Genomic DNA, 137,068 nt, shown 5'->3' on the forward strand with positions numbered 1-137,068 from the left:
GCAAATGTTTCCCGAACCACAGGGTTCCCGTCCTACAGCTGATGAAGACTATGGATTTTGTAAGGAAAATAGCGTAGGATTCGACGCATCACACGCCAGACGGTCGTATAGGGCATATCCACAGCACGAGAAACACGTGGCACACTGACAACACCATGTGGCGATTGTCTAGTGCTATCCACGACCGCCAAAGCAACGTCTTCTACGCGTGCAGAATTCACAGCATGGCGTCCTCTACCTGGCAAAATTTACATTTGTCCAGATCTTTCGAACTTCCTCATCATCTCTCTTAAAGCACGTGGTGACATCGGTCCTCGGCGCGTGTTCTTCAGCCGACGGAATGCTCGTAAACCAGCACATGAGTTCTCGTCATTCTGGCAATAAAGGTTGACCAATACAGCTTTGTCTTTCAAAGTCACCATTGTGTACCAGCGAGGTTGAAAATAACCGCCTGTCTTCCACCTTCCACTTATGTAGGGCTCATCTTTTGCATACGTTGCGAAGAAGCTTTATTTCTACAAATCACGTTGTTGAAATATGCAAATTTCACAATTACTTGTGTTACAGCGCCATCTATCGGCAACTTTTAGTACTATTTTTTTTAAATAAATCACGAGCGCATGATCTGAAGTGTCTGTTGCCAAAATTTCATCACATTATGACCCATAGAACATCCTGCACAGGCCTCTGAATTGGGGATCTTTAATTTGGACACCCCTGTGTATTAACAATAAATTAGATAACCAAACACAGCAGATCATAATTAACTGCAGCAACGTATTTTGTATAAACAATCCAACTTATTTGCTCCCGTTCGGGAACATTGGAATAACCCGCTTCCCGAGGTCGGGCAAATTGTGCCGCAACGATATTCCCGATTATGTTTCTTTGACCCCTTCAAACACACAGCGAAGGAGGCCTTTTTTAAATTCAAAATGCAGTAAACCAATTCTTTAAGTACGATGCGCATATTTTTATTATATTCACAGAACGCCATAAATTAAACTGGGAATCAAAACGAAAATAATAATGAAATAGATTAATAAAAAAATTAAAACATTTTTTCGTTGGAAATCTATTATTTCACAGTTAACCTTTATTAATTGAGTAGAATCAATTATTTCTAATGCTACCAATAATTAAAAATAAAAAATATCATGATAAAGTAATCAATACAGGTCACGATAAAGTATTTAGTTAGTTAATAGGTTCATAGATGGCGCATACAACTCCCAATCCGACAAAAGGCTCCCGTTTTTAAGTCATTATTTTAAAAGCTGGAGACTTTAACTGTTCATGTCTTCAATTTTCGTAAAAATTTCAGGATGTGTTAAAGCAGCGGTTTTGAACCTTTTCCCCTTGCGAACCCCTTCCAAACTCCGAAAACAGTTGGCGAGCCCCTTGGGTACTAGGTAATAAGTAACAAGCAAAAAAAAAAAAAAAATAATAATAATAATTTGAATTTTGACCTCTTGAATTCAAATTATGTTTTTTGCAATCACGAGTGTGTGTGTATGTAGGCATGTGTGTTTATGTGTGTGTGGGGTGTGTGTGTTTGTGTGTAGGGGGTATATGTATGTGTGTGTAGTCATGTGTGTTAATGTCTGTGTGCATGTATGAGTGTGTGGGTAGTTGTGTGTATGAGTATTTGTGTGTGGGGGGTGGAGAATGTGTATGTGTGTGTAGACATGTGTTTGCGTCTGTGTGCAGGCACGAGTGGGATGAGTGTGTGGGTAGTTGTGTGTAGGTATGAGTGTGATGAGAGTGTGGGTATTTGTGTGTAGGTGTCTGTATGTATGTGTAGGTGTCTGTATATATGTGTAGAAGTTTGTATGTATGCGTGTGTGTGTGTATGTATGTGTTTGAGTGTGTTTATGTGTGTAGGTGTATGTATTTGTGTGTGCGCGCGCGTGTGTGTGTGTAGTTGTGTATGTATGCGTGTGTGTGTAGCATATAGATGCAACCTGGAGACGGCTTTCGCTATAGGAGCAGCATCGTGAGGAGCCGGTCGATGGTGATGGTGCAGAGGGTGCTGGCGGGAAAATAAAATGATAGCACACCAAAACAGTCAAGTGAGAACAATAAGCAATCGTGATTGCTCAAACAAAGCGTGTGCGCGCGCATACACACACACACACACATAGACAATAAAATTTGGGAGATTTTTTTTTTAGTTTGATGCTGCTCCATACTACACTACAATAACAAAAAATAATTGCAAAATATGGAATTACAAATATTGCTACGAACTAAAATGATCGCTATAAAAAGAATGCAAAACAAGTTTACCAAAAAATAAACACAGTGATTATTCTGCGTTAAGCTTCAATTAACTTTACAAAATTTTTAAAATGTAATTTTTTGTGGAACAAAGAGGCTCTAAGTTTGGTTGAAATTTTTCTGACAAAGTTACATCTATCTCTATCATTAAATCAGAACTCAATTAAGGAACTATCTTTAAAATACCTTTCAGGGAGCTGACTCAGATCAACACAATAATTTTTTTATTTCCAGTAAAATGAGAAAGATCTCTAAGTTTAAGTCTTCTTGAAAAGAACTGCGAGTCCAGCTGTTTGATAAGGATATACAGTTGAGTCCCGACTTACGCGAGGGATGCGTTCCAATACACCTCGCGTAAGTCGGAATTTCGCGTTGTGGAACAAGGTATGTTTAGTAATTTTTTATGAGCATACCCAATTGTTTCAGACGTTTGTAATAACCCCTCATATTGTTTCACACCATTTATTAACTATACATTGCAGTATCTTTTACAAAGAACCGACTTTTTCTGTATTTTAGAAAAAGAATTATTTGGCATAAAATTCTGCAATTTAGCACAAAATCAATGAATAATGGGGGAGAGAAACTTAAAATAAGGCAGTATGGTACTTATAGTATATACACTACAGTATTATTATAGTACTTAACAATATCGATATAGTAAATATATTTGTAATTTAAAAAATGAAGAAGATTTATGCAGCGCGATCAGACTGTTATCAACGTTCATATTTAAAATGAAAAAAAAAAGTTAAGAATCGGAGCGGTTATTTGTATTAACTAAAGCAAAGCGTTGTTTAAACTAATACAGTGGTTGAACTTCCGCTTTCAGTGATGCTAAAGGGATGAAAGTCCATTCACAAAACCAATATTTAGAGTCAACGAAGTCCATTCTAACTCTCCGCCGCTCTTTTCCGACAAATTTTATGTTGCAGGTGAGAAATTTGTGTCCGCATTAAAAAATTCATCACTCATGAAAAACTCGCGTTATAGCCATTTCGCGTAAGTCGGATCGCGTTGTAGCGGGATCCGACTGTACTGCTTTGATTAATTGTTTGATTGCTGAAGATTTTTCTTCAGCAATTATTCAGGGGGGGGGGGCAGACAGGCCGACAGACATTTTTTCCCATTTCAATACCCTACTTTCCAATTTTTAATTTTTCGATATTTATTTAATTATTTTATTTATTTTTGACTTTTTTTTTTGTTTTTCGCGATATTTTTACGATGCATTAAGCTTTCTTTCATGCATTTTTCTTCCTTTTCTGGCTTTTACTGGGAAAGTAGGCTAAAAAGCGTGGGGTGCTGTCTATTTACATTTTTGCCTGGACAACAAATGGAAGAAATTCAAGACAACCGATAAGAAGCCCCCACGCTTTTTTGTATCACATTAAAATTAAGTGATTGGTCAACTACTATCAACCAAATATTATTTTTCACTTTTTAGTTCATTTCGCTACGAAAGCGTGTTTTTTTAGTTTTTAAAACTATTATTTTATTTTTCTGTTTTTTAGTCTTATTTTGGAGAATTATCAGGCGACGAAATTATTTATAAAACGAGTGTGAGGAAATATCTTAAAGTTAAGACAAGGGCACCCCGATGGGAAGCTACTGTGAGTCATCGTTGTATGTTTGCGGAAATCGTATTGATATTACTTTGAAAATTTGAGATGCATTTGAATAAATGTTTTGTTCAACCGCTGTCCGCTGGTCTGATCAGCAATGAATTTCCAATTGAAGGCTCACCTAAATTTTGGCTTGAAATTAGTAAAAAACAGTAATATTTCATGTTCTAATTACCTTGGAACATTGGAACAAATTTTGTCTGATGCAGAAAAATTAAAGGTTTTTGTAGATATTTTTAAATAACTTTTGCGAGCATTTTTTAATGTATTTTTAAAAAAATTTCCTTTTTCACGTTGTTGGATTTATGCCAAAATATGGATTAAAATTTGAGGAAACTAACAATGTAAAGAGTTAATTAAATAATTTGATTATAGAATATTGTTTTCTCATCGGGTCTGAGTTCGCGTGCCAAATTTCAAAAGAATCCGATCGCAGGAAGTGGGTGAAATTTGAGCTGTAAGATTCCGTTACAAGATACATACATACACACATACATACAGATGAAGCTAATAAAAGCATCTTAATAATATAAAGTTTTATCGCTGTCTGTTGGGGTCGACAACAGAACTATGTTCGTTTCGTTGTCACACAAAACCAGGATTCTTTTTTATTTATTCAGTGCAAACTGCATCTTTTTATCGCTTTTTGTTTTCGAATTACTCATTTTTAAATCTAGTCCTGACTTTTGGATCACCCTGTATTTCATTTTTATCCATTGGTTGCATCAGAAGTATTTCACACATGGCACAAATATACTCAGCAATAGCTCTGACTGTTTCAAAATTGCATGCAATATTCCGACAGCCCGGTTATCATATGCAGAAACTGCAGCTTCGTAATTGTTATGGACTCATCACTCGGGAATAGTGAATAACCGAGCAGGAGGCAGATGTCATCTCATTGAAGTTGAGAATTGCAAGTAGTTCTGTTTTAGCTCTGTTTTAAGGGCGGTAATTTACTGATTAATATACAAGCTTTGCCTTGAACTGCACCAATGCTGCAGACTCTCGCTGATCTACTTTATCCAGCAGTTTGTTGACACTCTCAGCTTCATGGAGATGACATTTGCCGCCAGCGCATTAGGTTGTAATAAGGACGAAACGAAATTCTTGGCATGCGATAATCGAGCTTTCGGGTTATTTTTTTGTAGTTCTGCCATAGGAAAAGGGGTCTTACTTGCAGGTTATTTCAAAATTATAATGAAATAATAAGCTCTAAGTGTTTCGATTTTTTGTGCGTGTCAGTTAAATACTCGTATTTTCTGAATATTAGTGTGTTTTAGCCACACCAGTGATTGCAATGGTGTATTTAGATGACGTTCCGCTGCATAAGTTCCTCTGTATACGTAGGTCTTTTTTCATGAAAAAACATAATTTTACACACACAAAAAAAAAAATAAATAAATAAATAAAATAATTTAAATTTTGTCATCTCTTGAATTCAAATGTTTTTCGCAATCACGAGTGTCTGTGTGTATGTAGGCGTGTGTGTTTGTGTGTTTGGGGGGTATGTGTGTTTTTGTGTAGGGGATGTGTATGTATGTGTGGGGGGTATGTGTGTTTGTGTGTAGGGGATGTGTATGCGTGTGTGTAGGCATGTGCGTTTGTGTCTATGTGCAGGCATGAATGTGTGGGTAGTTGTGCGTATGTGTGTGTTTAGGTGTCTGTATTTATGCGTGTGTGTATGTGTTTGTGTGTATATGTGTGTGTGCGTTTGTGTGTGTGTGTTGTTGTGTATGTATGCGTGTGTATGTAGGATATGGACACAACCTGGAGACGGTTTTCGCTGGAGGAGCAGCATTGTGAGCATCCGGTCAACGGTGATGCTGCAGAGGGTGCTGGCGGGAAAATAAAATGATAGCATCTCAAAACAGTCAAATGAAAGCAATAAGCAATCGTGATTGCTCAGAAAAAAAAAACTTTTTCTGAATACAATGTTTGGTTGAGCAAAACCCGATAAAAAATATGAATACAAGAAAACCGTAACTTAGTTTTCTTAGTTTTATATGTTTCCAGTGTTTTTATTTATTTTTCAATATAAGTACACAGCTCCAAATAATAAGCCCACAATATATCTTTAAACATTTGAGTCTTGATAAAAAGTGCTTTAGAAATGTAACCCTTATTTTCCAGCGCGTGATTTCAGTATACATGTTGAACTCAAAATATTTATTTAATGCTGATCCAATGTAGTTTATTAGCTGGAAAATAGAGGTTGAGTACAAAAAGTACTGAGCGCATCAATTGTAAGACAAGGTATGGGATGAAGATGAGCTATGGGCAGAGGTATCATTTTCCGCATCATTTCTCTAATGCTGCTGGAAAATATTTCCATTAAAATCTTATTAGCGCCAGTGTTCCCAAATCGGAACATCAACTTTAAAAAATCATATAAAATGAAATTTCGCTCGTGGATAATTTCTTTTTTTTTTTTCTTTAATTCATTTACAAAAGCAGACTTGATTTTTTGAAAACAAAAAAAGTTTTCCTTTACAATTACCGCTTTGTAAGAAAGTTTTAAAAAATTGCTTCTTTTCACCAAAACTGATTTTAAAAAAAATTATAAAACATTTTTAAAAAGCAAAACATTTTTTTACAGTTTAGAGTTACAATAAATATATTAACAATAAATTTGATAACCAAACACGACAGATCATAATTAACTGCAGAAATGTATGTTTTATAAACAATCCAACTTCTTTGCTCCCGTTCGGGAACATTGGCAAAACCCGCTTTCCAAGGTCAGGCAATTTGCACCGTAGCGATACTCCAAGTTTTGTTTCTTTGACCCCTTCAAACGCATAGTCAAGGAGTCGTTTATAACAACAACCAACATAAGAGAAATTAGGTAGAAGTTAAGACGCATATATTTACTATATTTCCAATACGTCATAAATTGAACTGGTAGTCAAAACGAAAATAATAATGAAATAGATTAATAATAAAATTTAAAGAGATTTTATCTTTGGAAATCCATTATGTCGTAGTTAACATTTATTATTTGACCAGAATCAATTATTTCAATGCTACCAGTAATTTAAAATAAAAAATATCATCATAAAGTAATCAATACAGGCCACGATAAAGTATTTAGTTCGTTAATAGGTTCATAGATGACGCATACAACTCCCAATCCAACAAAGGGTTCCCGTTTTTAAGAGTCGTTATTTTAAATGCTGGACATTTTTAACCGTTGATGTCTTCAATTTTCGTAAAAATTTCAGGATGTGTTAAGGCAGCGGTTTCTAACCTTTCCCCCCTTGCGAACCCCTTTCAAACTCCGAAAGAAGTTGGCAAACCCCTTGGGTACTAAGTAATAAGTAACAAGCAAAAAAAAAAAAAAAAAAAAAAAAACAAATTTTTTTTTTTGAATTTTGAACCTCTTGATTTCAAATTATGTTTTTCGCAATCACGAGTGTGTGTGTATGTAGGCATGTGTGTTTATGTGTGTGTGGGGTGTGTGTGTTTGTGTGTAGGGGGTATATGTATGTGTGTGTAGGCATGTGTGTTAATGTCTCTGTGCATGTATGAGTGTGTGGGTAGTTGTGTGTATGAATATTTGTGTGTGGGTGGAGGTGTGTGTAGGCATGTGTTTGCGTCTGTGTGCAGGCACGAGTGGGATAAGTATGTGGGTATTGTGTGTAGGCATGAGTGTGATGAGAGTGTGGGTATTTGTGTGTAGGTGTGTGTGTATGTGTAGGTGTCTGTATGTATGCGTGTGTGTGTGTATGTGTAGGTGTCTGTATGTATGCGTGTGTGTGTATGTATGTGTTTGAGTGTGTTTATATGTGTAGGTGTATGTATTTGTGTGTGCGCGCGTGTGTGTGTGTGTAGTTGTGTATGTACGTCCGTATGTGTAGGACATGGATGCAACCTGGAGACGGCTTTCGCTATAAGAGCAGCATCGTGAGGAGCCGGTCGACGGTGATGGTGCAGAGGGTGCTGGCGGGAAAATAAAATGATAGCACATCAAAACAGTCAAGTGAGAACAATAAGCAATCGTGATTGCTCAAAAAAAGCGTGTGCGCGCGCATACACACACACACACACACATAGAGAATAAAATTTGGAAGATTTTTCTTTTTTTTTTAGTTTCATGCTGCTCCATAGTGAACTACAATAACGAAAACATAATTACAAAATATGGGATTACAAATATTGCTACAAACTAAAATGATCGCTATAAAAAGAATGCAAAACAAGTTCACCGAAAAATAAACACAGTGATTATTCTGCGTTAAGCTTCAATTAACTTTACAAAATTTTTAAAATGTAATTTTTGTGGAACAAAGAGGCTCTAAGTTTGGTTGAAATTTTTCTGACGAAGTCACATTTATCTCTATCATTAAATCAGAACTCAATTAAGGAACTATCTTTAAAATACCTTTCAGGGAGCTGACTCAGATCAACACAATAATATTTTTATTTCCAGTAAAATGAGAAAGACCTCTAAGTTTAAGTCTTCTTGAAAAGAACTGCGAGCCTAGCTGTTTGGTAAGGATATACAGTCGAGTCCCGACTTACGCGAGGGATGCGTTCCAATACACCTCGCGTAAGTCGGAATTTCGCGTTGTGGAACAAGGTATGTTTAGTAATTTTTTATGAGCATACCCAATTGTTTCAGACGTTTGTAATAACCCCTCATATTGTTTCACACCATTTATTAACTATATGTTGCAGTATCTTTTACAAAGAACCGACTTTTTCTGTATTTTAGAAAAAGCATTATTTGACATAAAATTCTGTAATTTAGCACAAAATCAATGAATAATGGGGGAGAGAAACTTAAAATAAAGCAGTATGGTACTTACAATATATACACTACAGTATTATTATAGTACTTAACAATATCGATATAGTAAATATATTTGTAATTTAAAAAATGAAGAAGATTTATGCAGCGCGATCAGACTGTTATCAACGTTCATATGTAAAATGAAAAAAATAAAAAAGTTAAGAATCGGAGCGATTATTTGTATTAACTAAAGCAAAGCGTTGTTTAGACTAATACAGTGGATGAACTTCCGCTTTCAGTGATGCTAAAGAGATGAAAGTCCATTCACAAAACCAATATTTAGAGTCAACGAAGCCCATTCTAACTCTCCGCCGCTCTTTTCCGACAAATTTCATGTTGCAGGCGAGTAATTTGTGTCCGCATTAAAAAATTCATTACACATGAAAAACTCGCGTTATAGCCATTTCGCGTAAGTCGGATCGCGTTGTAGCGGGATCCGACTGTACTGCTTTGATTAATTGTTTGATTGCTGAAGATTTTTCTTGTAATTATGCTATAAGTGCGGAGTAAAATGCGTATATTGAAAAATAATAGAAGCATCTATTTTTCAATGCACGCATTTAATCTGATTTTTGCACAAAAGGTGATTTTTTACCAAAATAAATATCTTTAAGTTCCTTACTACAAAAGAATTTTTTACACAAATTTCATGAATTCCTTATGTTGCGCAAATTAAGTTCATGGTTAAATTCCGCTGATTTTTTTTTTTTTTTTTTTTTTTTTTTTTTTTTTTTACTGCGTAAACCTCACACTGCCAAACTTTCGCCCACACAAATTTTCTAAAGTTACTAATTTTCCACATTTCCTCTGGTATTTTTGGGTTGCTAGCCATTTTTTCTCTTTTTCGACAATAAAGCTCGATGTAAATTGAAATCTATGTAGTGTGAAAATTAAAGCAGCGAACAACAGCGCGCTCTCACTTCTATTCATTTTTGACTGAACACACGGGAAGAGCATTTTCTAAAGTAACTAATTTTCCACATTTCCTGTGGTATTTTTGGGTTGCTAGCCATTTTTTCTCTTTTTCGACAATAAAGCTCGAAGTAAATTGAAATCTATGTAGTGTGAAAATTAAAGCAGCGAACAACAGCGCGCTCTCACTTCTATTCATTTTTGAATGAACACACGGGAAGAGCATTTTCTAAAGTAACTAATTTTCCACATTTCCTGTGGTATTTTTGGGTTGCTAGCCATTTTTTCTCTTTTTCGACAATAAAGCTCGAAGTAAATTGAAATCTATGTAGTGTGAAAATTAAAGCAGCGAACAACAGCGCGCTCTCACTTCTATTCATTTTTGACTGAACACACGGGAAGAGCATTTTGTAAAGTTACTAATTTTCCACATTTCCTGTGGTATTTTTGGGTTGCTAGCCATTTTTTCTCTTTTTTGACAATAAAGCTCGAAGTAAATTGAAATCTATGTAGTGTGAAAATTAAAGCAGCGAACAACAGCGCGCTCTCACTTCTATTCATTTTTGACTGAACACACGGGAAGAGCTTTTTCTAAAGTTACTAATTTTCCACATTTCCTGTGGTATTTTGGGGTTGCTAGCCATTTTTTCTCTTTTTCGACAATAAAGCTCGAAGTAAATTGAAATCTATGTAGTGTTAAAATTAAAGCAGCGAACAACAGCGCGCTCTCACTTCTATTCATTTTTGACTGAACACACGGGAAGAGCATTTTCTAAAGTTACTAATTTTCCGCATTTCCTGTGGTATTTTTGGGTTGCTAGCCTTTTTTCTCTTTTTCGACAATAAAGCTCGAAGTAAATTGAAATCTATGTAGTGTGAAAATTAAAGCAGCGAACAACAGCGCGCTCTCACTTCTATTCATTTTTGACTGAACACACGGGAAGAGCATTTTCTAAAGTTACTAATTTTCCACATTTCCTGTGGTATTTTTGGGTTGCTAGCCATTTTTTCTCTTTTTCGACAATAAAGCTCGAAGTAAATTGAAATCTATGTAGTGTGAAAACCATAGACTAATAATAGGAATAGACCGAGCTATGGCAACCCTTTAGCTGCTCATAAACCAAACCATGTGACTGGTGGATATCCTAGCAACAGCGGGAGTGGATCGTAGCAGACGATCCACGCCAGCGAGAAATAAAATAAATAGAATTGATGGAACACGGAAAAATGATCTTTTATGGAGTCGAATTAGTATATTTGTTATTCTAAGTTGTAAATATTTTGTTAATACAGTGAGTTTTTCGTTTAGATAGTATTGTGCATTTTCTTTAGTCAATTTCAATAACTCTCTAAGCAATGAAAGATGCAAGCGCCCAAAAAGAATCGGCGGACGGTAAGATTTTTACCTACAATTTCAATTTAAGATACCGATTAGTACATTCTTGCGTTAAAGCAAAACGTTTACGCCATTAAGTACGTCTTAAAATGCATGTCGAGTGCCAAACTATAGATAATGTTGTCATCTCGCAACCATGCTGCCAAAGTTTTCGCCAAGCCTTCCACCAGTCACATGATTTATCCATAAACCAATTTTTTCATCAAGTTAGGGAAAGCTCGGTCTACTCTTATTATTAGTCTATGAGTTTGTAATAAGGACGAAACCAAATTCTTGGCATGAGAAAAATGTGCTTTCGGATAATTGTTTGTAGTTCTGCCTTAGGAAAAGGGCTCTTACTTGCTGGTTATTTCAAAATTTTATTGAAATAACTGGCTGTACCCGACGCGCGTTGCTACGCCAACAAAAAAATACATCATTATACTAATTTTTATGACAATCGGTTGAACGGGGCAGAAGTTGCTACTCTGCAGTGCCACCTGGTGGCGAGTGGCTTCAATGAGCATATTATGCAACTTATCCGTGGAAAACTACATATATATAGCAATTTTCATAATAATCGGTCCATGTATCAAGTGAAGCCGTGACTACACTCGAGTTTTGTACTCACGCAGTTTGCAAGATCAATCAATCGCTAAAAATATCAAATAGAAAAAGTTTTAAATCCCCCCGTTGCATGAAAAGCCATAAAACAATAAAGAAAGAATTTATTTGTTCAAACTCAAGAAAAATGGCAACGGCTAACTTCTTATCAATGAGATCTTTCACGCGAATTAATTTCTGCAGCCGATAATTTTATTCGTATTTATCCAATGGATTGTGACTTAAATTGGAATAAAAACGGAACTATCGATGGGATTTTTTTCGAACTGGTCTATAAACATTCCCAGTATCAAAAATAACAAACGGTGAAAGTTTGAGCAAAATCTGCCGGGTAGTTTTTGAGTTCATGGATGACATACAGACAAACATTCATTTTTATACATATAGATAAGCAGTAAGTGTTTCAGTTTTTTGCGCTTGTCAGTTAAATACTCGTATTTTCTAAATAACTGTTTGACCATCGATTACATGGGAAGGCTAATATCCGGTTTAAAGGCGGAAATGGACGTATCTATTACTTTATGCGGATGTTAGTTGGTTTGTTTTAGATGCGCACTATTACCTCTCTATTGTTTCGCCTTTGTTTTGTAAAAATGAAAATTTGCTCTCAGCAACATTTTTTAAATCTCAAATATATTCGATCTATATCATCGCGGCCAAAATTTATTGATTTATTTATTCACAACAAAGTTTTGAGCTTACCATTTTGCTTTTATGTTCCTAGAGGAAATGGAAATATTTTCTTTTCTTTTTGCTGTTTCCATGGTAACTGTTTTTGTTTCCCCTTATTTTATTTTTGAGAATGCAATAAATGAATAAGGTACTAGTGACATTATAAAACGTGTGCAACAAAATCCCATCGTTATTTTCCCCTCTCCCCTGCTGGATTCATTCAGATGGAATCGTCTTTACTTGGCACATTGTCAAATTACATACAATCCGTGGTCAAACTGTATAACTGTCATTTAGCCACACCAGTGATTGCAATGGTGTATTTAGATGAAGTTCCACTGCATAAGTTCATCTGTATACTTAGGTGTTTTTTCATGAAAAAGCATAATTTTACACACACACACACACACACACACACACAAAAAAAATTTTTTTGAATACAAAGTTTGGTTGAGCAAAGCCCGGTAAAAAATATGAATACAAGGAAACCGTAACTTAGTTTCTTTATTTTTGTATGTTTCCAGTGTTTTTATTTATGTTTCAATATGAATACACAGCTCCAAATAAAAAGTCCACAATATATCTTTAAACATTTGAATTTTTATAAAAAGTGCTTTAGAAATGTGGCCCCTTATTGCCCAGCGCGTGATTTCAGTGTACATTTTGAACTCAAAATATTTATTTAATGCTGATCAAATGTAGATTATTAACTGGAAAATAGAGGTTGAGTACGAAAAGTACTGAACACATGAATGGGGTTGTTTCCTTCAATCAAAAGTAGTACTTTTTGTCAGTGAAATCGATAGAATAAGCAAAAAATAAATAAATAAATACATTAATAACATGGACCCAGAAAATACTTTCCTTTTCCCAGCAGTTATTTTTTAATTAGTTTTTTTAAATGTCCGATTCTCCAAACAAGGCGTGGTCCTGATGACGTCACAAATGATGCTCTTGGCGCATCTTTCTATCGCGTTTTCACGTTATAATAATCAAGAAGCGAATAACAATTGCGCTCTACGCTTGCTATCAACCATATCGTTGCCAATACACGTGAGTAAAGATGCAAATTCAATATCACATGCCAATTCACATTGGCATAACCCGCTTTCCAAGGTCGGGCAATTTCTGCCGCAATAGTGCAGTAAAATTAGGCCAAAAAATGGTCAAACCCAAACATCCAAAAAAAAAAAAAAGGTGAAACCTATTGCAAATTACTTCTGACCCTTCCAGCAAGAAGGGGTAAAAAGTCCCAGCACTTTGCGCGTCGGGTTTTGGGGGGAAAGGGGGGGACGAAATAATCCTCTATTTAAATAAAAATAATTTCTATTACTTAAAAAAAATTCTCAAACCTCGCAGAAACCACTCTATAATAGTAAAATAATAAACTCTCACAGAAAAAAATTCTTATTAACAGGGGTGCACAGGCGGGGGGGGGGGGTGAATGGGGGGGGGGGGGCTCATGGAGAAGCTTAGCGTCATTGAAATTTTTAAGGCAGTTTTTTCAAGGGGTATTTCTTTCTTTTTTGAGGGCTTTTATTCTGGATGGATACTCCGTCACACTTAAGGGGTGCGTCATCGCTTTTTTTTTTGGGGGGGGGACCCTGAATTTACATTCTAAAATGAACTGTTGCAGTGAAGTTCACGAAAAAATTTCCCTGAGTCAAACTTTTCCGAAGCATAAAATGCCACACAATGATATGGTAATGTCAGAATGATAATTCTAAAAGATCTAAGCGAGCTCAGTAACCAAATTATTTGTGATTGGAGTTATTAAACTGTTTAGAGCGCTGGAAAACAAAATTCCTGTGCAGCTTAAAAAAAGTCCAAATTGACCAAAGTTTCCCTTTTTCTTGATTAACTTACTTCAACTTTTCTACAATCTTTTGCCATCACCGTAAGGCGGGACAAACCAATATAGCCAATAGTGAGACGGGCAATGTTGCAATTCTGCACCCTCTAAGTCGGTGGGGTTCTCATTGGCAAACACCGAGCTACCTCTCTTTTACGCAGCTGGTTATGTGAATTATGCTAAATATGCAGACATATACTTGCAACACTATCTCAAACTTTTGAGTACATTATGCGATAAAAAAAAAATTGATCACATCAAACATCAGCTAAAACATCAACTATCCAACGATCTAACGCAGTGACAAATAAAGGTGGTCTAGAACCTATAGTGATTCAACGATAGAACAAGTCTTGATGAGAGCAATGAGCAATACAACAATAGAATGCTAAATATTTACATATTTTTGTCTCTCATTTTGGAAATCACAATCCGTCTCTAAAGCTCCCAGAAGTTTCTTCCCTCTCAAGTTGGTAGTCGTATTGCTCGTTGATGATAAGATGAGTTACAATGAGACCTTTAACGTTCGGGTAGTAACATCAAAGGATATTGAAGGCAAACAATTTTGTGGCATTTCTTTGCAAAGGAGGTAAACAGTTATGTATTTAGCTTCTGTTGCGAGAGTAGTTACTATCTGTAAAGATATGTAAGCCCAAACCATCTTTTACACCGAATGGTATGAACAGTAAAGATAGAATAACATATTGTTAAAAACTTCTGATACGAGTTATGCGCTGATCCTCCATCAGTATTCGATGAATCTGGTTTCAGAAGGAAAGAAATCTTGTATCGTTAAAGTGCCATTATCTGAAGCAAAAGGTTCATCCACCATCACAGAACGAACAACTGGTGTCATGTATGAGGCAGTGAGAAGTAAAGGGATGTAAGTGGACATTTTCAAGTTTTGAATAAAATGCGTTTAAAGATAAGATCCTAGGAAGGCTTTCACTGATTTTCTTTTCTAAATCATGCTGTATAGAAGCAACTACCAGGTCTACTAGTACCATCTCTTGCCTCAAGATAGAGGAGAGGTTCACCAACCATTTGTACTGGTTATCTCCAAATTTTTAATTTTGCCACTTACATCCCTTTGCTTCTCACTGCCTTATATGTAATAAATGGAAGATACCTCATTGGTCATATTTTTGGTAATGATCTGTAAGCTTCAAGGAAATATTCCAGCAATGCAGTGTATAGGTAACTTGTAAGTATGGGAAAGCTAGTGTCATTTTTGATGGGTGCAAAGAAAGCACCACAGAAATATAATCTGCGTCCTGTTACAACAGCCAAGCCTTCTGCTCTAGAAGACTTTCTGCGTCTCAAATCTTGTGCTTGCTCTGAGGGGTTCATTGGATATAGTGAATGTTTGAAAAGTCTGAAAGTGGACTGAAGTGCTCAATTATATGCTCAAACTGTGTTAGACATAGCTTCAACAATAACGATTTTGCTGAGGATCTAGATTCCAAAAAACATCTTGATAACGAAGACGTTTTGTTACAAGATTAAGAGAAATCATTTGAAAGCAAAAAACAGGTCAGCGTAATTTTTCTGGTCATTTAATCAAATGTGCAACATCAGAGAGGGTGGGGGGGGGGAGGATAATATTTTAGTATATAATTTTGTTTTGGGAGATGAGCTATGTTCTTATGGGGTGGACAGTCCTGATTTAATGCATTTTAGATTTGCATAGAATAATACTTCTACTTGAAATAAAGGGGGGGGGATTTATTTTATTTGTCGGAGGGGGGATGCTGTAGCTTTGAGAGGAGGTGCACCATCGATCTTGGAGGATGGACACACTCGATTTCTAACTTTAACTTAGCATAACATAATGTTTCCATATGAAATGTATGGGGGGTGGGGGTTCGGGGGTGCTGCTTCGTTTTGCGGGGATAGGGGGGCTCTGTGGCATTGGTGGGTTATGTCATCCCTCTTGGGGGTCAAACACCTTTAATTTCATGCTTTTAAATTTAGTATAACACAATATTCTCACTTTAAATTTACTCTAAAAGTTCTGGAAAAATACCCAAAACAGCAATTTTTAGATGCCCCCCATTCAAAAACCCGACTCACAATGGGGTGGGATTTTTTACTTGTTCTTATTGGGAGGGTAATAAAGAATTTGCACCAGGTTTAGCTTTTTTTTTTTTGGATGTTTGGGTCCTACCCCTATTTTTTACTGTACTACAACAATATTCCCAATTTTGTTTCTTTGACCCCTTCAAACACACAGCGAAGTAGGACTATTATAAGTGCAAGCAACTGCAGACCCGTCTCTAAAGGGTTATATGCATATTTTTTATTATATTCAGAGTACACCATAAATTAAACTGGGAGTCTAAACGAAAATAATAATGAAATTGATTAATAACAAAATTAAAACAGATTTTTTCGTTGAAAATCTATTATTTCGTAGTTAGCATTTATTAATTGACTAGAATGAATTATTTCTAATGCTACCAATAATTAAAAATAAAAAATATCATGATAAAGTAATCCATACAGGCCACGATAAAGTATTTAGTTAGTTAAGAGGTTCATAGATGGCGCATACAACTCCCAATCCGACAAAAGGCTCCAGTTTTTAAGTCATTATTTTAAAAGCTGGAGATTTTAACTGTTCATGTCTTCAATTTTCGTAAAAATTTCAGGATGTGTTAAAGCAGCGGTTCCTAACCTTTTCCCCCTTGCAAACCACTTCCAAACTCCGAAAAAAGTTGGCGAAAAAAAATAAAATAAAATAATTGGAATTTTGACCTCTTGAATTCAAATTATGTTTTTTGCAATCACGAGTGTGTGTGTATGTAGGCATGTGTGTTTATGTGTATGTGGGGTGTATGTGTTTGTGTGTAGGGGGTATATGTATGTGTGTGTAGGCATGTGTGCTAATGTCTGTGTGCATGTATGAGTGTGTGGGTAGTTGTGTGTATGAGTATTTGTGTGTGGGTGGAGAATGTGTATGTGTGTGTAGACATGTGTTTGCGTCTGTGTGCAGGCACGAGTGGGATGAGTGTGTGGGTAGTTGTGTGTAGGTATGAGTGTGATGAGAGTGTGGGTATTTGTGTGTAGGTGTGTGTGTGTATGTATAGGTGTCTGTATGTATGTGTAGGTGTCTGGTTGTATGTGTAGGTGTTTTTATGTATGCGTGTATGTGTGTGTATGTATGTGTGTGAGTGTGTTTATGTGTGTAGGTGTATGTACTTGTGTGTGCGCGCGTCTGTGTGTGTGTAGTTGTGTATGTATGCGTGTATGTGTAAAGCATATGGATGCAACCTGGAGACAGTTTTCGCTATAGGAGCAGCATCGTGAGGAGCCGGTCGACGGTGATGGTGCAGAGGGTGCTGGCGGGAAAATAAAATGATAGCACATCAAAACAGTCAAGTGAGAACAATAAGCAATCGTGATTGCTCAAAAAAAGCGTGTGCGCGCATACACACACACACACACATAGAGAATAAAATTGGAAGATTTTTCTTTTTTTTTTTAGTTTGATGCTGCTCCATAGTGAACTACAATAACGAAAACATAATTGCAAAATATGGAATTACAAATATTGCTACGAACTAAAATGATCGCTATAAAAAGAATGCAAAACAAGTTCACCAAAAAATAAACACAGTGATTATTCTGCGTTAAGTTTCAATTAACTTTACAAAATTTTTAAAATGTAATTTTTTGTGGAACAAAGAGGCTCTAAGTTTGGTTGAAATTTTTCTGACAAAGTTACATTTATCTCTATCATTAAATCAGAACTCAATTAAGGAACTATCTTTAAAATACCTTTCAGGGAACTGTCTCAGATCAACACAATAATTTTTTTATTTCCAGTAAAATGAGAAAGATCTCTAAGTTTAAGTCTTCTTGAAAAGAACTGCGAGCCTAGCTGTTTGATAAGGATATACAGTCGAGTCCCGACTTACGCGAGGGATGCGTTCCAATGCACCTCGCGTAAGTCGGAATTTCGCGTTGTGGAACAAGGTATGTTTAGTAATTTTTTATGAGCATACCCAATTGTTTCAGACGTTTGTAATAACCCCTCATATTGTTTCACACCATTTATTAACTATATATTGCAGTATCTTTTACAAAGAACCGACTTTTTCTGTATTTTAGAAAAAGAATTATTTGGCATAAAATTCTGTAATTTAGCACAAAATCAATGAATAATGGGGGAGAGAAACTTAAAATAAGGCAGTATGGTACTTATAGTATATACACTACAGTATTATTATAGTACTTAACAATATCGATATAGTAAATATATTTGTAATTTAAAAAATGAAGAAGATTTATGCAGCGCGACCAGACTGTTATCAACGTTCATATTTAAAATGAAAAAAAAAAAAAAAAAGTTAAGAATCGGAGCGGTTATTTGTATTAACTAAAGCAAAGCGTTGTTTAGACTAATACAGTGGGTGAACTTCCGCTTTCAGTGATGCTAAAGGGATGAAAGTCCATTCACAAAACCAATATTTAGAGTCAACGAAGTCCATTCTAACTCTCCGCCGCTCTTTTCCGACAAATTTCATGTTGCAGGTGAGAAATTTGTGTTCGCATTAGAAAATTCATTACTCATGAAAAACTCGCGTTATAGCCATTTCGCGTAAGTCGGATCGCGTTGTAGCGGGATCCGACTGTACTGCTTTGATTAATTGTTTGATTGCTGAAGATTTTTCTTGTAATTATGCTATAAGTGCGGAGTAAAATGCGTATATTGAAAAATAATAGAAGCATCTATTTTTCAATGCACGCATTTAATCTGATTTTTGCACGAAAGGTGATTTTTTACGAAAATAAATATCTTTAAGTTCCTTACTACAAAAGAATTTTTTACACAAATTTCATGAATTCCTTATGTTGCGCAAATTAAGTTGCATGGTTAAATTCCGCTGATTTTTTTTTTTTTTTTTTTTTTTTTACTGCGTAAACCTCACACTGCCAAACTTTCGGCCACACAAATTTTCTAAAGTTACTAATTTTCAACATTTCCTGTGGTATTTTTGGATTGCTAGCCATTTTTTCTCTTTTTCGACAATAAAGCTCGAAGTAAATTGAAATCTATGTAGTGTGAAAACCATAGACTAATAATAAGAATAGACTGAGCTATGGCAACCGTTTTGCTGCTCATAAACCAAACCATGTGACTGGTGAATATCCTAGCAACAGCGGACGTTGATCGTAGCAGACGATCCACGCCAGCGAGAAATAAAATAAATAGAATTGATGGAACACGGAAAAATGATCTTTTATGGAGTCGAATTTGTAAATTTGTTACTCTAAGTTGTAAATATTTTGTTAATATAGTGAGTTTTTCGTTTAGATAGTATTGTGCATTTTCTTTTGTCAATTTCAATAACTCTCTAAGCAATTAAAGATGCAAGCGCACAAAAAGAATCGGCAAACGGTAAGATTTTTACCTACAATTTCAATTTAAGATACCGATTAGTACATTCTTGCGTTAAAGCAAAACGTTTACGCCCATTACGTTCACGCCAACGCTGACGTAGGAGTTCCCAATGAAATAAAGTTACTGAAAACTGTGATCAAAAGCTAATTACTAATGTCAAAATAATGCATAACTAAAAGAAAAACAGTTCAATGTCTGCACCTGGAAAAAATTATAATGAAAACACGACGTCTTAAAATACATATCGAGTGCCAAACTATAGATAATGCTGCCATCTAGCAACCATGCTGCCAAAGTTTTCGCCAAGCCTTCCACCAGCCACATGATGTATCCATGAACCAAATTTTTCATCAAGTTTGGGAAAGTTCGGTCTACTCTTATTATTAGTCTATGAGTTTGTAATAAGGACGAAACCAAATTCTTGGCATGAGAAAAATGTGCTTTCGGATAATTGTTTGTAGTTCTGCCTGAGGAAAAGGGCTCTTACTTGCAGGTTATTTCAAAATTTTATTCAAATAACTAGCTGTACCCGACGCGCGTTGCTACGCCAACAAAAAAATACATCATTATACTGATTTTCATGACAATCGGTTGAACGGGGCAGAAGTTGCTACTCTGCAGTGCCACCTGGTGGCGAGTGGTTTCAATGAGCATATTATGCACCTTCTCCGTGGAAAAATACATATATATAGCAATTTTCATAATAATCGGTCCAGGTATCAAGGGAAGCCGTGACTATACTCGAATTTTGTTCTCACGCAGTTTGCAAGATCAATCAATCGCTAAAAATATTAAATAGAAAAAGTTTTAAACCCCCCGTTGCGTGAAAAGCCATAAAACAATAAAGAAAGAATTTATTTGTTCAAACTCAAGAAAAATGGCAACAGCTAACTTCTTATCAATGAGATCTTTCACGCGAATTAATTTCTGCAGCCGATAGTTTTATTCCATAGACTAATAATAAGAGTAGACCGAGCTATGGCAACCCTTTTGCTGCTCATAAACCAAACCATGTGACTGGTGGATATCCTAGCAACAGCGTGCGTTAATCGTAGCAGACGATCAACGCCAGCAAGAAATAAAATAAATAGAATTGATGAAATACGGAAGAATGATCTTTTATGGAGTCCGATTTGTAAATTTGTTATTCTAAATTGTAAATATTTTGTTAATATAGTGAGTTTTTCGTTTAGATAGTATTGTGCATTTTCTTTAGTCAATTTCAATAACTCTCTAAGCAATAAAAGATGCAAGCGACCAAGAAGAATCAGCAAACGGTAAGATTTTTACCTACAGTTTCAATACCGTTTACCCGCCAATGTTCCAAAAATGGAACATCATATTTAAGTGAAAATTTTCCCAAGAAATAACGTTAAAATAAACAAGTTTTTTTTAACACAGTTTAGTCTTATTTCAAAGTATTTTTTGATTTCCTGCTTGATTGTTTATATGTTTTCAATTATTTATTGCGATTTTTCAAAGATGAGTGTTTTTTTAGCTTTTTGCAACTTTTTCTTATAAAATTTACCAAAAATTGGTTTTTTCAGAAAATGTGATGATATTTATTATAGTTGTGAAAAATACTTCAATGTATGATTTTAAAATGCTTGTAGAAATGTACAATGATATTTCCGAAAGGTGTACCCCTTCAAAATAGCATGTTCCAATTTTGGAACATTGGCGCTTTTAGGGAGTCAAATTTCCAAGAAGTAAATCGTTCGACTTCCAAGGGGAAATTTCATTTTTCGTAATATATGTTTCTTTTTTTTTCTCATTTTGAATGTACTCTGATGTAGATGTTGGCAAAACCAAGTAAGTTTATATTTTGAAAGGATATGACGTTTCATTAGCAAAGAAAATAATAACAGTCTTCTGTTTGACGGAATATATGGCTCCGAATCCACACCTGCTCGGACAGCTGCATTGTCACGTAATAATAAAAAATAATATTAGTGAGAGTTTTATTCTTCATATTTTAAATGCAGTTCAATAATTCGCTAGCTTTGTTTTCGGGCGAAACGAAATTCTTTTTGACGTATACCAACTGTTCATAAATGTTAAAAAATGTCTACAAGATTTCTTACTGTAGAACAAGCTGTGGCTTATTTAGAGACATTGTCAGATTCGGATTTGTCAGATGTAGATATATGCCAATTACCCCCTGATGAACCAGGCAATATCACTGAGGAAGAAGACATTCTAGAAGACGAGTTACAACCTATTACACCAATTGATGTATGTGGACAGGTGGACATTTTTTCCGCCAACTCTCGTGAAAATTTAACAAAAAAATCGGAAGAAGAATCTATTATCAGTTTTGACTGACACGTCTAAGCATGAAGTATACTTTGATATCTTTTTTACATCATATGACTTAATTTCTCAGCTATCAAAAAAAAAAAAAGTGTACGAGCAACAGGAACAATTCGTGAAAACCGAACTGGCCATTGTCCACGTCAATCCAAAAAAGCCCTTTCTAAAGAAGATCGCGGAAATTTTGACTATCGATCTGATGGATCAGTGTACATGTGCAGCTGGAAAGATAATGCAGTGGTTACAGTAGCATCTAATTGTTATACACATGAGACACTTACATCTGTAAAATGTTACTCAAATGCGCAGAAATGCAAGATAGATGTGCCACAACCTCATCTTATCAAGAGATACAATGAAGGAATGGGGGGTGTGGACGTCTTGGATAAACTTTTAGGGAGCTACAGACCTCATTTGAGGAGTAAAAAATGGTGGTGGAATCTTTTTAGTAATGCGCTGAATATTTCAGTTGTAGCTAGTTGGTTACTTCATTGTGATTTACACGAAGTCAAGATGAAGCATTTAGAGTTCCGAAGAGAAATAACAACTCACCTCCTAAGAAGAAAAGTACGAGTGGAATGTCCTCCAGGGCCTCGTTGTCATTTACATAAACGGTCAAGAATGTCTGACGGACATTATATTGTATCTGCATCCCAAGGACGTTGCGCGGTGTGCAAAAAAAATACGACTAAGAAATGTTTCCATTGCGACAAACGACTTCACCAGCAACGCTTCCTTTCATATGATGGGCATTAGATATTTCAGTATTGGATTTTCTGAATTCTGATATGTACACAAATGCAATTTAAAATATTATTTTTTTCCGCAATAAAGTATGCTAAGATAAAAACCGCATTCAAAACCTCTTAGTTTAAAAAAATTCTCTGAAAAAAAAAAAAACTTCATGCAAAACGCCAATGTTCCAAAAATGGAACACACTGAAAATCATAGTAAAAAATTTTTTTCTGGAAATTTTATTTTATTTCTGTATTTACTAGACATAAATAGACATAATTTCAAAAAATTACTCAAATTTGATCATCCGTCAATAGTTCGGCGGTTAAACGGTTAAGATACCGATTAGTACATTTCTACGTTAACGCAAACGTTTACGCCATTTCGTTCACGCCAACGCTGACAGCTCCAAATGAAATAAAAGTTACCGAAAACTGATCAAAAACTATTACTAATGTCAAAATAATGCATAACTAGAAGAAAAACAGTTCAATCTCTGCACCTGGAAGTTTTTTTAATGAAAACACATTGTCGTAAAATACATGTCGAGTGCCAAACTGTAGATAATGCTGCCATCTAGCAACCATGCTGCCAAAGTCTTCGCCAAGCCCTTCCACTAGTCACATGATACATCTATGAACCAATTTTCTTCATCAGCAAGAATGAGAAAGCTCGGTCTACTCTTATTATTAGTCTATGTTTTATTCGTATTTATCCAATGGATTGTGACTTAAATTGGAATAAAAAAGGAACTATCGATCGGATTTTTTTCGAACTGGTCTATAAACATTCCCAGTACCAAAAATAACAAACGGTGAAAGTTTCAGCCAAATCTGCCGGGTAGTTTTTGAGTTCATGGATGACATACAGAAAAACATTCATTTTTATGTATATAGATAAGCAGTAAGTGTTTCAGTTTTTTGCGCTTGTCAGTTAAATACTCGTATTTTCTAAATAACTGTTTGACCATCGATTACATGGAAAGGTTAATATCCGGGTTATAGGCGGAAGCGGACGTATCTGTTACTTTATAGGGATGTTAGTTGGTTTGTTTTAGATGCGCACTATTACCTCTCTATTGTTTCGCCTTTGTTTTGTAAAAATGAAAATTTGCTCTCAGCAACATTTTTAGCCTACTTTCCCAGTAAAAATCAGAGAAAGAAGAAAAAAGCATGAAAGAAGGCTTAATACATCTTAAAAATATCCCGAAAAACAAAAAAAAAGTCAAAAATAAATAAAATAGTTAGATAAATATTGAAAAATTAAAAATTGGAAAGTAGGGTATTGAGATGGGGAAAAATGTCTGTCGGTCTGTCTGTCTGTCGGTCTGTCTGTCTGTCGGTCTGTCTGTCTGTCCCCCCCCCCCTAATAACTTTTGAATGAATAGTCCGATTCGAACAAATTTTTTTTTGTTAGAAAGATCTCGGCGAGGACATCTCATACCCATAATTCATTTTCTGATTTGAACAATTTTTCGTTCAATTTTGAACAGTTCAAAAAAACTTAACATTAGCGCCTACGGGGAAATTCAAATCAAAAATAAATCTTGAACTTAGAAGCGAAGTGGCTTCAAACAAACTTTGTAGGGAAAAACTTTTGATAAAAAACATGTATCGAAAATATCTTTTTGATTTGAACAAGTTTTCGTTCCATTTTGAACAGTTCAAATCTCTTAACATTAGCGCCTAAGGGGAAACTGAAAGTCAATATAGATTCCGAACTTAATGGCGGATTTACTTCAAACAAACTTTGTTGGAAATAGCTCTTGACGACCTACTCCCGACTCCGACTCCGAGAATTTAGGGGCACCTGACACCGACTCTGACTCCTGTTCCCGACAATTAATCGGACTCCGACTCCCCGACTTCGACTCTGACTTCGTAGCTTTGGCAAACATTTATACACGGAGGACAAATGACTGACTCCGATTCTTGGATATTCGACTCCGACTCTTTTATCCCAAAATGAGATTGACTCCGACTCCGACTCCGCTGCTGTGGTTTTAACTGTGAAATAATTATTGTTGATATGATTTGTTTTTATTTTCACGCTAAAGTTTTAATTTAGGTATTTAGTTTTCGGTGAATAAACTCGAAAAATATGCGCAGACGATTTTTTTTTTTTTTTTTTGACAATGAAAATTATTTCTTTAAGTTGACATTTTATTTATTTATTTTTTTTTTTTGGTAAGTGCATTAATTCGTTTAAAAAATTATTTTTGGCAACAGGGGAAAAAGAAACGATTTTTTTTTATGATGTATTTATTTTAATGAACTTATTATTATTATTTTTTCGTTTTGAAAGCTGTAAAAAAAATTTTTTAATGGAAAGAAGTGTATTAGCTGCTTTGTTTAAAAGGTGCTGCTATTTTATTTGTTCGTTTTTTTGAAGAAAAGTAAGGAACATTTTATTCCTAGAAATCAGCTTGAAATATTAAAAAAAATATGTTTGAAAAAAAATTTGCGATTTTAGCTATTTTTGAGAATATTGATCAGGTACTAGAAAGTAGTATGGGTATACGGGAAAGTAGGCTCGTCTAGTTCTAGACGGAACTTCTTGTTTAAATCTCAAATATGTTCGATCTATATCATCGCGGCCAAAATTCATTGATTTACTTATTCACAACTAAGTTTTGAGCTTACCATTTTGCTTTTATGTTCCTAGAGGAAATGAAAATATTTTCTTTTCTTTTTGCTGTTTCCACGGTAACTGTTTTTGTTTCCCCTTATTTTATTTTTGAGAATGCAATAAATGAATAAGGTACTAGTGACATTATAAAACGTGTGCAACAAAATCCCATCGTTATTTTCCCCTCTCCCCTGCTGGATTCATTCAGATGGAATCGTCTTTACTTGGCACATTGTCAAATTACATACAATCCGTGGTCAAACTGTATAACTGTCATTTAGCCACACCAGTGATTGCAATGGTGTATTTAGATGAAGTTCCGCTGCATAAGTTCATCTGTATACTTAGAAGTTTTTTCATGAAAAAACATAATTTTACACACACACACGCACACACACACACACACACACAAAAAAAAAAAAATTTTTGAATACAAAGTTTGGTTGAGCAAAGCCCGGTAAAAAATATGAATACAAGGAAACCGTAACTTAGTTTCTTTATTTTTATATGTTTCCAGTGTTTTTATTTATGTTTCAATATGAATACACAGCTCCAAATAAAAAGTCCACAATATATCTTTAAACATTTGAATTTTTATAAAAAGTGCTTTAGAAATGTGGCCCCTTATTAGCCCAGCGCGTGATTTCAGTGTACATTTTGAACTCAAAATATTTATTTAATGATGATCCAATGTAGTTTATTAACTGGAAAATAGAGGTTGAGTACAAAAAGTACTGAACACATCAATGGGGTTGTTTCCTTCATTTAAAAGTAGTACTTTTGTCAGTGAAATCGATAGAATAAGCAAAAAATAAATAAATAAGTACATAAATAACATGGATCCAGAAAATACTTTCCTTTTCCCAGCAGTTATTTTTTAATTAATTTTTTTAAATGTCCGATTCTCCAAACAAGGCGTGGTCCTGATGACGTCACAAATGATGCTCTTGGCGCATCTTTCTATCGCGTTTTCACGTTATATGATAATCAAGAAGCGAATAACAATTGCGCTCTACGCTTGCTATCAACCATATCGTTGCCAATACACGTGAGTAAAGATGCAAATTCAAAATTTTGGACCATGAATGGCAACACTGAATGGCATTTCATTATTTGTGATGTCATCGGCAGAAGCGTTAAACGATGAAAGATCACCGAGTTAAGTAACTTTTTAAAAATATTAAACTGAAACAAATTATTTAAAAAATGGGCAGATCCTATGTTTTTAAGCAGAAAAAAAATACTTTTAAATTTATGGAAACGACTCCATTGTAAAGCAAGTTATGGGATGAAAATGAGCATAGGCAGACGTTTCATTTTCCGCATTATTTCTCTAATGTTGCTGAAAAATATTTCCATTAAAATCTTTTAAGTGCCAATGTTCCCAAATCGGAACATTAACTTTAAAAAATCGTATAAAATGAAGTTTCGCTTGTGGAGAATTACATTTTTTTTCTTCAATTTATTAACAAAAGCAAGACTTGATTTTTTGAGAGCAAAACTAGTTTTCCTTTACAATCACTGCTTTCTAAGAACGTTCTCAAAAATTGCTTTTTTTTTTTTTTTTTGTTGATTTTCATCAAAACTGATTTTAAAAAAATATATATAACACATTTTTAGAAAGCAAAACTTTTTTGACAGTTTAGAGTGACAATAAATACAGGGTTGTCCAAATTAAAGTTCCCCAACTCAGAGGCCTATGCAGGATGTTCTATGGGACATAATGTGATGAAATTTTGGAAACAGACAATTCAGATCATGCGCTCGTGATTTATTAAAAAAAAATAGTACCTGAAGTTACCGATAGGTGGCTTTGCAGATCAACAAGACATTCTATAGATGTTCTATATGTCTGCCATGGTTCTCCACAACTTTTCCATCCGTAAAGTAGTGTGTTTCACAGAGGAACGCAATAAGTGCACATTAATACCACGCACATTCTGAATAATTGAGTCTTTCAGATCTGTCAAGGTTGCTATATTTTCTCGGTAGACTTGATATTTTAAAAATCCCCATAACCAAAAGTCGTATGGGGTGAGATCAGGCGAGCGAGGCGTCCAAGCTGTTGGGAAACAGCGGCTGATCACACGTGCGTCAGTGAAAGTTGCCCGTAACACCTGTTGAACGCCCAGAAGAATATGGGGAGGTGCACCATCCTGCATAAATATCGTGTCCTGGAGGTGGCCACGTTGTTGCAGTTCGGGAATCACAAACGTTGTCAACATGTCCTGAAATCGTCTTCCTGTGACAGAGCAGGTTTCGAATCCTCTTGGAGTCACCTCTTCAAAAAAACATAAGGCCCAATGATGAATGTTGCAGTGAAACCGCACCATACCGTAACCTTTGCAGGATGCAAGGGCACTTGATGAATTGCTCGCGGGTTTTCACTTGCCCAAATGCGGCAGTTGTGCGCATTCACTTGACCATTCAGGTGAAAATGGGCCTCATCCGTCCAAAGGATATTCCACGGCCAAGCAGCATCGACTTCCATTCTGGCAAGGAACTGCAGCGCAAATGTTTCCCGAACCACAGGGTTCCCGTCCTACAGCTGATGAAGACTATGGATTTTGTAAGGAAAATAGCGTAGGATTCGACGCATCACACGCCAGACGGTCGTATAGGGCATATCCACAGCACGAGAAACACGTGGCACACTGACAACACCATGTGGCGATTGTCTAGTGCTATCCACGACCGCCAAAGCAACGTCTTCTACGCGTGCAGAATTCACAGCATGGCGTCCTCTACCTGGCAAAATTTACATTTGTCCAGATCTTTCGAACTTCCTCATCATCTCTCTTAAAGCACGTGGTGACATCGGTCCTCGGCGCGTGTTCTTCAGCCGACGGAATGCTCGTAAACCAGCACATGAGTTCTCGTCATTCTGGCAATAAAGGTTGACCAATACAGCTTTGTCTTTCAAAGTCACCATTGTGTACCAGCGAGGTTGAAAATAACCGCCTGTCTTCCACCTTCCACTTATGTAGGGCTCATCTTTTGCATACGTTGCGAAGAAGCTTTATTTCTACAAATCACGTTGTTGAAATATGCAAATTTCACAATTACTTGTGTTACAGCGCCATCTATCGGCAACTTTTAGTACTATTTTTTTTTAAATAAATCACGAGCGCATGATCTGAAGTGTCTGTTGCCAAAATTTCATCACATTATGACCCATAGAACATCCTGCACAGGCCTCTGAATTGGGGATCTTTAATTTGGACACCCCTGTGTATTAACAATAAATTAGATAACCAAACACAGCAGATCATAATTAACTGCAGCAACGTATTTTGTATAAACAATCCAACTTATTTGCTCCCGTTCGGGAACATTGGAATAACCCGCTTCCCAAGGTCGGGCAAATTGTGCCGCAACGATATTCCCGATTATGTTTCTTTGACCCCTTCAAACACACAGCGAAGGAGGCCTTTTTTAAATTCAAAATGCAGTAAACCAATTCTTTAAGTACGATGCGCATATTTTTATTATATTCACAGAACGCCATAAATTAAACTGGGAATCAAAACGAAAATAATAATGAAATAGATTAATAAAAAAATTAAAACATTTTTTCGTTGGAAATCTATTATTTCACAGTTAACCTTTATTAATTGAGTAGAGTCAATTATTTCTAATGCTACCAATAATTAAAAATAAAAAATATCATGATAAAGTAATCAATACAGGTCACGATAAAGTATTTAGTTAGTTAATAGGTTCATAGATGGCGCATACAACTCCCAATCCGACAAAAGGCTCCCGTTTTTAAGTCATTATTTTAAAAGCTGGAGACTTTAACTGTTCATGTCTTCAATTTTCGTAAAAATTTCAGGATGTGTTAAAGCAGCGGTTTCGAACCTTTTCCCCTTGCGAACCCCTTCCAAACTCCGAAAACAGTTGGCGAGCCCCTTGGGTACTAGGTAATAAGTAACAAGCAAAAAAAAAAAAAAAAAAAAAAATTAAATAATAATAATTTGAATTTTGACCTCTTGAATTCAAATTATGTTTTTTGCAATCACGAGTGTGTGTGTATGTAGGCATGTGTGTTTATGTGTGTGTGGGGTGTGTGTGTTTGTGTGTAGGGGGTATATGTATGTGTGTGTAGTCATGTGTGTTAATGTCTGTGTGCATGTATGAGTGTGTGGGTAGTTGTGTGTATGAGTATTTGTGTGTGGGGGGTGGAGAATGTGTATGTGTGTGTAGACATGTGTTTGCGTCTGTGTGCAGGCACGAGTGGGATGAGTGTGTGGGTAGTTGTGTGTAGGTATGAGTGTGATGAGAGTGTGGGTATTTGTGTGTAGGTGTCTGTATGTATGTGTAGGTGTCTGTATATATGTGTAGGTGTTTGTATGTATGCGTGTGTGTGTGTATGTATGTGTTTGAGTGTGTTTATGTGTGTAGGTGTATGTATTTGTGTGTGCGCGCGTGTGTGTGTGTGTAGTTGTGTATGTATGCGTGTGTGTGTAGCATATAGATGCAACCTGGAGACGGCTTTCGCTATAGGAGCAGCATCGTGAGGAGCCGGTCGATGGTGATGGTGCAGAGGGTGCTGGCGGGAAAATAAAATGATAGCACACCAAAACAGTCAAGTGAGAACAATAAGCAATCGTGATTGCTCAAACAAAGCGTGTGCGCGCGCATACACACACACACACACACACATAGACAATAAAATTTGGGAGATTTTTTTTTAGTTTGATGCTGCTCCATACTACACTACAATAACAAAAAATAATTGCAAAATATGGAATTACAAATATTGCTACGAACTAAAATGATCGCTATAAAAAGAATGCAAAACAAGTTCACCAAAAAATAAACACAGTGATTATTCTGCGTTAAGCTTCAATTAACTTTACAAAATTTTTAAAATGTAATTTTTTGTGGAACAAAGAGGCTCTAAGTTTGGTTGAAATTTTTCTGACAAAGTTACATCTATCTCTATCATTAAATCAGAACTCAATTAAGGAACTATCTTTAAAATACCTTTCAGGGAGCTGACTCAGATCAACACAATAATTTTTTTACTTCCAGTAAAATGAGAAAGATCTCTAAGTTTAAGTCTTCTTGAAAAGAACTGCGAGCCTAGCTGTTTGATGAAGATATACAGTCGAGTCCCGACTTACGCGAGGGATGCGTTCCAATACACCTCGCGTAAGTCGGGATTTCGCGTTGTGGAACAAGGTATGTTTAGTAATTTTTTATAAGCACACCCAACTGTTTCAGACGTTTGTAATAACCCTTCATATTGTTTCACACCATTTATTAACTATATATTGCAGTATCTTTTACAAAGAACCGACTTTTCTGTACTTTAGAAAAAGCATTATTTGACATAAAATTCTGTAATTTAGCACAAAATCAATGAATAATGGGGGAGAGAAACTTAAAATAAAGCAGTATGGTACTTACAGTATATACACTACAGTATTATTATAGTACTTAACAATATCGATATAGTAAATATATTTGTAATTTAAAAAATGATGCAGCGCGATCAGACTGTTATCAACGTTCATATTTAAAATGAAAAAAAAAAAGTTAAGAATCGGAGCGGTTATTTGTATTAACTAAAGCAAAGCGTTGTTTAGACTAATACAGTGGGTGAACTTCCGCTTTCAGTGATGCTAAAGGGATGAAAGTCCATTCACAAAACCAATATTTAGAGTCAACGAAGTCCATTCTAACTCTCCGCCGCTCTTTTCCGACAAATTTCATGTTGCAGGTGAGAAATTTGTGTCCGCATTAAAAAATTCATTACTCATGAAAAACTCGCGCTATAGCCATTTCGCGCAAGTCGGATCGCGTTGTAGCGGGATCCGACTGTACTGCTTTGATTAATTGCTTGATTGCTGAAGATTTTTCTTCAGCAATTATTCAGGGGGGGGAGGGGGCAGACAGGCCGACAGACATTTTTTCCCATCTCAATACCCTACTTTCCAATTTTTAATTTTTCGATATTTATTTAATTATTTTATTTATTTTTGACTTTTTTTTTTGTTTTTCGCGATATTTTTCAGATGCATTAAGCCTTCTTTCATGCATTTTTCTTCCTTTTCTGGCTTTTACTGGGAAAGTAGGCTAAAAAGCGTGGGGTGCTGTCTATTTACATTTTTGCCTGGACAACAAATGGAAGAAATTCAAGACAACCGATAAGAAGCCCCCACGCTTTTTTGTATCACATTAAAATTAAGTGATTGGTCAACTACTATCAACCAAATATTATTTTTCACTTTTTAGTTCATTTCGCTACGAAAGCGTGTTTTTTTAGTTTTTTAAACTATTATTTTATTTTTCTGTTTTTTAGTCTTATTTTGGAGAATTATCAGGCGACGAAATTATTTATAAAACGAGTGTGAGGAAATATCTTAAAGTTAAGACAAGGGCACCCCGATGGGAAGCTACTGTGAGTCATCGTTGTATGTTTGCGGAAATCGTATTGATATTACTTTGAAAATTTGAGATGCATTTGAATAAATGTTTTGTTCAACCGCTGTCCGCTGGTCTGATCAGCAATGAATTTCCAATTGAAGGCTCACCTAAATTTTGGCTTGAAATTAGTAAAAAACAGTAATATTTCATGTTATAATTACCTTGGAACATTGGAACAAATTTTGTCTGATGCAGAAAAATTAAAGGTTTTTGTAGATATTTTTAAATAACTTTTGCGAGCATTTTTTAATGTATTTTTAAAAAAATTTCCTTTTTCACGTTGTTGGATTTATGCCAAAATATTGATTAAAATTTGAGGAAACTAACAATGTAAAGAGTTAATTAAATAATTTGATTATAGAATATTGTTTTCTCATCGGGTCTGAGTTCGCGTGCCAAATTTCAAAAGAATCCGATCGCAGGAAGTGGGCGAAAGTTGAGCTGTAAGATTCCGTTACAAGATACATACATACACACATACATACAGATGAAGCTAATAAAAGCATCTTAATAATAAAAAGTTTTATCGCTGTCTGTTGGGGTCGACAACAGAACTATGTTCGTTTCGTTGTCACACAAAACCAGGATTCTTTTTTATTTATTCAGTGCAAACTGCATCTTTTTATCGCTTTTTGTTTTCGAATTACTCATTTTTAAATCTAGTCCTGACTTTTGGATCACCCTGTATTTCATTTTTATCTATTGGTTGCATCAGAAGTATTTCACACATAGCACAAATATACTCAGCAATAGCTCTGACTGTTTCAAAATTGCATGCAATATTCCTACAGCCCGGTTATCATATGCAGAAACTGCAGCTTCGTGATTGTTATGGACTCATCACTCGGGAATAGTGAATAACCAGGCAGATGTCATCTCATTGAAGTTGAGAATTGCAAGTAGTTCTGTTTTAGCTCTGTTTTAAGGGCGGTAACTTACTGATTAATATACAAGCTTTGCCTTGAACTGCACCAATGCTGCAGACTCTCGCTGATCTACTTTATCTAGCAGTTTGTTGACACTCTCAGCTTCATGGAGGTGACATTTGCCGCCAGCGCATTAGGTTGTAATAAGGACGAAACGAAATTCTTGGCATGCGATAAACGAGCTTTCGGGTTAATTGTTTGTAGTTCTGCCATAGGAAAAGGGCTCTTACTTGCAGGTCATTTCAAAATTATAATGAAATAATAAGCACTAAGTGTTTCGATTTTTTGTGCGTGTCAGTTAAATACTCGTATTTTCTGAATATTAGTGTGTTTTAGTCACACCAGTGATTGCAATGGTGTATTTAGATGAAGTTCTGCTGCATAAGTTCATCTGTATACGTAGGTCTTTTTTCATGAAAAAAACATAATTTTACACACACACACACACACACAAAAAAAAAAAAAAATAAATAAAATAAAATAATTTGAATTTTGTCATCTCTTGAATTCAAATTATGTTTTTCGCAATCACGAGTGTGTGTGTGTATGTAGGCGTGTGTGTTTGTGTGTTTGGGGGGTATGTGTGTTTTTGTGTAGGGGATGTGTATGTATGTGTGGGGGGTATGTGTGTTTGTGTGTAGGGGATGTGTATGCGTGTGTGTAGGCATGTGCGTTTGTGTCTATGTGCAGGCATGAATGTGTCTGTAGTTGTGCGTATGTGTGTGTTTAGGTGTCTGTATTTATGCGTGTGTGTATGTGTTTGTGTGTATATGTGTGTGTGCGTTTGTGTGTGTGTGTTGTTGTGTATGTATGCGTGTGTATGTAGGATATGGACACAACCTGGAGACGGTTTTCGCTGGAGGAGCAGCATTGTCAGCATCCGGTCAACGGTGATGCTGCAGAGGGTGCTGGCGGGAAAATAAAATGATAGCACCTCAAAACAGTCAAATGAAAGCAATAAGCAATCGTGATTGCTCAGGAAAAAAAACTTTTTCTGAATACAATGTTTGGTTGAGCAAAGCCCGATAAAAAATATGAATACAAGAAAACCGTAACTTAGTTTTCTTAGTTTTATATGTTTCCAGTGTTTTTATTTATTTTTCGATATAAGTACACAGCTCCAAATAATAAGCCCACAATATATCTTTAAACATTTGAGTCTTGATAAAAAGTGCTTTAGAAATGTAACCCTTATTTTCCAGCGCGTGATTTCAGTATACATGTTGAACTCAAAATATTTATTTAATGCTGATCCAATGTAGTTTATTAGCTGGAAAATAGAGGTTGAGTACAAAAAGTACTGAGCGCATCAATTGTAAGACAAGGTATGGGATGAAGATGAGCTATGGGCAGAGGTATCATTTTCCGCATCATTTCTCTAATGCTGCTGGAAAATATTTCCATTAAAATCTTATTAGCGCCAGTGTTCCCAAATCGGAACATCAACTTTAAAAAATCATATAAAAAGAAATTTCGCTCGTGGATAATTTCTTTTTTTTTTTCTTTAATTCATTTACAAAAGCAGACTTGATTTTTTGAAAACAAAAAAAGTTTTCCTTTACAATTACTGCTTTCTGAGAAAGTTTTAAAAAATTGCTTCTTTTCACCAAAACTGATAAAAAAAAAATATATATATATAAAACATTTTTAAAAAGCAAAACATTTTTTTACAGTTTAGAGTTACAATAAATATATTAACAATAAATTTGATAACCAAACACGACAGATCATAATTAACTGCAGAAATGTATGTTTTATAAACAATCCAACTTCTTTGCTCCCGTTCCGGAACATTGGTAAAACCCGCTTTCCAAGGTCGGGCAATTTGCACCGTAGCGATACTCCAAGTTTTGTTTCTTTGACCCCTTCAAACGCATATAGTCGGTGGAGTTTGTGCAAAAACATTTCACTTCCGGATACCAGTATGAAATTTTGTACAGCACTTATGTTCATATAAGAGAGCAAAAAAACGCCGGGAGGCAATTGATTGGAGGTCAAGACCCCCCTGTGGTGACGTCATCAAAATGGCCGCCATGTATTGGTTAGCACGTTGGTTTAACTGCTTAAAACTACATAATTGGTCATAATTTTGTAAAATTCAAATACATTATCTGAAAGCAGTTTAAAAAAGCTCTTCAACAGTGCTTAGTTATATTTTCTACTAACGGTACCCGCACGGCTTTGCTCGTAGTAGAAAAATTAAAAGTTCATTTGATTTGCCTGTATATTTACAAACAATGGATGATGAATTTTCCCTCAATTTGCTATGTTAATTTGCTTGGCCATTTTACTATTCCTCCCTTCCTTCCTCAGGTGCACGACAGCCCTGGGTGGGCCTTGGCCTTTTCAACAATTGTTTCATGTTACGGTTCCACGTTACGATAATTTTGTAATTTACTCGTCCATGTTATGATAATTTGCTCGGTAAAATATTCTTAAAATTGAAATAGAAAAAGAACAAAATCGAATTTTCGAAAAATCGCTTCGAGGTGCACACCCCATGTTACAATTTAATTCTGTGCCAAGTTTTGGGAAAATAGGCAGAACGGTTTACGTGCTATGCTCGTCACAGAGAGACATCTGGACAGATATCCCGACAAACTTTGAGCTTTATTATTAGTAAAGAAGACAAATAGTTTAATTGTTATTACAATATCAACGTGAAAATTGGTAGGAAAACAATGACTTCCCTGTATTCTGCGATATTGGAGTAAAATTTTTACTGTCATACCTGCATTATAAAAGAACCTTTCCAATTTCATTAAATTTAAATTTGTACTTCATGTTTTAACATTTTTTGTCAGTATATTACTTTTATATTGAAGGAAAGAAAGGTTAAAATGCAGAAATAATCAAAGTCACCGCCCCAAATGGATCGAGAACATAATTATTAAGGCTATCGTATAATAAAACAATTTTTTAAAAATGCTTTCATTTTAAACATAAGACAAATAGACAGAAATTACATGTTTTAATACAAAGAAAAAGTACCTGTTATAACAAAAACCGTAGTAAGTTTTTTTAAAGAACGTTTTACGTATTGCACTAACCCTCACAACTACAAAGAAGTGTACAATTCAGATCTGATTTGACGCATCGACAGCGTGTAGACATCTCTTTGCACTTGCCTGATATAAATTCCTGAATTTTCTCCATTGTTATTTCGGGATGTGCATACCAAAGAGGTTCAAACTCTTCACCGGTTTTTACCCATCCCCACTGATATGGATCCAAGAGCTGAAAATTTTGCTGAAGACATTTTGTCCATAGTAAACACTGTAATATTGCTCTCTTAAGGTGATGCAGAAGATCATTGCTAGAGGGTGGAATACAGTCAACTGGTCTGTTTTAATGGGTGAAGAAAATTCTCCTAGCTTCATTTGCGGTTTCCATTGAGCTTGATGAATGATACGTCAGGACTTCGAAGCGCTGAATAAGTAGGAAATGCTCATCGTCTTCATTGATGCTCTCGGGTACTTTAGTATAGTGCAAAAAAACTTTGTCAGCATCTCTAATTGCCATCCACATTTTCCATGCAGTACCTAGTTTTACCAATGCTGGTAAAACTAGACACTGTGTGCTCATGTAAAGGCATGGAAAAAAGGCAGAAGATCTGGAACACCCTGTGGAATTTTACGGTGCAAAACGTAGATTGGAAGATACCGCAGATATTTTCCACTTCCATACTCCACCCATAGCTCTTGCAGTTTCGGAATTCGGAACATAGCAATCACTACATCATCACTGTCAACAGTTTTCACGGTGATCTTTGCATGACCTGAGTATTTCGAGTATTCATGCTGCACATAAAGGAATAGCCTCGCATCGACTTCTTCGTGGGATACGGTAGGCATGGTTTCAAAACTGTTCTTGACTCAAGCAATTACAGTGTCTTTGTAGGAGCATACAACCTGCTTTCCATCTGGTAGATCCATCTTCACGAGATTTTCTGCCAACAATTTGAAAAGCTCCTCTTTATTTTCATCTTTCGCAAGAAATTTAGTAAATGACTTTGGTATCAAAACATTGGATTTAATACTCATTCTTGGTCCAGATCCTCTCTATTGTCCCGTGTCGCTTTTCAAACTTCCTTTTGAATACCGGTCAAAAACTAAATCTACCCTATGAACGCTTTTAGTCTCATTAATATTCACAATCTGATAGCAATTTTGTTGGACAGTTCCAGTAGACTGAGGAACAAGCATGGAATCAGTGCAGCCCCATAAATGAACAATTGCTTCCGGAATAGCTGTCAAAACCAGTCCAGTTGATTGGACGATACAAGAAACTGCGTCGGACTTTTTTCTTTGTTTCCTAAATTTGCCGAGGTTGGATATAGAAGGTGGACACGAGCTGTTTTCATGAGAAAAAATTCTTTTACATCCATTTGAAGTACTTGGCAGGCAACATATAGCTTTGTAAAAAGAGTGCTGCCCCTCCTCAAATCAACAATGTTTTGCTTATCTTTGGACTGAACAGATATATTTTTCTGCTCATCAAGAGGAGATTGTTTCTTTTAATAACATCATGTATGGATAATTTTCTTAACACTAAGCGATCTTCTACAAATGTATTGAATTGGCTTGCGCTGACATCACAGAAATGGCACTTTTTTCCGAGAGAACAATTTTGTTGCTGTTTACTGTAGTTAAATCGTCATCTTCGAAAGGATTCCCGTGTTCTTCAAATGTTTCAACTAGGCTGGAAACATGAGTTTCATACCGAATACAAAAGCTTCTAGTATCTTCATGTATCTAGTATCTAGCTTTTCAGTATTGACGTCAGACTTCAGGCTCTGATTTTCTTCAAATTCCCCAATCATGCGCACAACTTCTTGTCCAGCAACCATCCACTGTATTAATGACGCCTCATGACTTAAACGTGATGGATTAGTTAATGATTTTTAAATCAATTTGTTGTTTTGCTCATGCAAATGGTCGTGTGCCATCCTGGAAAATTTCCTCTCAGTTTTGGAGCCAGATAAATTTCCCCTATGAAACTCCTGAAAAATAGCTGGATGCATTTCTGGTAACTGCTTCCAATTGAACAGAAATACTGAAGGCCATCGGGCATAACTTGTATGATCAAGAACAAACATCCATGGACATATGTTCTCAAGAGTGACAGTAAAATCTGAGAAATTTCCTTGACGAATAGTGCGCACCAGATTTAAAAATATACATCCTAGCTCCATGATGATCTTCCAGTACTTAAACTGAGGCAATTCTTCTGATCTTCGCTTAACCCAGTCTGTAAATGTTTCCTCTGTATCTTTTCGATTTTGATACGCTTTCTCTAACAGAACTTGGAGAGTAGTTACTGCAAAGTCGTGAGCTTATCGAACTTCTCTTCATATGCGAAACTTTTAGTGTTCTTTCTGCTCTTCCCGATGTTGTTACATGACCTTCTACTAGAAGTTCAGTTCATCCACTTCCTTCAAGCCATGTACCTATTGCAGATGAAACAGCCATTTCTATGTGGAGACCACCTGACATGACCAACATTTTATCTTCGCCATACTCATTCAGCATAGCCCACTGAATAGATTTTAGCAGGGCGTAGATGTGACCCTGATTACAAACACTCAATTCATTAAATATTTTACTTTTTCAAAAGCACGTGAAAGAAATGATTGCAAGCTAGGTTAGTATTTTGAGGTCACATGGACCAAATGAAGGAGAAGCATTTATTCTAAAAAATATTACGAATTTTAAATACGTTTTGTTTATTGAAAAGGACATAAAGAAATGAATACAAGCTATATGATAATTTTAATGCTAGATGGAACCAATATGTGAAGTTATGGATTTCAAACCGTAACAGAATTATATGACTGATCTTTATTTGATATTATTTGCTACAGCATTAACCGGTCAAATATTCAGTTATTGAAAATTATATCTGAATAATAAACATATCACTATGGAATTCATTATTGCTGAGAACAGCAGAGCTGGAAAGAAACGAGCTAGGCGGACTGCAATCCAAAGTTACAGCTTATTGGTGGGAAAAAATCGAGTAGTCGTTCTGATTCTTGCCGCTAGACGGCAGACGTTCGCACTTGCAGGAGAAGTGAATTATTATGTGACAATACATATGTGTATTGAATCCGGTAAGGAATTTTTAATTAAAAGTTTCAGTGCGGGTTAGATGCGGCGGAACATTTGGAACAATTCAATGAAAATGCCCCCCCCCCCCTCTAGCCCCATTTTTTAAACTCTTTACTAAGGGGGAGGGGGAAGAAGAAATGCATATTTTTATAGTTTATTTTAGAGATTTTAATTAGTGTAGCTATTTTTTACAGAAGAATAATTTCTAATGGCATTTTGAGCAGTTAAACGAAACTTTCAACCTTTCCGCGACGGCCATATTAATGACGGAAATTTTTATAACTCTAAAACTACTTGTCTTATTAGGAAAAATCAATATCTCTTAAATAGCTCTTTTAAAGATCTTTTAGATGATATGCATTCATATCACAATACAAAGATCTATAATGTAGTTCTAAGCAGTTAAACGTACGTACTTACCTTTTCAAGCGGTCATTTTGATGACGTTAATTGTAATAACTCTAAAACTATTTGTGATAGGGGAAAAAGTCAATCACTATTAAATAGCTCTTTTAAAGTGCTTTTAAATTATATACTTTAATTTCGCAATATTAAGATCCATAACAGAGTTCCAAGCAGTTAAACGAACGCACTTTTCTTAATAAGGTGGCCATTTTGATGACGTCATCACAGGGTTCATGACCTCTGATCAAATGCCTCCCGGCGGATTTTTGTTCTTAGATATGTACATAAGCACTGTGCAAAATTTCAGACTGGTATCCGGAAGTGAAATGTTTTGGGTATTTTTGTCACAAACTCCACGGACTAATAGTGAAGGAGCCGTTTATAACAACAACCAACACGATAGGATCCAGTTTAGACTTGAGACGCATATATTTATTATATTTCCAATACGTCATAAACTAAACTGGTAGTCAAAACGAAAATAATAATGAAATAGATTAATAATAAAATTTAAACAGATTTTATCTTTGGAAATCCATTATGTCGTAGTTAACATTTATTATTTGACCAGAATCAAATATTTCAATGCTACCAGTAATTTAAAATAAAAAATATCATCATAAAGTAATCAATACAGGCCACGATAAAGTATTTAGTTCGTTAATAGGTTCATAGATGACGCATACAACTCCCAATCCAACAAAGGGTTCCCGTTTTTAAGAGTCGTTATTTTAAATGCTGGACATTTTTAACCGTTGATGTCTTCAATTTTCGTAAAAATTTCAGGATGTGTTAAAGCAGCGGTTCCTAACCTTTCCCCCCTTGCGAACCCCTTTCAAACTCCGAAAGAAGTTGGCGAACCCCTTGGGTACTAAATAATAAGTAACAAGCAAAAAAAAAATTTTTTTTTTTTGATTTTTGAACCTCTTGAATTCAAACTATGTTTTTCGCAATCACGAGTGTGTGTGTATGTAGGCATGTGTGCTTATATGTGTGTGGGGTGTGTGTGTATGTAGGCATGTGTGCTTATATGTGTGTGGGGTGTGTGTGTGTGTTTGTCTGCAGGCATGAGAGGGATGAGTGTGAGGGTAGTTGTGTGTAGGCATGAGTGTGATGAGAGTGTGGGTATTTGTGTGTAGGTGTGTGTGTATGTGTAGGTGTCTGTATGTATGTGTAGGTGTTTGTATGTATGCGTGTGTGTGTATGTATGTGTTTGTGTATGTGTGTAGGTGTATGTATTTGTGTGTGCGCGCGTGTGTGTATGTGTAGTTGTGTATGTATGCGCGTGTGTGTAGCATATGGATGCAACCTGGAGACGGTTTTCGCTATAAGAGCAGCATCGTGAGGAACCGGTAGACGGTGATGCTGCAGAGGGTGCTGGCAGGAAAATAACATGATAGCACATCAAAACATTCAAGTAAGAACAATAGGCAATCGTGATTGCTCAAAAAAAAAACAAAGCGTGCGCGCGCACATACACACACACACACATTGACAAGCAAATTTGGGAGATTTTTTTTTTAGTTTGATGCTGCTCCATAGTGAACTACAATAACGAAATCATAATTGCAAAATATGGAATTACAAATATTGCTACGAACTATAAAATGATCGCTATAAAAAGAATGCAAAACAAGTTCACCAAAAAATAAACACAGTGATTATTTAGCGTTAAGCTTCAATTAAGTTTACAAAATTTTTAAAATTTAATTTTTTGTGGAACAAAGAGGCTCTAAGTTTGGTTGAAATTTTTCTGACAAGTTACATTTATCTCTATCATTAAATCAGAACTCAATTAAGGAACTATCTTTAAAATACCTTTCAGGGAGCTGACTCAGATCTACACAATAATTTTTTTATTTCCAGTAAAATGAGAAAGATCTCTAAGTCTTCTTGAAAAGGACTGCGAGTCTGGCTGTTTGATAAGGATATACTGCTTTCATTGATTGTTTGATTGCTGAAGAATTTTCTTGCAATTATGCTTTAAGTGCGGAGTAAAATGCGTATATTGAAAAATAATAGAAGCATCTATTTTTCAATGCACGCATTTAATCTGATTTTTGCACAAAAGGTGATTTTTTACCAAAATAAATATTTTTAAGCTCACTTACTACAAAAGAATTTTTTACACAAATTTCATAAGTTCCTTATGTGGCGCAAATTAAGTTGCATGGTTAAATTCCGCTGATTTTTTTTTTACTGCGTAAACCTCACACTGCCAAACTTTCGCCCACACAAATTCTCTGAAGTTACTAATTTTCCACATTTCTTGTGGTATTTTTGGGTTGCTAGCCATTTTTTCCCCTTTCCGAAAATAAAGCTCGAAGTAAATTGAAATCTATGTAGTGTGAAAACTAAAGCAACGATCAACAGCGCGCTCTCACTTCTATTCATTTTTGACTGAACACACGGGAAGAGCGTTAGCTCTTCGTCGGGCTCAAATGGTGAAGAAATTAAATATCAAAATACACCACCTGCTCAGTCATTTCCAGCCGAGGACTGCAGTTTCGTGCTTATTAGCACTCATCAGCCCGGCATAGGAAAGTGAGTGTGCTGGAGATGGAAAACCTCCTAAGGAAGCCAAGAGTGCAAACAAACTGGTAGCTAATGCAGGATTAGCAGACCAGACGAGTGACCGAAGCAATGGTTCTGATGAGTGCTAATCAGCACGAAACTGCTGTCCTCGGCTAGAAATGACTGAGCTGGCGGTGTATTCCATGTATTTCTGCTTTAGCCCTGGCTAATGGGTGGTAATTTACTGAATATACCTTGCCTTGTTCAATCTTCGAGTTGAACCGAACCATTGCTTCGGTCACTCGTCTGGTCTGTTAATCCTGTATTAGCTACTAGTTTGTTTGCACTCTTGACTTCCTTAAGAGGTTTCCCATCTCCAGCTCAGTCACTTTTCTATGCCGGGCTGATGAGTGCTAATAAGCACGAAACTGCGGTCCTCGGATGGAAATGACTGAGCTTTCGATGTATTTCAGCTTTAGCCCTGGCTAATGGGCGGTAATTTACTGAATATATATAAACATCAAAATATTTGAGACGCTCGCATGTGCTCCGTGCAATGTTTTCATCAAGCTGAATCAACTTTTCGGACCGAAAGCTTCTGAGGAAACGAATGCTTTCAAAATCTTGCCTCTGAGGGCATTGTATTTACAAGCACAGCTTTTTCAGGGCTATCGTTCTCTATGAAAGCGCTAAAACCAGAGCTTCGTAATGAGAGGATAAGTTCTTTATATGTAAAATGTGTGAGCAAGTATGCATATACATGAAATACACCGCCATCTCAGTCATTTCCAGCCGAGGACTGCAATTTCGTGCTTATTAGCATTTATCAGCCCGGCATAGGAAAGTGATTGAACTGTAGATGGAAAACCTCTTAAGAAAGCCAGGGGTGCGAAACAAACTGGTAGCTAATATAGAAGTAGCAGACCAGGCAAGTGACCGAAGCAATGGTTCGGTTCAACTCGAAGATTGAACGCGAGGCAAGGTATATTCAGTAAATTACAGCCCATTAGCCAGGAGGCTAAAGCAGAAATATGTATTTCTGCTTTAGCCCTGGCTAATGGGCGGTAATTTACTGAAGTATGCAAATATTTTCATGCTAAGAGTATCGAATGTGCGAGTAACAAATGAATAAATAAGGAGCCAAATTTGCTTGAAACAGCTTGAACATGAGACTTCATCAGAAGCAGGCATGTTAAAACTCTGCCATTACGGTATTTTGTTTTTCCAGAACCCTCTGAAAAACTGCCTTTATCACATCAACTGCCTATTATTTTCCAGGAACGTTTCAGAATTGTTTTCAGTGCTTTGTGGAAATATTTGAGAATTTGACAGATACATTTACTAGCCGTTCATTAATCAAAACTATTTTGGATTAAGTATTTTGCCTAAATTTTATTTCTTTTTTTATTTTTTGACAGATTTTAAATGCAACTTAAAATTTTTTCTTTTTTCTCCGAAATTTAGGTCCATGTTCCAATTCGCCGTGCAAAAACGGAGGAATATGTGAGGTCAATGGAGATTCTCACACCTGTTACTGTCCACATCCTTTCACTGGAAGAAACTGCGAAATTGGTTAGTCCTTTTTATTAGTATATCAGTACATAGAAGATATTGTTTTCAGAATTCTTAAACATCTCCGAATTGTCGTCTAAAAATGTTTAGCTCTCATGTTAAAATCGCTCAGGAAATTTGAATTTCTTAACTTAAATATATATGGAAAAAACACACATATTGGTGGCCAGTGCTTCAGTATGCGTGTGATCATGTTGTTAAAGTGAATAAAAAATACAATTCAACAATGAACTTTAACAATAGGATTCCGAGAATACCAATTGATTCAAGATTGTCTCCCAGAATCGAACTCGCCTGCAGTTCTTACAACGCTATGAAGTTCAGAGACCTACTCGCTTTCATTGACAGCGTAGTCAATCTGGAGATACCGAATTGAGTGATAGAGGATACACTTATTAAATACGTTTAGTAAATCTTTAAATTGGTAGCTAAAAATATTTCTCACAGCAGTAAGAAGTCTGCAGTCGAACAACTTCTACAATTCAGGAAAGTTTATGACAAACATACTTGGTTTTCACAGAAAGTGGATAAAAAAAAACCTGTGCAATCCCGCAACGTTCCACGAAAAAAAAAACAGTAAAACTGCAGAATTTTTTTTTACAGCGTAACATTTTCGGATTCTTTCTCGGGTGTTTTGTGAAACAATTAGATAAATCAGTTGCCAAATCGATTAACTCCACTTTTTAAAAAATCATCATTTTTTGCTTATGATGATTTTTTTGAAAAGTGATGCTTTAAAAATATCATCATTAATAGTGCTTAATCAATGCTTAACATGTGGATTTATGTTAAGGTTTTGGTTCAGTACACTTGTGACCCTGTGAGGGCGGAAAATGTAACACGAGATCCTATTTACTCCTACGTATAACACCAACTTCTTCATAACTTTTTGTTTAATGGATCGATTTGGCAAATGAGACATCCAATTTATAAATTTATTAAAATAAAATTTTCGTTTTGTCAGATATCTGGTGTTTCTTTACGTTCTTTAAGGTTTTGATATACAGTGAAGCATCGTTTATACGTTTCTCTTTTATACGTTTTTATCAATTATACGTTTTTACAAATAGTCCCTGTAAAGTCTAATACACATTAACCTATACCTATTATACGTTTTTTCGTTTGTACGCTTTTTTCATATAGTCCCTTCAAAAACGTATAAACGGTGTTTCACTGTATTTTCCTATTTGCATTCATGACTGTGATAAACCTTTACGAGTGCGAGTCAGCATTTTTTAGGACTGGAGAGGGGGGTAACATTTTCTTTGAAGAAGTCTTTCTCTCGTTCAGTAGCAGTCAACATTTTCGTCTAACGTGATTTATGTAAACAGTTCTATAAACGGTGTGAAGCATACAGGTTGTTTATAAAGTCTTGCAATGATACAGAAAATTTATTTAACCGAAAACTGTTAACGATTTATCCACTTTTTTTGCATATCTCATCAATGTGCTTACCCCATTTAGAAGAGCTGAAATGGAGGGAGTGAAGACTTTCATTCATGAAACGAAGATCCAAAGTCACGTGATATATTTTAAAGCAAATCATTGGAAGAAATCAGGTTTCTTTCGCTTGTTTCACGCAATACGTCCCAACTATTCGTTGTTGTTGAGTCACGTGGCTTGGAATCTTTGACTCAGCTTTTGCTAAGCCAATGATTGAACTTGTTCCCTCCATTTAAATTCGTGCTGTAAGGCTTAACAAAGGGGTAAGGCTTACCCCTTTGGTAGTCATAGAAAAAAAAAAACGAAACGCTTTTAATTATTCGGCCATTATACATGCTAGAAAAGAAAGAAAGGTGTCATCTGAAATGGTTTAAAGTCTTCTTTAAAACTACGTAGGTAAAATTTTAAGAAGGGACCATATATAAAGTAAAAATAGCACTAAGTCTTGATTTTTAAATGGGAACCCCTATTTTTTGCTACATAATTATGTTTAGACAGCAAAATGCAGCCCGGGTACGAAATTTCATTGCATTCCGTGCAGTAGAACAGAAGTTATTACGAAACACGATTTAGGGACCGTCACCAAATTTAAAATGCTACTTTCAAGGTCACGGCTTATCAAGTAGCGGAATGTAAACTAAGAAAAGATCGTGATTATCCAGCTCAATTCATGATTTTTTTAAAGTTCTCTTTTTGTTGTTTTGTAATTCGATGCTTTTTGATAATAATGCGCCACAAAGCGAGGTAGGATCGAAAACTTATTGAAAAAAAATTGTTTAAATATTTACTGATTTTTGTCTGTCTGGATTAACCATTGAAAGACGAATGGGGACTGGCGGGCCCCTCGTATAGATCGTTATGTAATAAATAAAATAATGACTTATTGAAAGTAATGGAATTTTCTGACTTTTCATAATATGAACCTATTGGATTGCTTATTTAATCATTCAGCCATTAGCCTCATAGAAATGTAAATATTGAACCTTATACCTAGATAAACCTGTAAATATGTTTGATAAATGTATTGCACCTATGTTACTGGTTTATTTTGAAATGAATAGAAGGTCCTTTGATGTAAAATGGAATTCGCGTTTTTAATTTCGAAGAACATCGAAAGAAGTTTGGTACATCGCATACAAAAATATAAAAAATATACCGCCCAACGTGGGAAAACGCAGCATTAAATAGACTTTTGACTCGAGCCAAGCTAGGCCCGTTTATTCCGTGAAAATTTGCTTTCAATACATAAAATGAACCAAATATCAATCTGAAAAATAAAACAGAAACAGGAGAATATAAATACCCGTTAATGCGCAAACATTTCATAATCGAACTTTATTTGGGAACGATTGGCTATTTGAATTAACACAGTGGACAAACACAGTAGTTGTTCTACTGGATTCATTATAATCAAAAAATGGCAATTTGTTTTAAATCTAAATTTGATGCGACAGATCACAATGCGTGGTTATTATTAAAAAGGCATAACACAATCGGCGGTTTTGGTTAAACATGTAATGTTTCTTAAAAGCAATTTACGTAAGTAATTTCCCAATGCTGTTTGTAGCAACTAGATTCGAGATGGATCCAACCCGTAACTAAAATTCGAAAGTTACTTTAGCTTAAATCAAGGTGAACCGAAATCAGACTTCTTGTCTTCTCTCGGATTTTGTAACTTTGCACTTGCAATCAAAGTTTAGCGTTATTTGACTTTGTTGTGCGCACCACATACTTGCATGCGAACATTTTTCTTAACATCAAGCAATAGGCTGTAGCACCTATCGCAAAACTAAGCGCTGCATAGCTTCAAACAGGCTAGTCTATCCAGAGACCCCAATTTCGTCCCTGTTATGGACTTGAGTGTCTGGGATCAGAACTGATCGTGCTCGAGGCAGAAGTCATGTCATTCAAGTTGAGAGTGCGAACAAACTGGTTGGTAAAGTAAATTTATCTGTTGTATTATTTACTGCCTCGAGATGGTGAGATAAATTTTCTTTATCCACCAGTTTGTGAGAACTCTCAGCCTCAATGACATGACATCTGCTTCCATCCAGTTTAGGACTGTTACGCCCATGAATAAGTCAAATCAGATAGTCTTCGGATGGGGTAACCGAACCTGTAGTACATGGCAAATAATGCGTGGGAATCATTCAGTTCCGCGTCTCTGGTACGTGTGGCCCATTCTTTGCTTAATGTGAAAGATCAGAGAGCCAAATATTCAGAAAATCGTTTCTGAAAAACATGCTTATAATAAGATAGGCATCCAGTAGTTAACAATTTCTTTATTATAAATTTCTTTCTTTTTCCATATTTTTCCATGTTATATAAAAAAGCAGAAAATATTTTGAAAATTTATCTTTGGTTTGCGAGAAAGATTTTAATGTGAAATGCACGGACAATGACAGAGAAAGTAAATAGAAAAATAGTATTTAAATTACAATTAAAAATAGACAAAAACTCTACTTAATATTACGCCCAAGGTACTGTTTTGTTAAATCTTTGACGAAGTCAAAAAAAAAAAAAAAAGTTCACAATCAGCCACAACAACTACTTTGTGTGCAGAATTTGGGCTCAAAGCATGCGGCTCACCCCTGACACTCTGGCGACTGACATATCCTCTCCTAGATCTTAACACATTGAAAAGAATTCAAACACTTTCCAAAAATAATAATAATATTAATAATAATAATAATAATAATAATAGTAATAATAATAATAATAATAATTCGTAGAAGTCAGCAAACTGATCTAAGAGTAATATTATTTACTGACCCATATGTATTGTGTTAAAGGAGAAATTTCACGCTGTCGGCTATTTTTCGCGTGCTTTTCGCCGATTTAGTCATTGCAATAATTTTACCTTTTAGTAAATTATCATTGAGATTAGCCATTCTACACTACCTATTGCAACAAGACAAGCAAGACAATCAGGTTTTATTGTAGGTTTCTGTGAAAGAGTAGTGTACGTTAATTTTTGAGCAATCACGATTGCTTATTGTTCTCATTTGACAGTCCTTGACCTTGTGGTTCCTTTTTCAACTTGGACCAGCAGCACCACCGCCCACCGCCGGCGGCACGGCTGCTCTAGTCCTGAGCACTGTCCCCCGGAATCCATTTCTGCTGGGTGGTGGAGTCCATGTCCTACACACGCATGCTCATACACACTCGCCTACGCGCGCGCGCCTTTACACACATACACAAGCCTACGTGCACACACGTAAGCCTGCACACACACACACAACTATACACACATAACCACCCAGGAGTAGGGACATGCTTGGGGGGGGGGAGCCATTTCTAGAAACAATATCTCTAATGAGTAGGGTCTTGTCGCAACTCGTGATTGCGAAAAACATAATTTGAATTCAAAGTTTCAGAATTCAAATTAGAGTTGATTAGAGGAAGAGGGTCACAGGTTTTTTTATTTTATTTTTTTTTTTAAGTTTAAAGTATTTACTGAGTTTTGTCTATCAGAATTAACCTAAGAAAGACGAATGGGGTTTGGCTGGTCCATCGTATAGATCGTTGTTTAATAAATCGAGTAATGACAAATTAGAAGTAATGGAACTTTTCGACTTTTCCTAATATGAACCTATTGGATTGCTTATATAATCATTCAGCAAATTAGCCTCATTGAATTAGAGTTGATTGGAGGAAGAGGGACACAGGTTTTTTTTTTTATTTTTTTACAAAAGGCATTGGTCAACGCAGAAAAAAAAAAAGAAACAGTATTATTTTACGTGTAACTTTTTATTTAAAATGTTCTGTAAAATATTCTTTTATTAGGCAATGAAATAGTGTTTCGCATTATTTACATATTGACGTTTAAACGATATCCACAAAAAACAAACGATTGCAATACTGGGTTGTTCTTCTGCAGAGACAGCGAATAAATTTATACAATAAAAAAAAAATCATAGACGTAATTCTAATGTAGAAAACCCACGTTATAATTGGCTTGCTTATTTTGTTGAACAATTTTGTTCTTTTTTTACGAAGAAACTTACTTTCATAATTTCTGCTTTTAAAAGGTATACGGTCCCCTAAAATGGAAAAAAATTCATTTTCAAGCAAAGCGCGAAAACTACTGAATATTTTGAGCTCAAATTTTGGATTCCCACATAAAAGCTCATCTAGATTGTTTTTCTATTAAAATTTAATATGGTTTCAGATCATTTTTTTTTTTAAATTATATCATAATTCATAAAAAATCTAAATTTACATTTTACTTGTTGTAAATGATGTTTTTAGTATTGGGCCGATTCATATTTTAATATAAAAAAACAATCTTTGCCGTTCCTAATCTAGTTTATGTGTTATGTGTAAAAATATCAAAGTACGTTTTAACATTACGAGAGGGATTTTTCAAAAATCGATTCTGAAGTAACGGCTGGATCAAACTTAACAAAATTTTGTATCCAAAGCTAAAAATGGATGCTGATTACAAATATATGATAAAAAAAGGGCGGTTCCTATTGAAAATTTTGAAGTTGATGCTCGTTTTAATATGAAGACGACCCCTTAACAACAATTTATTAACATCATTATGTAGCACACATTATTCCTGAAAAAATAACACCTTACACGTGTCTCTAGTGTAAATAGTCTGCGAATACGAACGAGTGTTTCGTTTTTTTTTCTATAACTGCACAATATATTAGATGGCCTGTAGATGGCACAAACATCGAAAACTGAAAATGGCTTTCATGAAAAAAAAAAAAAAAAAAGACTCCCAGAGGCGCCCTTAGAAGGTTTTTGAGGGCCAACCACCTGAACATTTATTTTACTAAGTCAATTCTAGTATGACAGTTTATATCCATACATGGACTATAATGACCAATTTTTCAACTCTCCCCCGCCCCCTTCCGAAGTTAAATTTAGGCTTCGCTAGTTCCCAGTGCAAAGTTGAAAATCCTTTATATGTTTTCAGAGCCCCGAACGTTGCAAACCTAGAAGTGTATTAACGTTGCGAAAAAAACTTATAAAGATAAGAATCGAAATACAAAAAATAATTTTGGTTAAATATGAAGTCGTTTTTTATTTGAGGCAGTTAGAAGCAAAGGGATGTAAAGTGGCAATATTAAAAATTTGGAGATATCCAGTACAAATGGTAAATGAACCTCTCCTCTGTTTTGGGGCAAGATATAATACTAGCAGCCCTGGTAGTTGCTGCTATACAGCATGATTTAGAAAAACCGTTCAGTGAAAACCTACCTTTAAGACCTTATCTTTAAACGCGTTTTACTCAAAGTTTGAAAAGGTCCACTTACATCGCTTTGCTCATCATTGCCTCATTTATGAACTTTCTTCATCAGTGCAGTATTTCATTTTAAAAAAAGCTGTAGTTTTATTGTCTATTTTATGTTCAACTTGCATTATAGTAAAATTTTGACACCTTTGTTAACAAACTGTTTTTTTTTTTATTTTATAGATCCCTGTTCGGAAAATCCCTGCAAAAATGATGGAATTTGCAAGATTGTTGGCAGTACGTTTAGATGTACGTGTAAAACACCTTACTTTGGACTAAGATGTGAAAGGGGTAAGCATGTTATTTCTTATTTCCAAATCTTTCAAATCATGTAGGGTCAGTTGAGGTAAAAATAAACATGGGCTTAATGGAAACAAACTTTATCTTGGCAATTTTCGGAACTACACTCGGAACTACACTTCGGAACTATGCAAAGTTGGCGACAAAACTTGGCGACCAAAAGACTGGCGATATATCGCCAAGTGTCCGACAAATTTTAACACCACTTGAGTTTACATCGAACAATGATTTTCCCCCAAAAAGGGGCAAAAGACCTCTTTAGAAACACCCGAATGTAATCAAAAGGGGAGGTGCACAACTAGACCCCACTAGGGGTCTACGTACCAAATTTCAACTTTCTAGGACATGCAGTTCTTGAGTTATGCTACATACATACGCACATACGCACGTACGCACATACGCACATACGCACGTACGCACATACGCACATTAACACGTACGCACATACGCACATTAGCACGTACGCACATACGCACATTCGCACGTACGCACAGACGCACACACATACGTACATGCAAACGTCACAAGAAAACTCGTTGAAATTAACTTGGTTATCGTCAAAATGGATATTCAGCGTGTCTATACGTTCTTAGGCACTTATCCAAGTGTGGTCGAGTCGAAAAGAAAACTCAATATTCATTCGGGGGTGAGTAAAATGGAAATTAAGGTTGATTTTTGAGTGAAAATTTTTTTGCAAATACAATACTTTCTTTTTTGTAAAAGGAAGTAAAAACTTCGAAACGTTCCTGGTGAATAATGGGCAGGTAAAGTGCCTAATTTCTGCCAATAACATATCTGAAAAAAAAAAAAAAAGGAAAATTGCCTGCTAAAAGCACCATCCTGAAATTAACCAGGAGTCCTTCTGAAACACAGAAAACCTTTTCAATCAAAGCCAGTCATGTTTCCGGACAACCTCAAGAATCTTCATTGAAAATTAATGTATGTACTGTCTGACCACGGATTGTACGGAAAGAGAAACATCCGTTTTACAGCCGGAAATGGACAAATCTATTATTTTTAGCGATGTCAGCTTTTGCAGAAGCAGAGTCTCATTCAAGTAAACGGAATACACGCATCAAATTTTGACTTTCCCCCCTCATATCGATTCGTCTCATCTGGATGTTAGAAAATTCCATACAATCCGTGATTGGACAGTACGTAGCAATAGCTGGCACCTTCTTGAATTATTATGAAAGTTCCTACAGCAAATATGGCCGAAGCTGAAATTGCAATATCTTCATAGCTACAATATCAGACGGAGGCAGCATTTCGTCCTTGATTGGGGTCTGGTCAACCTACACTGTAAAAGCGATTCAGAAACGTTCCTGGAAAATAATAGGCAGCTGATGTGGCCAATTTCAGCCAGTAACATATCTTACAAAAACCAGGAACGTTTTCCGATAAAAGTCAGTAACCTTTCTGAAATATTAAGAAATCTCCCCTGTTAAAGCCAGTCGTGAACCTTCTAGAGTAATTATATAGATTTAATTTATTTGATTAGAACCTTCCTGATTTACCAAGAAAGCTCCAGAGAGATTAGAGCATCCACGGCCAAGCTACGCGAAAATTGCAAGCAAGAAACAAGCATATTCCTTGCCTGCAATTCCTGCCTCGCAAAGCTGTAGCTATCCAGTAGCTTATTTGCACTGTACACATAGGAAGCTTAGTCAATCCGGAAGGGCCATGAACAATCTAAACCCAGATACACTTAATAAACACGTTCCGTCAATATTTAAACTGGTAACAAAAAATATTTTTCACACCAGTGCAAGGTCTGCATTCGTGCATCTTTTAGGAATTCAGGAAACTTTTTTGCGAAAATACTTGACTTTTGGGGGAAATAGATGAAAACCTCTGAAATCACGAAACGTTCCACGGAAATAACCAGTAACGTTTCGGATTTTTTTACAGTGTAGAGCCGCTATACAAATAGGACGACGCAAGAGCTTAAGTTTAGATATTTTGGATCGAATTTTTCATTGTTGCGGAGATAGGGTTACTAGAGCAAAGCTTCGAGTTTTGCCAAGAAGGCAAAAAATCCTTATATATTATTTCTGTAGCCTGTTTTTGGTTTCTACGACAGATTTTCCTCAATTCTTGATCGATTTCTTTGATTTACGCCTTATTTTAAAGCTTATGGTGCTGGCTACTGACGAAAAATAGACCCACGGTCTAAAAATTGTTTTTTTCAGCCGAAAAACCTGTTTTAAAGAACCAGACTGAGTTTTTCGGTGAAACTTATAACTTTAATTTGCGCTATGACCGACAGAGCTGAATAGCTTGATCCGCAGAGCGTAATCTTCGTAACCAGGAGAATGCGTGCTCGGGCCCACGTCCGGACAATCTGCATCAAAAAAGTAGAAAAATATCGCGCATTACATAAACACTTAATCAAGTGCATAACAACTATGAAGGAATAGGATAAATGAGAAGGAAACGCTCCTTGCTGATATGAAAATTCGAAGTGACTTTGTGTTAAATTACTTCTGAAATGTACGTTTTTTTTTTTTTTTTTAAAGCTTTGGCTCTGGTAAGAAAATTAAAGCATAATTTAAGCGAAAATATAAGTAACAGGTTAAGATTTCAGACTACAATAGAATTGTTTTTTGTTCAGAAAAAAAGTAATAAATCGTATATTGAAATATATATTCTTCTAATGAGTTTTTGACTCTTTGTACAAATAAAAAAATTACTATCTCAATTTGAAGGGTAAAATATATATTTTTTCTTATTTTTGTCAAAAAAACAAATAGCTTATCAAATTTTTATTACATTCGAAAAGCTACTCTTGAAAAAGAGCATAGTTCAATTTATTTTGTATTTTAACCGTGCTGTTAACTGATGAACACGTGCTGCCATCTAAATCATAACGGTTCAAGCAGCCTGCGGTAACAAATTGTAAAAATTTTCAAGAATAAAAAAATGTTTCTTCAATATCTTATCTTAAATATTATTCCCTTCTCATTTTAAAACTTATCAGGCTGGCTAATGAAGAAAAATAGACTTACGGTCGAAAAATCAAGTTTTCGAAAACGCCCCTTGCTGTTTCAAAACCTTGATGCTGCCTGTAGTTCTTATGCATTTTTTAAAAGCAAAGTTCTAATGCAGTTTTCCATTTTTTACCTAGCTTTCGGCAAAAACAAAAAACAAAAAAAAAATAGCCTGTGTGTGTGTTAATATTTTAATAAAGCTTAAAAGCACTGGGCTTAGTTGTTCGGTTAAATTGATAAGTTTTTTTCGGTAGAGCGTTCGGCTATAAACTATCTGAACTTTGGGCAAGTTTGGGCTGTCCGATATAATATCAAATTTATATTAGTATTACGCATTACATGTACTCATAACATACAAACGTAATAAAATAAATGCAGTGGGAATGCTACTTGGCGTTTCGACTCCTTTATGCAGGCTACAGTTATCATTCGGATAAGTTGACTGTTAACCGAAGGGTGTTCTTCCTTTTTTTTAAGCTTTGACTACATCCAGATCACTCAGCATAATGTAAGCATAAAAAAGTACTAGATTTATCTAAAGGAAATCCTTTTTGTACAGAAAAACATTTTCATTGTATGCTGAAATGTAGATGTTTCTAATAGCAGTGTTCGACCTTTTGTACAAATGAAAAAATACTACGCAAAATTAAAACTACGAGTTTCACCCAGTAAACCTTTAATTTTTTATTCGCGCGAATACGATATAAAGCATTAAAATCATTATCAACTTCATTAGCAAGAAATCATTTTCTGCTCCTCTGCTTTCTGCTGAAAAAAAAAATACATTTTGTCTACGTTTGAAAAATTACACTAAAAAAACGGACTCAGTTCAACTGGTTTTGGTTTTGAATTTTAATTGTTCGATTAAAAGAGAAACATGTGCGGGCATTTAAGCCGTAACGGTTAAAGCAACCTTCTATGTGAAATAGTTCAATGCTCAAAGATAAAAACACTTATTTTCAATCTAATTTATTACTTCTCTAGAATGTTCGTTATAATCGCTACGTGAGGTCTTCGTCATTCTTTAATCAAATTCCATGCTTTGCGAATAATTTTAAATCGTATCATGCTGGTTAATGACAAAACATAGAAGCATGATCTTTTTATTATCATTATTATTATTTTTTTTGGCAGAAAGCTTTTTTGCTATTTTTTACTACGCATTCCTTCAATGAATAGCTTTCTAAAAGGAAGGCGCAATTGCTAGGTTTGTTGAGGTGTCGGGCTGTTAATCAGAATGGCGCCAAATCGAATCCGTGCGAATAAATATCTCTTTAATGTTTCTGTTTTTCCCGTCAGATGCTCACATGGGCAGGACTGTATTTGCCACAACCTGTTTTTTTACATGCACAATTATTGCTTTTTCACGAGTCACTACTCAGCCACACTTTTAATGATATTTATGTTTGAATTGAAAATATGTAGGACCAAAAGGGGAGCTATGATCAAATTATCACAACGTTGTATTTAACGAGGTTTTGTTACTGATGTCTTTAAATTACATGCCTTCTCTTCTGCACTTACTTTTTTTTCGGTTCTTCTTCATAATGTTCTTCCTTTGAAATTCTTAAAGCGTGAAATACTTTATGAAATGATTCGAAGCACAGTGCGGAGTTCCGCACGGATCGACTAGTGATATTTTATTTAACAAACAATTCATCTTGCCGCTAATAATGTCTCTCAGTGAAAAATCACCAAACGCGATGACTTACCAGAAAAGACTACCACTCAAAAACGAGCTCCGATCCAAAATGGCTGATCTTAAGCTGATACGTCGACTCATTTATATATATAAGGTCCTTGGTGGAAACAATAAAAAATATACCTAATATATTTTTACTCTGGTAGCTATAAATGTTTTCCAGCGCAGTATAGAATCGACTTTCATGGAACTTGCTGCGATTCAGAAATCTTTTTATTAAAAAATTTTTTTCAAAAAAACTTGTTTTTCACAGGAAAACAGTGCAGACACGGGAAATCCCGAAACGTTACCGATAAATAATCAGTGGCGTTTCAGTTTTTTTTACTGCAGCAATGGTCCTTGCAAGAAAAGTGGGAGCTATGTATGCGAGTAATCAAAGGTCTTGATCGTGTGAATTCCCTCTTAAGTAAAAATTAAATTTCTGGTTAGCAGTATGGTGCCTTAATTATATTCTAAATTCTATTTGAAGTAAATGAGAGGACATTCCAAATTTTCTTAAATTCTGTTTCTTTTATTTTATTTTTATTTAGTGAATCTTGAACACAGTTCTTCGCCTTTTATATGTATTTTTGATTTTTACTATTATTTCAGATATCTGTTACAATAATCCATGCAAAAATGGAGGGATATGCAAAGCCGGTGAATATGGATACAAGTGTTATTGTTCGCCACCTTTTACAGGAAAATATTGCGAAAAAGGTAATTACAATAAGAGTTAATTGTTTTTAATTTGAGTATTATAGTACTTCTTCTTCTTCAAGGTTAGGCATATAGCCTGTTCCGGCTTCTTGGTCGCCCCACCGTTTCCTGGGCCTACCACGGTCTCGTTTGCCCCTTGGTCTGTAATAAAAGGCAGCTCTTGGAAGTCTCCCTCGTGCCATACGTCGAACATGGTTTTTCCAATCGTTGCGATATTCCGTGATTTTTTCATTTAGGCTGAATATCTGTAATTCCCTTCGAATGGATTCGTTCCTTATTTTGTCTAGGATAGTGCAGTTCTTCAGTGATCGCGAATACTTCATCTCTCCTACTAGTTTCTTGACTGTACAAAGTCCATGCACTGTTAAAAATTCAGGAAGATTTTCTGGTAATTGTTACTGTAAAATTGCATCGCCGACGCATCGCTGATTTTTACGGTAATTTATACCGGAGAAATAAGCGATCCCAGCGCCAACTGGTTGCTGTGGCCTACCGAGGAAACCGTAAAATGTTACAGTAACATTTGATTTTTACGGTAACAGTTACTGGCAACATGGATGCCAGTAACAATTACCGTAAATTTTCCGGAAAATTTTTAACAGTGTGTTTCAGAGCCGTACAGTAAGGTTGGCACCGCCATAACCTTATAGAACTTCAGTTGTGTGTCCTTTCTCGTTTTTAACTTTAGGATTCTTGCAAGGGTTCCGCATAGGTGTTGAAACCTATGTAGTTTGTTTTGGACATCATTGTCGTGGTCAAAGGTGATGTCACATCCTAAGTAGTTGAAGTGCTTCACCTGTTCATTAATTCTATTATCAATAACAATTTTACTTCTAATTGGCTCTTTACCCCTAAATGCCATTGTTTTAGTTTTCGAGATTGAGATCTTCATATTATATTCTTGGCATATCTTGTGGAGTATATTATAGTACTAGCATCATCTAAAATTTTCCACATCTAATATAATTGCAATTTTGCAAGAGTTCTTTCTTTCGTTCTTTTTTTTTTTAAACAAATAGTGCAAAACTGTTTCAATAAATAAATCAATAAATTAGTGATTTTTTTCGAGCATAATCTTTGCGACATCATCTCTTGTAGGTCCTTGTTCTGGAAACCCTTGCAAAAACGGCGGGATCTGTAAAGTAGAGGGAGATTCCCACAGTTGTTTCTGCCGATCCCCTTATTCCGGAAAGTCATGCGAAATAAGTAAGTGCATTTGATAACAAAATGCTGTCTCTCTTGAATTTGTTTTCATTTAAATCTTTACTAATAATAAAGCTGAGAGTGTCTGTATGTCTAGATATTTGGATGTCCCCAAATCAACAGAATGCAGTGTTGCCAGATAGGGGGAAATTTCCCCATTTTGGGGAAATCTGGTGCTCTCTGGGGAAATTTTGGAGAAATGGGTTTTGAGGAGAATTCTTAGGGGAAAAATTTTTTTGGGGGGAAAAGATAGGGGAAAAAACCTCGGTAAAAAAGATTGTTTTTCTGTATTTAAATTCGCGTTAAGAAGTAGTAGTTATATAATTTGTATCAAACAGCGTTGGTTTAGCTTTGCTCAACTTTATGGAATTCCCTTAAAGGTGCACACCCCCATGCTACGAACTAATTCTTTGTCAAATTTCATGGAAATCGGCCGAACGGTATAGACGCTATGCGCGTCACAGAGATCCTGACAGAGAGACATCCAGACAGAGAGACTTTCAGCTTTATTATTAGAAAGAAAGATAAAGATAAAGAAGCCAAAAAAAAAAAAAAGCGAAAATGGGAAGAAAAAAAAAGTTGGGGAATTTTAGAAGAAAATTTGGCTATTTGGGGAGAAAAAAAAATTTCAAAAGACAAAAATATTAGAGGAAGTCGATTCGTTTTATGAAAATATTAGTGGAAAAATAATTTTTGAATTTGAGGAATTTTGATAGAAAACATCGCTTTTAGGGGAAAAGTTGGAAGAGAATTGGGGAAATCTGGATTTTCAAACAAATCTAAGAAGGTTCTTTTGCTTTTATATATGAGTTTAGTAAGACCCCATTTTTGGAGCATGCTGTGCAGTTTTGGTCGCCTTATCTGAGGAAAAATATTTGCGTATTGGAAAGGGTTCAAAGAAGGGTAACTAGATTAGTAAGGGGACTTTCAGATTTAGATTATGATACCAGACTTAATGGGCCTAATATGTATAGCCTGGAGCAAAGGAGGCTCAGAGGGGACATGATCCAATTGCTTAAATTTATCAAAATGAATGATGTTAATGGATTAAATTTTTGCACCAAAAGCAGGACAAGGGGTCATTGTTTTAAGTTATTTAAATCTCTGGCTAACCTGTAAGTAAGAAAAAACTACTACTTTAGTAGGGTTGTGGGAACTTGGGAACTGTTTACCGGAAGAGGTGGTAATGCAAGGGCGTGGATTGCTTTTAGAGGGATATTTTATCTTCATTGGGGACTACAAAATTGACTAGGGCCAGCCTAGCTGAGCCAAGAGCCTGTTGCTGGTCGTCACATTTGTATTTGTATTGGTATGTTAAGAGCATAAGGCCCCTATAATGGAGGAGCTATTTTGGAGCAAACTTGATCCACACTGTAAAAACGATTCAGAAACGTTCCTGGAAAATAATGGGCAGCTGATGTGCCCAATTACTATCAGTAACATATCTTGCAAAAACCAGGAACGTTTTCCGCTATTATTCAGTAACCTTCCTGAAATTATCTCGGACATCTTCCCGTTTGAAGCCAGTTGTGTCTCTGGAACTGTAGAGTAAACTTTAGAAGGTATAAATAATTGCTTGGCCCCTTCCTGATTTATTAAGAAAGTTCCATAAGCAGTATTGCAAACATGGCCAAATCTAAACCAGAATTGCAAGCAGATGTCGAAAATTTTTTCACCCCTGCAACTCTTGCAAAGCAGCGTAGTCCACACTTATTCGCTCCCTTTGGGAGCTTTATCAGCATGGACGAGCGTAAGTACACGAAAGCCGATTCACTTTATAAATACGCAAAGTTAAGCTTTAAACTGGGAGCTAAAAACATTTTTTACACCAGTGGGAAGTGTGCATTCGTGCAACTTGTAGCAATTCAGGAAACTTTTTGACAATAATACTTGATTTTTCCAAGAAGTGAATAAAAACCATTGAAATCCCGACACGTTACACGGAAATACTCAGTAACGTTTCGGAATTTTTTTACAGTGCAGTACTTCGCAGCGATAGCATTGCTGCTGATGTTGACATTCATTTAGCATATGTTAAATTCGGTCAAATGGGTGGTTATTCGGCTGTTAATTGTGCAAACAGCACCACAAAAAAGGGTTTCAACTCTTTAGATTTCCAGCAGATGCAGAAAGAAAAACTAAGTGGATAATTAATAGCCGACGAGAGTTTGGCAGCATAGAAATGGACGTCGCTTGTGTGAGGTTAAAATCGATTTAAATCTCATGATTTTACTATCATTACGTTATAAATGCTCGGTAATTTGCTAACATGTTGCAGTGTTCTGCGGAATGTCTTTTATTCTGCCCCTCGAAGATCGCCCCTCGAAGCGATTTTTCAAAAAAAACGATTTTGTTATTTTTATATTCCACTTTTAAGACCATTTTACTGAGCAAATTATCATGACATGGACGAGTAAATTATCATAACATGGATGAGTAAATTATCATAACATGGACCAGTAAATTATCATAACGTGGACGAGCAAATTAGCATAGCGACGTGGATGCACTTCACATTGTACTTGTTACAATTTTGGCCATGTTTTTCCATAAATAAAGTAAACAATTATCGAATTCCTGCTGTTAAATGTTTTTTTCATAAGTTTTGCAGAATTTCACATACATTCATCGTTAATCGGTCAACCAAAATTTCTCACATATCCCATTGTTGTGAAAATGAGAGGGTGATGCAATTTTTTTTTTTACCAGCACTGTATGTGCGGTGTATTATAGCAAAATTCAGTCGCTAAAACATAAGGAGAATGCACTCTGTCTTGACCATGTGATAGAAAAGTCGTAACTCCGAGTAAGTGTTACTCGGAATAGTTATGATAGGATACGTTGGTGTATTTTTGTACACAGTTTAAAAACTTTTAAAGAAGAAAAAAAAAATAGCATCATTTTCGTTTTTAATTGTAGCGATGTTACTTTCAGTTGATTTTATTTCTAAAAGTGTATTACTAAATTTATTTCTAAGAAGGGGTCATTAAGTTTTTACAGCTAATTGTATTATATTTTACAAATAAATGCTACCCGTTTAGTTTTTATTGATTTTTCAAATATACCGTTCATTTTGGCGATCATACAGACTGTGTTTCCTTTTATACCTTTTTAAAATACTTGCAGTGCCATCTATTGAGGATCATCGCAACTAATGTTGAAAGCTTTTCTGTCTGAAAATTTACTGTTGCCACAAGCATAATGCAACAAACGGTAAATTTTTATCGCTGCCCATTTAGTTTTTACTGATTTTTCAATTTTATCAGTTATTTTTGGAACACCTTGTATTTCTGGAGTTACCTACTCAAATCAATTAAGTCAGGGGTTCTCAAACTGACTGTCGCGGCACACTAGGGTGCCGCAAGAATTATCGAGGAGTGCCGCCACACTGTAAAAAAATTCCGAAACGTTACTGGTTATTTCCGTGGAACCTTTCGGGATTCCAGAGGTTTTCACTCATTTCCCCGTAAAATGAAGTATTTCGCAAAAAAGTTTCCTGAATTGTTAAAAGATGCACGGATGCAGACTTCTCACTGGTGTGAAAGATATTTTTTGCTACCAGTTTAAAGATAGACTGAGTGTGTTTATTTAGTGTATAGGCTTTAACTTGATTACGGCCCGTTCAGATTGACTAAGTTCCCAATGGGGGCAAATATGTTACTGGATAGCTGCAGTCTTGCGAGGCAAGGAATATGCTTGGTTCTTGCTAGCAATTTTCGTGTAACTTAGGCCGTGGTTGCTCCAACGCTTCCTTAGTAAATGAAGGACGTTCTAATCAAATAATTAAATTCTTTAGAAGGTTCACGACTGTCTTTAACCGGAGTGATTTTCCAATATTTCAGAAAGGTTACTGACTTTTATCGGAAAACGTTCCTGGTTTTTGCAAGATATGTTACTGACTGAAATTGGGCACATCAGCTGCCTATTATTTTCCAGGAACGTTTCTGAATCGTTTTCACAGTGCAAGTGCAGCAATTCCCCCAAGGCTTGAAAGGACTATTAAATAATCATATACCAATACAGCAACAACATTTACTTTAATGGAGAAAGAACTAAATAAGTTTTGTCTCCCAAATGCTCAATAGATGAACTTTTCGTCATATGGCAGATATCAAGTCTTAAGACTGCATTTTCTGCCCGTCGCTGTAACATGCCACAATGAATGGTAGTCAACTTTCCAACAAGATGGGGAAACCCCATTATCTGACAAACCTTCCCCAATTCCTCAATGACGAGCTTCCTAGTCGTTGGATTTCATGATGATCTAATGACGACGCTGAATTTCCTCCCTGGGCGCCATGCTCTCCGGACCTAACTCCAAGCGATTTTGTTTTTTTTTATGATGTTACATCGAAGATCGTGAGTTCGAGTTCCATATGCCACGTGATTTGCAAGATTTGAGTGTTGTTACAACTGCATTTTTTATGGTTGATCGTGACATGTTACATCAAGTGAAAAAAGAATTAGAGTTGAAATTCGATAACTGCCGCAATAAGAAAGGTCCATGCATCGAACTTTTCGGAAGCAAAATTTGTGATGTTTCAAATCTTCAGTACACTGTAAAAAAATTCCGAAACGTTACTGAGTATTTCCGTGTAACGTGTCGGGATTTCAATGGTTTTTATCTACTTCCTGGAAAAATTAAGTATTTTTGCAAAAAGTTTCCTGAATTGCTACAAGTTGCACGAATGCACACTTCTCACTGGTGTAAAAAATATTTTTAGCTCCCAGTTTAAAGCTTAACTTTGCGTATTTATAAAATGAATCGGCTTCAGATCAAATTATAATCAATTACACTAAACGTACTTAATTTTTCTAGAAGGTTCTGGAGACATGGCTGGCTTTAACGGGGGAGATTTCGCAGTTCTTCAGAAAGTTTCAAGGTTAATTTCAGAGAGGTTACTGACTTTTAGCGGAAAACGTTCCTGGTTTTTCCAAGATATGTTACTTGCTGAAATTGGGCACATCAGCTGCCCATTATTTTCCAGGAACGTTTCTGAATCGTTTTTACAGTGTAAAGTCAGCGTTGTTGTTGTATAGGAAATATATGTTTAAATAAGACTTCCAAACCCGGGAGGGAATTTTATTATGCATAAGTACATAATAGAGATAGACTGGGGTGCCGTGAAAAAATTCTAATTCATTAAAGAGTACCGCGAGTCGGAGAAGTTTGAGAACCACTGAAAAAAGAAATCACTCCTACACTGTAAAAACGATTCAGAAACGTTCCTGGAAAATAATAGGCAGCTGATGTGCCCAATTTCAGCAAGTAACATATCTTGGAAAAACCAGGAACGTTCTCCGCTAAAAGTCAGTAACCTCTCTGAAATTAACCTTGAAACTTTCTGAAGAACTGCGAAATCTCCCCCGTTAAAGCCAGCCATGTCTCCAGAACCTTCTAGAAAAATTAAGTACGTTTAGTGTAATTGATTATAATTTTCCTGATTTACCAAGGAGGCTCCATAAAAATCAGATCGCACCATGGCCAAAGCAAGAGGGAACCAAGCATATCTCTTGCCCAAACTTCCTGCCATGCAGGGACTGTAGCTATCCACTGACTTTTCCGCTCGCATTGGAAGCTTAGTCAATCTGGACTGGCCGCAAGCAACCTTAGGCCGATACACTTAATAAACACGCTCATTCAATCTTTAAACTGGTTGCTAAAAATCTTTTCCACAACAGTTAAAAGTCTGCACGCGTGCAACTTGTAGCGATTCAGGAAACGTTTTTGTGAAGATACTTGTTTTTACGGGGAAATAGGTGAAAACTTCTGAAATCCCGAGACTTTCCACGGAAATAACTAGTAAGGGTTTGGAATTTTTTTACAGTGTACCTCTTTTTCACGTTCCAACGTCCCGGACTTTTTTTTAGAGGACGGACATAGAAAACTTCCCTTAACCTTTTCAGAGGCGCGTCATTAATTTTTGAGAAATCTTAAGAAAAAACACCACAAATGGATTTATTTGATCATCTAGGCATAGATTTTTCAGTTAAGAATTTTTTTTTTCAGAATTTTTTTTTTCACTGGGGGTGGTGTCCATATTTATTCACACACCCCACCTGGGGAAGGACAAAAACATGTTTATGCATGTAAAAATGAATTTGAATCTTTTCGAACAATATGATTGACTACCTCAGGAAAAAAGAAGAAAAATGATTCACTACTCTTTAATCGCTAATTAAAAATTTTAAAATCTGAAAAAAATTCCAATTTTTGGGATAAACGAAAAATTGAAAATTTGATGATTTGAACAAGAAATTGAGCCTACGATTTTTTTTTTTTTTTTTTTTATTCTGCCATCTAATGTCGTTCATTGAACTTAAAAGAAGAGGACTCAAGCGATTTTGATTCAAAAAATTCTGAAAAAAAGAGAGAAAAAAAATCATAAATTAGTGGTTTCACAGCGCAACCACTGCCCTTGAATGTGTTTTAAACGTTTCATACTCTATTGCAGATCCTTGTTCAGTGAAGCCGTGTATGAATAATGGAACTTGTATAATTTACGGAGAGTCTTTTGAATGTCGCTGCAAGAAGCCTTACTACGGTGAAATTTGTCAGAAAGGTAATACAGTGCAGTAATGTAGTTCGTAAAGTTTTTTTTTTGTGCTTTCCTTAAAAAATTTTGAAAATTCAAAAATTTTCTTATTTATACATTTATTTATTGGTAAAACTGGTTGTACAACGCCTTATGACACTTTAATAGCAGTATTTTTGTTACTGCAATGAACTATTTTCTTTAACAGTTGTTTTAAAAAACTGATAATTTGAAATGAATGTTTCGTGAAGAAAAGTAACCAAATTATTTATGTTTATGTAGTAAAAGGTATGTAAAACGCAAATAAACTACAGGGTGTCCTGAAAAAGACTGACTGTTTTCAGAAATTGATAACAGAAAAATGGAAAATGATAAAAGAATAACTTTTGCAGAAAATTCATCTGGTGTGCCGTAAGTTTCATCCCCTCAAGAGTTTTAGTTCAATTTTTTTCAATAGATGGCGCTGCAGATAGTAAGCCTCTAATTAAAAAAATAATCATTGGAATTCATCGATTTTTCCTCCGATTTGGTTGCAGCCGGCGGCAGACATTTTGAAAATATTGTTACGTAATTTTGATTGTTAAAATCATTTTTCGAAAAACTTTGATGTAACTTTCTGTCTTTCTTTGATTTACGATCTTACAATCAGCAACGCCATCTGATGAAAAATTCTTGAACTAAATTTGGAACTTTGGAGGGGGGGGGGACGAAACTTACAGCCCACCACATGAATTTTCTGCCAAAATTATTTTTTTATCATGAAACACTTTATTGTTATAAATTTTTGAAAACAATCAGTCTTTTTCAGGACACCCCATACTACCAATACTTGACTTCCATTTCAGATCCCTGCTTTTTAAATCCTTGCCAAAATAATGGAACGTGTGAAATAAAGGGAAAGTCTTTTACTTGTACTTGCAAAGAACCGTTCATTGGAAGATTGTGCAGTAAGTACATTAAAACATACTGTAACGGATCCGCTGCGACTTCCAACTTTCTTGAAAGGACGACACAGTTCTTGATTAAGAATACAGAGAATTTATTTACACTTTGTACAGGGAAGATCGTGAACAACTGCTAAATTAATCATCAGCAATTAAGCAAATATCACACAAACCGCAAACTCAACGGTTACACACGTAGTTGCTTCCAAATACGAAAAACAACACAGCGAAATGCCTCGCAATAAACAAAGCTAATACACTCTCAGCACAAATTCTCAATCGAAACTCCACTTTTTATCACGCGGGACGCTTTTATAAACATCGAAAAGTTTCCACAACATTCGAAATCCTTCTCGAAATTCGTAGACCGTTATCTGATTTTATCAATGAACAAAAAAGAAATAGGGGGATCGTATACTTTAGCCGAATGTATAGGGGTTGTATATTCATTACGGGAAACTATTTACAGGTTACGTTACTACAATAATTACTATTTAGAGAATTTGTAACAATATCACTTAAAATAGGTTGGGGGAGAAAAATAGGTTACTCAAGCGTGAGAGAAAGATTTTCAACGTTTCTATTCTTTTGCGATACACTGTAGAATTCATGAACTGACTACATAAATTATGCAGCTTAATAGCGCCTAGACCGTTCGGCCGATATTCATGAAATTTGACACAAAACTAGTTCGTAGCACAGGGTTGAGCACCTCGAAGCAATTTTTCGAAAATTCGATATTGTTATTTTTCTATTCCAATTTAAGCCCCTTTTATCGAGCAAATTATCATAACATGGACGAGCAAATTATCATAACATGGACGATTAAATTATCATAACGAGGACGAGTAAATTATCGTAACGTGGACGAGCAAATGAACATAACCAATTGGCGAAAAATTCATCATTCATTATTTCTATACATACAGACGAGCCAAATAACCTTTCAATTTTCTACTACGGGCAAAGCCGTGCGGGTACCGCTAGTTTAAAATATGTGCATTAAAAGTAAGTTTACTAATGCATGTATCCAAGATAGTCATAATTTTTTTTCTTAGATTGTTTTTTTTTTTTTTTTTTTCAGATGAAACACCAACACCGTCAACGATTCCGACAACCGAACAAGAAAGAACAACACTTGTAACAACTTCTAAACCAGGTACGGAGATACAATTTACCTTTTTATGACTTTTTTCAACAGACAAAAAAATGCATTTCAATATCTATAGATTAACACTGTAATAAATTCTGAAACGTTACTGGTAAATTTCCATGTAACGGTTCGGGATTTCTCAGGTTTTCCCCAACTTCCTGTGAAAATTAAGTATATTTGTTAAAAAAAGTTTCCTAAACTGCTCCAAGTAGCATGAATGCAGACTTTTCACTGTTGGGAGAAACATTTTTAACCACCAGTTTAAAGATTAAATGAACAGATGCTTTATTTAACAACTTTCAAGGAACCGCAAAAAAATAGTCCCTACGTTGAAAGCTTCCTTAAATAGAATGCTTGGACCGTGAAAAGCCGTCTTTAAATAGAGAAAGTCGTTAAATAGAGCGTCGTTAGATAGAGAGTCAATTTTATGTATTATTTGTATTAGCATAAGTTCAAATTCGGCCTTTCCAGGTTGACTAAACTCCCAATGAGAGCGAAAAAATCTCTGAATTCCGCAGCTTAGTTATTGTAATTGCAAGCAAATGCGATGCTTGTACTTGCAATTCTGTCTTAGCATTTCCCTTAGTTGCTTTATTTGCAATTCAGGAAGGCGCCAAGCTACTACCTAAAACCAGCTTAAGGTTTCTCTGAAGGTTCCTCGGGGCTTTAAATCAAGAGCTTTCTGTATTATATTGAAAGATTTGAGGATGATTTCAGGAAGGTTACCGACTTTTAGCGGGAAACTATCCTGTTTTCACAAGGTATGTTACTGACAGAAACTGGGCACATCAGCACCCCGTTTTTTCCAGGAACGTTTCTGAATCTTTTTCCAGTGAATAGAGGAAAAAGTAAACAAATAATAAGGAAACAAAACAAAAGAATTAGTTTTACAGAATGAAAATTTCATATAATAACATACATAACAGAACATTCTTAAACTGCTCACCACAGTACGATTCAACGAGGTACGAGGATCATCAAAATCGAGAACCCTGAAGGATGGGAAAATCTTTTAGTTATCGAACATATACGCATAATCAAGGTGACAAGTATTATGTGATGTACTTCCATATTTAGCAGTAAGTTACCGCCTTTAGACAGAGCTAAGACATAACTATATGCAATATACCGACATTTCGGTTATACCATCCAAAGATTGAAGTTGTGTCTTCTTTTTGGACTCATCAGCCTAGAATGTGGAATAATAAAGCTGGCGGCAGGTGTTGACTCGTTAAAGTTGAGTGTGCTAACAAACTGGCAGTTAAATTAAAATTAGATCATCAACGAGAGTCGGCAGCCATGGGGCGGTTCAACTCGTAAATTGAACTTTAAGGGCAGTAACCATAGACTAATAATAAGAGTAGACCGAGCTTTCCCAGGCTTGCTGATGAAAAAATTGGTTCATGGACACATCATGTGACTGGTGGGGAGGCTTGGCGAAAACTTTGGCAGCATGGTTGCTAGATGGCAACATTATCTATAGTTTGGCACTCGACATGTATTTTAAGACGTAATGCGTTTTCATTATAATTTCTTTCCAGGTGCAGAGATGGAATTGTTTTTCTTTTAGTTATGCATTATTTTGGCAGTAGTTTTTGATCACAGTTTTCAGTAACTTTTATTTCATTTGGAACTGCTACATCAGCGTGGGCGTGAACGTAATGGCGTAAACGTTTTGCGTTAAAGCAAAAATGTACTAATCGATATCTTAAATTGAAATTGTAGGTAAAAATCTTACCGTTTGCCGATTCTTTTCGGGCGCTTGCATCTTTAATTACTTAGATAGTTACTGAAATTGAGTAAAGAAAGTGCACAATACTATCTAAACGAAAAACTCACTATATTAACAAAATATTTACAACTTAGAATAACAAATGTGCAAATCGGACTCCATAAAAGATCATTTTTCCGGGTTCCATCAATTCTATTTATTTTATTTCTCGCGGGCGTTGATCGTCTGCTACGATCGACGACCGCTGTTGCTAGGATATCCAACAGTCACATGGTTTGGTTTATGAGCAGCAAAAGGATTGCCATAGCTCGGTCTGCTCTTATTATTAGTCTATGGCAGTAACTTACTGCTTAACACCCAAGCTTTGCTCTTAATTTTGAAATTCAGTAAACTCGTTTGCATTGATTGGTAAACCTTGACAGCACCATTTTAAATGTGGTGCGGACCTTGAATTTTTTCTTTTTTTTTTTGGTAATATCTCTTGTTCTACTAGTCGGAATGAAATGAAATTTTGTACCTTATATGCTTTGAGTCTCAAGAACTTATTTATGTAGTAAAACTATTGGTTTCTGTTTCAAATTTCAGAGATTGTGTTCATTTTCTTTTGTATATATGTTCCCAGTAAAAATTTAATTTACGAAGTTTTGAAGAAGCCTAATCCATGTCGGCTTTCCTTCTTTCTTAGCACGATTAATAGTCAAATAAGGACACACACTGCATTGAAATTTAAAAATGTTAGATGAGCAGTTCTGTAAAATCAATTTCAGTTGTTTTTAATCAGCTTATCAATCTACAAGTTCATGTCAGCTCATTTCAAGCAAAGTCATGTTTACTTATTACTCACTAGACCATCACCCAGTGAGAGAACCCCATATTTAACTAAATAGAATCTGAAAAATATTATTTCTTAAGTCACATTTTATTCAAAAATTCGTAAAAATATGATCCCATTGAGATCCCAACTTGAAATTTTGCAGAAATAAAGATAAAATACACACAAATTTTTGAAAATTAAAAAAAAAATCATTATATGTTTTCTGAAAAATTTAAATTTTTGAAAAATGAAAATTTTTATAAAATTAGTCATGTTGCATATTATACTAAACAGCAACTGATGTGCTTTAAAATGCTTTTTACCAAATCTTTCTATCTATTATTGGTGCTGAGTTATTGCCCATTTTTTGTTCAAGCATCCATGAAAAAAAGAGGATTTTTCTAAAAATCAAAGCCTCATAAATACAAAAATAAAAGAGTTAACAATCTAAAAACTTGGACTTCTCATCAGAGTTGGGCAAATTTTAATTGCATTGACAATTAAAGATTAACAATCGATTAATTGGTAAACGTAACAACAACAACTAACAATTGATCAATTGTAATTGTGGAAAATTACAATTAACAATTAATTAATTGTTAATTGTAGTTTACTACAGTTAACAATTAATTAATTGTTAATTGTAGTTTACTACAGTTAACAATTAATTAATTGTTAGTTGTAGTTTACCACAGTTAACGATTAATTAATTGTTAATTGTAGTTCATTACAATTAACAGTTGTCGATTGTTCTGTGAATTTTAACTAAAACTAACTCATAAAAAAATCACTGGTTTTGTACAATATATTTTACAGACGACAAGTCTGCTTGGGACGTGGACGCTAAACGAGTATCAGATTACTATCTAACTATTTAAATACACATGTTGGCAACAAATAAAATATCAATAAAATATCAGTAACTTTCAGTAAATTACCGCCTAATAGCAAAGGCTACAGCAAAAATATATGAAATACTCGAGTTGAACCGAACCATTGCTTCGGTCACTCGTCTGGGCTGCGCAAATTCTATATTAGCTACCAGTTTGTTTGGTACTCTTGGTTTCCTTAAGAGGTTTTCCATCTCCCGTTTAGTCACTTTCCTATGCCAAGCTAATGCGCGCTAATAAGCACGAAACTGCAGTCCTCGGCTGAAAGTGACGGAGCTGGCGTTGTATTTCCTGAATCGATAACTGTATTACGAGCAACGAATTATTTACTGCAGCATATGCCTTTTCTCAGAAAATCTTATGGCTCCAGCAAAATATCCTCATAAAAGGTGTATTTCAATTAAAAATTAAAAAAAAGTTTTCCGCACTAGTAAAAGTCCGAAGAACATCTGAGGGAAATTACAGGAATGCATCTCAATTACACGATTTAAGAAAATTGAGCAGAGCGGTCTCTGAGATCTTTCGTCCCCTATTATGTCCTTCTTTCTGATTTCCCCTGTTACAGGTTAAACTATAAAACCATGATTTGCACAATTTTAAAACACTTAATTAAAACACAAACATTTACGTGTGGAAAAAAACTTGCCAAGACGAGAATAGTTCAGTGGGTGAGCGAGGAATCAACACTGAGAACGAAAATACGAATTCGAATAATACTTTGAAATCGGTACGCTGCGCTGTACCTATTGATACATTAAGTTAATTGTTAGTTTTAATTGTTTCATAAAACAATTTAAAAATTAATTGCCATTATTTTAATTGTGAAAAACGATTAGCGTACATTAATCTTATTAAATTAATTGCATAGTACAATTAATAATTTAATTGCAATTATTTTTTTAATCAATTGACAAGGCAATTGAAAAAATAATTGATTTAATTGCCCAACACTGCTTCTCATTACCCTTACGGGTACAATCGACGAGCCACATTTTAAAGAAATACAATAATGTAACGAAAAAACTTTGGATCACGTCATATAGAATGATCCTAACATTTAATTCAATAGGAAAAGTCAGGATGCCCAACTGGCAATTGTTTTGGAATTCATCCAAAAAATGTTTTCATCCCTCTTACACAACATTAGTTAGAAGGACGTCTTTCAAGGTGAATAAATATGTTTTAAAGAATCACAGAGCAGCTTTATAATTATGCATATATATTAACAAAACTTAAAAATATACACTGGTAGTCAAAGAGTGATTTCGGACATTTTACTATTCTTTATCTCTCAACTATTTATATATATATTTTTCATTTTCTAAAACTGCTATTTCAATTTTAACAAAACTTCTATTTTTATGAATATTTTTTTACTAGTATTATTAAAGCTTCCGCTCTGGCTATCTAGTTACTAATTTATTTGGTGGATGGCGCTGGAAGCATCAAATTTCGAAGTACGATTATTGTAATGCTTCCAATCCCACTTCTAAAAGCCGATTTCGGGTCCTCCATTGAACCAGGAGGACTCCTACAGATTCTTGTAATTGACTCCTTTTCCCATCCTGTATGAACCAGTACTAACCATTGAGAAGGAATACTAATGGAGGGAGCCATAGCAAATGTCTGAGTGAAATAAGCTTGGGACTAATGTTTCCCAGGTCAGGTGACTTGTTTGGCTGGAAGTTGTCGCGTTTTGGCACGCAATCGCTCTTTTGGCATTAAATATTTTTCAGACGACGCGACGGCGCTTATTACGAAGTCGGGGCTACAAATCAGAGCAACTCTGGCTCCAACTCCTTTACCGCATAATAATAAATAAATAAATAAATAACGGATACAAACACAAGCCTATCATTCAAACTCCCTCTCCCCACTTCTTTCCGGATTTCAAAATATAATGCAACTGCATTTTCCATGTATTTTGATCTGTATTCCCTGAAATGACGGGCATGTACAAATAGTTTAAAGTGTTCTGTTATTGACTGAAAATTTATGGATTCATATGCAATGTAATTAATGTTTTGAAATGATTTCATACACAGGCATACTAGTATTTAAATTGAAGCATAAAAATAGCAAATCTTTATTCTTGAGCATCTGCTGTTCACAGGAGCTTGGCGAGAAGATACTCGCCAACAAAGCAAATGTACACAAAATGCTTAAGAGCCGTTAAAATAATTACTAGTTAAGTAAAAGTGTTTTTATGGAACTAAAATGTTATTTGCACTCAAGATATACAACGTTTTATAACTTTTGTAGATAAAATAAGTACAAAACTTTAAAAATTATGGACAACTGAGGAATATGTACTCGTTGAATGAATAGAAATGTTATTTTTTCTTTATTTAGAAGTAAAAAACATTCGTACATGCTAGGGAAAAGTTACTGGACCTCCTGGTGTAGCTTTTTCCTCACAGTTTACAATGCTAGAATGCTGCACTATTACTATAAATCTATTTTTTCCCTTCTACAGTTAAAGGTTGTTATCATGCATGGCTTCAGCTAATGAAAACTTCTTGAGCGGTTACGGTCAACTCGAAATTGCTCCCCAGGTCACATGGTACTGTTGCCGAATCGGGATAGTAGGGTTGCACTCTCTCCATCTATTCCTTCTCAATGGTACTAACGTGGCATGTTGAGACGATCCGCTTTGTGCCAAAGTGTCTCAATGATCTAAGGGAAATATAAGTTTGTTGCTTGGGGCCCCAAACCTTATCCTCCGGTGTGCTGTGTTTGGAAGTAGTGATGTTCCAGATATCCGTATCCGCATCCGCGGATATCCGAGGAAAAATAAAGATATGTATCCGCATTCGTATCCGTTACTTTTTTGACGGATCTTAAACGGATCTTTTCTACTTTAAAAATTCTTAAATATTTGAATAAAAGACACTTAAGTTCCATTTAAATTAGGTTTTATTCCCTCTTTAAATTATAAGGTATCATTTCAGAAGCCAACGGCCCTCTGAGACATATTTTTTTTTTTTTTTTTAATTTTTAGTTGAATATTAGTTTTTGTTATTGCTTTGGGGATTCTGTTATTCTTCATTTTGGTTTTTCTCGGCATCCTGCAAAAAAAAGTGAGACAAAATTCTCTTTTTATTGTTTGTAAAAGTGTTCCCGGCCAGCTTTACACTCTTGTGTTCTGTACCCTACATCTACCGAGCAAGCTAGAAATAATTTTTCACATTCTGTTTCAGCATTAATGCAGCGCTGACCCGTTCCTTCCAACTCTCCCTCAATTTTAACGGAGATTTCTTTAAAGAGTAAATCATAGTTTTTATTATATTTTTTGCCGTAGATGACCTTTTTTGAAGAAACAGTGTTATTATCATGACGTTAATACCTTCAGAGATAAATTTTACACTTGGATAGTTGAATTGCGCAAAACAAATTTGAGATCCGTATCCGTATCCATATCCGCGGATCTTGACACTAATGATCCGGATCCGTATCGGTATCCGAGGATCTACTTTTTTAACGATTCGGCACATCACTATTTGGAAGCTCTCGACTCATATGACTACGGATTTCAATATGCAATACTGGATTTCAGTATTTAAAAAACAATATACAAGAATACAGGTATTAAAAATGCCTCAAAAAATGCTGAACAGTATGTTTTTTCATTTCCATTCTTCACAATTTTGTGGAAAAAGTTTATTATTTATGAAAAAACTTATTCGAAACTAATATAAAATGAAGGAAAAAATGTCATCAATTACAAACCAACAATAGTAAGATACATAATGCATCTATTGACCTGTCCCTAAAGCCTGAAACTCATCTTAGTAAACATATTCCCCGCAGTTGAAAATACTATCTGAGTTCACGCAGGTCGGTGGTACTGTTGATAATGTCCGTTACTCCTCCTCTAATTACCTCAAAGTCCATCGTCTTCAAATAATTTAGTCTCTTAAATGTTGATTTTCGATAAGTTTGCAACAGCTTTGTATTTCGTAAAATATTTGAAGTAGAGTTCTGAAAATTGGCATTTTTACTTATCTTATATATGTGTCCTTCACACGAAATTTCATTAAAATCAGAAATGGAGAGGAGGTCAAGAAAGTGACTGACCTGACATGTGGAACGTCCCAGTGTAAAACATTTGAAAATTCCTGTTTTTTTTTTTTTTTTCCAGTACCTAGCCATTGAGATGCCAGCCTAAGTTTTGGTGTATTGGAAGAATAGTGTTAGAGCTATAAAATATATATTTTTTAAAGAAATTCTAAGGGAGCATGCTTTGAGATATTCAAGCTCAAAAGTCACGGTGAATGACCTTAAAAACTAAAGCTGTCGTAAGAAAGTCTTGTTTTATATCAATAGAAAGCTGTACTCTTTCGCTTTACAATGGTTTAGAAATGTTTATTCTACTATATTTAGGAGAGAAGTTAGTTATTTGTATGTCACAACTTTCCGGTTTTTTTCGTACTTTTTCAGCTTTTTAACTGCGTTGTATTTCGTAAAATTTTTAAAGTAGATTTCTAAAAATTGGCAGGATTACTTACATTGTCGTATGTGTCCCTCACACCAATTGTCGTCAAAATTGAAAACGGTGAGGTCAAAAAAAAAAAAAAAATTGATTGATTTGACGTGGAATTGCCCTGCACTGTAAAAACGATTCAGAAACGTTCCTGGAAAATAATAGGCAGCTGATGTGCACAATATCTGCCAGTAATTTAACTCGCAAAAACCAGAATTGTTTTCCGCTGAAATTCATTAACCTTCCTGAAAAATCCAGAAATCTTCGCGTTTAAAGCCAGTTGTGTCTCTGTAACTTCAGGGCAATAAGAGGAAGGAATAGTATTATAGCATGGCACCTTCCTGATTTATCAAGATAGTTCCAAAAGGTATTGCAAACATGGCCAAAGCTAAGTCAGAATTGCAAGTAAGTATCAAGCGTTTTACTTGATTGCAATTCTCGCAAAGCTACGTAGTCCATACTTATTCTCTCCCTCTGGGAGTTTAAGCAGCATGGACAAACCGTAAACGAACTGAAGCCGATACACCTTATAAACACGCTCCGTTAATCTGTAAACTGGGAGCTAAAAATATTTTTTGTAACAAAGAGAAGTCTGCATTTGGACAACTAGTAGCAATTCAAGAAACTTATTGAAGATGATACTTGATATTTCCAGGAATCGGATAAAAACCATTGAAATCCCGAAACGTTACACGGAAATACTCAGCAACGTTTCGGAATTTTTTTACAGTGTATACTGTCAATAAATATCCCACCAAAAACATTCTGTAAAAAACTAGCCAAGTCCCGATGGAGCTGTTTGTTTATCTCTAAAAAGTAATGAAATCTAGACAAAGTTATGACAAGTCGAAGGTTCCTTACTGCGATTTTTTTTATTGTCATAGTTAATGTAGTGTGACTTGGCCGTTAAACATTCTTTATACGTTAGTGGGTACAGGTCAATTTTGTTTACACGTTTTCCAAGTGGCAATTTTCCATCGTCGATGGGTAGCGGTTCTGGCGACAGATTGGTGTAATCGTGTTATGGAGCACCTGGTTTTGTACCCTTGTGTACCCTTTAACGGCCAAGTCACACAACATTAACTATGACAATAAAGAAATCGCAGTAAGGAACCTTCGACTTGTCATAACTTTGTCTAGATTTCATTACTTTTTAGAGATAAACAAACAGTTCCATCGAGACTTGGCTAGTTTTTTACAGAATGTTTTTGGTGGGATTTCACTTCTTTTTGTAGAAACATTTAATTTGTGTAATATTCGAGTAGACTAAAGTTAGGCTAAATTAAATTAGAAGATGTGTCCCACTACGCTGGACTTTGGCAATGACAGTCGATTTTTTTTATGCACTAATAGTAGAAGGGGGCATTACCATATCTCTAATACAGCTGAGACCAGCTGAGGGTTCTTCATTAGATACTTCAGACTTTCGATTTTTGACATCAAATGAAGCGGCCAACCAAGTTGAATATTTTTTGTAAAGGCGGTATGTCGATCTCTAATAGTTTGGTCTAATAGCCAGATCTTCGATTATCCTAGTTTTTATAGTTTTCCCTTTATGTGGTCATTAAACCCTAACTCTGTACCAAATTTCACCTCTCTGAGTTTATGGGAAGTACTAGTTCTATTTTGATGATCATGAGTGAGTGAGGGAGTGAGTGTCATTAATGCGAAACTTTGCTTTCGCTTAACTTCAGAACTAAATGACCTACAGACTTGAAATTTCGGATTTTAAGTATGTGATTATAGCTTACTGGATGACGAAAATTTCTGCGTTCTGGTCTCATCAGAAGGTTCTCAAATAGGGGCCTGAAAATGCGGCGAAATGGTTCCAGTAAAGAATGGTACGGCAGAGTTTGCTACGCGCTCGACTTGGCGGGGGCATTGCCGTGCCCCCCGATTGGACCAGTCATCCGCTTCGACAATACGGCTCATCCCACGGTAAAGCTTTGTGGATGCAGGGGTGAGACAAACCAGAGATGAGGATTTGTTAGCTAGATACCAGAAATTGCACTTTTTTTCTGAGCAATCACGATTGCTTATTGTTCTTATTTGACTGTTTTTGGAGTTACGCTGATTTTATTTTCCCGCCAGCACCCTCTGCAGCACCACCGTCGACCGGCCTCATCCTCACGATGCTGCTCCTCTTGCGAAAACCGTCTCCAGGCTGCGTCAATATCCTACACTAACACGCATACATACACACACCTACAAACTCACACACCTACACACACCCACCCACACAAACACACACTCCTACACACAAACACACACCTACACACACCCATCCACATATACACACACTCCTACACACAAACACACACCTACAACTACACACACACCTACACATACACACACTCATGCTTGCACACAGACACAAACACACATGCCTACATACACACACACACGCGCGAACGCCTACACACACACGCGATTGCCTACACGCACAGCACTACATACACAACACGCAAACATGCATACATACACTCACACACTCACGCACCCACACATATGCGCCTACACAAACACACACGCGCATACATACACACACACGCTCGTGATTGCGAAAACCATAATTTGAATTCAAGATGCCAAAAATTCAAATTAATATATATACATATACAGTCGACTCCCGCTACAACGCGATCCGACTTACGCGAAATGGCTATAACGCGAATTTTTCACGTGTAACGAGTTTTAGAGCTAACGCGAATTTTTCGCCCACAACATGAATTTTTTTAGAAGGAAGTATCAGCTTCATTATTGGTTACTAAATATTGATTTCGTGAGTGTTATTACGTCCCTTTGAGCATCACTGACATTCAAAGTTCCCACGCCAAACTAGTCTAGTGCATCAAATAACCATAATGGCACCTTAATGTCATCTTTATCTAAAGTTTGAAAATGTGAAGAAAAAGAAAGTTTCTGATAAAAAAATTTAAAAAGGCTAAGATTCTCGATATGCTTGAACAATTACAAAACGTCGAAGGTAGCGCGACAATAAGTATGAGTGAATCTTCCATATGTACAATTAAAAGTCAAAACAAAAAGATGTCCGTAAAAGTTTTAAACTTAGTTTCAATATTGAAACTTGCAGAGCAGTCTAGCAAAGTAAAAATTATGAAAATGGAAGCTAAGCGCGCTCTCGGATTGGGGATTTAATAAAAAGATCAGGTAGAGGAGATGTAGCCACAAATTGAAACGTTTTAAATAAAAGGTGAAGCGTATTTAAAAATGCATTAGATAAGAATAACGATGCGATCTTGGAGCATAAATCATAACTAGTATCCTCATTTTTTAACTCGTAAATATTGCTACTGTATCTACTGTACAGTACTAGTTTGTGCATCATTTTATTTTACTGCATGCAGTGCGTACCGTGTTGTTTTATTTCCACTGGTCATTTATTTTGTGCATCTTAAGTATTTCATGTTGAATAACAGTTTTTTATTTTTTAAATACAGTAAAAGTTCAGTTCTTTATGGAAGAAACTGTAATGGTTAAAAAATGCTTTAGAGCAGTTTGAGGGGTGTTTATAACTGCCTAAAAGTATTTGGTATGCTTTAAAAAATTTGTTAGCACATATTTTTCCACAACGCGAAATTTCAACTTACGCGAGGAGTCTTGGAACGCATCCCTCGCGTAAGTCGGGACTCAACTGTATATATATATATATATATATATATATATATATATATATATATATATATATATATATATATATATATATATATATATATATTTTTTTTTTTTTTTTTTTTTTTTTTGAGCAATCGCGATTGCTTATTGTTCTCATTATTTGACTGGCCTTGACGTTACTCTGATTTTATCGTATTTATCAGTTAAAAGATTAAACTAATGCATCACTCACAGAAATTTTGATTTGTAAATTTTTATCGTGACTCTTTTTTATTTTGATTTTTTTTAGATAAATGCGGATGCACAAATGGATTTTGCGTTACAACATCAAATGGAGTGGAGTGCGTATGTAAACCTGGATTTGGAAAGAACCCTAATGAATATTGTGAAGGTAATGCATGTTAATATATTCCGAGCAATGGCTATTTAAACAGTCTTATCGGTTTAAAATCAGAAAGTTTGGCTTTTGATTGAATACAGTATGTATTTAGCGTTAAACGAAGTTCCGTTGCTTAAGTTTAGCCCTGCATTGAACTAAATAACAACGCGCAGACGAATTTTAAAGAATACATCTTTCATTCTGTGTTTTTGTTATTTGCAACTCCTGCGCTCAAATACGCTACCTTGCGGTGATTTATGAAATTAAAGAAAAAGCTAAAGCATTGCGTTCCACGTGTGTCTGTTAGTAAACATAAGCAGTTTGTTATGAGTATTTATTAACTCATTCGATTCGTCTTAGATTGCTTTCAGCAACTGTTAGTTTTCATTATTTCCCTTTAAAAGTGAGATGGTTGTAGTAAATGGCGACAGCGTAAACACAAGAAAACTTTGGATTAACAAACTTCGCATTAGCATGAAATTCTCGTCTGTTCGATGCATTTTTTTTTTTTTTTTTTTGAAAGAGGATAACGTTATATTAGGTAAATTTGGTTTTATTGTTTTTTTGTAAGAATATGGGTTTTTTTTAACCTTACGCTCAAAAGAAGGATTTGATAACATAGCAAAAGAATTAGGGCTTTCATCTCCGCTAAGTTAAAAAATAATGAATTTAATTTAATTAACCTTATTTTACTGCAGCATTTAGTTGGAATAGACAGTTTGCAAAATATTTTCTTAAATATATTATCGTAGAACGAAATGAAAAATGTTTAACGCTGAGAATTTTCATCGCCAAAATAGTGGGATTATATAGCTTAGGGTTATAGTTTTAGTATTGTGCGAGCAAAGAACCCTTGGGGAGATTTCGCATGTCAGCTGTAAAGCATTTTTAATTTTTATTATGTGTGGAATAAAACGGTAGAAAGATGACAGAATTCGATAAATTTAAAGAAATAATGGAAGATCAATTAGAAAGAAAACTACCTCCATGTATCCGTGAGAATTTTATTGATGATGCATGACAGAACATAAATCATAATTCAGAAATTGGAAACATACGAAAAAGAAAAAATTAAAATTAATCAATTCGGCAATTTGAGAAATAAATCAGCTACAAATGTAAAACAGTGAGTGCTAGCCAAACAAGACAAAGAAGTATCATCTTCCTCTTTTGATAACACTGGTAAACACAGGTTTATTTACATGAAATATTTATAGTGTTCATATGGCTACAATGAAAATGTAGTTCCATCAAGAATTGGTTAATATCGAATTCAACGTCGTGGAAATGGCTGCTTTAGAACAGCAAACTACATGTTTTGCATTAATTTTTGAACTTTTAGTAATGCTTCTTGAATTCTCATTTTTTTTTCTACGTAGGCCAGAATATCCACAAGACCTTTAAAAATAATTTGAAAAGAATAAAAAAAAAGTCATGCTTACAAAAAAAAAATTACTATGCCTATTAGCATTTTCTACGCTACGGCATGCGTTTGTTTTACCTTTTTCATCCGTCATTAGACAGTGGCTGCAGTGCCTCCTATACTTTGTTGGAGTTGCGAATTAAGATCGCAATAAACGGTAGAACGAACATGATGTGTGGTCGGTTGTTTTATTTAAGGGGGTCCTGGACACATTTTGAATTTTTTTTTATTATACACTTTAGAGTTTTGAATTTTTTTACACTGATTCACCATCTAATTATAAGCAAAATCACAACATAAATATATAAACAAATTTTTTTAATTTTATTTTAATTTGTTTTTTTTTTTATTTAATGGGGTTGCTTTAAATTGCTATAACTCAAAATATTGTTGGTCAATTTTTAATTTTTTTTCAAAAAAATATGCACAAATATCTAAGGATTTAATTTTTATTCGGCGATTTTAAAAATATTGATTCAATAAAAAATAAAAAATAATTGAAGAAAAATTTCGAAAAATTCAAAGATACTTTTTTTTTTAAAAAATCAAATTTTTTGCACTAAACGCTTTTTTCAAAATCGCCGAATAAAAATTAAAGTAAACTGTTTGAAAAAGACATGCTCCAAATTTCATTATTTTATCTTCATTACTTCCTGACTTATAAGAGTTTAAATGCAAGAAATCAGGAAAAATTGCATCATGGAGAAAAACGCGTTTAAAAAAGAATTATATCTTTTGTTCTAATAAAGATAAAAACACGATTCAAACGTCCTTTTAAGCAGAAAAAACGGAATAATTTTTTAAATGATTAAAACAAATTGCAAAATTTGACGATTTTTGTGTTACGGACCCCCTTAATACATTGTACTGCATCAATATGGACATCCCTGCATCTACCAGCACTTTACCGCATAAAAATACAGTCCGTTATTGCACAACAGGAAAATATTTTTTGCAATATCATCTAACGTTAAAACTGGCTTTTTGTACGTTTTTTCCCATTCTGAAACTTAGCACAAGACTACCTTGCTACTTCAAAAAAAAAAAAAAAAAAACTCTTTTATGCACCAGAATAAACAATTTCTTACTTTACAAATGCAAAAGTGAGTTGTTTTTTTTTTTTTTTTTTTTTTGAGCAATCACGATTGCTTATTGTTCTCACATGACAGTTTTGAATTCCTATGATTTTATCCCCCCCCCGCCTCCTTCTGCAGCACCACCGTCGGCCGGTCGCCTCACGATGCTGCTCCTCTAGCGAAAACCGTCTCCAGGTTGCGTCACTTACTTGCCTACACTTACACATTCACCTACACACACATACACCTACAAACACCTACACACACAAACACATACACACATGCATAGATACAGACACCTACACATACACACAACTACCCACACACACACATACCCCCCACACACAAACACACAACTACCCACACACACATACCCCACATACCCCTACACACAAACACATACACACACGCATACATGCAGAAACCTACACATACACACACAAACACACACCTACACGTACACACACACCTGCACATACACACACACAACTACTCAGACATACACATACCCCCCCCCCCACATAAACACACATACACACAACTACCCACACACATACCCCCCCTCCCCCACACACAAACACACATGTCTACATACACACACACAAACACACACGCCTACATACACACACACACACACACACTCGTGATTGCGAAAAACAGAATTTGAATTTAAAATGTCACAATTTTTTTCCTTGTTTCTTTGTTTCGCTTTTAAGCATTAACTACTCAACCGATCATTAAAAATTTTGTATGCACGTTGTTTGGTATACAGAATAAAAAATGGGGTACTTTTCACCCTGAGAAAAAGTATTTCCCGGGTGACATTAAATAAAAATTCATGTTTAAGACTTAAAAGTCTTTTTCTGCGGGAAGAAATTCTCCAACATCGTCGAATTTGAGATTGCTGGAAAGTCTGCAAAAAATACCACCAAGATTTTCCTTACGCTCCAAAGCTCGAAGGGCCTGGAATGACTACAAACAGTTATAACAATTTATACGTACGTTAAAATTAATTTTAAAAAGCTCACTAGTGCGAGATAACTTGCGTAAAAACTACTATCTTGTAATGAAGTTCATGTGGTAGTTTCTATTGAAGCCCATGGGCGCCCATACGCAAAATTGTAAGGGGGGGGCTCAGATACTTTAACCATAGTTTAGCAGGATATTTTCCCCATGGAAGCAGATTTCAGGACATTACAATCAGGACATTACAGTAGAGTCATTACAATTTGACATTTTTAATAACTTATTCATTAGGGCCGTGGTAACCCGATCGGTAGAGTGTCGGATTCGGGGCCGGAGGGTCCTGGGTTCGAATCTCGATGGTCGAAGACCCACCGTCGTCATTAAAGGGGACAGGGCGACGTTAAATATGCTCGTGGTCTCAATGTCCTCCAAGTGAAACGATACCTCTGGGGGTGCTAGTACTCCTGGACTAGTTCTCAATTCTCATTAACTGTTCGATCCGGTGATGGTGCTGCCATCTATCGGTATATAAAATAATGGAGGCAAGGCACTTGGTACGCAGTCCTCGATATAAATACAGTTGTAGTCAGTTGTGACTCTGAATAGGAATAGGAACTTATTTATTAATGGCTGGAGAAGAAATGTTTTTACATTTTTGCAAAGAAAAAAGTATTAAAAGCAAGGAAGTTCTCATTTCTAAGAAGGGGGGGGGGCTCGAGCCCCCCCCCCCTTGCCCCCCTATATGGGCGCCCTTGTTGAGGCCTCATTTACGACCAATTCTGAATATTAGGATATTTTTTTACTAGATATGACACCAGACCAAAGATATGGTAGTGATGATTTTTTATGTCTTAATTAGTATATCACTTACAGGGTGTCCTGAAGTAGACTGACTGTTTTTGAAATCTTTTACAGGAAAATGGTTAATAACAATTAAAAACAAAAAAATTCTGCAGAAATTTATGCAATACTGTAATAGTTTCGTCCCAGAGTTGCAAATTTTAGTTAAAAGTTTTTACAATAGATGGCGCTGCAGATTGTAAGTCCTTAAATCAAAGAGAGACACTAGGTTTCATCATGCATTTTCGTAAAATGTTTTAAATGAACAAATTTTTTACAAACTCTTCAAAATGTTTACCGTTGGCTGAAATCACACGTCACAATCGAAGAAAAAAAATCAGTGAATTTCAATTCTTCCTATTTTCTTACTATCTGAAGCACCATCTGTTGAAAAATTTTTTAACTAAACTTTGAAACTCACGGAAGAGGAAACAGGGGGGGAGGGGGCAAGAGTTTGATTTTTATCATTAACCGTTTTCCCGTTATAAATTTTTAAAAACCGCCAGTCTATTTCAGGACGCCATGTATATGCTACACTCGATGATACGGTTTCTTTTAGATAAATTCAATATTTTTAAGAGCGTTCACAAAATTGTTTTTTTTTTTTTTTTAATCTGTTCCAATTTTTTAGCCTGTCATTGCGGTGAGCAGTTCAACTGCACATTCGAAAAACGATGGTTCGCTACTTACAAAACTTGTATATGTCCGAAAGGTTATGAAGAAGTAAATGGAAAATGTGTTGGTAAGAAATCTTTTATTCAGTAAGTTACCGCCCTTTAGCCAGGGCTAAGTCAAAAATACATGAAATAATATACACTCGTCTGGCCAATGCTAATTCTGTATTACTGTCTAACCACGGATTGTATGGAAAAAGGCAAACATCCGGTTTACACACGGAAATGGAAGCATCTATTAGTTTTCAGGGATGTTAGATTTTTCAAATGTATGTTAGCCTCTAAATTAAGCCCAGTCTCATTCAAATGAGCAAAATACACGCATAAAATTTTTATTTTTCCCCTCATTCAGATGGAGTCGTCTTAACTGGATGTTTGCCAATTCCATTCAATCTATAGTCAAACAGTAGCTACCAGTTTGTTTGGTATTCTTGGCTTCCTTAAGAGGTTTTCCACCTCCAATTCAGTCACTCCTGTGCCGGGAAAATATGTGATAATAAGCACGATGCTGCAGTTTTCGGCTGGAGTGACTGAGCTGGCTGTTTATTTCAAACGTTTTATTTTTTTTTGAAATGGAAAAGCTTCTGAATCGCAGCTAAAACATTCCGAATCATTGTAAGTTAGTTCCAGGAAGCATTTGGGGTTAACGATTTGCGAACAGTTTCCTGCGAAAAACAAGTATATTTGTGAAAACGTTTCCTGAATCGCTACAAGTTTTATAGATACAGACTTTTTATTACTGATGTGCAAAAGCATTTTTAACTACTAGTGTAAAAGCATATTCATCTTCGATATTTGGTGTTCCGCCTTCATTGCTCGCACAACCTAACCTGATCGATAGAGAGGGTGAACTCATTGCGAAGAGGTAAAATAGGGGAGGAAAGACTTGATTTTGAAGCAAAGCGTTGGAAAAAATGAGGTTTATTTCGCTTCTTTCACGTAAAGCGTGCCAACCATTCGTCGTTGGTGAGTCACGTGACTTGGGGGTCTTTGAGTCAGCTTTTGCTAAGCCAATTATTGGACTTGCTCTTCCCATTTTAATTCCTGCTATAAGGGTAAAATGTCGTCTATGGATTGTGTAACTTTGCAAAAATTGCATGCAAAGTAAATGTTGGGTGTTTGATTGCAATTTTGCAATTCTGCTTTAGCTTCAGATAAATTTGCTGTAAGGGCTTTCTGTAAATTAGAAAGGTGCCAAGGTAAATGAACATATCGACGTTTCCTCTGAAGGTTTCTGGTTAATTTCCGGCACATGACTGGTTTTTCATTGAGAAAGATTCTGAATTCTTCAGAAAGGTTAAGGTTAGTTTCAGGTTGCTTACAGACTTTTAGCGGGAACCTCTCCGGTTCTTCGCCAATATACTACAGATAGAAACTGGACGCATTACCCAGTATTAGACTGCGGAAATTGGCCATTTCGCCATTATTTTCCAGGAACGGTTTAGATTTTTTTTTTTTTTTTTCACTGTGCAACTGAACTTGTTTTCAGGGATTTAAAGGCTAGAAAAAAAAAAAAAAAAATGCAACTTTTTGAAATTGTGTACATTATTTGTAATAACTCTGTAATATGACAATCAGCTACACACTTATTTTCATAATGCTTGAAAAACTCTTATTGCAGATGCTTGTTCATCTAGTCCTTGCGAGAATGGAGGGACTTGCAGACTTACCAAAGATTCGTATGTGTGTGACTGCCCCAAAGAATTTACTGGAAAGCGGTGCCAAACTGGTAATAATGTAAATAATGTGTTGTAATAATGTGTTGAAAATAATTTATTTAAGTGGATATTTTATTATTTTTTATTCAATTTCTACACTGTAAAAAAAATCCGAAACGTTACTGGTAATTTCAGTGGAACGTTTCGGGATTACACAAGTTTTCACCTATTTCCCGGTAAAATCAAGTATGTTCGCAAAAAAGTTTCCTGAATTGTTGCAAGTTGCACGAATGTAGACTTTTTTTAGCTACCAGTTTAAATATTGAATGAGCGTGTTTATTTAGTATATCGGCATAAAATTGACTACCGCTTTTCCAGTTTGACCTAGCTCTCTAAGAGCGAATAAGTCATTGGGGTGCTGCAGCTTTACAAGACAATAATTGCAGGAAAGGGCTTGCCGAGCTACGGTCATGGTTGCTCTAATGCTTTTGAAGCTTCCTTAATAAGTCAGGAGAGTTTTATTGAATTACGTTACAGCTACTTAATTTCTCTGAAAGGTCCCCGAGTCAGGACTGGCTTTAGTAAAGAAGAATTTCCGAATTCCTCAGAAAGTTTACTGACTTTTAGCGGAAAACGCTCCTGGTTTTTGCAAGATATATTACTGGTAGAAATTGGACACATCAGCTGCCTATTATTTTCCAGGAACGTTTCTAAATCATTTTTACAGTGTAAAATATATTTGTTCATTTTGATTATTTTTTGCGGCGGGAAAAAAAAATCCAAGGTGCTGTTTCTTATCCGGAAAAAAGAGCGTAAAAAACAATTTGTTTTTGTTTTGCAAATTTTGTATGCATTTTGATGAGTTTTTTATTCTTTTTTTTTTCTATTTGAAAGCAATAATAAGTTTTTTTTTTTTGAAGAAGAAGAAAAAAAGTATAGTATCTGAATTGTTTAAAAGGCTCTTTTATTTGTTCGTTTATTTTTTATTTATTTATTTATTTATTTTTTACGTCTCTGTTTCATCAGATGAGCGAGGAATACTTCGCTTCTTGAAATCAGTTTCAAATGTTTAAAAACTTTCTTTGACATTATTTGCAGTAACGAATAAATGCCTTTGTACTTGAAAATTAAATAAAGGATGTACCAACGTTTTGATGCTCAAAAATTGTAAATTGCTGCAGACACGTGTTTTGGTGTTTCAAGGAACACCTTTCTCAAAGCAAAGAAGTGTGAGCTTTGGGATGAAGAGTCATCCGAGGAAAGCTTCTCGGATGACAAGCATCCTCGGAGGATTCTTTATCTAGAAGCTCACACTTCTTTGCTTTGAGAAAGATGTTCCTTACAACACCGAAACACGTATCTGCAGTAATTTGCAATTTTCGAGCATCAAAACGTTGGTACATCCTTCATTTAATACTAATTTGCAGTCATAGCTAATTTAGTGTACATTAACTAGATACTAGAAAGTCGATATTGGTATACGGGAAAGTGGACTCGTTTAGTTTTGTTTAAATTTCCATTCGAATTTCAACAAAATTCCTGTTAGCCCTCTATTTCTGCCATGTACTGAAAATACTATGTAAAATGTGAGTTGATTTAGCAAGTTATTACGTATATGTTGCCGATATTACCTGTGAGATTTTACAGAGAACATATGGTAAAAGCATGAGTTGATCTTGTTTTGATGTTAAACGCGTTTTTGGCAGCTGTCCTCGAACTTTTTGGCAGGAAAATCGGGTAGTGGTGCAATAGTGTTAACAAATAAATATATCAATAAATAAATAAAACGAATAAAAGACGTTTCTACGGTCATTTGTAGGGCTGGTTTGTATACTAAACACGTCACTTGTTAATTTCAAGTTTTGTTTCCTTTTCAGAGAAGTGCAGTGCTGCTAACTGCAAGAACGGAAAGTGCGTAACAAGTGAAAAGGGCAAGACTAAATGTGTGTGTAATCCTGGATTTGCAAAGCATCCTGACGGAAATTGCCAAGGTTTGTAATATATTGGAAAAAAAATTAGCAAGGCCAAATAATGAATTACTAGCCGTCTTCGGCGACTACAATGATGAACTAAAATATAGGGCCAAGAATGAAACATAAGAAATATTGAAGTACACTTGGTTGTGGAAAGAAAATATCTGGGCCATGGTGGCCTGGTCGGTAAGGCATCGAACTTGTGATCGGAGGGTGTCATTGATTCGATTCTAGCCGGTCGAAAATCCACTCCACTGTAAAAGAATTCCGAAACGTTACTGAGTATTTCCGTGTAACGTTTGGGGTTTTAAGTGGTTTTTATCCACTTCCTGGCAGAGCATTTTTTAACATAGGAACTGCGCGACACATATGTCGCCTAGTAAAAAAAATCTGTCGCCTAGAAGATGCGAAATCAAACCACTGGGCGACACTGGAAAATCTAAAATTGGTACACTCATTTTTGTAAACGGATTTCAAATCTTTGTAAAAATCTTAGGAAGACCCTTGCCTTCTTTAAAAAAAAAAAAAAAAAACCATCGACTCGTACATGACGAAAGCCTTCTTTTTCTACCCTTGGGGACCGGCCCACCACGCACTCGGCGCCAGATTAAGCAATCGATTAGCACCCCATCTCATTAGCTCTTTCATTGATGATAGCCGATAACCATTTCACGTCTATCTGTGTACAGGGTACAGGACCCTGCAGGGACACTACTTGGTGGGACGGGACAGAGACGGGACGGCAATAAAAGCAGTTTGCGGAACGAAAACAGCTGTTTTTCAGTCAAAGATGCAAAGAGAGAGGTATTTTTTCGAAAGAAATGCCGAAGGCTGAAGAGTCGGGGTTGCTTCCTGGAATTCTTTTCAGTAATTTTTGCTTTAGGGTAACAGAGGATTATACCACACCTACCACTTCCTTTTTTATGGTTTTTTGAATAAAAGGGATTCGCTCGTTGAAACTTGTAGGCACTGGCAATCTATTTATTTTTTCTCCAGTTTCGAGGCAACAGGACTGAAGAATGATGGAGTCATTTGTAACACGTTTTAGCTGTAATTAAAAATCCTTTTAAAGTTATAATGAAATTGAAACTCATTTTGATGATTCAAACAAAGGATTTTTAAGGGTAAGTTTGGTTCGTAAGAAAATTTACTTATTTCAAAAACTTTTACTTTAATTATCCATTACCGCTTTTAATTTGTAAAAATGTTTTTGAGACATTTGTTATTTATACTATCATTTCCAGGGCCCGGATTTACATTTTAGTTATGCTTATCACGCTTAACATTTAGTTATGCTTACCTATTGCTTATCACGAAAAGTTGTGTGAGTTGTCGTTCCTAAAAAAATGAAAATACTTGAAAAAAAAATCAATTTCCTTTTCAAATGCTTGAAATTTTACAAAAATGTGGCTACAAGCCTTGAATTTTAAAATTTCTAACAAATTGGAGTTGATAAGGAGGAGTGCCAAAATATGTTAAATTCAGTGTGTGCTTCAATGGAATGCCGGACATCACATAAGGTTCAGATCCAAAATTTCCATGGACATAACGTCCAGTTCCAAAACATCCGAGGGACAGAACGTCCGACGGACATAACGTCCAGCGGACATAACGTCCAACGGACACAATGTCCGACGGACAATAGGTCCAAAGACAGAACTTTCACATTTTTGGACCCAGCTAGGACATAACCTCCAGTTTTAGCAGTTTATTTCTTGAACTTCTCAATTAATTACATGATTTGCCACTGAACAATAGGTTTCATGGAAATTATACTCTTACTCTTAGCATCGTTCATTATTCCATCAAACTCTATTCCCTTGTGTGTGTGTGTGTGTGTGTGTGTGTGCGCGCGCGAGGGGGGGGGGTTGCTTTAACATTGGATTAAAGTATATTCATAAAAAGAAGTATGCTTCAATTTTATTCCTTACTAAGCGTATAAATTATGAATTGTTCAAATGGGCACTATGTTACTCTCTTGCTACCTATTTTCTAAGTGTGTACCCTATTTCTTTTAAAGCACTTTGTAGATGGGTTGCAGAGGTGATTAAAAACTAACTGTATCGAAAGTCCATGAGAGCAAGTAACAATGCATTATACTTTCTTCTCCCTTGCTCTATCTCTTTGTCGACTGCCTCATTGATGTGTAGACCCCTAAAAAAATGTTACTGTGTACTATCTCAACTTGCAAGAGTACATAATTTAAAAAAAGTTTTGTTTGCCTATTTTTCCCCGAATATTTTCGATTCCAATCTTCCTTTATATGGCTTCAAACTGCAGAATTTTACTAGATTTTTTTTTTTCAAAATTCCCTCTGGGGGAACCCCCGGGACCCCTAAATTGGGATCCCTGCATCATTCTCTCAATGCTATTCCCCTTCTTAAGGGAAATCCAAAAAGGCAGGCAAATACACATTGAAAAAACACACACACACACAAAAAAAAAAGGAAGAAAGAAAAGAGCATAACTTTATGTGTCTCAGGGGAAAAGACAAATATAGAGCAAAAAAAAAAAAAAAAATCATTAATAATTTGCTTTAAAAAAAAAAATAGCAGTCTTTGTATTTGCGTATGTTCTATTGTAGCACCTAAACTATTTATCCGACTTTCATGAAAAAGTGTCAATTGATTCGTTATTATGGCTCAAGTAACGTACGCTATCAATCGACTTCAACAATAGGAGGATTTGATTTTACCTTGCAAAACTCGAATTTAAATGATTTTTTTAGAGTGGGTTTTAAATAAATTTATTAATAACCCGACTAAGGGAACAAAGGGTAAGAAACAAGTTTGGTGTTGATTACTATTATAGTCTTATTAAGTTAAATCAATCTTTTATTGTTTAAATTTTCTATCAGCTTCATGTAATAGCAATAAATTAAGTTTACCTTTTAAGTTTTAAGTTAATGATATTCTTGTATATCAAACTAAAATGCTTACCGTAAATTACTCACGCTATTATTTTTTGTCCATCTTAGATTAAAACGGAAAATATTTAAATAAAATAAAAGAATAAAAAACTGAAAACCGACTACGGCAAAAAAAAAAAAAAAATAAAAAAAAAAAAAACTAATTTGAATTTCGACATCTTGAATTCAAATTATGTTTTTCGCAATCACGAGTGTGTGTATGTGCGTGTGTGTTTGTGTGTGGGGGTATGTGCATGTGTGTGTAGGCATGTGTGTTTGTGTCTGTGTGCTGGCATAAGTCTGTGGGTAGTTGTGTGTATGAATGTGTGTGTGTGGGAGGGGGTATGTGTATGTGTGTGTAGGCATATGTGTTTGTGTCTGTGTGCAGGTATGAATGTGAGGGTAGTTGTGTGTATGTGTGTGTATGTTTTTGTGTGTGTATGTGTGGTTGTCTGTATGTATGTATGTATGCGTGTGTGTACGTGTTTGTGTATGTGTGTGTGTGTGTGTGTGCGTGTGTGTGTAGATGTGTATGTATGCGCGTGTGTGTAGGACGTGGATGCAACCTGGAGACGGCTTTCGCTATAGAAGCAGCATCGTGAGGAGCCCGTCGACGGTGATGGTGCGGAGGGTGGCGGGGGGGAAAATCAAAGGAACGTCAAAAACAGTCAAGTGAGAACAATAAGCAATCGTGATTGCTCAAAAAAAAAAACCCCTAAAAGATAAGAAACAAGGTAGGTGCTGTTTAATACCATCGTCCTATTGAGTAAAACCAGTAATTTGATAGGTTAGATATTCCTGTTTATTTAGTTCTATTGAAATCCTCTGCCACTTTCGCATTAATAACATAATTCAATTCAAATACCGTAGTCGTGCGGTATAGTAGAACTGTAGTTGAGAACGCACAACGGCATTTGAATTGAATTATAATGTTATTAATGCGAAAGTGGCAGAGGATTTCAATAGAACTAAATAAACAGGAGTATCTAACCTATCAAATTACTGCTTTTACTCAATAGGACGATGATATTAAACAGCACCTACCTTGTTTCTTATCTTTTAAGTTTTTTTTTTTTTTTTTTTGCCGTATTCGGGTTTTAGTTTTTTCATCTTTTATTTTTTAGAGTTACAACTTCCGAGGGAGTGCTTTAAACCTCTTCTCCCCTACCATTATCAAAGACAAGTAGAATGCATCTTTAAGAATGCAAATTAGAAAAATTTCTTGTGGCGGGCCCTTGAATTACTCCTCCACGTCATATCACAAAAAGAACGTATTAAACTCCGTTTTTAGCAATACAATTGCAGAAAGAAATCCGCCTGACAACCCCGAACCACATTCTTCTGAACATTATTGGACATAATGTTTGGGTTTTGAACGTTTCAATTTCAAAAAACGGGCGTGGGGAGGGAGTCGCACCGGAGCGCATAATATTACGAAAGTCAGTTAGAATTATAAATAAAGAAAATTTTCCTTTGATATGGGCCCTCAAATCTCCCCTCACTCTAACATCATCAAAAAGATCGTCTAAAACTGCATTCTTAGAGCTAGAAGTTCGAAAAATAGACAGGTGAGTGACACCGAACCTCTTCAATCCTAACATTACCAAAGATCGTCTAAAATGCGTTTTCAAGACTAAAAATTTCCAAAAAATTCCGGGGGAGAAACCCCCGGACCCCCTTTACTTCGGAGTTAATACAATTCTTAAGGTTTGGTTCATATCGGCTTCCTTTTAAATCAGAAGATCTATACAGCCGCCACAGAACAAACAGTACTTACAGAAATTCCACTTTGAGGCGACGATTATGCATACATTTGTTGAGAAAAAGGCTGTAACCTTCTCAATAATTTTTACTCTTATGATGAACTTGTGTCGCCTAGTAAAAATTCCTTAAAAAATGCTCTGCTTCCTGGAAAAATCAAGTATCAGTGTCAAAAAGTTTCCTGAATTGGTAAAAAATGTCCGAATGCAGACTACTCTCTGTTGTAAAAAAAGCTTTAGCTCCTAGTTTAAAGATTAACTGGGCGCATTTATAAAGTGTACCCGCTCTAGCTCCATTGCGGCCCGTCCAGACTGATAAGGCATCCAAAGGGTGCAAATCCGTCTATGGACAACGTAGCTTTGCAAAGAATTGCAGGCGAGGAAAATTCTTGATACTTGCAATTCTGACTTCGCTTTGGCCATGTTTGCAATACTGCTTTTTAAGCTCTCCTTGAAACGCAGGGAGGTGCGAAACTGAGTTCACTCTAATCTTTCAGAGATACGAATGGCTTTAAACCGGAAGCTTCCTGAATATTTTAGGAAGCTTCCAGGGTAATTTCAGGAAGGTTACTGAAGTCTAGCGGAAAACGTTCCTGGTTTTTGTAAGATATGTTACTGGAAGAAATCTGGCACACATCATCTGCCCATTATTTTCCAGGAACATTTCTGAATCATTTTTACAGTGTCTTTTTTATTAAGGGTGACTGGGGGACGTTAAATATGCTTGTGGTCACAAAGTCCTCCAAGTGAAACGATACCTCTGGGGGTGCCAGGCCAGAAGTTATTCGACTTCTGGTTTGGTTCTAAACTCTCGAACTGTCCATAGATGGTTCTGCCATCTATCGTGTTGTCTGAGCCAAATCGGACTTCCACCTAGAAATAGGCACTCGATTAAAAATCGAGTAGCATTGCTACTGGGGTTCGGGTTCCCGAGTGGCATAAATAACAACAACAAGAAAATATCTGAAATCGAGGAGCATATTTAATAATTGAAAATGCAAAAGTACATTTAAATCGGAAGTATTATTTACCTAAACGATATGTCTGTGCGTTGAACATAAACAAGCTGTTGGACAAAATTATAAGGTCACATTAGCCTAGTGACAAAAATAAAGCTAGCTAATCGCTTTTCGCTCCCCTCTAGTCAACGCAGCATCGGTAGTATGCAAATTTTCCTTCTGGTATAAAATGTTTACAATTTTCTTATAATTTTGTCCTGTAACTGTCTTGCTTCAAAACAGAAGTCCGTTGCATATAACATACATTATTACAGTTATGCATTTATATTAGTGACAGGGGATAGTTACATCAATAAATACACGTAATAATAAATACATTTAACAACTACCTATCCTAAATCTACATGCTTTTGTCCACGTTTTTGTTGATGACTTTATATATTTGTCTAGCAATGAAGATGCTTCGATGTTTTTTGCCCAATTCGCTTCTTACGCCAGGAAAGCTGCCTTCGTCTGTTTCTTTAAAAAAAAATTGGACTGCGATATAAAAATTATCTTTCTGTCCCTACATTCCTGTTCATCTATATACGAGGGATTTTTTAAATAAAGTAAAAAAAAAAAAGAATAAATATATAAATAAAAAAGATTTAAAAAAAAAAAAACAAGTATGTTTTGAAAAAAAAAAAAAAAGTACTACAGATATAGTAATGAAATTCACTGCACAAAAATCTACCTCCCTTACGCTATTTTTCGGCATTGCTCCCGTGGTTTTCCAAGCATTTGTCATAACGTGGTATAAATTTTTGTATACTTATTCGTAGAAAGTGTACAGTTTGACCACGGATTGTATGTAATTCGGCAATCTGCCAAGTGAAGACGATTCCATCTGAATGAATCTAGCAGGGGAGAGGGGAAAATAACGATGGGATTTTGATGCACGCGTTTTATAATGTCAGTAGTGCCTTATTCATTTATTTCATTCTCAAAAATAAAATATGAGGAAACAAAAATAGTCACCATGGAAGCAACTGAAAGAAAATAAAATGTTTTCATTTCGTTCAGGAACGTAAAAGCAAAATGGGAAGCTTAAATCTTTGCCGTGAGAATATACATCGAATATACTTTAGATTTAAAAAATGCTGCTGTGAGTAAATTTTCATTTTTACAAAACTAAGGCTAAATAATAGAGAGGCAAAAGTGCCCATCTGAAACAAACCAACTAACATCCCTATGTGTGTGCCATATTTTTTTTCTCTATTTATACTTGTTCTTTTTACTTCCTTTTACAAAAAAAAAAAGAAGTATTGTATTCGTAAAAAAATTTCACTAAAAAATCGGCCTTAATTTCCGTTTTGTTCACCCCCGAATGAATGAATGTTCATTTTTTTTTTTTTTAAATCCGACCACAGGGGAATATATATACCTAAAAACGTATAAGCGCCCGAAATATCGATTTTGACGATTCCTGAGTTAATTATAACAAGTTTTCTCGTGACGTCTGTATGTACGTATGTATGTGTGTATGTGCGAATATACGTACAGTGGCTCCCAAAAGTGTTAGTACACTTTGAAATTTTTTCGTGAAACCAAAATAACTCGAAACTGAATTCGAATATGAAGTCCAATATTTTTTCACATCATTTTTATGTCATTCTAAATACAACACATTGGTTTTTTCAAAATATTCAGGGATCTTCTTTTTGAAATGGGTCAGAAAACGAAGAGACAGAGAAATAACACGCCACAAAAGTCATCGTACACTCAAATATTTTCGTATAAATTGATGATTAAAATTATCATCTGCCGTTTTATTAATATTTTCGCATTGTGTTCACCCTTACAAGTCATTTGGCTTTAATTTTTTGTTTATTTATTCCTTAATATTGTGCTTATTACACTAAAATGGCTGGTATTCGTAAAAAACCACAAACACCATTCAAAATTTGAATTTTTTTCCCGCAGTAGAGGTAAATTGGTTTGAAATGTCTCTAAATTAGTTAATTTATTTGTTTGTATTGTAAAGTGCTTGATAAAATGCTTTATAGAAAAGAATCGGACCGAAAACAAGGTAAGAAAAGGTCAACCGGCAAAGTTGACAAAACGTGATAGGAGATTTAAAGTTAAAATATTTATGAAAAATACGCATTTGATTGCTGTAAAAGTTTCTGCAGAGTTAAATGAAACATTTTATATTTAACTTTCACCTAAAATTGTTCGCCAAATTCTGTGATTAGCTGGATTAAATGGGACCTCTTCCCGCCGAAGTTTTCTTGGTCGTGCGAAAAACAGAAAGCTTACGCTTTTCGTCGCAAAATCAATGATAAATAAGCTAAAAACGTTTTAGAATCACGTCTAACTTACAGATAAAGATTAATTTAACATTTTTGGTTAAATTGTTGCATAACTGTTAGTAGAAAAAAAATTACGAACTTAATCTTAAGAACTTATTTGGATCAGTTAATCAGGACGGTGGAGGTGTTCTAGTGTGAGAGTGCATATGAGCATCAGGACTTGATAGTTTGTAATTTTTTGATGAAATAATGAATCATGCTGTTCCTTTGAATATTTTAAAAACCAATTTTTAACTCTTAACCAAAAATTTGGTTATTGGAATCAACTTTTTTTTATCAAGATAACGATAAGAAGCACAAGGTTTTCAACGTTTGCGTCTAGTGCCTCGAAAATTGTCCTAAAGTTTAGAAAATACCCCCTCAACCTCCAGATTTTAACTTAATGTAACGTATTTAGAGATATCTGGAGGCTAGATTACGAAAATATGGCTTTAAAACGAAAATAGAGCTAGAAACAGTAAGATTCAAAGTGTGGTTGAACACTTACTCAGAAATTACTCAAAAAAAAAAAAAAAAAAAAAGAAAGAAAAATAATGAAATCTATTCCCAGACGTTTAAAAGGTATTATGAATACTGTATGATATTCTACTAATTAATAACTTAATCAAAAGTTAGATTATTAAATAATCTATAGACATTTTATAAAGTGTACGAAGACTTTTGCGAGATAAAATTTCCGGCACTTTTTGGTTTTTGATTTTAAAAAAAATAAGTTTTAATATTTTTTAAAACTTTTCATGTAGTTTTGTTAAGAAATGATCATAGATCTTATAATTAAATACCTATTCCGAAATATTAATTCTAACCAATGGATTGGGGACTATTTCGTTGAAAGTCGTAGGTGTACGAAGACTTTTGGGAGCCACTGTATGTATCTCGCATAATTCAAAAACGGAAGTAAAAAAGTTGAAATTTGGTACGTAGACTCCTAGTGGGGTCTAGTTGTGAACTTCCCCTTTTGGATGCTTTCGGATGTTTCAAAAAGGGTGTTTTACACCTTTTAGAAAGGAAATCATTGCTGATTTCGATGCAAACTCAAGTGGTGTTATAATTTGACGGACACTTGGCGATGTATATCGCCAGGCTTTTGGTCGCCAAGTTTTGTCACCAACTTGGTTACAAATTTGGCAATTTTTTTTGAGCAATCACGATTGCTTATTGATCTCATTTGACTGTTTTTGGCGTTACGCTGATTTTTCCCACCGCCACCCTCCGCACCATCACCGTGGACCGGCTGGCTCATCACGATGCTGCTCCTCTAGCGAAAGCCGTCTGCAGGTTGCATCCATGTCCTACACACACGCGCATACATACACAACTACACACACACACAAACACATACACACATCCACACAACACAAACACATACACACACATACACACATGCAAACACTTACACACACGCATGCATACAGACACCCACACATACACACACACATACACAACTACCCACACATTCATGCATGCACACAGACACAAACACATATGCCTACACACACATACACATACCCCCCACACACATTCATACACACACATACACATAACCCGTACACACAAACACACACGCCTACATACACACACTCGTGATTGCGAAAAACATAATTTGAATTCAAGATGTCAAAATTCAAATTAATTTTCTTTTTTAAATGTGGTTCCAATTTGGCCACTTTTGGTAATATTTAGAGCTTTAACTATTGAATCACATTAAAATTGCCAATAATTGAGAAATAAATCTGTGTAAAACATTTTTCGCTTCGGTTCGCAACAAACTTGGTGTGAAAATATTTAGTGTTTCCTTGCTTACTCCATGGCACTATTATCATTACATTGGCGAAAAAGGAAGTCATGTGATGCACACATCAACTCGTTTTACTTCAAAGCCGTACTAACTTTAAAAAACATCCCTCGTATCGATTTAAATAGTATATCTATCTCCGTGTACTTAATTTCTTTATATTTATCAATTTCTATCTACGAGGCATGTTTTTAAAGTAAGTACCGTTTTGATATTAAAAAAGAACGAGTACAGATAGAGCAAAGAAATTAATTGCACAAAAATCTACCATCCTTACGCTATTTTTTGACATTGCTCCCGTGATTTTCCAAGCATTTGTCATAGCGTGGTACAGGTTTTTGTATACCTATTCATAGAAAATTGCCGCCTGTGTAGTCAGCCATGGGATAACATGTTCTCTGAGCTCATTATTGCTGTTGTGCCACAGACCACCTTGGAAAGACTTTAGATGCCGAAACAAATGAAAGATGTTGCGAGCGAAGTGAGGGCAGACCAGAGGATGTTCAAAAACGCCCCAGCCAAAGCCCTGTAAGAGTCCTCATGGTTGACTAAACGGGCGGTAACTTTTTACGAATAGGTATACAAAAACCTGCACCACGCTATGACAAATGCTTGGAAAATCACGGGAGCAATGTCAAAAAATAGCGTAAGGATGGTAGATTTTTTTGCACTAAATTACTTAGCTCTATCTGTACTCGTTCTTTTTTTATATAAAAACGGAACTTACTTTAAAAACACGCCTCGTATCTTAGAATCCATGTGGCTCTGTATTTCTAAGATATTTACCTCAAACTGTCTACATTTATTAGTCCGCATATTTTTCCGCAGAGCTACATACATGTATATCGCAGAAGTCACAACATTGTTCAGTTATTTTCATAACATAAATTGAATTGGGATTTTTTTTTTTTTTTTTGCAGCAGCAGCAGCAGTTGAATTAAGTATAGAGAACAATCATAAATGAAATGAGTTCGACTGATCTAGAAAAAAATTCCGAACTGAAAAGACAATATCAATGTATGTTTCGCGTCTAGAATTGTGTAACGGAGAGACTGGAGCATGTACTGTCTGTCCTTCATGGGAAAAGCTCCCACCGTAAAGTCCGAGTCCGTCTACACCGGCGCAGACATTTCAGCGGGGGCTTTTCTCGTGATGGACAGACAGTACAAAGCAAATGCTATTAATCGTCTTGTAGCCGGAAGTGGGTATTTCCGATAACACCCGGTCCAACCAATTGTACAATACCACCTCTGCCTTATTCCACTTTACACCTGGAAAGAAGTTAGTTGAAAATGGTTTGGCCTCTTTCAATAGGAAAATTTTCCTCACGTGGTTTGAAAATACAGTAAACTCCCGATTATCCGTGGAATTGGGTGGCACAAGTGCGGCGGATAATAGAAATTGCTGTTAAACCGCAAAAAGGACTAAAATGAGGGACAAAGTAGGTAAAAATTGTCTTACCACAAAATCATAGCTGTATTGATGCATTTCTCTACAAACAATGAAATATTTTTTACAACAGAGAGAAGTCGGCAATCAGACAATTTTAGCAACTCAGGAATCTTTTTGACACTGATACTTGATGTTTGCAGGAAGTGGATAAAAACCAATGGAATCCCGAAACGTTACACGGAAATGCTCATTAACGTTTCGGAATTTTTTTACAGTGTAGAACACATGTATGTACGACGAAGAAAGTACAAAAAAAAAATAAATAAATAAATAAATAAATAAATAAATAAATAAAAATAAAAATAAATAAATAAATAAAGAAAGAAAGAAAGAAAACAAGAACAACTCAGCTTAAATTTGCATTTTTTCGACAAAAAAATAGTCAGTGGTATTTGCTTTTTGCTTCGAAAATACACGTTCCTGATTGTTAATTGACTCGCGGATACAATGCTGGCCAAATTGTTAGACTAAGACTGTTTTAAAAGCAAATTCTTTATTGATTACATAACTATAGGCACATTAAAGAACAGTAAAATAATTATCTAATATTTAGTATGCACTCCCTTGTTCTTGATGAGCATTTCAAGTCTTTTTGGCATACTTTTCACAAGGTTTACAACATTTCTTAACTTTTTAAAAAGGAGGTAAAAGATTGTTTATTCTCACTATTATATATACTCACATACACATACTCACTAATTTCCTAAAACTAACTTTAAATATAACAGAACACACTAATAAAAAAGAACTAGTGAACTTTTTAAGCTGAGTGAGGTTATGTTCCTGGTAAGTAGATAAACAAAGAGTATAAACAAATCAGACAGTGCTGCCACCTGCAAGCATTAAATTATGCTTAAACAACGTAATAATCAGTGTACAGTATGTACTGTACTTTAACAGTAAAAAATAAATAGTATGTCAGTACAAATAGTGTGCAAAAAAAAAAAAAAAAAAAAAAAAAAAAAAACCTCTTTAGTCTAATAATTTTGCCAGCACTGTAATCCGCTCCCGGATAATTGGGAATTTACTTTACCTACAGTGAGTCGCTATTATTTCGATGAAAACCTGTCTTGCTACACTAAAAAAGATTCAGAAACGTTCCTGGAAATTAATGGGCAGCTGATGTGCCCAATTTCTGTCAGCAACATATCTCGCGAAAACCAGGAACGTTTTCCGCTAAAATTCAGAAACCTTCTTAAAAAATAGAAAAATCTTCCCGATTAAAGGAAGTCATGTCTCTGGAACTTCGGAGTAATCTTAAATAGGGATAATACAACAGTTCGGCACCTTCCTGATTGATCAAGACAGTTCCAAAATCAGTATCGCAAACATGGCCAAAGCTAAGCCAGAATTGCAACAAGTACCTCACTTGATCGCAATTCTTGCAAAGTTAAATAGTCCATTAGTCCATATAGTCCATACTTATTCGCCCCCTTTGGGAGCGCAATCAGTCTGAACGAGTCGTGTTCGAGCGGAAGTCGATACACCTTATAAATACTCTGAGTTAATCTTTAAACTGGGAGCTAAAAATATTTTTTACAACAGAGAGAAGTCTGCATTCGAACAACTTATAGCAATTCAGGAAACTTTTTGACAGTGATCTTTGATATTTCCAAGAAATGGATAAAAACCATTGAAATCCCGAAACGTTACACGGAAATACTCAGTAACGTTTCGGAATTTTACTACAGTGTATTAGAGTTGACTTGCAGGAGTAAGAATGTGCTAATGCTGTCTTGCGCTAGCTATTTACTGCTAATTTTGTTAAAAAGTATATTCTTGTCGCATAACAATTCCGGATCATCGTGTCAGAAAGCTTAAGCTTTTCATTTTAAGCGAAAAATTTGTAATAAATTTTAAACTTACCTCAGTTATTTTTTTCTAGCTTGCAAGTGCGGTAAAGAATTCAACTGCACTTTCGAAAACCATTGGTTTGGAATAAACAAAAGATGCATTTGTCCGAAGAATTACGTAGAAGAAAGGGGAAAATGTCGAGGTAAGAAGCAAATACAATTATTTATTATCTGAAATTTGTGTAATCACTCTTGATTCAATATATAGATTAAGAAGTATTTTACTTATTAACGCAAATATGTTTAATCCATTCATTCCAGCAAGGGTTGCGTTTTACAAATATTAATATAAAAATTTAAAAAAAAAAATGTGCATCACGGGATGCTCGGCAGAAATGATAACTTTCATAGGATTAAATTATTATCATTATTTAATCTTATGAAAGTAACAATGGGGTTGTTTCCTTCAGTCAAAAGTAGTACTTTTAGTCACTAAAATTGATAGAATAAGCAAAAAAAAAAACATAGACCCAGAAATTTTTTTCATTTTTTCTCCCAACAGTTGCATTTTAATTAATTTTTTAAGCTGTCCGATTTTGTAAACAAGGCGTGGTCTTGATGACGTCACAAATGATGCTCTTCGGCGCATCTTTGTACCGCGTTTCCACGTTATGATAATCTAGAAGCGAATTAAAATTGCGTCCTACGCTTGCTATCAACCATATCGTTGCCAATACACGTGAGTAAAGATGCGAATTAAATATTTTGCTCTGTGAACGGCAAAACTGAATGCCATTTCATCATTTGCGATGTCATCGGCAGAAGCGTAAAGAGAGAAAGCGCACCGATTTAAGTAATTTTTTTTAATTTTAAATTTAAACAAATTATTTGAAAAATGATCAGTTTCTATGTTTTTAAGCATGCTCTTTCAGAAAAAAATACTTTTAAAATTTTGGAAACGACCCCATTGACTTATGGTAACTATAAGGAGCAACGAAATTTTTGCATTGTATGTTATCTAAAAATCTTGCAAAGATTGCTTCAAGTACAGTTCCGTGACTCGTAGTGGCTTCTTCTGGCTTATTAATCATTTGTAATTGTAATTTAGACTGTAGACACGATACTAAATTTTTAGCTTGATCAGAAGCAAAATTAACTTTAAAATCTCCGTTATGATTTTTGTAACCTTGTTTTCTCCGGCATGCCGGAAAGGACCAGGAAAGGGTTGTTGAAAATCTGGTGACCCTCATATTTTGCGGCATGCCGGCAAATGCGGGGTAATACGGTAGTTTGTTCTAACTATGTACACCTTTTCACAGTTCAAAACCCTAAATGAAGCGAGATATTTTTAGTATAACTAATCGCAAAAATGTTTTTATTTTGAAAATAAATTTAAAGATTTAACAGTTTTAAAATGTTAATCTTACTAATATAATATTATATATGCGAAAGTTTGTCTGTATGGATGTATGGATGTATGGATGTTTGTTACTCTTTCACGCAAAAACTACTGAACGGATTTTGATGAAACTGTACAATAATATAGCTTATGCATCAGAATAACACATAGGGTAGTTTTCGTCCCGTTATGGGGGGCAAAACCCCCTTAGGGGGGCAATAAAACACAATTTTTGTATAAATTCTCTAATATTGGGATGAAAAAATACTTGCACATATTTACATTATATGTCCATCGAAAGCTCTGATTTTTCTGCTGAAGATGGCACCTGTTCGAAATTTCTAAGTAGAATAAAAAACGAGTTATGAGCTTTTTAGATCCATGTTCGAAGGCTTTCCTCAACTCAATACAGTATTTAGTGTATCATCTCAACTCCCTGTCGATAGCGACAATTGTTGTATTGTTGACTTTCTTTGCTTTTCGTGATTGTTCAAGGCTTTTCTCAAGTCAAATCTTGAAGTAAGATTTTTGCACAAGATTGACAAATAATACATGATTTGGTTGATGATTTTCCATTTAAACGGAACTTTAATGTAATTAATGGTTTTCATTATTATTTATGCAGATTGAACACTTACTCATTATCCAAACAACCAGCAGATCGCCAAAATTTTTGCAGAAAGATTTCCGTAGCTGATGCATTTGGCAGTTTTTTCAACGTTGCTGTTTTTGAAGCCGAAGACTACGTCATAATGTTTCTCAGCTTTCACCATGTAAACAAAATATCGCCAATCAAAGAATTTTCAAAAGACTTTTTTTACTGTGTTAAATAATCCAGCAACTAAATTAGGCAAATCCATAAACAGCACAAAAACTTCCATTAATTTTCTTTTTTGCACAATTTCAAACAATCACCAAATTTTATTACTTATTTTGGTAACATTTCGGATGAAACTGTTTAGCGCCATTATATGGTGACCAAAAATATCTCAGCATCTGGCGACGATATCTCTGTAACGAAAATTAATATCATATCGTTTTACAAAGTAAGGAAAGAATGGGGGAACATCATCGAAGGTACCCCGAAACGACTTTCGCAAATTCGGTAAAATCGCACCAAGAGCCACAATGATTGAAATTTCCCGAAATAACTTAAGCAAGTATAAGGGGATTACGAGCGCAGCTACTTTTTTTTAATCACTTCGTACTTCATTAGCCATACAGAGAAGGTTTTAGACTCCATGTTAAAAAAAAAAGTATCAACAGATTAATCTTTTTAAACATGAGAAGATTAATTTCATGTTTTTTAAATTTGTATATGCTTAAATATAGTGCTTTCGTTTCTAAATCAATACTACTTTGTTCTTTATACTTATTGCTATTTTAGTTTTATGGGTAAGGAAGAAACTCGATTTTTAATCACGTTAAAAAGATGTGTTTTAAATTCTTTCACTTAAAACAGAAAACAAAAGCAAGTAACGATTTTTTCTCATAATTATTACTGACCCAGGCAACGCCGGGTATTTTTGCTAGTTGTAAATAAATGTTATCACCATAAACAAACTACAAGGTTAAGCTTAAATCTAAAACGATAAAATTAGCGTATTATTACGACCAGGCTAGGATCGATATTTTGCCCCCCCCCCTGAAAAAATCACTTGGGACCCTAACCACAAACTTTATTGGATCCCCCCCCCCAAAACACTAATTTTTTAACGAGTGATTGTTTTAAAGTCAGTTTAAATTTTATTCTGTGATGCACATATTAAATGTTTATTTATTTATTTATTTATTTATTTATTTTTTTTTTTTGAGAAGGAAATCGTTGCTAATTTCGATGCGAACTCAAGTGGTGTTATAGTTTAACGGACACTTGGCGATATATCGCCAGGCTTTTGGTTGCCAAGTTTTGTCACCAACTTGGTTACAAATTTGGCAATTTTTTTTTATTATTATTAATATGGTTTCAATTTGGCCACTGTTGCTTGTTGTGCATCACAGTCAGTTTAGACTTTATTCTGTGATGCACAAATTAAATGTATATTTATTATTTTTGTTTTCTCGGCCGTCCTCAACCCCAGCGCAAAACAAACTATTGGTTAAAGAAATTAGAATAAATACACATATGCATAATTTATAGCCTATGTCACTCAGTAAGAATGCACCTTTCATATAGTGAAAGATGTTTTCAAATTGTTGCAATGGTTCCGGAGATTACCTCGAACATATAAATATACAAAGTTTCGCTCGCTCTCTTTATAATATTAGTATGGATGTAGATATAGATAAGAAACAGTATCAGACCTTGCTGATTTTATAATCTTGCTGCAGTTTTATGTCAGTTATTGACCTTGCGCTCCTTCATTGCGATGATTCTATTCATGAAAACATATTGTTTTTTAAACCCTTGCCCAATTTTTCAACAGGTGAAAGTCTTTACAAGGTGTTCGTTGAAGTAACTGAACCTTTTGAAATTGATTGGAGGAAGTGCGCTTAAACGTGTAGTTATGTAGCAAAGGCCCTTACGGGAAAGAATAGTGACTTGATTACCAGCTTGAAATCATTTTTAATACCGAACGCAAGCTGGGTCTTTAAACTTTTCCTCCACATTAATTTTCTTTAAACTTTTCTTCCACATCCCACTACGCACCTTTTGAGAAACCCTCACTGTAAAAAAAAAAAAAAAAAAAAAAAAAAATGTTTAACCTTACTCCGTAAAATCGGTGGCAGCTTACTGTCTGACCACGGATTGTATGGGAAGACAAACATCCGTTTTACAGCCGGAAATGGACGAATCTACTATTTTTTACCGACGTCAGCTTTTGCAGAAGCAGAGTCTCATTCAAATGAGTGGAATATGCTCATCAAATTTTTACTTTTCCCCCTTATTCACATAGATTCGCCTTATCTGGACATTTGAAAATTCCATGCAATCCGTGGTTGGTCAGTAGCTGCCTCCATAGCAATGGAGTAACTTTACTGATAAAACTGGTGCAAAATATGAGCGTTACACCCGTAACATTGTTTAACAAACAGACGTTGTTTCATATCAGTGGTGCCCAAGCTCCGGCCCGCAGGTCATACGCACTGTAAAAAAATTCCGAAAGGTTACTGGTTATTTCCGTGGAACCTTTCGGGATTCCAGAGGTTTTCACCTATTTCCCCGTAAAATCAAGTATTTTCGCAAAAAAGTTTCCTGAATTCCTAAAAGATGCACGGATGCAGACTTCTCACTAGTGTGAAAGATATTTTTTGCTACCAGTTTAAAGATTGACTGAGTGTGTTTATTAAGTGTATAGGCTTTAACTTAATTACTGCTCGTCCAGATTGACTAAGTTCCCAATGGAGGCAAATATATCACTGGATAGCTGCAGTCTTGCTCGCAATTTTCGTGCAGCTTTGACCATGGTTGCTCCAATGCTTCCGTAGTAAATCAAGGAAGTTCTCAGCGAATAATTTAATTTTTAGAAGGTTTACGACTGTCTTTAACAGGAGAGATTTTCCAATATTTCAGAAAGGTTACTGACTTTTATCGAAAAACGTTCCTGGTTTTTGCAAGATATGTTACTGGTTGAAATTGGGCACATCAGCTGCCTATTATTTTCCAGGAACGTTCCTCAACCATTTTTACAGTGCGAGGCCCACGAAGCGGATTCGTGGGTCACGCGTAGAGCGTGATTTTGCAACAAAACCACTTTCTGGAACTGGCCAAAACAACTAATAAACCGTCTTCTATAGTCCCGGCAGCAGCCTCCGCTCAGTCCCAGTCACGTCAAATCATTTCTAGATTTCATCGTCACCAAACGTTTTACTTTTTCTTCCATTATTTTGCTTTCCTAGACACAGGCAACTTTTCAAATGTTACAAATATAAAGCCAAATATTCAGAAATTGGTTTCTTGAAAACAGATGCTATTTACTCAGTAATAAAATAACTGCCATCAAGTTATGATGGCGGGGCCGTGGTAGCCCGATCGGTAGAGTGTCAGATTCGGGGTCGGAGGTTCCTGGGTTCGAACCTCGATGGTCGAAGACCCACCGTCGTCATTAAAGGGGCCTGGGCGACGTTAAATATGCTCGTGGTCTCAATGTCCTCCAAGTGAAACGATACCTCTGGGGGTGCTAGCACCAGGTAGCTATTAGCTCCTGGACTAGTTCTAAATTCTCATTAACTGTTCGATCCGGTGATGGTGCTGCCATCTATCGGTATATAAAATAATGGAGGTAGTAGTATGCAGTCCTCGACATAAATACAGTTGTAGTCAGTTTGACTCTGAATAGGAATAGGAATAGGAAGTGATGATGTCAGTAATTCTCGTTTTAAATTCGTTAATTCGTGTTATTTTAATATACTGCAATGGTATAATACTGACAGTACCCATCCTTCTTCGAGCAAAGGACTCCAGTCGTAGTTGTATTATAACTACTGTTATTTCTTAAAGCAGTTTGTTAACAAAAACAGCCCTGCCTTCTACCATTGGCATGCTTTATAACTCCCCAAACATTGCAATATGATACTGACTTGCATCGGTATACTCGTAGAACATATTATCCCGCAGAAATTGCCGTAACTGAACTATATAAGCTAGGTGTCCTCAAACTGGTTTCCGTGCACCTCGGGGGGGGGGGGGTACCGTAGGAAAACGCAAGGGGTACCGCGAAGAGTCCACCGTACTCATATGTATGTTAGGTGGGAGTGATAAATAAGACGTAGAGCAAGAAAGCCATCCCCCTATTTTTTAATGTAGCGTAATAAAATTCGCTATATCGTGTCCTCATCGTTATCATAAAGCCTGACTGATGATTAAGCCTTTTCAACTAGCAGTTTTTTATTACCAGGCAACAATGTAGCAGCAAAAGTTATTACAGAAGAGAAATGTCAAAACTATCTTATCTTATTTTATGGTAGTTTTTTTTTTTTTTTTTCTGCGTGGTTCACTGTGGTTTACTGGCATAAAAGTTATTTGTTGTTCTTGAAGCCTAATTTATGTAGTTGAATAATTTAAAGAGAAAAATGTTTTTGTGTACAGTCATTTTTCCCCTGTGATTTGATAACCTAGAAAAGTAGATTGTAGCATAATCTGATTAATACGTAAAAGCTGGTGCCAATTCAGTCATAAATAAGCGTGATATTTGGTTATGAACATTGGGACGGCCTTATTTATCGCATTTATCTTAAACTAAAGCCACTTTAAACAGGGTTGGATTCAAAACCGTCTTGGAAACAAAATGTCGGATAAGCCGACCTGTCCTTTTATAGGGGTTCTATCTTAAACAATGGAAATGGAATGGGGTGCACGAGAAAATTCTAATTCTTCAAAGGGTGCCGTGAGTCGAAAAAGTTTGAGAACCCATGATATAAATGCCATAGTCCCTAACTTTTTCAATTCGCTCCACCCTTTGAAGATCGTGCATTTTGTCATTGCACCTTAGCCTATCGTTGCTATATATTATGTTAATTGATCCCATGGACATTTTTCAGCATCCTTCTGTGCACCTGTGTATCCCATTTAGGGAAACGTGGTATAAGCGAAAAAAAGAGGAAAAAAAAGGAAAAATAATGTGGCATAAAATATTTATTGTGTTGTACAAGAATAATTGCAAAAAAAAAGACCTCATCACTGATTTTATTTTTCAGAGAGATGCAACTGCGAAAATGGAAAATGTGTTAAGTCAGGAAACGAGTATAAATGTGTATGCAACCCTGATCATGGAATGTACTCGACTGGAGTTTGCAAAGGTATTGTCTAAATGTGTATGAAATACATCAAAACCTTCAAAATATTTATCTGAACTTCCTGTTGAAATTATCAGGTTCTTTTATACGTATAAAACACAATGTGGTTGAAATTTTTAAGTAAGTTAAGGTTGAACACATAATAAAAAATATCAAGCTCACTGAAAAAATACTGTAGTACATTGATTGCAGCAACATTGACAGCGTTACTTCAGAAATAGCTGTATCGTTATTGGAAACCATTAAGTCCAGTTTGCAATAGATTTTCCAGTAGTACTGCTTTTTTTTTGTGTGTGTTCACGAAGTGTTTTAAACTATTGTTTCGACGAAGAGCTACAAGTTTTGTAAATTATGAATAACTGTTTGGGTAAACTGAATAACCACTCGGTCGTGCGAAGGTAAAGTGCAGCAACTGGAAATTTTCGTTTTTTGAGCAATCACGATAGATTATTGTTCTTATTTGACTGTTTTGGCGTGCTATCATTTTATTTTCACGCCAGCACCACCGTCGCGTCGATCGGCCTCACGATGCTGCTCCTCTTGCGAAAACCGTCTCCAGGTTGCGTCCATATCCTACACACACACGCATACACACACACGCATACACACACACGCATACACACACATACACACACTCATGCCTGCGCACAGACCCAAACACACGCTCCTACACACACACACACACTCATACCTGCACACAGACACAAACACATATGCCTACATACACACACACCACCGCCTACACACAAGCGTACACACACAGCACTGCATACACAACACGCACACACATGCACACACACACACACACAGCACTGCATACACAACACGCACACACATGCACACACACACACACACACACACACACACACACACACACACACGAACCCACACACACGCACATTCATACACACACACACGCTCGTGATTGCGAAAAACATAATTTGAATTCAAGATGCCAAAAATTCAAATAAATAGTTTTACATTTTTTTTCATTTTCTCATCTATTGTTTGTGAGCTCTAATATGCAAGCTTGCTTATTTGGTTCACGCTGAAAATAAAGTACGAAACATGGCCCCACTTAATTCTTATAGGCCGTGACAATTGCTGAAACTCATGGCATCAAAGAGGGCGCGACACGGAACCCATGTTTCCATTACGTTGCCATTGATTAGTGGATGCAGGGGTTCCGTTCAGCGCCTCTTGCGGTCAAAATGGGCAACGTCCAATCAAAAATAAACGAACTGTGAAACGTTGACATTGACTGCTGGATGCATGAGTGAATCAAAGTTGCATCGGTTTAACACAGAAAAGTTATAAATTGTCAAGGCCCGTTAGACGTCAGCGCCATCTAGTGAGGCCATGCACGAAAATAGGCGTCAAAATCCGAAAATTTCTCTATTGTGAGAATGGAATCCAAAACGCGTTTCTTTAAATAGCTCAAGACCTATTTCTGCAGACACAGCGCTTTACCTTTCCATGGCAGCACATATTAATCAAATAAGCTTTCAAAACAATAAAATTGTAGTTGTTAGCATGTTTTAAACTTTACAATGGTGTTTATACATACTCATGTTGTCTGACTTGTAGTGATACTCTAGTCAAAGCAAATGATTTTAAGTTCGAATCTCTGCGCTGCAAATAGCGCTTCTTTCATAGTAATTTCAAACATTTCAATTACTTTCTGTCCTTTACAAGAAAAGCTCCCGCCGTAAAGTCTGAGAACGTGTACTGTCATAGAAAGGGACTGCGTTCATTTTCTGCAAGGGTTAAAAGGAGGGGTTTTTTAGACGACATTTCGCCACTTGTCTTCTCGCCTTTGTGCAGTCGTACGAATTTTTCCAAGATAAATTTTCCCTTGGAAAAATGAGACGCACCTCGTTGCTATAGCAATACACAGGTGCAGGCGGCGGGAGCTTCTCTCGTGATGGAAAACAGCAAGTGTTATTATTTTTTTTAATCTGTTTAAGTTATACTTCCCTTTTAGTTATTCATCATTGAAATGAAAGAAAATCCGAAAGGTTTTAAAGATTGCTTAAGAGTTTCTCTGCGTAATAAACGGCTAATTAACGGTCTTAGTCAAGATTTATTTTATACAAACATAATCAATACATTTCCATTTTAAATGATCAACAAATCAGTAATCTAAATGATTTATCACTAATGAATTTATGCTCATTTTTCATTTTCGCGTTCTCCAAATCTTCTCTCATTACAATTAATTCGTTCAAGTTGAGCAGAGTAAATTTTGTAAATTTCATTCTTAGTTGCCTTATAAATATCAATGTACAATTACTGGTGAATCATCCAGTTACCATAATTGATTAGTATAAAATAATATAGCAATGACAAAACGATTACAAAGCTGTCTTTAAAACGGCAAGACAAAAGTTTCAATGACTAAAGTTTCGGGGGTTTTACACAGCGGCGACCCAAAAAACAACTAATGACTTTTTTTTTAAATTAATTTTAACTCAATGGTATTAGAGATATTATTTACCAAACAAAGCACAATCCTGAATCGTTACAATCAGAGCAACATAAATAACGGTTCTGTACTGAAATAAGACATATTTATTTGACATCGAATAAAATAGCGGTTAACTGCTGATTTGGACAATGTATTACATTATAGGAAACGCAAGTTTTACCTGATAACTTAAAGTCTGAAATGATGTTACGACAGTTATTTGTATCAAAGAAATGCAGTAATTTTGTGCAAAAAATGCAACTAACCACCTAGTAATAATTTTCTGTATCATTTCGTTTTTTAGTTTCTTAATTTCATGAAGTATTAAAGTCTTTTAGTAAATATAATAGTCGTAAAATTAATGGAAAGTCGTAGGTAATATAAAGTCGTCTTTTTTCTTCCGTTGTTATTTTAATATTGTAGGCATAATTTGATATTTTCGTTAATAGCTTGCAATTGCGGAAAAAACTTCACCTGCACTTTTAATAAAGGAATATTTTGGGATACAACATACTGCATGTGCCGTGAAGGCTACTCAATGGTCAATAAACAATGCCTAAGTGAGTAATATGTTCTCTTTTTCTTCATATAATTTATTTAAGTTCAAAAGTAATATTTTGTAGCCTGTGCTGGTTTAAAGCATTTTAAGCTGTTCATTTATAGTTAAGAGTATAAGTTTAATTTTCATGAAGAAATGGAAAGAAAACAAAATATCTACTCTGTTTTTCCTGCCATTTAAAAGCATTAAAAAGTAATAAAAACCTATTACTTTAGAGATAACAATGTTTAGGATGAAAAGTTCAGGGTGTAGACCATTTGTATGGCAAATGGAGCAATTGATTACCATTTTAATACGTGCCACGCAAAAAAAAGTCACATATTCACTGTAAAAACATTCAGAAACGTTCCTGGAAAATAGAGGGCAGTTTCTGTTTGACAATTGATTGCATGGAAAGGCTGATCCCAGCCAAAAATTGACTGCAGTTAAACTGCAAATAAAACTGGTGGTATTTGGAACCGAGCAACTGCAGTTCAACAAAGCATTAATCTACAGTTCAACTGCAATACGGAGGTTCAAAAAGACTGAACTTTTTGAACTGCAGTTTTTCGGTTCCAAATACCACCAGAATTTTAAAATAAAAAAACAGCAGTATTTTTGCAGTCTAACTGAAATTTTCTGAACTGCAGTTTTTCAGTTCCAAATAACACCAGAATTTAAAAATATATATCTGCAGATTAACTGCAGTTCAATTGCAGTTCATTTTCTGCTGTCCTCTGGTTCCAAATACCACCAGAATTTCATAAAATGAAAACTGCAGTTTTTCTTGAGTTTTAAAAAAAGACTGAAAAAACGTTACCCACCAAATTAAAAATATTTGTGAACAATTAATAACAAATAGGATTAATGCGATAGAAATCCCAAACCACTTCAAAATTAAAGCTTAGACAATTCTTTAATAGAAATGCCTAAATTGACTACAGATAGATGTGCCTAGTGCGTTTTATAAAACATTTAATTAAAACTTGAACTCTTCCTCCGAAATACAAATTAAGATTTTATTAATTTGGAGGATATTAAAATTGAAATTTTCCAGCCTAATTTTGCACGAAAATACATTGCTAAGATTATGAAAGTAGTACAAAAACTTTCGAGACACAATAACAAATAGAACTGTTTGTAAGAATAAAAAAATCATGAAATTTGTCGAAATCGACCACGTGGTGCGAAGTAATTAAGTTAATTAGACTGGTTAATATTGAGATATCATAACACAATTTTTTTCATGGCTAGATATTGATAACATGAATATTCGCTCAAAGTTTTTAGTCAATCGGTGAAAAAATAAAAATTACAAAAATTAAAAACTTCCAATAAGGTATTAAATTTTCAAGCTAACCCTAATCTGTTATGCACTAATTAAATAAAAGTTAATTACACAAATAATAACAGGTGAATTTTCAAGTGTCTTACCTTTTTGTAAACCGGAGTCATATTTCAGTCCTTTCGCATGGGATTTTGAACGATGAAACTTTAAATTGCACAAATAAATTGATTTCGAAGCGGAGCAAAAAACAGCGCGCTTTCAGGGCTAAAGTGGTTACCTTCCTTCGTAGTTCTTTGCTGGGGAACCCCGCGGCGCGGCTAGTAGTTCGGCCCCGACCGCGGTGTTCCGGTGCGTTTGTACTTAGGTTCCGGGACATTGTTTCAAGCGATATGTGTTCTAATTTTAAATTCCTTATTTTTTTTATAAGAGACTAATTTGACATTGTTTAAATCCGAATCCCTCTTGAAATTGGTATTTTTGAAAACCATATTTTCACCTACATTATTCAAAAGCTAATAAATATGGCATAACTTTACAAGTGTCAATGATAAAAGTAATACATTTATGTTTTGAGCCAGACATGCACATTTATTTTATCCTCAATAATTTAGCTTTAATGAATTTCATTAGGTGCGTCGTGTGATCAAGGAACATGAAAGAGATCAAATATCTCAAACGTCACAACAGCTCACATAAGGTCCACTCGTCATATAAAGCAATCGACCGTGTGACTCGCTATCTATGAATCATCCCGTGCATAAAAAGAGCTAAGGTCACGCTACGGCAAAAATTAGTTTATAAGTGAAATCAATCATGATTTCTCAAAAATTTATCAATAAATAATAAGAATGTATAAATAAATAATAAGAATATATAAATAAATAAATAAATAATAAAAATATGTGACCAAATAAATACAATAGAAAATAGATAAAAAACAAAGCTTAAAAGTTTCAATGTTATCATTCTTTTTTTTTTTTTTTTTTTTTGGATGAAATTTACTTAATAGTACTTTTTTAAAGAGTCATACAGTCAGACCTCGTTTTACAACAGCCGAATTTCACGACATTCCAGATATCACGTTAATTTTTTAAAATGACGAATACATAACATATCATTTCAATGCTAAGTCGAGCCGGATTAAACAGCAATGTTTTATTATGAAACTCCAGCTAGCACGACACTTAGGGCTGCTTAGACAAGATCTAATTTTTCTTCACAATTGAAATCTTTTCAGTAAAACGATAAAAGCATCTGGAAAAGTTGATTGCAGGAATTTCTGAGAAGCGATAAGAGACCTGTGTTAGTAAAGCCTATGCCTGTAGAATGGCGGGGCGGGTACGTAAGTTCTGCACGTGACGGATTTTAACGTTTGACATGAGGGACAATAGATAGGAATACAAAGCACGTGAGTTTTAAAAAATGGACTAAGGAAGTAGTAATCATTGCAAGCTTCTCTCATGGGAAAAGGAGAACATTCTTGAGATCCATATTAGATTTACAAGAAATACACAAAACCTTTTAACTATAGCAAAAAAAAAAATATAGACAACGTTCTTCTAAGTTCGAAAGGTGGTGATTGGCTTTCAGAATATCTTCACTTAAAAATCAACTTTGTAAAAAGTACGATTGTTTGAATTATTATTCAAAAAGTTAAAAAAAAAGTTTTACGGGGAAATAAAAATAAAATGGAGGTTGTTTTTTTTTTATTTTACAAATTTAAGCTTGTCCTTAAATAATTCAAAATTATGTTAGTTGAATTTGATCAATAATACCAAATTATTAATTAGTTTAATCAATATGTAAATTCATTAAAATATTGTTTAGGTGTCAGTATGCCTATCTGTCATAGTCTTGGTTGTTTGCTATAGTTTTGGTTGGGGCTGAAGTTCAGTATTCATGTAAATGGATAAATACATTACTTGCATACATACAATTTTTGGAATTTCGAAAGGTGGTTGCTTTGTAACACGTAACTCAAAGGAATAAATAATTAAAATTACAACTTATTTTTTCAGTTAAAAAATGAAACAATGTTACAAAAAGGAAAAAATTAAAAACACCGAAGCAATATAGCATATAGTCGAGAAAAATATAACTTTTTTTTTTACTTTCAAAAAAGTGTAGTTTTTATGAAGTTGCGTTTGAAACTTTAAAAAAGTCACCAAATAGTTGGTCCAGTTTGCTTCGATAGTAAAAATCTGCAAAATAACTGCAATTACAAAAAAAGATAAAATAAAAGCGTTTTGCATTCACCAAAACAACTGCAGTATTTTTCAAATATACGCGAAAAATTTTTTTTCATCTGCAGTTTTTTTGAAGTCGTTTTTTAGCTGGGATATCCGGTTTACAGGCGGAAATGGACGTATATATTAGTTTATAGGGGTGTTAGTTGATTTGCTACAGATGTGCACTTTTGCCTCTCTATTATTAAGCCTTTGTTTTGAAAAAATGAAAATTTGCACACAGCAACATTTTTTAAATCTAAAGTATATTCGATGTATATTCTCACACGGCAAAAATTAATTGATTCATTTATTCACAACAAAGTTTTGAGCTTACCATTTTGCTTTTACGTTCCTGAACGAAATGAAAATATTTTCTTTTCTTTTTGTTGTTTCCATGGTAACGATTTTTATTTTCCTTATTTTATTTTAGAGAATGCAATAAATGAATAAGGCACTAGTTACATTATAAAAAGCGTGCATCAAAATCCCATCGTTATTTTCCCTTCTCCCCTGTTAGATTCATTCAGATGGAATAGTCTTTACTTGGCAGATTGCCAAAGTACATACCATCCGCGGTCAAACAGTAATGTGCCCAATTTCTGCCAGTAACACATCTTGGAAAAAAAAAAAAAAAAAAAAAAAAAAAAAAAAATCAGGAACGTTTTCTATGAAAAGTCAGTAGCCTCCCAGAAATTATCCTTTAATCTTTCTAAACAATTCAGAAATCTCCGCGGCTAAAGAGAGTTACATTTCTGTAACCTGCATTGAATTAAGTAGGTTTTAAGTAATAGCTTGGCGCTATCCTGATTTGCCAGGAAATCTCCACTAGCATTTACTCAAACATGACCAAAGCTAAGACTGAATTGCAAGTACATGCCAAACACATCACTTGCCTGCATTTCGTGCGAAGACCCAGAATCCAGGGAGTTATGCGCCCTCATTGGGAGGTTCGTCATCCTGGACGAACCACAAGCGAACTAAAGCCGATAAAATTAATAAAAACACTTAGTTCATCTTTAAACTGGCAGCTGGACTGGCCATAAGCAAACTGAAGCCGGTGAAATTGATAAAAACGCTTAGTTCATTTTATAACTGGCGGATAAAAATACTTTTCACAATAGTGAGAATTCTGCATTCGTGTAGAAATTCTGGAAACTCTGACAAAGTTACTGAATTTTCACAGGAAATTAGAGAAAAACATGTGCAATCCCAAAACCTTCTGCGGAATTATCCAGTGACTTTCGGAATGTTTTTACAGTGTTTTAATCTGCAAAATTTTTAAATCTTAATACATAAACCTTTAAATATATATGTATCACATTACCCTAATTTCATGCTTTTATTACAATATTTTGCTTCAAAAACCCATAGTTATTCTATGGGTTTGCACTGTAATTTCTATATATAAATGCAACAAGGCTTGCGAACCACAAATTATTTCCACTATTTGATAATACAGTCGAGAAGTACTGATGGATTTCTAATCCGTACTCAGGCCATGCCGAAAAAGATCACGTGGCCAGTATATATCAAGGGTGCGCAGTCGGAGTCTTGAAGTTGGTGTGGAGCTGATTTTAGAGTTGTCGGAGTCGGGAGTCGAATGCTTCAAATTCCGAGAGTCCAAGTAGGAGTCGGTCATTTTCTCTCTAAGTTTGCAACTCTGCCAATGCTTGTGGAGTCAGAGTTGGAGTCGATGACTTTCAAAGTTTCGAAGTAGCAGCCAGAGTCGGAGTCGGTCGCATCCCTGGTATTGCCAATAAGATTTGCATTTAATTTGCATGAAAATCTATTTGAACATACCACTTCAAAAATTCAGATTTAAAGCAACTAATTTTAATGATATACGCTATATGACCAAAGTATTGGGGCAATTCCGTTTTTAGGGATTTCTCAAGAAATATGAGACAAATTGTTCTGTAACTCTACCACCTAAAAGGTATGCTTCAACTACCATTTTCTAGTTTAAAAAAAAAAAAAAAAATCCTCCGTGCACTTAGGAGACGGACCAGCAACAAATTAAAGGGAAAAAAAATGATTTTGAACATCCTTTGTCGTAAACGGCTCGTACATGCTATTAATTTCAGAAATAAGTTAACAACCCATTTAGAATTTACGTTGATATTTTCGTGAAAGTATCACGTATACTCACAAAAATGTAAGCATTTCTTGAAAAAAATTCAAATTTTATTTTAAGGTTTTTGGCTCATAAAATGCAGTATTCCGACACCAAACTTTCAAAATACTGACAACGTAAGACATAAACATAACACTAAAATTTTAAACTAAAATATTGAAAATTTGATGAAATAGGAACGTTTACTTTATTCAAATCAATTACTTTTCTCAATTACTTTTTCATTGCGCATGCGCAAAAGATAGCATTTTTTAACCTTTATAATTTAAAACCCAAATAGATTCTTCAACTCATAACGAAATTCTAGTTCAGTATCTTAAATATTTAGAAAGATATCAACGATTAAAGAGCCAAATTTCAATATTTCTTGGATAGGCGACGAATCGTAAGAGGTCGTGCACAAATTTGCAATACCTCGTTAAATGCGATTAATGAAAAAACTGATATTTTACGAACGATCCCTCACTATTTTTCGCTTCTCCAAGAGTTTTTGAAATTCGGCTCATCAGATCGCCGATATCTTTACAAATATTTAAGATATTGAACTGGAATTTTATTATGAGTTGGGAGCATACTTGGGCTTTAAGATATGAAGGTCATAAATCGCTATCTTTCGCACATGCGCTGTGGAAAATTAATTGCTTCAGTCGTAGATCTTTAGTATTTCAGTTTCTTTAATGTTTCTTTTTTATTCTGTCAAATATTCTAAAAGTTTGGTAAGGAGTGGTGGAAAACTCTGCTTCCACAGAAATATGAAAATTAATTTTACATAGTTCGTTAACCAATTTCTGAAATTTGTAGCTTATTCCCAGCTATTTACTGTAAAGAAAGATCAAAAGTCTTTTTTGAGCAATCACGATTGCTTATTGTTCTCATTTGACCGTTTTTGGTGTCCGTGCCTTTTTCAACTTGGACCAGAAGCCTTTGCAGCACCACCGCCCACCGTCCTCTGCTGGCGGCGCGGCTGCTCCGGTTTTGAGATATCCTCTTCTCCTGGTTGGAGGCGTCCATGTCCTACACACGCACGTTCACACATATACACTCACACACAACTACGTGCATACACACATGTCTACGCACACACACAACTATGCACAAGTAACCGCCCAGGAGGAGAGGCAGACTTGGGGGGGGGGGGGGGTGACAGGAGCCGTTTCTAGAAACAATAACTCCAATGAGTAGGGTCCTGTCTCAGTTCGTGATTGCGAAAAACATAATTTGAATTCAAAATTTCAGAATTCAAATTAATTTTCCTTCTTTCTTTCTTTCTTTCTTTTTTTTTTTTTTTTTTTGTTTCCTCAATTTGCTTCTGTTCCCCTAAATGCTTCTTCTTCTTCTTGCTTATCCCTCTGTTCTGAATCGGATCAGATCCATGAGGTTGTTCGCCTTAATCGACTTCAAGACAGTAGCAGGTCTCTTCAGTAGATCCTCGCGTACCAAACCAACACAAAAAAATCAGATGTTGTGCAGTGGGCCTCTTCAGTATGACATTTGGTGCAAATTGGAAAGTCCTATTACCATGGGAAAATCTGAGGGTTTTTAGATGACCTGTGCTCAGGCGAGCCAAAGCAGTTTGATCTCTCCTGTCACCCTCAAATCCAAGGGAAGCTTAAGGACCTTCGCAAAAATACCAAATACTCTAAATGCATGGGGGATTTACTTTTTATTGGAAAACGACAGTTGGAGCATATTTTTTATGTGCCAAAAATTACAGACTAATTGTTGGTCTCTTATTTATCAAGAAATCCGTAAAAATGAGAATTTTTCAAAGTGTCCCATAGTGTTTTTTGAAGTGGACCATATTTCACGTAAAAACGTACATTTTGTCCTGCACGTGATAGCTGATGTATTTCATTAAAAGTTAGAATTGTTTTAAAATTAATTTATCAAAGTCTTTTGCTTAAAAAATCACAATCTATGTGAGACTTCTTCGGCAAGAAATTTGTTCACATATTTTGTTGTTATATTTAAAATTATTATTTTTAAAGAAATAATATTAGCTGTCATGTATGGGACAAAATGGCAACGTTTCAGTGGATTGGTTCAATACTTTTGATGATTCTAGTGTACATCTTTCACATGCTTAAAACCATTAAAAGATGTACTTTGTCGAAAGTTACCGCCCTAAAGCCAGGGCTAAGGCAGAAATATGTACTTAAAATACACCGCCAACTCAGTTATTCCGTCCGAGGACTGCAGTTTCCTGCTGTTTAGCACTCATCAGCCCGGAATAGGAATCACATGAGCTGGAGGCGAAAAATATCTTAAGAGAGCCAAACAAACTGGTAGCTAATGCAGAATTAGCAAACCAGATGAGCGACCACCAGCAATGGTGCGGTTCAACTCAAAGATTGATGGCTAAAAAGCACGAAACTGCAGTCCTCGGATGGAATAACTGAGCTGGCGGTGTATTTTAAGCATTAAAAAATGTATTAAAATCTGTTTATATTTATATAGTTTAGCTGTGTAGTATTTGTAAAAAGATGCTTCATTGAAACAAACTTTTGCAGGGAACAAGATACTGTGAAAAGAAGTTGAAAATGGAAGACGAAGTCATACGCGTTTTAAAAATTATCAATATTTTGAGAATATAAAATAGCGAAAACTCTGTAAAGTGTCCTAATGTTAAATCCATAAGTAAAACAATTATTCTTCGTCTTTACTTAAGACGGTAAATGTAATAAAAGAAATTGCTGTGAAATTTCAGAAAATTTCGTGTGAAATAAATGCATTTAAATATTTTAAAAATAAAAATAAGTAACAACAAATTATTTTGTGTTTTAATACATTACCCACTTTAGTTCGAGCTTTGAGTATTTCCTTTCGTTTTTAAAGCAAGGGGTGCCCACATCAGTGGCGTAGCCATGGGGGGGGATAGGGGGGTTAGAACCCCCGATGAGCCCCCAAAAATTATATATATATATATATATATATATATATATATATACAGTGAAGCACCGTTTATACGTTTCTCTTTTGTACGTTTTTATCAATTATATGTTTTTCAAATCGGTTCCTGCATAGTCTAATACTCAGTAGCCTACACCAATTATAAGTTTTTTCATACAGTCCCTTCAAAAACGTATAAACGGTGCTTCACTGTATATACATACATTATACATACATACATACATATATATATATATATATATATATATATGTGTGTGTGTGTGTGTGTGTGTGTGTGTGTGTAAACTTGAGGGCATAGCTTTACTTTAAACTTCAGAAAAAATTAACCCCCTCCAAGGATTTTTTCTCGCTACGCCACTGGCCCACATGGGGGGGGGGGCATTTCACAGACTGTACCATTGAAATTTTTAGGAAGGAGGTGTTATGATGGGTATTCTTCTCATTTTAGGGGGGCTCTTGCTTTTGGCGTGGGGGTGTTTTCGCGATATTTAGGGGGGTGCGCCCTTGTTTGAAGCAATTTTAACACAATGTATCAAATTCAGATTATTTACGCATGAAAATGAGTTCATAAACATGTAAGGCTCTTGTACCTTTGTACCTTTTTTGTTTGAAACATACGCAAACAATTATAATGGAAGTATTAATCAATGTACCGTAATTGTACTTTTACATTCAGATTATTTTAAAGTAGATTATTTAATGTGCAAAAGTTACAATTGTAATATCGGAAAATCTTCCACACATTGTTTTTAAGGAAATTAGAAACATTTTAAATGAAAAAATATTTGTGAGAAATTCTCGTAGCTATTTAAGCAGCTTATGGCGTGTTACTTATCGGACGAGTTGGTTAAAAAGCATTTTAGTAACGTTTTCCTCTGCTAGAGAGCAGCACTAGTTTTTGGCATAGAACCCTCCCTGTCTTGAACAGTACGGTGGGCGGAAAAACCTCATTTTTTTTTATTTCGAAGTCGTAATAGCGCGGGAAAATTATACAAATACAAATACAAATACAAATGTGACGACCAGCAACAGGCTCTGGGCCCAGCTAGGCTGGTCCTAGTCAATTAATTAGTCCCCAATGAAGATCAATGGCCCTCTTAAAGCTATCCACCCCCTTGCTCATTACCGCCTCTTCCGGTAAGCTATTCCAAGTGCCCACGACCCTGCTAAAGTAGTAGTTTTTCCTGATTTCCAAGTTAGCCTGAGATTTAAATAGCTTAAAACAATGACCCCTTGTCCTGCTTTCCCCGCAAAAATTTAATCCATTTACATCTTTCATTTTGATAAATTTAAATAACTGAATCATGTCCCCTCTGACTCTCCTTTGCTCCAGGCTATACATGTTAAGCCTATTAAGTCTGGTATCATAATCTAAATCTGAGAGTCCCCTTACTAATTTAGTTACCCTTCTTTGAACCCTTTCCAATACAAAGATATCTTTCTTCAGATAAGGCGACCAAAACTGAACAGCATACTCCAAATGAGATCTTACTAAACTCCTATATAAAGGCAGAAGAACTTTCTTAGATTTGTTTGAAATAGATCTATTGATGAACCCAAGCATTTTGTTGGCTTTGTTACTAGCAATACTGCACTGTTGACTAAACTTGAAGTCCTGATTTATACAGACACCCAGATCCAGTACATTTTCTGCCTGATTTATGACTGAACCCTGTAAACGATATCTCATACGCTTATTTCCATGACCTAAGTGTAGCACTTGACATTTCCCTACATTAACTGCCAAACCCCATTTATCTGCCCACTTAGTAATATGATCTAAATCCTCTTGCAGCTGTTTTACTTGTTCTTCATTTTCGACAATCCCCATAACTTTTACATCGTCAGCGAAACAATTCATGCTTCCAGAAATATTTTCATTGATGTCATTCATAAATATAATAAACAAAAGAGGCCTTAAAACTGATCCCTGAGGAACCCCACTTAAAACATCACTCCAATTAGAATGATTTCCTCTCACAACTACTCTTTGCTTCCTACCAGTAAGCCAATTTCTAACCCAAAGTAAAGTTTTTCCTCCTATTCCAATGTCAGCTAACTTGCTGAGAAGAGCAACATGCGGTACCTTGTCAAAAGCTTTTTGAAAATCAATATAAACAACATCCACACATTTTTTGTTATCTAAAGCTGAGGTAACCTTGTCGTAGAAATGCAATAAATTAGTAGTACAGGATTTACCTTTCCTGAAACCATACTGCAAACTAGTCAACAGACTATTAGTCTCTAAGAACATCATGATCTTAATTTTGATCAAAGTTTCGAAAATCTTACAAATCACCGAAGTCAAACTTACAGGTCTATAATTCCCAGCAATACCTTTAGACCCCTTCTTGAAGAGCGGCGTTATGTTAGCCAGCTTCCAGTCCTCTGGCACCGTCCCCGAGTTATAAGAAGCATTGAAAATATTCAAAATAACATCCACTAATTCCTCTGCACATTCAACTAAAATTTTTGGATAGATATTATCTGGTCCCGGAGCTTTAGTTGCTTTAATCTTTTTCAAATGAAATAAAACCTCCTCCCTGGAAAATACAAAATCCTCAAGCTGTATAATAGCTTGTGTCTTGTTAGTGTCAACTGTTGAGATACAGTTATCGTTAAACACACTGGAAAAAAAGTTATTTAGAACATTTGCAATATCCCTATCGTTTTGGATTAAATTTCCATACTCATCAACCAAAGGCCCAATTTGACTGTTTCGAGCTTTCCCAGAATTAGCGTAAGCAAAAAACCTCTTAGGGTTCCCATCAATGTCATCTGCCAGCCTTTGCTCCAATTCCCTTTTCTGAATCCGTACCAAATACTTAAAATTTCGCCTTGCCTTACCATACTGGAGCCTCTCCGCACTCTGACCAGTTTCTTTAAACTTACGAAAAGTGGCTTGCTTATAATTAAGAGCTTCTTTAGTCTCCCTGGAGAACCACATGGGCCAAATTTTGGTACTAACATCTTTTCTCCTAAATGGAACATAGTCCCCAACGGTTTTAGCAAGTTTATCCTTAAATTCCGTCCACTGCTGACCTACGTCGCTATTTTCCAACCCTGACGAAAAAACCTCTTTCAAGCTCTGCCTAAGTGCAACAAAATCGGTGTTTCTGAAATTGGGCACAAACCTAAAATTATCATCTTTGCACACTTCAAATTTAACCCGGAACCTAATGCTGTTATGATCACTATCTCCAATATGCTCCCCTACACTCAACCCCTGAACAAAACTACCTATGTCACAAAAAACTAGATCCAAAATGGCCTCCTCACGAGTTCCCTGAGTTACAACTTGATCTAAGAAACAGTCACCAATTACTTTTAAAAATTCCTCTTCTTTGCCATTACCAGGATAAAAATTATTCCAATCAATACCCGGAAAATTGAAATCCCCCATTATGATAACGGATCCCTTACTGGACATGTCACTAATAATACGGTACATCTGTTCATCTTGTCCCTGGTTTGAATTAGGTGGCCTATAAATGTTTCCAAAGCGTAGCTTTTTGCCCTTACTGCTCATCAACTCCAGCCAAACCATATCAATATCAGTAGGCTTATCATTTATGACCAATTCATTGCAAATAAAATTGTCTCTAACATAAAATAAAACCCCACCACCTCTTTTACCTACTCTATCCTGTCTGAACAAATTATACCCAGCAATATGTAATAACTCTGCATCAGATTCGGTAGCCCATGTCTCTGTAATTCCAATAACATCCAACTTCTCATCCATAACTATGCTTTTCAATTCATCCATCTTGTTCCTAATACTGCGAGCATTGGTATAGAAAACTTTAAGCATGCCTAAGTTGCTTTTATTTAACACCCTAAAATTTCCTAAATTACAATTGTTAACATTACTACTCTTGTTCGTCACTTTATTTCCATTTCTAGCAATACCCAAAGAAATTTCATTCTCTCGATACCTGATACTTGAACCATGCCCCCCATTCCAACTTAGTTTTTTGACTCCGAAGCCCTTAAAATTAATCCACTAACCATTTTGACCCCTGTAGAGCTCAGATGCAGGCCATCCCTAGCAATCCAATCCCGTTTACAATGACTCCATACATCAATGAACCTGATACTGCGCTTTTCGCAAATTGACTTCAGTAGCAAGTTCATACACCTCGCACGTTGATTTAGCCAGCTCCTATGCACTCCATACCTGGGAAGCAAACCAACCACTTGGACATTCGTCGAAAAGCTGGTTGCTTTATCCAACAGGGATTCCCATTCCCTAGAAAACTCCTCATTTTTACTGTGGCCTACATCATTTGTTCCCACCCACAAAGTAACCATGTCCTCCTTATTCAATACTCCCTTCTTTTCAGCAACCATATTAACGTCTTTTACCCGAGCCCCTGGTAAACAACACCTAGCCACCTTACGCTTTACTCTCCCAACTGTGTTACCCACCTCCCTTACCATAGAGTCCCCCAAAATTACACCCTTAGTTTCCAAATCTAACTCCTCATTTGAAACTTCCCCCTGAATCTCTGGAACATTTCTACCCTCTACAACTGGCCTACACCCTAATGCTAACTGGGCTTCCAAAACTAGCATCTTAAGTCTTAAGTCTGAGAGTTCAGCACATTTAGTGCAAATATGATCCTCCTCAAAAACACTCATTTTCCCCCTTATACAGGCAGAACATATGACATAAATCACAAGAGATCCACCTGTCCCCCCTTCCCACTCTTTACCTCTTTCATAATGCATATAACACCCATATCTACTCAGTGAATATGTTCCAAAAGGCAAAACAGAAAGATACAAATGCAAAAAAACACAGAATAAATACTAAAAACAGCAGTAAATAAACAGAGTTGCTACACCCAATAAAGCACACAAGATCAAAAACCAGGAGATCACCACAAGTTAGGCTTAGCTCCAAAAAATGCAAAAACACTTCAAGAATACAATAACAGCAAAAATGAGCACCCAAAACACAATAAAACTAAATTACATTATAAAGTGAAGTAAAAAAACCTAAAACTAGACAGTAATAATGAAAAATTATAGTAAAAAAACACTCATCAAATTAGCAGCAATAACACTCCCTGCATCACAGGCGCCCTCTCAGATATGAAGGCAAAAGTAGGAAAAAAAAATTATGGAAATCGATTGACATCTTCCGATCGCACAAGGGCCCTAAATTTTGATAAAATTAAAAAAAAAAAAAAAACATCATTTTTGCGATTTTTTAAAAAATATATTAATTAGATGTTTTCTTAATGTAATAGTTTGTGACGTCTTTAAACAGAGCTTCAAAACATAGTGTTTAAATTTGGTTTCGACCAATTAATATCTTTCGGTCGCGCATAAGCCCCAAAATTTCCAAAAATCATGAAAAAGTTACATTTTTATGGGTTTTTGGTATTTGATGAATTATCAGTATTTAAATGTAATAGGCGAAGTATTTTTTCAGTCGAACTGAAAATCAGATAGAAAAAAAATTGTCAGCTTCAGTCAACGTTTTCCAGTAGCGCAAAGCCTTAGATACTATCTCGGCTTACCGAACGACACCAAGACTTACGTAAAATGTAGAAATTGTCCTGATAAAGCACTTTCTCCCAGGAAGTATTTTCAACTGCCCAACAATACTGGCACTTCTCCAGAACATTTGAGTTTACCCATTTGATGGAGACCTCTACACTGGGAATATCGTACCGCTGGTTAGAGCAATCGTCAAAACCTACGGATCCATATGACTTCTTGTCAGAGTTGCCAGATTGGGGGAAATTTCCTCATTTTGGGGAAATCTGGTGCTCTCTGGGGAAATTTTGGGGAAATGGGTTTTGAGGGGAATTCTTCGGGGAAAATTTTTTCCTTGGGGAAAACCTGGGGGGGGGGGAACCTTGGGAAAAAAGATTATTTTTCGTATTTAAATTCGCTTCAAGAAGTAGTGGGAACATTGTATCAAACAGCATTGGGTTAGCTTTGCTCAACTTTATGGAATTCGCATTTCGCATTATGTGGAATATTATGCTATGGAATTCGCATTAATGTTCTGCGTGAGTAACTAGTTGATACGTGAAACAGGTAAAAATTAGTGTGATGAAGAGTGTTCTTGGATAAATATATACAAAAATCATAGTTTAAATGTACATTAGGGTGTCCCGTCCATATATGAGAAAAAAAAAAATTTTGAGCTACACTATCACAAGAGGTGTCAAAATTTGCGAAATTTTTCACAGATCACGAAAAAGGTAAAAAAAATGGAATTGCGTGTCATCTTGAGGGCTCTACCGCTCTTTGAAGTTTTGCATATTTTATATTTTTGACAGACCTAAACGATATGATTTAAAAAATACAAAAGTAAAGTTAAAAAAGCATTTTATTTAAGAAACTAATGAAACAAAGCACAAGAAAACAAAATAAACAAACTACAGTTTATAAATAATGACAAAAGTTTAAATTCTAAACTTATTTTTGTGTCCAAAATTTGGCATTTCTGCGCGAGATTGCAACCTGGTTCTAACGAAGCCATCTCTAGAAGTAGCGTTAGTAACACTTTGTGAAGCCTGTGTTATTAGTTTAACACATCTTCCCACAGATTGTGAGTGGCAAGGAAAGTCAATGATTTCCAAGCTATTATCTTTTGCCATAATTTGAAGGTTCTCGTAAGAAATATGTTGAAGAACCGGTGGTGCTGTAACCTGACACTCTTGCCAGACAATTATTTCCGTATAATCTTTAGCAGAGAAGTTAATTTTTGGTGTTTTAAATATTCTGCGTTTAGTGCTACTTTCAGCCTCTCTAGCTTTTTTTATTCTTCGTAATGCTAACTCCCGAATGTGCTCCCTATCATCAAACAACATACTGACCAGCAGGTTTTCTGGGTGCGCAAAAAAAGCATTTCTTTCGATAACAGAATACACTACAGATTTCAAGTTTTCGGGTAAAAATCGAGAGTACACAATCATTTGAAAAAGATGTTTGGCTGCTTCCTTAAAAGATGACTTTTGCTTGATTAAGAACCAAACTGGAGCGTACACTTTAACCACGTAGTTAACAAGTAATCGCAAATTTTCTGTTGGATTAAGAGTACTTACATAAAGTCTGAGTATACGATTAGCAGAAGTAAGCCATCTCGAGTGTGCCATTTTTCCAGGTTGGCGATTTGCCAGCTCAGGACTACAGAAACCAGTTGATACAGCTTGATAAATCTCATAAAGATATTTTTGACCCGTGCTTAGTTCATCAACCACATTTTTTGGCAAATTAGGCAAATTACCATCCACCGCGCAAAAAGACAATGTCATTTTATTTTCACAACCAGCTAAATGTTTTCCAATAGGTCCGGAATATTCTTTAGGACCCAAAGTGCAACCATCTAAGATCAAGAATAAATGACGAAGGGGTAATTCGTTAGCATGAAGCATACACACACACCATTGCAATGGTCTTTCCAAATAATCCTCTAAATATTGAATCACGCCACCCTTCCAACCGGTGTTTATTGCAGTTCCGTCACATCCAACGCAAATCACGTCTTCTAAATTCAAGCATTAACCTTCTAATAGAGCTGTAATCGAAGTTAGAATTGCCTTTGCAGTGCCACGACTTGGCGTTATGTGTCCCAAATAAATTGATCCGGGTTCTGCTAAAGTTGAGATGTGCTCTTCTAAAATTTCTTTGCGATGGTAACGAGCTCCTATTTTCTCATTTATCAGTCTTGTCTTTACGTCCATCAAAGTAAATGCTTTTTATAACAATACTTCCAATATCTTTGGAAGCTTCTTTCCGAGCTTTAGCTACAGCTCTGTGGATTTTGTTTTTATCAACAACTAGAGTTAAATCTTCTTTTGAAACCAAGCCGACATCAGTTAAAACTGCAGAAGCAACAGCAGCAGCAGATCGTGTCGACAAACCGTATCTATCACAGACCTTAGCAACTGTTGGCAAGATCAGTGTATTCCTATTTGCTGTTGAAGTTGATGGTGTCCCTGTAGAGGCCGTATTTGTCTCTGTTATGGGATACGTTTCTGGAGAAAATTCACGCATCGAATCGTCATCAAAATTTGCTGAAACAGAATCGTTATTTTCAGTAGAAGACTTTTTTGCTGCCCTTTCAAGTTTTCTCTGCTGTTGTTTCATTAATCTAGCTGTTTCTATCTTATCGACACCTCTTATCACCATTTTCCTGTCATTTCTTTGATCCAACAAGAAACTTCTCTCATTGATGGGAACTTTTTTAGGTTTTAAACACGAACAAGACTCAAATACAGGGCACTTACAAGCCGCAACGTCGAAGAGCTTCTCAGATGACTCTAAAAAGCACTTCAGTTTATTTTCAAAACTATCACTTCGTTTGCTTCTGGGGTATCTTTTTAAATTGACGTACTTTTCGAAATAGAATTTTAATAATTGAATTACTCGTTCCTTAGTTACGATTGGAATTGAAGCTTTTGTCCAAATACTGTTGATTTTTTCAGAAACAATTGTATATATATCTGAACTGGAAGGGTCCTTTCCATTATGCATACATTTCTGTTCGCTCCTGACAAATAAAAGAAATTTTATGACGTCTTTTACAGTAGGTAGCTGCCGATCATCAAGTTCCTTGTAGGGTCCCAGTATAGCACAAGTAGTCTCACTACGTCTCGAACTCATTACTTAAAACTAACAGAATCGGCATATAACACTAACAATTGCAACTGTACTTTTATAGCATTAAAATTACTTTGACTACGAAGAAAACACCCGTGAGTCAAGCCAAGAAAGCCCTCGAAACAAGTAAAAGGAATTAGCAAGTTGAAACCAAACAAAGTCGAAGTCGTCAGTAACATATTGTTGCATGCAAATCGAGACGTGACGCCAAGCTTCGTGGACGATTCTACTGCGAAAATGGGGGTTATTCTCATATAGGCATTTACAGTAGTAATCACCATATGTTTTTTTTTTTTTCTGTTCGTGTTGATATTACGAATCACGATCTTTTTATTTCAGCTGTCGAGCTTTTATTTCACACTAAATTTATAACTTTATTCACAGTACTTCTTTTTCAGTTGCCATAAAAATGACAATTTTTCAAAACTTTGACGTTCGGTAGAGCCCTGAAGATACAGTTTTATTCTATTTTTTAAATTATTTTTGTAATTTACGATCGATTTCGCAAATTTTGACAGGTCTTGCATTAAGAAAAACGGAAATTTTTTTTTTCGGGACACCCTAATGTACAGTCATAGAAAAAAAAAACGAAACACTCGATCGTATTCAAAGACTATTGATACTAGAGACACGTGTAAGGTGTCATTGTTTCAGGAATAAAAAGTTCTACATAATTATTGTAAAAAATTGTTGTTAAGGGGTCGTCTTCATATTAAAACGAGCATCAACTTCAAATTTTTCAATGAGAACCCCCTTTTTTTATCACATATTTGTAATCAGCATCTTTTTTTAACTTTGTATACAAAGTTTTGTTTAATTCGATCCAGCCGTTACTTCAGAATCGAGTTTTGAAAAATTCCTCTTGTAATGTTAAAACGTATTTTGATATTTTTACTCATAACACAAAAACTAGATTAGGCACGGCAAAGATTGTTTTTTTGTATCAAAATATGAATCGACCTAATAATAAAAACATCATTTATAACGCCCAAAATGTAATTTTAGTTTTTTTATGAATTATTTTAATATTTTTTGAAAAAAATATGATCTGAAACCATATTAAATTTTAACAGAAAAACAATCTAGAAGAGCTTTTATGAGGGAATCCAAAATTTGAGCTCAAAATATTCAGTAGTTTTTGCGCTATGCTTAAAAATTCCTTTTTTCCTACTTTAGGGGACCGTATACTTTTTTAAAACAGAAATTATGAAAGTTGGTTTCTTCGTAAAAAAAGAAAAAAATTGTTCAACAAACTAAGCAAACCAATTATAACGTGGTTTTTCTACATTAGAGTTACGCCTATGAATTTTTTAAATGCATAAATTTATTCGCTGTCTCTGCAGAAGAACAACACAATATTGCAACCGTCAGTTTTTTGTAGATATCGTTCAGACGTCAATGTAAATAATGCGAAACACTACTTCATTGTCTAATAAAAGAATATTTTATAGAACTTTTTAAATCAAAAGCTATACTTTAAATACTTCTGTTTTTTTTTTATTTTTTTTTATTTTTATTTTTATTTTTTATTTTTTCTGAGTTTAGCCATTGTCTTTTGTAAAACAATAACTCAAATAATCTATACACACATATATATATATATATATATATATATATATAATTTGAATTTTTGGCATCTTGAATTCAAATAATGTTTTTCGCAATCACGAGCCGTGTATGTGTATGTATGCGCGTGTGTGTTTGTGTAAGCGCATGTATGTGCGTGTTGTGTATGCAGTGCTGTGTGTGTGCGCGCGTGTGCGTGTAGGCATTCGTGTATGTGTGTGTACGCGCGGGTGCGTGTAGATGTTCGTGTATGTGTGTGTACACGCGTGTCCGGTAGGCGTTCGTATGTGTGTGTACGCGCGTAATTGTAGGCTTTCGTGTGTGTGTGTGTTTGTGTAAGCGCATGCGTGTGGGTGCGTGTGTGTGTATGTATGCATGTGCGTGCATGTAGGCGTTCGTGTGTGTGTGTGTACGCGCATGTGCGTGTAGGCGTTCGTATGTGTGAGTACGCGCGTGTGTGTAGGCGTTCGTGTGTGTGTGTGTATGTAGGCATGAGTGTTTGTGTCTGTGCAGGCATGAGTGTGTATGTGTGCGTGTAGGAGTGCGTGTATGTGTGTGTGTAGGAGTGCGTGTATGTGTGTGTGTAGGAGCGCGTGTATGTGTGTGTGTAGGATATTGACGCGACCTGGAGACAGTTTTCGCCAGAGGAGCAGCATCGTGAGGCGGCCAGCCGACGATGGTGCTGCGGAGGGTGCTGGTGGGAAAATGAAATGATATCACATTAAAACAGTCAAATGAAAGCAATAAGCAATCGTGATTGCTCAAAAAAATTAACGTGCACAACTTTTTCACAGAAACATACAACAAAACCCCAGTGTCTTGCCAGTCATGTTGTAATAGAGTGTAGAATTAGTGGCTCTTCCCGGTGATAATTTGCTAAAAGGAAAAATTATTGCCTTGTCTAATTCGGGAAAAAGTACTCGAAAAATAGCCGACAGTGTGAAGTTTCTCCTTTAACAGTATCCAAATAGGTCAAAAAGTAATAATTGCTCTTAGATAAGTTTACTGGTTTTTAGGAATTAATTTTTTTTGTATAGAGTTTAAATAATTTTCAATGTGTTAGGATCTAGGAGAGGAAATCTCAATCGCATTAGTGGGCCGCGTGCTTTGAGCTGTATTCAGCACAAAAGTAGTAGTCGTGGCTAATTGTGAACTTTTTTTTTTTTTTTTGACTTCGTCAAAGATTTAACAAAACATTAATTTGCGTGTTAGATTAAGTTGAGTTTTTGTCTATTCTTAATTATAATTTAAATACTATTTTTCTATTTACTTTCTCGGTCATTGGCGTGCATTTCACATTAAAATAATTCTCGCAAGACAATGATAAAATTTCAAAAAATTTTCTTCTCTTTTGAACAACATGGAAAAATATCGTCAAAGAAAGAAAGTGAAAAAAAATATTGTTATCAACTAATGGGTGCCTATTTTATTAAATGCATCTTTTTCAGAATCCAATATCTAGATATTCGGCTCCAACTCTGTGCCACTGGAACTAATTCTACTTCCTGTTCTTATTCTTTGAACACACAACGGGCCACATGGACCAACGTCGCGGGCAGAATGCGGCCCGCGTATTCCCTGCGAATTGGTTTTCCCATTCCATGGTTGCTGTGAGTCCTAATATTGAACACAACAGCCCTGAACTAGATTTAACCGAACAATGTAGCAGGTGTCATGTCATTGAAGCCGAGAGTGCCTAAAAACTGGTGGATGAAGAAAATTTATCTCACCAGTGAGATGCCGTAAACATACAGCAGATAAATTTACTTTGCCTACCAGTTTATTCGCACTCTCAGCTTCAATAAGATGACTTCCGCATCCCACATGCTTAGTTCCGATTCCAGTCTGCGAAATATGCAGAGAGGACGAAATCGTAGCTTCTGGGTAGTTCAACCCGCCTGTCGGGTATGCTACCTATAGTATTGCTATAGGTGCGCTCGGTTGATGCTGTAGACAATGCTAGTGTGCACGTATATAGTGCGCGAAACAATATCAAATAAAGCTAAGTTTTGTTTGTAATGTTACAAAATCGGAGAAATGACAAGAAGTCAGATTTCCGTTCACCTTGGTTAAAATTAAAATGACTTTTTTTTTTTTTTTTAATTACGGGTTGAACCATCTCGAATCTCGTTGCTAGAAACAGCATTGGGAAATTACTTTCCTAAATTGGTTTTAAGAGATGTTACATGTTTAACTAAAACCGCCGATTGTGTTATGTCTTTTTAATAATACCACGCATTATGATCTTTCGCATAAATTAGGATTTGAAACAAATTCTCTTTTTTTGAATACAAAAAAGCCTCTAGAACAATTACTGTGTTTGTCCACTGGGTTAGTTCAAAAAACCAAATTTTTCCCAAATAAAGTTCGAGTATAAAGGGTTTGCTTATTAACGGGTATTTATATTCTCCTGTTTCTGCTTTATTTTTTAGATTGATACTTCGTTCATTTTATGTATTTAGAGCAAGTTTTCACGGAATAAATGGACCTTAAAGTCAGACCAAACAACGTAAGTAGAAGCACAAATTTGTAAATTACAGCAGACACGTGTTTCGGCGTTACAGGGAACGCCTTTTTCAATGCAAAAAATAATGAGCTTATAGATGAAAATTATTTTTTGCATTATTTTTTTGCATTGAAAAAGGCGTTCCCTGTAACGCCGAAACACGTGTCTGCTGTAATTTACAAATTTGTGCTTCTACATACGTTGTTTGGTCTTACTTTACTATTCAGCACAAAGGTATTTATTTATCTTAAATGGACCTTGCTTCGCTCGAGTCTCCAATCTATTTAATGCTGCGTCTTCCCACGTTGTGTGGTATATTTTTTATATTTTTGTGTGCGATGGCTCAAACTTCTGCCGATGTTCTGCGAAATTAAAAACGCGCAATTCCATTTTACAATCAAAGACTTTTTATTCATTCCAAAATAAACATGTAACATAGGTGCAACATTTATCAAACATATTCACATCATGTTTCTAGGTATAAGGTTGAATATTTACATTTCTTTGAGACTTCAATGATTATATGAGCAATCCAATAGGTTTATATTAGAAAAAGTCAAAAAGTTCCATTACTTTTAATTTGTCATTATTCGGTTTACTAAAGAACGATCTATACGATGGACCAGCCAAACCTCATCCGTCTTTCTTAGGTTAATGCAGATAGACAAAAATCAGTAAATATTTTTACTTTTTTTTTTTTCAAAAAAAAAAAAAAAAAAACGACCGTAAATCGCTTTTTGCCGCAACATAATCGGCTAAAAAGTATCGGATTACGGAAGAAAAGAGAACTTCAAAAAAGCATGAGTTGAGCTGGATAATCTCGATCTTTTCATTGTTCATCTTCCGTTACTTGATAAACCGTGACCTTGAAAGAAGCGTTTTCAATGTGGTGATGGTCCCTAAAACGTTTTTCGTTAATAACTCCTGTTCTACTGCACGGAATGCAGTGAAATTTCGTATCCTGGCTGTATTTTGCGGTCTAAACATAATTATGTAGCAAAAATTAGGGGTTCCTATTTGAAAATCAAGAGTTGGTGCTCATTTTGCTTTGTATATGGTCCCTTATCAAAATTTTACCTACGTAGTTTTAAAGAAGACTTTAAACTAAGTCGGATGACATCTTTCTTTCCTTTCTAGCATGAAAAATGGCCGAATAATTAAAAGTGTTTCGTTTTTTTTTTCTATGACTGTACATACAGAAGCAGAGTAGTAAATGGGAGTAGAAAAAAAAATTTGGTTATTTCTTATATCTCTATTTCTTTTCAAAAAATCGCTTAAAGGTGCACACCCCCATGCTACAAACTAATTCTTTGCCAAATTTCATGAAAATCAGCCGAATGATCTTGGCGCTATATGCGCGTTAGAGATCCTGACAGACAGAAAGAGATCCGGACAGAAAGATATCCAGACAGAGAGACTTTCAGCTTTATTCTTAGTAAAGATAAAGAAAGAGAAAGATAAAGATAAAGAACACACACAAAAAAAAAAGCGAAAATGTGAAGAAAAAAACAGTTGGGGAATTTTATAAGAAAATTTGGCTGATTGGGGAATAAAAAAAAATTCAAGAGACAAAAATATAAGAGGAAGTTGATTCATTTTATGAAAATATTAGTGGAAAAATAATTTTTGCATTTGGGGAATTTCGGTAGAAAACATTGCTTTTTGGGGAAAAGTTGGAAGGGAATTGGGGAAATCTGGATTTGACCATCTGGCAACACTGCTTCTTGTTGGACAAGACACCAACACTTAAGTGTTTAAAGATTTTAATTTAAAAAAAAATTCCTGGGAGGTCACCAGAACCCTAACGTCACCAGTAGACAGCTTAAAATGTTAGGTCTTCAATTTCGATACATTTCCGGGGAAGAATCCCAGTCCCCGAACACATCTTCTCCATCTCCACACTTTAAAGATGGCATACATTTACCTTATAAGACTTCGGAATATTTTCTATGAATAGAAAAACCCTCTTACCGTAACATGGCTAAAGGTAGAGTAAAAATTCGTTATTATGCTAAATTTAAGACTTAATTTAGAAAAAAATCCGAGGGCAGTCCCCCGAATTTTTCTCTGATGTCACCAAAGGAAGCCTAAAACTGAATTTTCACGTCTTCTTCAGTTCAAAAATATTTACGGAAAAAGAAATTTCCAAACCCCTTCATTCTTTGTGAGGTCATCCGAAGATACAGTAATTTATTAACGTTTTCAAAATTTCAACTTAGCAAAATTGTCCGGAGGGAGCTCCCAAACCCCTTGTTCTGAATTTGCATTTTTAAAGCTCCATTTTTGTCTTTTCTTTTTTTCGGAAAACTATAGAGTTTCGCTCTTTTCTTGTTAGAATGTAAGTACTTTCGCAGAAATAAAACAGTGAAGCCCTGCGTTTTTTTTTTTTTTTTTTTCATTCTTTGTACAACATTTCATTTAACAGCCAGACAGTTCAAAAACAAACAGGTTCGTGAAAAACGGTAAACAATTTCAGAAGTTATTTTATTTCAATAAAAAGTCTAAATAAAACAAGGGACAAATATTAATGGAAAAATATTTTCAACAGTAAAATTAAGTTCAATCCTCCAATATTGGAACTATCTCTTGTCTGCTATTTGATTGTATTTATTTTTTTTTTTGTTAAACATTGTTGTTATCATTATTACATAACTGATAATACCAAGATCTGAATTGCAAGGTCAAGTGGTAGCTTCTCCTTTGATATGAGTGATGCAGTAGATAACATAATTTTTTTTTTGTATTTTTATCGTTTTATAAATATAAAAACGAAAAAAAGAAATTTCTGAAATTTATCTTTTACCGCAATTAGCTTGTGAGCCGGTACTCTGTATGCACGTAATGTTAAATTGCTAAATTTTATGAACTTTTTGTCAAAAGGTTATAATAATAGAAACTTACAATTTTCGCAGTGATTTTAAGAACTATCTCAGAGTTTCCTGAAATTTTGAGGCAATTTTATTTATTTCAAAATTTATTAAATTTTGATTGAGAGTCATTCTCAAATGGAAAAAAATGGCCGTTTTTGACCATAAAAACATTTGTTTGGGAAAAAGTTTGAATCCTAAAGCAAAACTTTCAGTTTAGCATAATTACGAACACCTAAGTAAAATGTGGAAAACATTTAAAAGTAATATGTCAAGTAGTTTTCTATAAGAAGAAGCATAAGTTTTTTAAAACTTGCGCTTTGAAAAAATCGCGTTTGAAACTAATATTGTAAGTTCATTTTAATACATTCCAGCTATATTAATATTTGAATTAAATTGTTTTGCATCTGCATTGAAACATGAATTTGGTGCCGATTGATGCTTGGACGGATACAAGCGATGGGGGCCTTTGCCCCTCCCTTGAGAAACCCTGCACCAGCAATTTTTCCGAATTGAAGTCTTAAAACGAAATGGTGTGCCATTCTTAATGTGTCGTTAAGAAAAGGAATCGGGTTCGAATCTAGGACAGTTTTCAGAATTGAAGATTCAAAACATCAATTTTGAGCGAACTTTGGTGATTTTAGGAGGAGTTTGGAGGACTTCCCCCGGGCATTTTTCAAAATTTAAGTTTTAAAGACGAGATTTTAGACAGCTAGGGTTACGAGAAGGAATGGATTCAGACTTTCCTCTGGTAATTTTTTGGAATTGAAATACCAAAAAGCGCAATTTTAGACGTCCGTCAATAATAATAGGGAGAGTAGGTTTCGAAACATTTCTTTAGAATTATTACGAAATTTAATTTCTAAAACGCAATTTTAGAATGTCTCTATCATCGGAATAGAAAAAGAATAGGTTGGGGGATCTCCATTGCGAAATCTCAATATTTTAGTTGCTTTAAATAAAAATAATGTGGTAACTCCCCTCCTCCCCTCAAGCAGGTGTAAGTCAGATGCATCGCAAGGTTCAAGGTTAAAAAAAAAATGAGCTGATGTGTGCATCACATGATTTCCTTTTACTCCAATTCAATGTCATTTCCCCATTATTGGCAAATTTAATGTGATTCAATTATTTACTCTCTAAATATCACCAACAGTGGCCAAATTGAAACCATATTTAAAATTAAAAAAAAAAAGAAAAACATCGCCAAATTTGTCACCAAGTTGGCGACAAAACTTGACGACAGGTGATATATCGCCAAGTGTCCGACAAATTATAACACCACTTGAGTTTAAATCGGAATTAACAATGATTTCCCCCCAAAAAGGGGCAAAACACCCCCTTAGGAACATCCTAATGCAACCAAAAGGGAAGGTGCACAACTAGGCCCCACTAGGAGTCTTCGTACCAAATTTCAACTTTTTAGGACATTCTGTTTTTGATTTATGCGAGATACATACACACATACGCACATACGTACATACAGGCGTCGCGAGAAAATTCGTTGTAATTAACTCGGGGGTCGTCAAAATGGATATTTCGGGTGTCTGTAGGTTCCTAGGCATATATACACGTGTGGTCGGGTCGAAAAAAAAAACTCAACATTCGTTCGGTGTTAAGAAAAATGGAAATTAAGGCCGATTTTTTAGTGAAAATTTTTTTGCGAATACAATACTTCCTTTTTTGTAAAAGGAAGTAAAAAAAAAAAGAACTATCGCCACCACCTTGAAAAATTTATGGATCCGCCCTTGACTAGAAGGCATTTGATTTTAATATTTGGAATACATAAAAACTGAAAAATAATTTTTTAAAGGTTTTAGGGTACCAACTCTCCTAATATGATTAATTCTAATGCTTTGTCCTGTTTGCACTGTTACTTTGTACTGATTTCTCAAGACTCCTCCTAGTCAATATCTCAGCAAAAACTTGCGACAGAAAAAAAAACATTATATCAATTACTTCCTCAATATCCTGCTGGTGACAATTAAACCGCTATTTTGGGCAATTCTGCTTTTTGAATCTCCGAATAAATCCTAACTGACCTAGCTCTGAGATCACAAGTGCCGTTTAAGTTGACTGATAAAAGAGCGATCTCTAGTCACGTGTTGTCACGAGACGTGCTAAAAGCCAATAACATCCTCGAAAAAGGGATTGAAATAGCGGTGTTGCTCACATTTTATCAATTTCTTAAAAGCTTCGGGACATAACCATCTCTAATAGTTTTCACCTACTTTTTTTTTTTTTTGGTAGATATAATGTGAGTAGAATTTTCAAACTAAAGATTACGACTCAACACTGACAATGGGGGAGTAAGTGACTTTTTATGTATTTATTTATTTATTTTTTAGAGGCTCACTATGTCACCGAATTGAGGATTTTTAGATCTCACATGAAAAATAATTTTGAAATTATCCCCCTTCCTGGCGATGTATATACATGTTTTATGAAATGATAGAAGTTCTTCTTAAATTTTAAACAAAGAGCATAGTTAAAAAATGAAAAGCATTCAGATGAACTTATAAAGAACTTAAGAAGTAACTCAATGTGCCATCAGTAACTGAAGCTAACAGCAAATAATTGCAAACATGTAAGTCTCATATGTACTGTTGGAAGTAATTTTCATTAGCAAATTTTTATTCCTCTCAAAAAACTATATATTGCTTGAAGTAATACGAGAAGTTTAATTAGCCTCAAAGAAGATAGTTTAGTATTAAATACGAATGCTATAAAAATATTGACATTTTTTTATTTTTTTTTTACACTCGATGTACAAACATTCCGAAACGTTACTGAGTATTTCCGTGTAACGTTTCGGGATTTCAATGGTTTTTGTTCACTTCCTGGAAATATCAAGTATCACTGTCAAAAAGTTTCCTGAATTGCTACAAGTTGTACGAATGAAGACTTTTCTCTGTTGTAAAAAATATGTTTAGCTCCTGCACTGTAAAAACGATTCAGAAACGTTCCTGGAAAATAATGGGCAGCTGATGTGCCCAATTTCTGCCAGTAACATATCTTGCGAAGTCCAGGAACGTTTTCCGCTAAAATTCAGTAACCTTCCTGATATTATGCTGGAATCTTTCTGAAAAATACAGAAATCGTCCCGTTAATAACCAGTCGCGTCTTTGGAAAATTAGAGTAAACTTAGGAAAGTATCTATATACATAAAAATGGATGTATGTTTGTGGATGTGTGGGTATGTGTGTATGTTCCTTATACAAATCCAGTTTTCGTCGGATTTCTTCCAAATTTGGCACAAAGGTAAATTGTTGCTCAGGAAATATATAGGCGGGTTTTTGGAATTTTAAAAACACCTAAAGAGGTCTAATTTCATATTTTGAGTCATAAAATTGCTCTTTTCTGCACGATCGAATTTTTGTATAGTTATGAATTATGTCTACATGAAAATCCCGTAAAAAACTGCCCTAGATGAAGTTTCTTCAAAGTTTAACTGTAATCGTTAAATTTATGAACCTTGGTTCAAAGCAAGTAAAAATGGTTAGCAGCATATAACCACCAGGAGATATTTTAAATGCAATCAACACAAAAAGTATCCTCAACCATGGCCGTTAATGTCGATTAGTGACAAGCGTAAAGCATGTTTGGAAAGAAAGCCAAACGAGAAAGAAATGCTGTTTTTCAGTAGTTCTTAAATTGCACCCGGAAAAGACTTAGGGATGCATTGAAACACCGTCGGTTCTTCATCAATTTGCTTGCGCATTTTGCTAATAAGTTTTCAAGTAATAATACCGTAACAATAAACGAAATTTTGAGCTGTGTTTTCTGCATAACCAGCACAGAAAATACCAAAATGAGATAGGTATTAAAAATGCATTCAATTATC

At 35.3% G+C, this 137,068-nt stretch overlaps 1 protein-coding gene across 1 annotated transcript; it reads left to right on the top strand.

Moving 5' to 3' along the window:
• Positions 1 to 42,344: 42,344 nt before the first annotated feature.
• Positions 42,345 to 106,098, top strand: LOC129228718 (adhesive plaque matrix protein 2-like; the record flags this gene model as incomplete). Its single annotated transcript, XM_054863403.1, has 14 exons — positions 42,345 to 42,348; positions 43,073 to 43,180; positions 50,055 to 50,162; positions 55,455 to 55,562; positions 56,661 to 56,768; positions 63,221 to 63,328; positions 64,147 to 64,248; positions 65,330 to 65,404; positions 77,243 to 77,344; positions 82,269 to 82,379; positions 83,933 to 84,040; positions 85,847 to 85,960; positions 99,053 to 99,163; positions 105,997 to 106,098. Coding segments are annotated over exons 1-14 (1,369 nt in total), but the record flags the coding sequence as incomplete, so codon positions are not given.
• Positions 106,099 to 137,068: the final 30,970 nt, after the last annotated feature.

This window comes from Uloborus diversus, chromosome 8 (genome assembly GCF_026930045.1).
Source record: "Uloborus diversus isolate 005 chromosome 8, Udiv.v.3.1, whole genome shotgun sequence".
Taxonomy (NCBI): Eukaryota; Metazoa; Arthropoda; class Arachnida; order Araneae; family Uloboridae; genus Uloborus; species Uloborus diversus.